The 134,719-nt window shown below is 44.7% G+C and overlaps 2 protein-coding genes across 5 annotated transcripts in view; both read left to right on the forward strand.

Annotated features, from left to right (window-relative positions):
• Positions 1-2,338: 2,338 nt before the first annotated feature.
• EPRS1 (glutamyl-prolyl-tRNA synthetase 1) lies at positions 2,339-81,443 on the forward strand. Of its 4 annotated transcripts, XM_073671916.1 has the most exons (35): positions 2,339-2,565; positions 12,538-12,622; positions 13,615-13,714; positions 15,022-15,178; positions 17,134-17,249; positions 17,990-18,084; positions 18,583-18,709; positions 18,842-19,034; positions 20,072-20,243; positions 20,506-20,739; positions 22,045-22,129; positions 22,217-22,276; positions 22,540-22,560; positions 26,016-26,126; positions 26,659-26,795; positions 30,457-30,664; positions 31,583-31,695; positions 31,868-31,985; positions 41,024-41,365; positions 42,639-42,863; positions 43,988-44,215; positions 44,955-45,185; positions 45,975-46,234; positions 46,748-46,799; positions 47,166-47,375; positions 52,458-52,530; positions 54,530-54,609; positions 54,700-54,801; positions 56,063-56,218; positions 58,600-58,797; positions 59,050-59,223; positions 62,780-62,940; positions 63,032-63,110; positions 80,370-80,434; positions 81,123-81,443. In XM_073671916.1, exons 1-35 carry the CDS (start codon positions 2,340-2,342, stop codon positions 81,271-81,273), a joined length of 5,145 nt encoding a protein of 1,714 aa, XP_073528017.1. In that variant the 5' UTR covers position 2,339; the 3' UTR covers positions 81,274-81,443. The 4 variants fall into 4 exon arrangements, with proteins under 4 accessions (XP_073528017.1, XP_073528020.1, XP_073528019.1 ...); XM_073671919.1 differs by lacking the exon at positions 42,639-42,863; XM_073671918.1 differs by lacking the exon at positions 22,540-22,560.
• A 28,804-nt stretch (positions 81,444-110,247) lies between these two features.
• Positions 110,248-134,719, forward strand: part of SLC30A10 (solute carrier family 30 member 10) — a 96,436-nt gene continuing 71,964 nt past the window's right edge. Inside the window, exon 1 of the mRNA XM_073671922.1 lies at positions 110,248-110,766. Within this exon, the coding sequence (XP_073528023.1) occupies positions 110,316-110,766 (451 nt within the window). The 5' untranslated portion in view covers positions 110,248-110,315. The remainder of the gene's footprint in view (positions 110,767-134,719) is intronic.

Below are 134,719 nucleotides of genomic sequence, written 5' to 3' on the forward strand. Positions count from 1 at the left end.
GGAGGTTTATATCTACAGCTAGTCATTTTTATGGACTCACCAAGCAGAAAAGATATGCTCAATTGCATGGTAGACATGAAGAATGACAAGGAGAATAGACCTGGGTGAGGTGGTACCTGAGGGTTTCTAAAAAGTTCATTTTTTTTTTCTCATTAAAGTACACTCTGCACCCCATCTTGACTGAAAAAAAAAAACAGAAATGTAGAAATTTTTGCAAATGTATTAAAGAAAAACAGAAATATCACATGGTCATAAGTATTCAGACCCTTTGCTCAGACACTCATATTTAGGTCACATCCTGTCCATTTCCTTGTGATCCTCCTTGAGATGGTTCTACTCCTTCATTGGAGTCCAGCTGTGTTTAATTAAACTGATAGGACTTGATTTGGAAAGGCACACACCTGTCTATATAAGACCTCATAGCTCACAGTGCATGTCAGACCAAATGAGTATCATGAGCTCAAAGGAACTGCCCAAGGAGCTCAGAGACAGAATTGTGGCAAGGCACAAATCTGGCCAAGGTTACAAAGGAATTTCTGCATTACTCAAGGTTCCTAAGAGCACAGTGGCCTCCATAATCCTTAAATCGAAGTTTGGGACCATCAGAAGTCTTCCTAGACCTAGCCGTCCAGCCAAACTGAGCAATCGTGGGAGAAGAGCCTTGGTGAGAGAGGTAAAGAAGAACCCCAAGATCACTGTGGCTGAGCTCCAGAGATGCAGTAGGGAGATGGGAGAAAGTTCCACAAAGTCGACTATCACTGCAGCCCTCCACCAGTCGGGCCTTTATGGCAGAGTGGCCCGACGGAAGCCTCTCCTCAGTGCAAGACATATGAAAGCCTGCATAGATTTTGCTCAAAAACACATGAAGGACTCCTAGACTATGAGAAATGAGATTCTCTGGTCTGATGAGTCGAGATACAGCTTAGAATTATCACCAAAAAGTTCTATGTGTGGAGAAAACCAGGCACTGCTCATCACCTGCCCAATACAATCCCAACAGTGAAACATGGTGGAGGCAGCATCATGCTATGGGGGTGTTTTTCAGCTGCAGGGACAGGACAACTGGTTGCAATTGATGGAATCATGAATGCGGCCAAGTACAAAGATATCCTGGATGAAAACCCATTCCAGAATGCTCTGGACCTCAGACTTGGCCGAAGGTTCACCTTCCAACAAGACAATGACCCTAAGCACACAGCTAAAATAACAAAAAAGTGGCTTCAGAACAACACTGTGACCATTCTTGACTGGCCCAGCCAGAGCCCTGACCTAAGCCCAATTGAGCATCTCTGGAGAGACCTGAAAATGGCTGTCCACCAACGTTCCCCATCCAACCTGACTGAACTTTAGAGGATCTGCAAGGAAGAATGGCAGAGGATCCCCAAATCCAGGTGTGAAAAACTTGTTGCATCATTCCCAAGAAGATTCATGGCTGTACTAGCTCAAAAGGTGCTTCTACTCAATACTGAGCAAAGGGTCTGAATACTTATGACCATGTGATATTTCAGTTTTTCTATTTTAATAAATTTGCAAAAATTTCTACATTTCTGTTTTTTTTCAGTCAAGATAGGGTGCAGAGTGTACTTTAATAAGAGAAAAAAAATTTACTTTTTAGAATTTACCAAATGGCTGCAATGAAACAAAGAGTGAAAAATTTAAAGGGATCTGAATACTTTCCGTACCCACTGTATCATTAGGGAAATAAGACTTCTATAAAAAAATATTTATATATTGAGATGATCTCTCAAAGGTCTTTTATGGGGGACACAATGTGTAAAATGTAAAACATATCAAAATAAAAAAATAAAAATACTGCTGCCGTCAATCCAAATCACTCTCACGAGCCCCATCCCAGAAACAAACCATTCAACCCCCCCCACCAAAAAAAAAAAAAAAAAATGTAGATATATAAATGTTTTTGCTTCAGAATGGGGAATGACTTTTTAAATGTATCTTAATTGTCATTAAAAAAATTCCTTTATTTTTCCATCAATATTGCCCAATATGACAATAAAAAATGTCAAGGACATAAATATGAAACCCCACATATCATTTTTAACCCATAAGATAAATGCTGCAAAGAAAAATGCCAAAAAACAATATGGTCTGAGCACATTTTTTTTTTTTTTTTTTAACAAAGTTGTGCCTGTGGTCACATGAAAGGTAGTGTGAAATATTAGGCAAGAAAAAAACAAAGAGGACTAGGACCTTAGCAACCAATGAAATTGCAGCTTTCATTTTCTAAAGGGAGTCTGAAAAACATAAGCTGGAATCTGATTGGTTGCGCAGAGCTTCCAGGCCGCGTATCATCCATCTATGTGCGTAATCCCGAGTCAAAGATGGCGGCTGTTACATTATTGCCCACAGGAAAAATGGCGGCGCCGGAAGTGTGGCGCTGCTGTGGGCCGGCTGAGGGCTGCGCTGAGCATGTGAGCGGCGGAAGCGCCTTCTCTCTTTCTCATTCAGGCGGCGGCTTCGTGGCAGCTCCTGGGCTCAAGATCAGGAGTGGGAAAGAAAGCATGGCGCTCAGCCTGACCGTGTGCAGCGGCCCGAGTCCTCCGCTGGGTGAGGACAGCAGTCACTTCCCGGTTTTGTATCACCATTATTCTTCTCAATGTCGTATGGAACTATAAGTCCCAGCGTGCGCTGTCATTATCTCTTTGACGCTGACATTATCTTTTTGACGTGACATGCTGGGACTTGTAGTTCGGCGGCAGTGGGCGGGGCGTATGATGGCGGCCAGTCTCCACAGCTGTCACCTGTCATAGTATGGAGTGCTGGGACTTGTTCTGCTCCGGGTAGCCGCGGTCACCTCGCTTCCTGAGATTGATGGGACTTGTAGTTCCTCTAGTAGGAGAAGATGCATGGCTGCTGGGGAACTACAAGTCCCATCATAGAGAAGTATCCTGACACTGTCGCCTCTACATCTATAATAATATTTTTTTCTTTTTATAGCGCCAACATATTCCGCAGCACTTTACAAATTTTAGGGGGGACTTATACAGACAATACAGAATAAGCATATTTCATATCGAAAGGAGTTCTACATCTGCTGTAGAACCACAAGACCCAGCATGTGGCGCCTAGATAGGATTTCTGCTTTACTGTAAGATGGCGCCAGCGTGAGGAGCGGTGCGGACCATGTGGTGCAGTCTGTGCTCGTCCGGGGGCTGGTTCCCTCCGTACAGATCTATATGGTGGTTTGTTACCCTCCAAAATCATACTGCTTATGTGCTATAACGTTACATGGCGGGATAGTATGATATGGCGGTGTATCGGACGTTGCAGTGTTATATGGCGGCGTAATGTGCGATGTAGCGTGGTGCAGCGGTATAGTATTATATTGCTGTACCATGTGGTATTATATCGCGGTGCGATGTAGTGGTATGATATGGCGGTGCAATGTGGTGGTATATGGCGGTGTGACGTAGTGGTATATGGCGGTGTGATGTGGGATATGGCGGTATGGTATGATATATGGCGGTGCGATGTGGTGGGATATGGCGGTATGGTATGATATATGGCGGTGGGATGTGGCGGTATGGTATGATATATGGCGGTGCGATGTGGTGGGATATGGTGGTATGGTATGATATATGGCGGTGCGATAAGGTGGGATATGGCGGTATGGTATGATATATGGCGATGCGATGTGGCGGTATTGTATGATATATGGCTGTGCGATGTGGTGGGATATGGCGGTATGGTATGCTATATGGCGGTGCGATGTGGTGGGATATGGCGGTATGATATGATATATGGCGGTGCGATGTGGTGGGATATGGTGGTATGGTATGATATATGGCGGTGCGATGTGGTGGGATATGGCGGTATGGTATGATATATGGCGGTGCGATGTGGTGGCATATGGCGGTATGGTATGATATATGGCGGTGCGATGTGGTGGGATATGGCGGTATGGTATGATATATGGCGGTGCGATGTGGTGGCATATGGCGGTATGGTATGATATATGGCGGTACGATGTGGTGGCATATGGCGGTATGGTATGATATATGGCGGTGCGATGTGGTGGCATATGGCGGTATGGTATGATATATGGCGGTGCGATGTGGTGGGATATGGCGGTATGGTATGATATATGGCGGTGCGATGTGGTGGCATATGGCGGTATGGTATGATATATGGCGGTACGATGTGGTGGCATATGGCGGTATGGTATGATATATGGTGGTGCGATGTGGTGGCATATGGCGGTATGGTATGATATGGCGGTGTGATGTGCGGTGTATTGTCTGGTTGCACAGAGGCGGTCTCTCCTGGCCCTTCCTTGCAGGGCCCCTGCGATGAGCACAGAGGGTTGCAATGAGCCGGTTGCCCTGGTTCCCTCCTTACATGCGGTTGCCTCATGCTGTGTCCTCTCTGCTCCTGACTCTCCTCCTCCTCCACACATTTCATTATCCATTTTGTGTATGTAGTTTGTGTTCTTCAGGGTCCAGTGCAGCCTCCTCTAGGGTCCGTCATGGGGTCAGCGCCGGACATTCACACTATAGGGGTACGTCAGCAATATCACAGTCCTGCACAACCTCTGTAACCCTCCCGCTAGGCTAGCGGCATTTAAGTTGCACGGTTCACGTCTTATAAGGGACTAAAGAAAAAGTAAGAAAAATAGTTTATAAAAATAGTAAATAAAAACCCATAAAAATTCGAATCAACCTTTTTTTTTCCCCAATAAAGATAATTAAATAAAATAATAAACATAATTTGGTTTCCCTTTTTTTCTTTTTGCAATCATACCGACCTGGAAAATCAGGACGAAAGCAGGACATTTTTAATCAGATGATGAACTCAAAGAATAATGGCGGAATTGCAATTTTTTATTTTTTTATTTTTTTTGCCATTTCACTTTATTGGGAATTTCCCGCATTTTCAGTAAATTACATGGTAAAATCAATGGTGTCATTTAAAACTGCGTCTCATCCCGCAGAATACAAGCCCTCCTACAGCTATGAAATAAAAAAAAAAAAGTGATGACTCTTAGAAAAAGGGGCAAAAGTAGAAACTAATGTGAAAATATTAAAATTGACCGCGCTGGAAGAGGTGAAATGATTACAAGTATTTAGTGGAAAATCCCATAGCAGAGTTGTTAGCGGCCGATTGTCTTGTCCTTCCCGCACCCGGTACTTTGTGCAGATCTCATAGTGTACGATATTGTCTCTTCTGCTTGCACAGGTGCGGTGACCGGCAGAGGTTCTTGCTGTGTGAGGTCTTCATCCTAGTATATTGTTGGTCTTTGTGTTTTTATGTTTATCAGCAGTGACTCTCCCGTCGTGGGGATCTGCGTCCCGAGCGTTTGTTGGCAGTGACTCTCCCGTCGTGGGGATCTGCGTCCCGAGCGTCTGTCGGCACTGACTCTCCCGTCGTGGGGATCTGCGTCCCGAGCGTCTGTCGGCACTGACTCCCCCGTCGTATTCCCATAACATGTCCTAGTCCTTTACCCTAAGCCTTATCTTATGTAGGAAAACCACCAGAGTAAGTTTAGTTTTAGAGGATATTTTCTTTTGACCCTCCCCAGCCCCTCAATTTTCCATACCACGGATCTACCCCTTTAAATCTTGACCCCGTCTTTGACCCTTGTGCCCAGCAATGTAATATTACATGGAGTCATCTTGACTTTTTCTGCTACAAACATTGATCGGAGATGATTAATGGCCGGGGATAATACATAATGGATTTCTGCTCGCACTCTTACCATACAGCCAGACTGCAGTTTGGGAGGACACTAAATGGATTCCGGTAAATGACTCGGCTTTATCTTACGATGGGGATTCATTTGCCTGTATCAGTCCTACTAGGAGGGTCTGCAGCCGAATAAAGAAGTGGTTAATTATTGCAGAGCTTTAAAATTACAAAACAAACCCACTTTACAAATAATTTTAGCTAAAAGTCATCCAGTAATGTATCTTTGTATAGGGTCCTTAACGCAGGGGTGGGGAACCTTTTTTTCCTGCCAAGGGCTATTCTCTTGGGTGAGGCTGTGATGTTAGGTGGCATGGATGATGTTGCATTCACAACTGTTTCGGGTTTGGATCAGTCTGGGGCGCAGGCAACTTTTTTCGATGATGTTTTGTAAAGAACTGACTGCAGTAAGCCGTATTTTTCGGACTATAAGATGCGCCGGACTATAAGACGCACCTAGGTTTTAGAGGGGGAAAATAGAAAAAAAAATGTAAGCAAAAAATGTGGTCATGATACACTGTTAAGGGGGAGGGGGTCTGCTGCTGACATTGTTATAGGGGTAATGTCCCCCATCCTGGTATATATTCCCCCCCCTTCCTATTATGCATGGCACCCCTCATCCCCAATCCTGGTATGCATGGCACCCCTCATCCTCATCATACTGCACATAAAAAAATAAACACGTCTACTCACCTTTCTTCCCTGTGCTCCAACGCTGCGTCCTGCTCTGCTGCCAGCACTGATCTCACCATGTGAGCTGCGTATGATGTCACTGCCATGCGCCCTCACATGGTGAGATGAGCTGCTGGAATAGTCACTGCTCCCCACGCCGGCACACAGTGTATCCGCAGCGCAGCTCCTTCTGCTGCTGGCCGTTCGCATGTGCCTGCTATTAAAGAGCATGAATATTCACCCCTCTCCACTCCCATGGGCGTGGGGAGGGGGTGAATATTCTTGTCCTTTAATAGCGGGTACACACAATTGCCCGGCGGTAGCAGGAGCCGTGCTGCGGCTACACTGTGTGCTGGCTGTTAAGGAGAATGAATATTAAGTGCTTCCCACGCCCATGGGCTTCGAGAGCAGTGAATATTCATTTTCTTTAGCAGCGGGCACAGCTAGGCTGCAGCAGGCGGCTCCTGCCTACTGTGCCCTGCTCCGCCGCCGCTACCGCTCCCCCCACAGTGTAATTATATAGTGACACTGCTCACATAGCATTTATACAACTCAAGCAGTGAGAGTTCTGCAGTATATTTGTCACATAGGAGACGCTGAGACTGCAGTATGTTTGTCACATAGGAGACACTGAGACTGCAGTATGTTTGTCACATAGGAGACACTGAGACTGCAGTATGTTTGTCACATAGGAGACACTGAGACTGAATCATAGAATGGTAGAGTTGTAGGGGACCTTCTGGGTCATCTGGACCAACCTCCTGCTCAAAGCAGGATTCACTAAATCATCTCAGACAGATGTCTGTCCAGCCTCTGTTTGAAGACGTCCATTGAAGGGGAACTCACCACCTCTCTTTGCCGCCTGTTCCACTCATAGATCACCCTAACTGTCAACATTTTTTTCTAATATCTAATGTGTCTCCTCCCATTCAGTTTCATCCCATTGCTTCTAGTCTTTCCTTGTGCAAATGAGAATAAAGATGATCCTTCTACAGTGTGACAGCCCTTGAGATATTTGTAGACAGTTATTAAGACTCCTCTTCTTTTTTGCAAGCTAAACCTTCCCAGATCCTCTAACCGTTCCTCATAGGACATGGTTTGCTGACCGCTCACCATTCTGGTCGCTCTTCTCTGAACTTGCTCCAGTTTGTCGATGTCTTTTTTAAAATGTGGTGCCCAAAACTGGACGCAGTATTCCAGATGAGGTCTGACCAAAGAGGAGTAAAGTGCGATAATGACTTCACGTGATCTAGACTGTATGCTTCTGTTAATACATCCCAGAATTGTATTTGCCTTTTTTGCTGCTGCATCACACTGTTGACTCATGTTCAGTCTATGATCTATTAGTATACCTAAGTCTTTTTCACATGTACTCTTGCTTATCTCTATTCCTCCCATTTTGTATATGCTTTTTTCATTTTTATTGCTCAGATGTAGTACTTTGCTTTTTTCCCTGTTAAAAACCATTCTGTTAGTTGCTGCCCATTGCTCCAGTTTATTTAGGTCTGTTTGAATCCTCTCTCTCTTCTCTAGTATTAGCTATCCCTCCTAGCTTTGTGTCATCAGCAAATTTAATCATTTAATCAGTTTACCCTCAATTCCTTCATCTAAATCATTGATAAAGATGTTGAACAATACAGGTCCCAGGACCGAGCCCTGAGGTCCCCAACTTGAGACATTCATCCAACTGGATGTAAAGCCATTTACGACCACTCTTTGAGTCCAATCACTAAGCCAGTTATGAATCCACCTAACAGTTGCCTTGTCCTTTCCATACTTGGTAATTTTTTCAATAAGGATGGTGTGAGATATTTTGTCAAATGCTTTGCTGAAGTCAAGATATACTATATCTACAGCATTTCCCTGATCCACCCAGTCAGTGATTCTGTCATAGAAGGAAATTAAGTTAGTTTGACATGACTTGTTAGTTACCAACCCATGCTGACTCTGGTTAATCACTTCATTCTTATCCAGGTACTTACATACATGTTGTTTAATAATTTGTTCAAAGATCTTTCCTGGTATAGAAGTCAGACTCACCGGCCTATAGTTCCCTGGGTCCACCTTCTTCCCCTTTTTGAAGATAGGAACAACATTTGCTCTTCTCCAGTCTTCTGGGACTTCTCCTGTTCTCCAAGAATTTTCAAAGATTATGGAGAGTGGTTCTAAAATTTCTTCTACGATCTCCTTCAGTACTCTGGGGTGTAATTCATCTGGACCTGGAGACTTGAACTCATTTATGTTAGCTAAATATTCTCTCACAATCTCTCTGTTTCCAGATAACTTGGATTCTTCTATTCCTTTAATAGGACAGTGAAGATCAGTTGATGTTACATTTTCTTTCTGAGAGAAAACAGATGCAAAATAGGAATTAAAAAGTTCGGCCTTCTCAACATCCTTTCTTACCATTTCACCATTTTCATCCTGTAAAAATCCTATAGCATCTTTGACTTTTCTTTTACTTTTGACATACCCCCAAAATCCTTTTTTATTGCTTTTGACATCTCTTGCAAGCCTTAATTCATTGTCAGCTTTATCTAACCTGATACGTGCCCTGCAGGTTCTGCAGACTGCATTATAATCTTCTTTAGATATGCCTCCCTCTTTCCATTTAATAAACATTTCTTTCTTTCTTTTTAGCATGTGTTTAAGTTCTGTGTTCATCCATCCTGGTTTCCTTAAATGCTTCCCATTCTTCCTACTTTTCGGGATTGTTAACGATTGTGCTTTGAGAATCTCATTTTTAAAAATTTCCCATCCTTCCTGGACATTTTTGTCTTTAAGGACATCCAGCCATTGGATCCCTCCTATTCTCTTTCTGAGTCGCGTAAAATCTGCCTTTCTGAAATCTAACCTTGAAGTTTGAGTCTTCACATGTCTTCCTCCTCTAGTTATCCAAAATTCTATAATAGCATGATCGCTGCCTCCTAGGGTCCCAGCCACCTTTACCTCCTCAACCATTTCCTCCCTGTTTATAAGGATTAGATCCAAAGTAGCAGATCCCCTTGTTTTCTCCCCTACCTTTTGGAAGATAAAGTTGTCAGTAAGAGAGGATAAGAATTTGCTTGACCTGTTAGCTTTACTTGAGAGAGATTCCCAACAAATGTCTGGATAGTTGAAATCTCCCATGACCACTACGTCATATTTTTTGGAGAACTTGGTCATTTGATACATAAAGAGTTCATCCATATCTTCAGCTTGCCCAGGTGGCCTGTAGTAAATGCCTACAATGGTGTCCTTTCCGTTGTTCTCTCCTTGTATTCTTACCCCAACAGTTTCCACAGAACTCCCAGTCTCTGAAGCTTCAATCTCTGTGCAGATATACGCTTTTCTAACATACAATTCAACACCTCCTCCTCGTTTATCAAGTCTGTTTCTTGCAAATAAGTTGTAGCCTTTTATTCCAATCATGTGTATCGTCCCACCAAGTTTCAGTGATTCCAATGACATCATATTCCTTTTCCTGCATTAGTAGTTCCAATTCTCCTTGTTTGTTGCCCATGCTTTGTGCATTTGTATAAAAACATTTTAGTTTGTGATTGGTTTCTCTTCCTCCCATATTTTTATTATTTAAATTGTTTTGTCTTTGTTCTTCCTTTCCACTTCCAGTAGCAGAGATCTCAATAGTATTTGTCAGCTGTATGGCTTTTTCTGGCCTTTTGCTTCCCTTCCCACATTGTTCTAGTTTAAAGCTCTTCTGATGAGTGTAGCAAGGCGACTTCCAAATACATGTTTTCCAGTCTTCGTAAGGTGCACCCCATCTCTAGCAAGTAGTCCATCGTATAGGTAATTCATTCCGTGATCCAGAAATCCAAATCCTTGTTGACCGCACCATCGACGTAGCCAGTTGTTCACCTGTAGAATCTTATTCCACCTCATTGTTCCATGGCCATCCACTGGGAGGATGGATGAGAAGACCACCTGCGCTCCCAATTCTTTCACTTTCTTGCCTAAGTCTTCAAAGTCACTGCAGATGGTTTCCAGGTCCTTTCTTGCGGTGTCATTTGTCCCCACATGTATTAGCAGGAATGGGTAGTGATCTGTAGGTCTGAAGAGTCTTGATATCCTGTCAGACACATCTTTAATTTTTGCTATGTTTGTCACATAGGAGACACTGAGACTGCAGTATGTTTGTCACATAGGAGACACTGAGACTGCAGAATGTTTGTCACATAGGAGACGCTGAGACTGCAGTATGTTTGTCACATAGGAGACAACCAAGGGTCGGAGGAGATGACTTTGCTGGCTGAAAACGGCCCATTTGTCCGTATTGAGGTGGCAGTCCTATAAATCATTGTTGGACCTTTTTTTTTTTTTGTATAGAGAATGTTTATGGACAGGTTTTCATTCTCCACAATAGCACTACAAGAAGCATGAACTTGTCCAAAAAGTCCTTTCTTTATCACTCTCCTTGTTTTCACACAAGACTTTGTAAAGCCTGGGTGTGTGTGTGAGTGTGTGAGTGTGTGTGTGTGTGTGTGTGTGTGTGTGTGTGTGTGTGTGTGGTTGAGGGATTTGTCGTCTCTTCATTAAGCTGGACCAAGCCCCGGAGTAAGGAGCTCGGCAATAACTTTTTTTTTTTTTAAGTTATGAGCTGACTTTTTTGTTTGTTTCTTTTGTGAGATTATGGCAGTTCTTATAGTCGGGGATATAAATAAAACAACGAAAAAACCCATCAGTGTTGCTTAGTAAGTAGGAGGCTGCAGGGTTTGCCCTGGAAAAACCTGTTCTCCATGTAAATGACTGCAATGCTCCTGATGTAATATTTCTGATCACTCAGCTCATTGACATCAAAGGGAATGTGTCATCAGAAAATGAAATATTGTTCATTTTTTTTTTTACATTGTTTTATATTAATGTTTAAAAAACATAAAATCTTGCAATTTTCACACAGGACTGACTGCCATATGGTATCTGCGTAACGTCAAATAACATGTATAACAGACTTATCAGTGATAATTTGACAGTATGGACCATCCCTTTTAGTAGGATAATCTGATTACAGGTTGTTCTTGCTGGCAGCAACTTTTCATTTTCCCTGCAGCGCCATCACAGGAGAAATGAAGTATTACACAGGACCCATTGCAGTTGTAATTCAGATCATCAGTGAAGGAATCGGCAATGTGATCTCATGACACCAACGTACCATTCTTTATTTCCCCTGAAGGGGCTGTTCTCCATATATTGTTTTTTTGCAGACTAAATGGGGAGCGATCCACACTCCTTGGTAGCACAATCCGTCCTCCTTGGTTGAGGTGCTTTCTTCTCTGTCCAAGGCACATTTTTGCCATCGGCTGTTTTGCGGCTCTTTTCCGGTTTGCTTTCCATGACCTAATTTAATTTATAGTTATCTCTGAGCTAGTGGGCAGAGACCAGCTGCTATGATGTCTCCCATAACCCAGCACACACAGACATGAGCTGTCCTGTCTCTATGTAGCACATGTTGAGAAGCCGCAGCAGCATGGGGGACATAATACAGCAGTACTGAGCAGTGTAGCTGGGAATCCTGCTCCGTGGTGAGATAAACGCTTACTAGAAAGCAGCAGCATGATCTGTCTGTGTCTCTATAGGCCGGTTATTTCATTGTGCTCTTCCCATCTCCATATATTTCTATAGGCGGCTGTAATCTTGACAGCTTACTGATGTATCGATCTGTCTTGCATTGTCCTCTATAAACTTTAGCTATTAGTTTAGGTGGCAGAGAAGAGGCTCTTAAATGGAGAAAGCAGATTTCTCTGATAAGATTTATTGCAAAGTTTTTTTTTTTTTTAGTCACTTGGACTATTTGTTTATGAACAGTTTGTTGAAACGCCTGTTGTGCGCAGAGCGATGCAATGGAAAGTTTTGCAAGACTACTTTGGTGTTTGCAGCCTGTAACCATGGAGACTCACAGGTCTGCATGCAGGCTGTATACGCAAAAGGTTAGGATATTGTTAACGAGCGCATTTCGAAATCCAATATGCCTGATCCCTCTTACCTTTGGTATCTGTGATTGGGTTGGAGTTTGGGAGCTGGAGGCCGCCATACACGTAAGATCATCAAACAATACCTTCTTATTCCAGAGTTCTGCTGACTTTGCTTCTTACATTGCTCACATGAGTGATGGCAGGAATTCTCCTACTTTGTTCTTGTTAATTAATTTTTATCTATTTTATTTAATTCCAGCCGTATTGTGGACTGTGGAACATCTAAAAGGCAAAGTGGAGATCAATGTGGAGGACGGAAAAGAAACTGCCCTGCGAGTATCAAAGTGAGCAAACTATTTCTTCCTGTAGTTCATTTTTTTATTTGTTCTATGGTTTTAATCCAAATTTTCCTTGAAAAAAGCAGCTTACTGCTGACAGGACACAGCGAAACCTGAGAGTCCTGCTCCTCCCCGCCCCCACTCATAGAGAGCCTGCAAGTCCTGCTTTCCCCGCCCCCACTCGTAGAGAGAGCCTGCGAGTCCTGCTTTCCCCGCCCCCACTCGTAGAGAGAGCCTGCGAGTCCTGCTTTCCCCGCCCCCACTCGTAGAGAGAGCCTGCGAGTCCTGCTTTCCCCGCCCCCACTCGTAGAGAGAGCCTGCGAGTCCTGCTTTCCCCGCCCCCACTCGTAGAGAGAGCCTGCGAGTCCTGCTTTCCCCGCCCCCACTCGTAGAGAGAGCCTGCGAGTCCTCCTTTCCCCGCCCCCACTCGTAGAGAGCCTTCGAGTCCTGCTTTCCCCGCCCCCACTCGTAGAGAGAGCCTGCGAGTCCTGCTTTCCCCGCCCCCACTCGTAGAGAGAGCCTGCGAGTCCTGCTTTCCCCGCCCCCACTCGTAGAGAGAGCCTGCGAGTCCTGCTTTCCCCGCCCCCACTCGTAGAGAGAGCCTGCGAGTCCTGCTTTCCCCGCCCCCACTCGTAGAGAGAGCGCCTGGGGGGGGGGCCTGCTTTCCCCACCCCAACCCGTAGAGAGAGCCAGCATTTTTTTCTGTGTACAAGCAGCTTTTTAACAGATATTTACATTGAAATACTAAATTAGATCAGATTATAAGTGAGTAAAAGTAAATAAATAATACATTTTCTGCCTTGCTGATTGTCTCCCCATATAGTGGTGGCTGCCAGCGGACCTGACGCTGCCCGTGTATGTCACCATGTCATTAATGATATCGATGATCCCTTCACTATTTGTGCAGGAACCTTTCCTTCCCACTAATGTCTGTTCTGCTGGCGGTAACTTTCCCGCCGCCGTCTGATGACAATGTCTTGTATTTCCTTCTCTCACAGAGACGTCTGTTTTAATGACGTAAACTCCATTATCCGATACTTGGCCAGGCTCGCCCCAAGCGCTGGACTGCTGGGATCCAATCTACTGGAACAGACGGAGGTGGGTATGGAGGTCTAGTGGAGGGGTTTGCAAAAAAAAACTGATTAAAAAGTAAAATATTACCGTTATTAAAAGGGGTTGTCTGCTAAAAACAAATCCTCACCTATTCACGTGTCAGGTGATCTCTTGTTGATCAGCGGGGGGTCCGATCATTGGGATCTGCACCGATCAGCAGAATGGGATTTTTTTTTTTTTCCCTTTTATTCCCATTATGTTGAAATTTATTGGTGCTGTTGTTTTCAATGAGGTTTTTATTGATAAATACATAAGTGTAAATAATTCTCTATAAAGTAATAATCACATACTCGTCAGGGAGAATAATGGGAATAGTCAGGATCTTGTGTGGAGCCATAGACTTCCATTGGCGAATTTGGACCCTAATTTCAACTTTTTTCTGCAGACCACATAGGCGATTTTTGAACAAAAAATTCTCAATTTTTTTCCTTTTTTTTTTTTTGCATGCAGCATATAATACACCGCCGTATAAAAAGCACCACTGACAATAATGGGTCTGGTTTTTTGTCCATACAAGAAAATCAGACCTATAAAAGGGGCCGCAGCATTACTATTACTACACTATTACCAATACTTTTCATGATGAAATATCTTGTAATTTTTTTTGCATTTTTTTTTTTTTTTGCATTTTTTTTTTTTTTTTTTGCCAGATTACTATAATGAATCATTTCAGCGGAGGTTCGGCCTTCACGTTGATTAATTCCACATGTTCCTCTGGTTTAGGCAGTACAGATTTTCGGATGCTTTCAATTATCTATTGGAGGAAAAGCCGCGCACTTAATTATACGACATCATTTAATGCTTAAAAAATAAGCAGAAATATGTATTGTTAGATGCTTGATGCCTCTGTATCCGCAGTGCTGTGTCCGGATATTCCTGGCTATGCGGAGGATATTTTTACTCCAGCAGCTGTTTCTGCCACGTCTTCTCAGCCCTCCACATATCCCCCTGCAATCTGCCTGTGTGCACAGCGTCCGCTGCTACCTTATATATAGTATATAGGAAAACAATACGGCCCGCCCCTGGCTGCAGTCGAACCTTCAGCTGTTCTCCTGAGCTGACCCCGATCTATCACATTACACATTAGTATGTCTGATAATAAAGCCAATCTGCTGCAGTGTAAAGCATGGGGGACACAGGAGGGGAATTTTTAGATCACTCCACCAGTATTGACGCAAATGAGGAAAAACGCTCGGCGTCCCCATCCCATGACATTAGTACTTGGAATTAGCTTTTTGCTGACTTTTAACCCATTGTGCTCGGTAATGACCAGATTTATTGTCCTCCTGTAGATCAGCCATTGGGTGGAGTTCAGTCAGACCCGGTTGCAGGATAAGTCCACGTTCTCCGCCGCCCTCCAGGAGCTGAACCTTTCCCTGTCTCTGCGGACGTATTTGGTGGGCGATGCTTTGACCCTCGCAGACATCAGCATCTTCTCTGCTTTGGCAGGTACTTTATGGCCATCCTACTGGTGGGAAACAATCCCTCTCCCCCTGCTGCTTTCCATTTTTAAGCCAGTGCCACTTTTGCCATTAAAGGGATTTTCATTGAAGGGACCCCCACCCCGGCGCTGAAAAGTGACAGTACATCTACCATGTACAGTTATCCTACCTGGTGACCGCTGTTTACCTCCCGCTAATTCCTCTGCTGGCCTCAAATATACCTTGAGTATATAATGGGTGAAGGTCCAATTTCTAGGACCCGCACCGCCTCCCAGAGTGAAGCATTACTTCAGCACTGTGGCCCATTCACGGCCTTTCCTTGCACACTGTGCAAGGGGAGGAGCTGTGGCGCTCTGCAGGGGGAGGAGCTGTGGTGCTCTGCGGGGGGAGGAGCTGTGGGGCACTGTGCGGGGGGTGGAGCTGTGGGGCACTGTGCAGGGGGTGGAGCTGTGGGGCACTGTGCAGGGGGTGGAGCTGTGGGGCACTGTGCAGGGGGTGGAGCTGTGGGGCACTGTGCAGGGGGTGGAGCTGTGGGGCTCTGTGCAAGGAGGGGAGCTGTGGGGCTCTGTGCAAGGGGGGGTAGCTGTGGTGCTCTGTGCAAGGGGGGGGTAGCTGTGGTGCTCTGTGCAGGGGGGTAGCTGTGGCACTCTGTGCAGGGGGGGTAGCTGTGGCGCTCTGTGCAGGGGGGGTAGCTGTGGCGCTCTGTACAGGGAGGGTAGCTGTGGCTCTCTGTGCAGGGGGGGTAGCTGTGCAGGGGGGGTAGCTGTGGCGCTCTGTGCAGGGGGGGGTAGCTGTGCAGGGGGGGTAGCTGTGGCGCTCTGTGCAGGGGGGGGTAGCTGTGGCGCTCTGTGCAGGGGGAGGAGCTGTGGCGCTCTGTGCAGGGGGGGTAGCTGTGGCGCTCTGTGCAGGGGGGGTAGCTGTGGCGCTTTGTGCAGGGGGAGGAGCTGTGGCGCTTTGTGCAGGGGGAGGAGCTGTGGCGCTTTGTGCAGGGGGGAGCTGTGGCGCTTTGTGCAGGGGGGAGCTGTGGCGCTCTGTGCGGGGGGGAGCTGTGGCGCTCTGTGCGGGGAGGAGCTGTGGCGCTCTGTGTGGGGGGGGAGCTGTGGCGCTCTGCGGGGGGGGAGCTGTGGCGCTCTGTGCAGGGGGGGAGCTGTGGCGCACTGTGCAGGGGGTGGAGCTGTGGGGCACTGTGCAGGGGGTGGAGCTGTGGGGCACTGTGCAGGGGGTGGAGCTGTGGGGCTCTGTGCAAGGGGGTACCTCTGGGGCTCTGTGCAAGGGGGGTAGCTGTGGCGCTCTGTGCAGGGGGGGTAGCTGTGGCGCTCTGTGCAAGGGGGGGTAGCTGTGGCGCTCTGTGCAGGGGGGGTAGCTGTGGCGCTCTGTGCAGGGGGGGTAGCTGTGGCGCTCTGTGCAGGGGGGGTAGCTGTGGCGCTCTGTGCAGGGGGGGTAGCTGTGGCGCTCTGTGCAGGGGGGGTAGCTGTGGCGCTCTGTGCAGGGGGGGTAGCTGTGGCGCTCTGTGCAGGGGGGGTAGCTGTGGCGCTCTGTGCAGGGGGGGTAGCTGTGGCGCTCTGTGCAGGGGGGCTAGCTGTGGCGCTCTGTGCAGGGGGGCTAGCTGTGGCGCTCTGTGCAGGGGGGGTAGCTGTGCAGGGGGGGGTAGCTGTGGCGCTCTGTACAGGGGGGGTAGCTGTGGCGCTCTGTGCAGGGGGGGTAGCTGTGCAGGGGGGGTAGCTGTGGCGCTCTGTGCAGGGGGGGTAGCTGTGGCGCTCTGTGCGGGGGGGGGGAAAGCTGTGGCGCTCTGTGCGGGGGGGGGGGAGCTGCGGCCCGCTGTGCAGGGGGTGTGGGTAAGCTGGGAGATGACCAGCATGACCGCAAATACAAAGTTGTATTTTTTTCCCCCCACTTATACTTCTGTTTTCTGATTGGAGTGCCAGGCTTGGACGTGACCAGATGTTTTCTTTCCTCCTGCAGTCAGCGCTCCGTGGCAGGAACAGATCAGAAAGAATAAAGCTGCGGTCAATGTCAGTCGCTGGTACGCCTTCCTGGAGCCCACCGTCCCGTTCCAGGGAAAGCTAAGTGTAGCAGCGGTGAGTATGTGACGAATTCACTGCTTAGCTGCTGCATTATCTCCTTGTTATCACTCCATAATAGGACAATTAAAGGGGTTGTCCAGTGAAAAGAGGTTTGGACAGGTGACAAGTTATTGATCTGTGACGATCTGACCGCTGGGATCCGCACCGATCGGCAGTCCCATGGCACAGCGCTCCGGCATGTTCACCGCTGCTCCATTCCAACAGGAATAAAAGTTTCCCATTCCGCCCATTGGTGCGAGTCCCAACACAGACGTATCTATAAGTGATCACCTGTACAGTGGATGGGCCACAACTTATTTTCACCAAACATCCACTAAAAATGCAAAGAGTTCATTTTCCCTCTTTTATCACAGATAATTTCTGGTTAATGAGGCCGACTGACGTGGTGTTCATTGGGAGAATCGAAAGATAATTCAGAACAGTCCCCGACATCTTCTGCGATCATTATCTCTACTACCTCCATTTACATGCGCATTGTCTCATGGCTCTGCTGTAATGTCCAATTATATGCCATGGACATTTATCTATAGGATCAATGGTAAATGTCGGATTGCTGGTGGCCCCCACGGATCACTAGCATAGTGACAGACTAGTACTCGTAGAGCGGCAGGGCACCTTATCGACGGACCAAGGGCTCTGGACCCCCATTCCATTGATCAGTGAGGGTCCCGGCGGTCAAACATTTATCAATTTTTATTATTTGATTGTAATTTTTATTTATATCTTTATTAAAGCCTGCAGAGAAGAAACAAGATGTTGGAAAGTTTGTTGAGCTTCCTGGGGCCGAGATGGGAAAAGTGATTGTAAGGTTCCCTCCAGAGGCCAGCGGGTAAGTTCTTCTCATTAGTAGGATGGGGGTTCACTTATTATCAGCCACATATTTGCATCGGAGGGGTGAAGCTTGTTTATGTCTATTAAAGGGGTTCTCCAGGACTTACATATTCATGAATTATTGGGCTGTGTGCTCTTGCTTGGGCGGCTTTCTTTGCAGTATACGGAGAGCGCAGGGGTATGGAGTCTGGCTGGTACAGTGATCTGTCCAGCTTTAGTGCAGCGCATACAAGTTGTATTTCAAAGAGCTTGTAAGTGCTGCACTACTTGTCTATAAAATCGGCAGAGGCGGCCGGTAACCTAGCAAACAGCTATAAACTATATAGTATTAAGAAATCCCCCAGTTTAGTGAGAATGAAGAAACCTTTGAATAAGAACAAAATTGCAAAGTTCGTGTTTTTACAAGCAGTTTGCAATTGATACATTATGGATGATAAAAACCCTTTTAGTAATATGTCGTCCGGTGTGTGATGATAATGTAGAATTCTGTCCTCAGGTACCTGCATATTGGACATGCGAAGGCTGCACTTCTCAATCAGCACTACCAGGTGAACTTCAAAGGAAAGCTCATCATGAGGTTCGACGACACCAACCCGGAGAAAGAGAAGGAAGATTTTGAAAAGGTAATTGCAGAATCCAGTATTACCCGACGTGTGCACGGCTGTGTGCGGCTGTGCGGGCTTATTAACAATCAGATCAATCATCGTAGATCTGATTATATAGACGCGTGACGTCACCGATTCTCTGATTCTCAGGTTATCCTGGAAGACGTCTCCATGCTTCAGATCAAGCCCAATCAGTTCACATACACATCCGATCACTTCGAGAGGATTACCGAATACGCGGAGAAACTCATTAGAGAGGGAAAGGCTTATGTGGACGACACCCCCGCAGAGCAGATGAAGGCGGAACGTGAACAGAGGATCGAGTCCAAACACCGGAGCAACAGTAAGGAAGAAAAGAGTGAAATAAAGAATAAGCACCCAATACTCCAACCTGTCAAAATCTAAATGTGCAATATTTGGTAAAGTGAATGGTGTAATTTGAAACGGCAAAAAACAGTACAGCTGGCTGTCACGCAAGGTGTGGGAAAGACTTAGTGCAACACAAAGGGAAGAGAGAAAGGGAGCCCAGACTCTAGGGAAAGGGGGGGAGTGGAGACCTCCTGGCTGATAGAATATCACCCGGTCTCCCCTAACGTTCCTGTATTGGCTCTTCACCAATCGCCACACGCGTTCCTCGCCCTGTCTTTCCCTGGCGTTTGGCTAAGGCTAGGGAAGGGAGGAGATGAGCACTAGTTGATCCCCACTGACACAAAAGACAACAAGGGGGGACAAACAAAGGGGAATTGCTTAGCTTTAGACGACTCCAGACAACTGTGCACACTTCCTCAACACTAGAGAGGAAGAAGTACTGCTCTTGCTCAAGCATTCACAAGAAATAATGAATATCGCCGGCACCTCACTCTGGAACACAGCAGGTATTTATACACCCAGGCCAGAGTGTTAATTAGCCAAAGGAAGGTAGCCGCTGGGTCCTAGAGACAGTCTCTAAGAAGGTGTCTGCAATGCCAAATGTAGAGATCTCCTGCAACCAACTGCAGGGCGACTGCCGCCTCTGACACACTCGTGACACTGGCATCATGTCAACAGCACTGCTGCCAATGACAGAGCTCAGCAGCTCTGCTTATGTAGACTGTACAAGCTGCTGAAATCACTGTTCGGCTGCAGTGCTGATGTCAGTGCTGCAGACAACAGACACTGGGAGCAACAGTGGAGAATCAGCAATGGACCCAGGGAGGGGGAATACAGTCCTGCTTTTTTTTCTTGTTACAACAAATGGCACCTGGGGATACAACTTTTCTGAAATCGAAAAACCTTCTTAAATGAATTTGGAGACATTTTTATGTTGTGTTTTTTTTTTATAAATGTATTTGAGGTTTCATTACAAATTCTGTACGACACTTTTTTCTTTTTCTAATGCAGATGTGGAAAAGAACCAGCAAATGTGGGAGGAGATGAAGAAGGGCTCAGCGTTCGGCCAGACCTGCTGCCTCCGAGCCAAGATCGATATGAACTCCAACAACGGATGCATGCGGGACCCCACCTTATTCCGATGCAAGACCCAGCCTCATCCCCGGACAGGAAGCAAGTACAAGTAGGTTCTGACCCCATAGACGGCGGCTGCAATACTTCAACACTCGCCAGTCATTTTTTACTAAAATGAAGAATGTGTTGCTGTATCTCAAAGGGATCATCTAGTGACCGGCGTTTCCATGTCGGAAGTTAGCGATTCCGATGACGTTACAGCGTCACACACCTGCTGTGCACGATCCACGCCGTGTCCTGTTTGGGTGGGGTGGTGCCGGATGACTTCTTAATAGCTCATTATTTGCATGTCTACCCTGTGTTTTCTGCAGCATCTACCCCACGTATGATTTCGCCTGCCCAATAGTGGACAGTGTAGAAGGAGTCACCCACGCCCTAAGAACGACAGAATATCACGACCGCGACGAGCAGTTCTACTGGATCATCGACGCCTTGGGAATCAGGAAACCTTATATTTGGGAGTACAGCCGCCTGAACCTCAACAACACCGTGCTGTCCAAGAGAAAGCTCACCTGGTTTGTGAACGAGGGCCTCGTGGATGGTTGGTAAGTGTCATACTGCCTATAGATATATTATGTGGCCGCAAGCAAACATAGTTGGGCGGCCGTGCGCCACGCCGGCCAGTTGGGCGGCCGTGCGCCACGCCGGCCAGTTGGGCGGCCGTGCGCCACGCCGGCCAGTTGGGCGGCCGTGCGCCACGCCGGCCAGTTGGGCGGCCGTGCGCCACGCCGGCCAGTTGGGCGGCCGTGCGCCACGCCGGCCAGTTGGGCGGCCGTGCGCCACGCCGGCCAGTTGGGCGGCCGTGCGCCACGCCGGCCAGTTGGGCGGCCGTGCGCCACGCCGGCCAGTTGGGCGGCCGTGCGCCACGCCGGCCAGTTGGGCGGCCGTGCGCCACGCCGGCCAGTTGGGCGGCCGTGCGCCACGCCGGCCAGTTGGGCGGCCGTGCGCCACGCCGGCCAGTTGGGCGGCCGTGCGCCACGCCGGCCAGTTGGGCGGCCGTGCGCCACGCCGGCCAGTTGGGCGGCCGTGCGCCACGCCGGCCAGTTGGGCGGCCGTGCGCCACGCCGGCCAGTTGGTCATCACGCCTAAGATGACCTATAATCTCGGTTCTCTCTCCAAACCCACGTGTGTTAATAAGAAGTTGTGCTTTACTTTCATTTTGGAGGAGAAGGTCTGACTCTGGTTTCCAGTTCATCCCAGAGGTGTTTGGATGGCGTTGAGGTCCATTACTACAAAATTGACAATTGTGCAACATGTCTTTGTATTCTGCAGTATTAATCCTTTCCCTCTGTGACCAATTTTCTTTTTTTGCACTTTCATTTTTTCTCTTTTGGTTCCATAAACCATAATTGTTTGTTGTTTTTCAATTGATACAGCCATACAAGGGCTTTTTTTTGGGGGAGCCTGAGTTATAGTTTTGAATGACACCATATCGTACTGTAAGAAAAAAAATTAAAACTTTACTCCATGTACTGACACCTCCTCCATGACTGATATGAGTCATGGGAGGTTACAGGGTTAAAATAATTTCGCTCTTCAGTACATCTTTTACTTTCCATAACGATTGCAACAAGATCAGATCGGTGGAAGCGACACCCAGCGCCGACAACGATCAGTTGTTTTCAGGCTTCCATGGCGGCCAGAATTAAACAGTGTGTGGAGATTGTGGTTGAATGTGATCTGAGCTGCAATACCCAGGGACGGCCACTAGACAGTGTCCGGAGCTGTGCCATACAACTGCAAAAAGTTGATCGGCAGCGGCGCGAGGTGTCGACAGTCTCCCATCTGATAATAATCACCCGTAGTAATGTGCTGGATAACCCCTTTAAATAATGGTGTCTCTATCATAGGGATGACCCCAGGTTCCCGACTGTTCGGGGCGTTCTTAGAAGAGGAATGACTGTGGAGGGGCTGAAGCAATTCATAGCCGCGCAGGTCTGTACGGAAGACTTCAGAACACAACTTTTGAGTTTTGCCAAACGTTTCTTTTAACTCCCGCTTCTAATTTTTTTTATCTTGCAGGGCTCTTCCCGATCCGTTGTGAACATGGAATGGGACAAAATCTGGGCGTTTAACAAGAAGGTAAACGGGAGTGGCTCCTTGCACTGTAGCCTGAACGATCAGAGCGCCCCCTACTGACCTCTTGACTACTGTCCCGGTAGTCTGCAGTACATCCTAACAACATGTCCTGCAGGCTCGTTAGCCCTAATCATTAATATTAGTACATACCCCTATTAATGTCTCCATCGATTCCATTGACTTGCCCCAACCAAACGTTGACTTGTGGGAACGGATCTTGGCGTGAATTTTATCAGTAAACTGCATTTCATTTTTCTGCTTTCAAGCTGCGAGCTATCTGTAAGAAGGTATTACTGAACGCTTATGTTTTTTTTTCTCGTTTTTTTATCTTTAATTTTATTTGGCCTTTGGCATACTGCTTACAGTCGTGTAAGCGTACATTGCTTACTCCATCTTTTTTGCAAAAAAAAAAACACAATCACATCACTGTCGTGCTGAAGCGTCTCGCAGCTCTAGCTTAAAGTAAGTGTGGTCTACACGAGGTGCATTCACTGCCGTAGAGGCAGAATTGCTGGAAGTACACGTTATGTGACTGTTCACATCACCCTGTTGGTCATCATCGAATAGTACTTTTAAAAACAAGCACTTTTGCAATTTACTGCCTGTTAAAATTTTATGCCATTCTCGAGATATTAGTATTTTTCTTTTTGTTTACATCTCGTTGCCTTGGAGACCGACTGCCGCAGCTAGACAGTAGAACACGCTCAGTGCTTTCAAGCTCTTTTCCTTTTGAGCTTGTAAGCACTGTTTGGAAGCTGGCCAGGATCACTGAAGAAGCACGGTTACCTCCCAATCCCGGCTAGAGCTTGTAAGCACTGTTTGGAAGCTGACCAGGATCGCTGAAGAAGCACAGTTACCTTCAAATCCTGGCTTAGACAGCAGCGGTGGTCGTTTTCCTAGGCAACAAGAAAACAATAGAAAAATGTTAACTCAAAAATGGCTGAAAATTTTAATAAGCAGTAAATTGTAAAAGTGCCTGTTTTTACAAGCTCTATCCAACTATCCGTATACAAATATGGGAATGACTCCTTTAAAATCTATATGGACATAGCTGAGTACCAGTTTCACAATATTTGGAGCACATTTGCACAAAAATGGGGTGACTTTTTATTTTTTTTTTTAAAGAGCCGCAATAGATAAATCGCCCGAAAATATCTGGAAACACCCAAACCTAGCCCATATTATTGAACGTGAAAAAATATATATATAAAATAGACTTGATCAATGGCGAAAATCGAAAAACATATGAAAAAACGCTAACAACTAGATTAAAGGAAGGCACCAATGCTGTAATAAATTGGTCCCTTAAAAGGGTTGTCCAGGTTAGTTACGAAAGTCTGCAGTCAATCGGATTCCCGGTGCCAGCATCGGGAGTGTGTGGTCATGTGACTGCAAGTTTACTACATGCATGCTCCTGGTCACATTCCGACTAGACGTGCGCAGCCGGTCATTATTGGATCCATCAACAGCAGCTCATAGACTGCAGAAAGGCAAAACATACCTTGGCTATAAAACCAATGCTGGTGGTTGACGATTTGCTGAGAGCTGCCCTGAATGTGGCTCTGGGCGTCCCCCCACATACCTCCCCAATTATCTCCCCAAACACCTACCCGAATCTTAAGAGCGTCCATGAGACCGGCAGCCGTCCATGCAGTGAATGCACCTCGTCTACAGCGAATTTGCAGTGGTTTCTACGCCTCTCCCACAATATTAAAGCTACGAGAATTTGGTTGGTCCGGTGCAGAGCCCATTATCCCTAATATTGTAGCACATTTTCCAATGACCTCCGATTATTGTGAGCGTTGCTTAGTCCAGGGGTTTGTGATTGTGTTCTGCTCAGGGGCTGGCTGGATCACTGTCGATCGTGCTTCGATAACTCTCCAACAGCTCAGCCATCTTTACAGATTTCCGGTCCAGCCAGGCCCTGCACCACCTCCTCCTCGGTCTTGCAATCTTATTTTTTTTTTTTTTCTGCTTGACACTATACTGAAATGATCTCAACTTAGTTTTTGCCTGTTCAGCATGTGCCCTAATTCTTGTGGTCATTTTTAGTATTAATTTCTATGTATGCCATTAACTGGTCTTGAGTCTAGGCAGGAGGGTTAGCAGCGATCAAGAAAAAAAAAGAATTAAAAAAAAAATTGTTTTTTTTTTAAATGGCTATATATGTTTTTTTTGGTTAGAGTGCTTCAAATTCCCTACAAAACCATTGATTTAAATGATAAAATTCCAGCAGCCACCACTAGGGGGAACTGAAGGCATATTGGGCTGATTGTACTCAGTGTGCTCCTGAGCTCCCTCTAGTGGTGGCTGCAGACAGAATATTATCATTTATATATATATGGCTTTAAAAGGGATTTGGTGCTCTACCTGATATCCCAAATTCACTGCCAGTCCTGCCGCACTTAAGGATCAATTTGATACAGCAATGGAGCCCCCCACACTGGGTCGGAACATGACTAGTGATTTGTATGGAGGGGGCCGGCTTTCAGGCTCAGTGCAATACATAGGCCAACCTTCTTGGAGAAGGGCGCTGACTTAGCTAGTGCACAGAGCCAAGTGGTAAAGTACTACAATGGGGGGACCCCAGCCCACCATCACAAGTACACTCCTACTGTGCTGTTTCACTATCTCCTATTGAGTTGTATGGAGTGCAGTGCACATAGTCGTGCGCTGCTGCAAACTAACTCCTCACAGCCTTCGTGATTGGAGGTCGAGGGGTTTAAAGTGGACCTGTCATCAAACTTAACAATGCAAACTTATTAGGTAACTCTCTTAGACCTGATGAGACTGGTGTACTTAAAATGAAAGTCCATGTCTCACAATGTCTGTGTAATCCTGATATTAAAATAAGCATTTTATGAGTCCAGATAGGTGAGCGAGAACTCATGAGTCTAACTGCTGCAGATTGATCTGAACAGTGTGAGATCTCAGCAACAGCAGTGAGGAGGGACACTGAAGAGCTGTCAGTCAGACTAGATGGACGTAGATTCAGCAGCAACAGGGAGGAGGGACATTGAGGAGCTGTCAATCTAAGTAGGTGAGATTCAGCATAAGCAGTGAGGAGAGGCACCGAGGAGCTGTAAGACTACATGGATGTAGATTCAGCAGCTGTAAATCAGGTTAGATGGGTTTAGATTCAGCAGCTTGTAGGAGGGACACTGAGGAGCTGTCAAGCTTAGTGACTAAAGATTCACCAGCAGCAGGGAGGAGAGACACTGAGGTGGTGTAAATGAGGCTAGATGGGTTTCGATTCAGCAGCAGGGAGGAGGGACACTGAGGAGCTGTCAGAAAACATTGACCTAGATTCAGCAGCAGCGGGGAGGAGGGACACTGAAAAGCTGTCAGTCTAGGTTTGGGGTGACTTAGTTTAAGCTTTTGGTATTGATTATCCAGCCATTTTGTCATGGATTTTCACAGTAGGAGCTAGTAGATCTGTATAATGTATGCCGTTTGTACTGGTATACTGGTGACAGATCTGCTTTAAGTTCCCTTAGTTTAGTGAACGGTTGGAATAATTCCTTTTACGGATAAGTAAACTGCAGAAATCATGAAGATCTAGTGCAGGGAGATCTCTTTAGAGGTTGGAGATTTCTCCTTTTCTGGAGACCCCGTTGAGCGTCCGCAATCCTCCACCGACACTTCTGTTCTGAGCACTCAAGACCAGTAAATGTCCCGCCTTATACATGGTAAGAAAAGTACATGCCCGCATCTCACCGCCTCGTGTGTTTGCCTCCGCCAGGTGATTGACCCTATCGCCCCGCGGTACAACGCTTTGCTGAAGAGCCAAGTCGTTCCTGTCAACATCCCAGGAGCTCAGGAAGGAGTCACCGAAGTGGCCAAGCACCCAAAGGTTTACATGTGCTATCATTCTTTTTAAAGCTTTAGAAAATCCCTATTTGTTAGGTAGGGTACCCAAATTCCCATTGATCAAACAGTGTCCCCCTTCAGATTCCTCCTGAGATCATCTGTAATCTGTAGAGACACCTGGCAGTGTTTAATTTCTCTGCAGCTCCCCCGCAGGGATAACTAGGTATTACACAGTGCTCATTCACACTAGTGAGTTGGACTGGACAGATCTTGCATTTCACGGACTGAGCAATATAAATCCGTCCATTAGATTCCTCATTAATATTAATTTGCAGTTGGAGTTTGGAGGATGAAAGTTTAATCCTCTTTTGCAGAAAATTTCAGCAATTTTCTCATATTCTTTTTCCCAACATTTATCAATGTATTTGCTCCTTTTTGGGCGCGTTTTACTCCAAAGCAACATCTGATTTGCTGTGGGGTTTGTCACAGTTGTGCCTTGGCAATGATGCTTTGCTGCAGTGTATCAGCGCAGGTAAAATTGTAAAATGCTTTTTTTCTTTTCCCCACTTCTCCAGAATGCGGAGGTCGGTGTGAAATCTGTATGGTACGGCCCCCGAGTCCTTATAGAAGGGGCCGATGCTGAGACTTTGTCTGAGGGAGAGATGGTCACCTTTATCAACTGGGGGAATCTCATCATCACCAAAATCCACCGGTAAGACACCTTTAAAAAGAATTTAAAGGGCCGCTGCTTATTTCCACAATGGCAGTTGAGCCGCACAGGTGACATTGTGTTGTGCGTACCTCTATGATGGGAAAGTATCATGCGACAGCTCTATACTGAATAGGTACCTGCCGATTGTGCTGATGTGACCTCATTTCCCAATGCAAAAGTGAGCGGCATCAGACAACCCCTCTTAAAAGGATTCGGTTGCTCACCATTAAAGGGATATTCCCATCTCCTATTTCAATATGTTGTAGGTGTAATTATAATAAGATTAGCAAATACCGTATTTTTCGGACCATAAGACGCACTTTTTTCCTCCAAAATTTTGGAGGAAAATGGGGGGTGCGTCTTATAGTCCGAATGTTGGGGGGGGGGTGTATATTTATTTATGTGGGGTGTGGGAGAGCGGTATCGGTGGAGGAGCAGGGCACAGGAGACAGCAGCCGCCCGCTGCAGCCTACACTGTCCCCGCTGCTAAAGAAAATGAATATTCACTGCTCCCAACGCCCATGAGGCGTGGGGAGCACTGAATATTCATGCTCCTTAATAGCGGTATACAGTGTAGCCGCGCTGCGGCGGCTGCTGCTGCCGGCTATCTCCTGTGCCCGCTCTTAAAGGGCATGAATATTCAACCTCTCTCCACGCCCATGGGTGTGGGGAGGGGTGAATATTCATGCCCTTTAATGAGCGGGCACAGGAGATAGCCGGCAGCAGCCGCATCGCGGCTCCGCTGTGTGCCGGCTATGAAGGACAGTGAAGTCACTGCTCCCCTCGCACACAGTCCCGCCGTGGGGAGCAGTGACTTCCGGCAGCTGATCTCTCCATGTGAGCCGCACATGGCAGTGACATCATGCGTAACTCGCATGGAGAGATCAGTGCAAGCAGACCGGACGCAGCGCTGGAGGAGAGAGAAGAGAGGTGAGTATGAGTGTTTATTTTTTTTAATGTGCAGCCTGATGGGGATTAGGGGGACCATGCATACCAGGACAGGGATGAGGGGTGCCTGCATACCAGGACAGGTATTAGGGGTGCCATGCATACCAGGATAGGGATTAGGGGTGCCATGCATACCAGGATAGGGATTAGGGGTGCCATGCATACCAGGATAGGGATTAGGGGTGCCATGCATACCAGGACAGGGATGAGGGGTGCCAAGCATACCAGGACTGGAATGAGGGGTGCCATGCATACCAGGACAGGGATTAGGGGTGCCTGCAAACCAGGACAGGGATTAGGGGTGCCTGCAAACCAGGACAGGGGTTAGGGGTGCCTGCAAACCAGGACAGGGGTTAGGGGTGCCTGCAAACCAGGACAGGGGTTAGGGGTGCCTGCAAACCAGGACAGGGGTTAGGGGTGCCTGCAAACCAGGACAGGGGTTAGGGGTGCCTGCAAACCAGGACAGGGGTTAGGGGTGCCTGCAAACCAGGACAGGGGTTAGGGGTGCCTGCAAACCAGGACAGGGGTTAGGGGTGCCTGCAAACCAGGACAGGGGTTAGGGGTGCCTGCAAACCAGGACAGGGGTTAGGGGTGCCTGCAAACCAGGACAGGGGTTAGGGGTGCCTGCAAACCAGGACAGGGGTTAGGGGTGCCTGCAAACCAGGACAGGGGTTAGGGGTGCCTGCAAACCAGGACAGGGGTTAGGGGTGCCTGCAAACCAGGACAGGGGTTAGGGGTGCCTGCAAACCAGGACAGGGGTTAGGGGTGCCTGCAAACCAGGACAGGGATTAGGGGTGCCTGCAAATCAGGACAGGGATTAGGGGTGCCTGCAAATCAGGACAGGGATTAGGGGTGCCTGCAAACCAGGACAGGGACTAGGGGTGCCTGCAAACCAGGACAGGGACTAGGGGTGCCTGCAAACCAGGACAGGGACGAGGGGTGCCATGCATACCAGGACAGGGACGAGGGGCGCCATGCATACCAGGACAGGGACGAGGGGCGCCATGCATACCAGGACAGGGACGAGGGGCGCCATGCATACCAGGACAGGGACGAGGGGCGCCATGCATACCAGGACAGGGACGAGGGGCGCCATGCATACCAGGACAGGGACGAGGGGCGCCATGCATACCAGGATAGGGACGAGGGGCGCCATGCATACCAGGATAGGGACGAGGGGCGCCATGCATACCAGGATAGGGATGAGGGGCGCCATGCATACCAGGATAGGGATGAGGGGCGCCATGCATACCAGGATAGGGATGAGGGGCGCCATGCATACCAGGATAGGGATGAGGGGCGCCATGCATACCAGGATAGGGATGAGGGGCGCCATGCATACCAGGATAGGGATGAGGGGCGCCATGCATACCAGGATAGGGATGAGGGGCGCCATGCATACCAGGATAGGGATGAGGGGCGCCATGCATACCAGGATAGGGATGAGGGGCGCCATGCATACCAGGACAGGGATGAGGGGTGCCATGCATACCAGGATGGGGATGGGGACCACATATAAAAGGAAGGGGGGCGATATATATATCTGGATGGGGGATATTGTTAGAATTGGAGGACATTACCCCTATACCAGTGTCAGCAGAAGACCCCCTCCCCCTTAAAAGTGCATAATGACCTTGACATTTTTGCTTAAATTTTAATTTTTTTATTTTCCTCCTCTAAAACCTAGGTGCGTCTTATAGTCCGAAAAATACGGTGCCACCAATTAAAAAATTTGTATAGTTCTTCTGATTCGCTAAGTCGCTAACCCCATGTGCAGGGCCTTACAGTAGCCAAGTTATCCATGGTTACAACCACTCATATAGTGACAGTTAGTTGCTAATGGTTGTAACCATGGATATGTAATCTACTACAATGCCCTTCACATGGGATAAGTGACATAGAAATGTAGTATAGTTCTCCTGATAATTGATGTCAGTTATCCCCATGTGAAGGGCATTGCTGTAGCTTAGATAGTTGCTAGTGGTTGTAACCATCTAAGTCACTGCAATGCCCTTCACATTGGGTTCACAAAGCCTTTCTACATTTCTATGTCACTTACCCCATGTGCAGGCATTGCAGTAGCTCAGATATCCATGGTTACGACCACTAGCAACTAACTGTCACTATGTCAGTGGTTGTAACCATGGATACCTTAGCTACTGTAATGCCCTGCACATAGGGTAAGCGACTTAGTGAATCAGAAAAACCATACTACATTTCTAATTGGAAGCATTTGCTAATGTTGTTATTATTACACCAACTACATATTGGGATAGGATCTTGAAGATGGCACCTGTGGTTAGCCAGACTTGGGAAATCTAGCGTTATATGGCGGCCATTCAGATGGATACCTGTCCCTGTTAAAGTTATAGGTACACAGTACTTGTATGGCGTAAATTTTCTGTACTCCCTTTTTTTTTTCCTTAAGGAGGATAGTACTAACATTGTAGATGAGATTTTACAAAATTGCATCCACTCGTGTAAATTTTGCTTCACAAAGGGTGAAATCTACTGCAAGTCCGCTGCGTATCTGCAACGAAATCTGCTCCGTTTTGTGCTGATTTTTGCCGTCGCGCAAAGGTCAAAGCCATGTGCAGATGTACCCTAACACAAACCCGCCAGAGAGCCGCACGTTCATACGTCGGAGGCCTCATTTAATTCTGCTTTGGGTACTGTTAATTTAGACCTTGACCGTCCAGTTTCTCCTCTGTAGAGACTCCAGTGGGAAGATAACGTCTCTCGATGCCCAACTCAGCTTGGAAAACAAAGACTACAAGAAAACCACCAAGATAACGTGGCTGGCCGACACGCCTAAAGCGCCAATAATCCCAACAATTTGCGTCAACTACGACCATCTGATCACAAAACCCGTCCTGGGGAAAGAAGAAGACTTCAAACAGTACATTAACAGGAGCAGCAAGGTGACCTCGACCGTCCTGGCCACAAAACACTTATTACTGAGCGTTAAAAAAAAAATAGTTTTTATGTACATTTTAATGGCGGGTCTCAATATGGGAGAATAAAGGGGTATCCCCAGAATCTAAAGTTCTGTCGTATCCATAGGATAGAGAATAACTTACTGATTGATAGCGAACCGACTCGCCACTTAGTGTAGGATAGGCGCACATGCCCGACCTCTGCTCCATCCATCATCTGTGGGACTGCAGGGTACGGCACTCGTCTACTTTCGACTGCCCTCGTCTCCAGTATTTGGCCACGTCGACATCACTGCAGCCAATCTCTGAGCACCGCATCTTTGCCGTGTAGACGGTGTGAACCTCTGCGCTCACCGATTGGCTGCAGCGATGTCGACGTGATGTAATTGCTGCAGCCAAATAATGGAGTAATGGAGATGGGGTGGAGGGGCGGCAGAGACTTTGCACTGGACCCGGGGTGGATGATTAGGGTTCAGTTTGTATTTTTTGTTGTTTTTTTTTGTTTTACAATGAACTTTACAAAAGTTTTCAGAAAAGGGGACAGCTCCTTTTAATCAGTTGATTGTTGGAAGAACCCCGAGACATATGTCCATGGTATGTTTTCGTAAGGAAAAGCCCACCCGTATATATCTGTGAAATGACTTTCACAATGCTAACTGTCTCCCGACATTGGACTATGGCGGAGATGTCAATCACGTCGATGTTCTACCCCTCCCATTCGCTGAGATGCCCAGTATTGTAAATATTGGGTTGCAATTAATACCTATTAAAACTGTGAACACTGGGAACCGTCCCCCCAACAAAGGCTCCAAGAAAGAGATTTTACAGCGAGTACCCAAAATCCTCTTTTTTTTGGTAAAGGTCCACTTGTGTTCTCACTGATTACATTGTGTTCCTTTTCAGCAAGAAGAAGTGATGCTCGGAGACCCCTGTCTGAAGACCCTGAACAAAGGAGACATCATCCAGCTGCAGCGGAGGGGCTTTTATATTTGTGATGAGACGTATGAGCCCATCAGGTGAGAAATAATCCATTGATTGGAACCAGACATGTTTGGTTTTTTAATGACCCCCCTAATCTTGGATGTGCAGAAATTGGTAGTCGTCATATATGATTTAATTTAATTTTCCACTTTTCTGTTAACAATTCCCAGACCTTTCTCTTATTGACTCGTCTTTTACGTCTCTCAGCCCCAACAGCTGCAAGGAGGCTCCGTGTGTCCTGATCTACATCCCAGACGGGCACACCAAGGAGATGCCAACGTCTGGCTCCAAGGAGAAAACGAAATCCGCCGGTGTCAAGAAAGAAGTAAGTGGAAGACTAGGTGATGAAATGCTCCATTTAGGAAACCCATTTTTAATGTCTTGGAGAAGCCCCCTTTTTTTTTTTGCGCTTCTGTTTTTTTCCTCCTTCTTCTTCCAAGAACCATAACTTTTTAACTCTTTATTTTTCTGTCTGCATACTCATGATGACTTTTTTTTTTTTTTTTTTTTAGCAGGACCTATTGCAGTTTTGAATAACACAATTCACTTTACAATATAATGCACTGAGAAATAGGAAAAAAATTCCAAGTGCGGCAGAATAAACAACGAAGGAAAAAAAATACAAAACCCAAAAAACATTTCTGCCATTGTTTGCTTTTTTTTTTTAGATTTATTTTTACAATGTTCACTTTTTGGTGAAAATAACCCGATAACTTTAAAAATTTCAAGTTTATATAGTTTTTTTATTTAAAGAAATGAAAATATTTTTCATATTCTATAAATTTGGACAGTTACGCACTTGATAATACCAAATGTTATTTTTTTATTTTAGATTTCTGTATTTGTATTATGAGAAATTTGGGGTGCTCTAAATATATAATATATATATATATATATATTTAAAATATTACTTTTTTTTTTTTTTTTTTTTTTTTTTTTTTACCATTTTTAATTAGACCCCTTAGTGGACTTGACCCTACAATCAAACTTATGGTGTAATGTCTTCTACAGGATATATATATATATATATATATATATATATATATATATATATATATATATATATATATATATATATATATATATATATATATATATTTTGTGGGGGTCGTGATGACATTCCACTCGTCCTCCAGTCACTCCAAATTCAAACTATGAGCATGGGTCAACCATTCAAAGAATGAGTCAGACAACAAGCTGGTTCAAGCTCAGAGCATGCTCAGAAGACTACTACAGTCAACGTCCTCAGCAATGTTCTGCCTTTATTTTTACATACACAAATCTAAATACACTACATAATGGGAGGGAAAAGGGGTTGTCCGGGGCGGGGTAAACCATGAAAGTCCAGTGTCTGGCCACTCCTGATTGGTCCACATCTCCTTATCTCAGTCTCTGGGCAGATATTGCAGCCGTCAGCTTATAATCTTGTTTCGTTTCTCTGAAATAAGTCCTGGCAACACTGGAAATGTCTTAGTTTAAGTTTCGATTTGAGTATTACGTAGCAAGGAAAGCTTATTGTTATATGACACAAAATGGTGGTTAGTACATTAGCAAAAAAGCGTATAAAAGTTACAAGAATATAAAAGTTACAAATATATATATTCTCTTTTTCCCCGACATTCCCCCCTAAACACTAAGCTTTCCTTTGCTTCGGGGCCTTTGAGACTGTCCATGTGTGGGGAGAGGGGAGGTGGATTTCTTCACCCAATCATCTTAGAAGCTGCCCCCTTATGGGACGCCCCCAGACAATCGAGCCCTATCCTGGATGACACATGGAGTTCTCCCAACTGATCCTAAACTGAATCTTTCAATTGGACTTTGTTATGGGGGGGTCTGGTCAGACTTGTTCAAAGGAGTGTATTTCTCTATATAAGGGGACTATGCAGCACAGGACCACCAGGCCCAATACTAGTAGACCTCCCATTACTAGACAAACTTGTTGGAAAAATCCCTTGAGCCCTCCCAACCAACTTGAGAAGAAGGAGATATCTACCCCTGTGTGGTAGCTGTCCACCCTGGGACAGACAGTAAACATATGGAAAGGATATAGAAGAAGGTAGTCATCTTTTATAGACTCGTTCTGTCTCTCTTGCAGTGGGAGGTGTGAATCCAGGTGCTCCTGCCCTCAAGCTTCAGAGCCGTCAGGGTGGTGAGAAGCACAGTGTACGGTCCCTCGAACCGCGGCTGGAGGCAGTCTTTCCAGACAAACTTCTTCACATACACTAGATCGCCTGGGGTGAAATCATGTACTGCATCACCTGTAGATTCTGGGAGAGAAGCAGATACTGGAGAGCGGGTGTTAGTCAATTCTCTAGACAAAACAATCACAAATTTTACCACTCTATCATGTGTTTCAGACAACTCTTGGGGCCTAATCTCTCCTATCTTGGGTGGGGTCCTAAACAAAATTTTATAGGGAGTCAGCCCATGTTTGGCCTGAGGAGTGTGTGTGATATGATACAATACTATGGGGAGTAGGTCGGGCCAGGGGAGGGGATGATCTTAGGTCATTTTCAAGAGCTGGGTCTTGAGTGTGGAATTCATTCTTTCCACTTTGCCTGAACTGGCAGGATTGTATGGAGTGTGGAGGCCCAAATCTGTTCCCAACATGTTCCAGAGTTCTTCGTAGATATTTGCTGTGAAAGCTGGTCCTTGGTCCGATTCTATGACTTGGGGAACTCCAAATCTGCAGGCAATTTCGGTGATCAGTTTCTTGGCTGTGACTTTAGCAGTCATGTTGACAACCGGGTAGGCCTCGGGCCAGGCTGAGAACATATCCACGGCTACCAAAACGTACTCCTATTTTCTTGCTTTAGACATTTGGATATGGTCGACTTGTATTCTCTGCCAAGGGTAGTCTGGTTTAGCCAGGTGTTGGAGAGGGACCCGTGCCGTACACGTTGGGTTGCAGGTAGCGCAGACAGAGCAGGATTTTGAGTACGCAGTCACAGTGGAAGAGATTCCGGGTGCAAAGTACAGTTTCTTGATACATGCCAAGGCTTGATTCTTTCCTCTGTGTGTAGGCCCGTGAGCCCATGCTGCCGCAGCTGAGTACATGCGTCTAGGCAAGCAAGGCTTCCCATCCACTTGGTAAAGAGTCGAGTTGACCTTTGAATCTTTGCGACCTGCCAGCACGGCTCCTGCCGCTTTCCATTGCTTGACTTCTTCAGTGGGGGTCTCCCTTTGTTCCTCACACAATTTTTCTTCAGGCATCCTGACCCCCCTGGATTCCATTCGTGTCTCCGCTGGACTTGTATGGTCTTCCGCCGGCTGTTCCTTGGCTCTTGCTCTAGTGAGCGCCACAGCTACGGTTTGCAGAGTCTCTCCCATCTCTTCTTCCTTTTCCTGCCACTTTGATGACACATTCTCCACTGCTGCAGTCTTGGCTGCTTGGTCAGCTAGGTGATTGCCCCTGGCTTCTCTGGATTCTAGTCTTCCATGAGCCTTGACCTTCATAACAGCAACCTAAATGGGTAGTTCCAGGGCCTTCATTAGGGCCTTAATCCATGAGACATGTTTCACTGGTGTACCTGCAGCTGTGATGAATCCTCTAGACTTCCACAAGAGTCCAGAATCATTGCAAATTCCATGTCCATACCTGGAATCGGTATATACATATTCGCCTTTGTTCCTGCTGCCAGGTGGCAGGCCTCTGTGAGAGCCACAAGTTCAGCTTCTTGTGCAGACATGTATGGTGGTAGAGCTTCAGCCTCGAGGACTGTTAGGTCTGTTGTGACAGCATATCCCGTGTGGAACCTCCCTTGAGGGTCTGCGAAACGGGATCCATCAGTCCATAGGTGCAAGGCAGGGTCTGCGAGCGGATGTGCCACCATATTCTCTGGAGCAGAAGTCTCTTCCTGCAAAATTTTTATACAATCATGAGGTTCCACCAATGGATCTTCACCCTCTTCACCTTCCCCCCTAGAAGGTGGAAGCAAAGTGGCAGGATTGATAGTCAGACATCTGGTAAATGTTATATTGGAGGGCAACAATAGGGAACACTGCAGCCGCAGGTGTCTTTGGTTGGTTAGATGTTTCGGAGATGTTTGTTGCAGAACAGCTGAGAGATCATGGCCGGCCTGTATAACTAGATCATGTCCAAGGACGATATCAGCTGACTTGTCAAAAAGGATGTGAGCAGCGTGGACCGCCTTAAGGCACGTGGGGGCAGTTCGGGCGACAGGGTCCAGGCGGGCTGAGTAGTAGCCCAAAGGCCAATACTTATGATAATAGCGTTGTGCTAGAATTCCAGAGGCATGACCTTCCGATTCCGAGACAAAAAGGTGAAATGGCTGAGTATAGTCCGGTAAGCCCAAGGCCGGGGCAGAGACAACAGCCTGTTTAAGGCGGTCAAAACATAGTCTGTGTTGATGAGAAACACGTGGATCTTCAGCATGAAACCAAACTGAGCCTTCATTCTTGAGACAGTCGTACAGAGGTTGCATGAGCTTTGAGGCATCAGGGATCCATTGCCTGCAGTAAGTGATGAGGCCAAGGAAAGTCTGCATAGCGGAGTAGGTGGTTGGGAAGGTGATATCCATGATGGCTTGTTTTCTTTCTTCAGTCAGATGTCTAGCACCTTGTGATATACAATGTCCGAGGAAAATGACCTTGGGCAGACACCATTGGACTTCGCCTTTCGAGACTTTACAGTTAGCTGAGTGAAGAAACCAGAGAAGGGATACTGACATCTCTGGCAAATTTTCTTCAGTGCCACAGAGTAAAAGATCATCCACATACTGTAGAAGGGTGACCTGAGGGTTCTCTTGAACCCATGGCTCCAGAATAGACTTTATAGAATGAGTGAATTGGTTAGGAGAGTTCTGGGCTCTTTGAAAGGTGAAAACAAAAAGAAACCACGAATCTTCATGTAAGGGTATACTGAAGAAGGCGTTGGCCAGATCTAACACCGTAAACAAAGTGGCCGTTGGAGGCAGCTGAGACAAGAGGGTGTTTGGGTTGGGTACCACTGGAGTTTCTAAAATGGTAGCTGCATTGACGGCTCTGAGATCCTGAACCAACCGGTATTTTGGAGGCTCTCCTGGAGCGGTTTTCCTTTTTACAGGAAAGAGGGGTGTATTGCATGGAGATACACATCTGACAAGGACTCCTGATTCCAGGAGGGAAACGATTTGGGTACCCAAGTGTTGTTCTTGTGCAGCCTTGAGGGGGTATTGTGGCAACCGTGGATACCTGTGTCCAGGCTTGAGGTGTACTCGGACCGGGGGAACCTGCAGGAGGCCGACGTCCTCTGGCCCACTGGACCACAGAGAGTTAGGTTGTATGGTCATCATCATGAGAGGGAAGGCTTTAAGAACACAGCGGTCTTCAGTCCCTTGTTCGGAATGAGGGTCCCGCAAAAGAAGCTCCATACCATGGTTTCCGAAGGTAATTATTGCCTTCATCCGCTCTAAGAGATTGGTTCCCAACAGATTGACAGGACAAGTTTCAGAGACCAAGAATCTTGTGAGTACTCCGGTGAACGGTCCTGCAGACACAGGGACTGTGAGTGGAGAGGAAATATGTTGGCCTTCCACCCCAACACAGGTGAGGGTATCCGGTGATAGGGATACAGAAGGAGGGAGCTGTGCAGAGGAAATGACAGATGTGGCCGCCCCAGTGTCCACCAGGAACTCCAGTGGTTGATGGTTCACCTGTAAAGTGACAGTCTCTGAGGATGTGGTCAAGGCTACCACACTCCCAACATAACATTCATCCTTCAGAATCACGAGGTTGTCTTCTGTTTCTAGATGATCCCTTGTCATCTCTTCTGTCTTGTCTTCTATATGTGGGAGGAGTATCATCACCTGTGCCTTTAACCATTACCCACTTGATTCTATGTTGGTTGCCAGGGAGGGGGTGGGTAGCTTTCTTGAGCTTGATATACCATGGCAGGAGCGGTTTTCTTCTTTGGCTTAGTATCCTTTTCCATTTTTAGCATTGATTTTTGGAAAGCTTTAACGATATCCACCGCGTCGTTGAAAGAAGAAGAACGAATCTCGGGCCGTACTCTCAGGACTTCATCTCTGAGAGCGTCTTGTAGGCCATCTATTAGGGCCTGAACCAACAGGGCGGCCTGCGTCTTGACGTGAGGACTGTATCCAAGATCCTCAAAATGCATGCTGAGTCTTGCAGCATATCTTTCCACAGATTCATCAGGGTCTTTTTGAACATCTTGTACAGACCCAGCTTGATCTGACAAGCGATCCTGAGCCCAGACTTTTAACTGTTTCATGTATTCTAGGCCGGATTCATACGTACTAAGGGGTCCTGCTTTTGTGGAATCCATAGCCTTTTGAAAGCTCTCCGTTTTCGGCTAAGTGAGCCTGGCATTCTGCAGCCAGAGTAGAACCAGCAGCAAGGGCAATTTTACGAACCAATCCTCCAGCATGGCTCATACAGGTGTTTGCAGGGTTGACTATGGCCCCCACCCGATGTGTAAGGATGTCACCATAGCCTATTGACAGAGTGACAGGGCGTCCTGATGGGTCTACTAGGTTCCGGGAGCGGCAGGGGTCCCAGACTTCTGAGGGGCTGGGGGGGTGGTGCTCTTTCAGCAGTTGCTTGGAGCAAGGGCCGGAGTATGGGCAATGAATGTGGGGCGGAGGATGCCATAGGAAACGTATGGGGTAAAGGGGGGGGGGGCTGGAGTATCTTGAGCCCATCCCTCATCTGGCTCCGTATCGTCTTGAGTAACAGTATGTTGGCGGAGGGAGAGCAGTCTGGCCTGAAATTCTGGGGGGGGTTGAGGAGGATATCCCCAGGGTTGTGGGTGACTCCCATAGGAAACAGGGGAAGCGTCTCAGCATCGTGGACTGGAGCAGAGGGTATCACATTAGTTTCAGATGGGTACTCTGGGACTACGGGCTTTTCCACCTGTGCTGGTGGCTGGTAATATGCACCGGACGGATCTAGTAGTGGATATAGGCTGGATTGGGGCTTTCCGGGCCTCCCACAACAAGTAAGAGGTGTAGCAAGATGGCCGTGGGAGGGAGGAGTTAAAATGGAAGTGGGATTATTCTTGGAGGCAGGAAAAGGTGTAGTAAGATGGCCGTTGGAGGGAGGAGGTGGGAGTGGGGGTGGGATTGTTCTTGGGGGCAGGGAAAGGTGTAGTAACAGGCATCAACGGGGTTACGGCCAATTTGAGGGCACATAACAAATCACAATCTGCAGCTTTCATGTATCCGAACAAAGGCTCGGCATTCTCTGTTCCCCCCTGCACCATCTACTCTAAGATGTGCCTGAGCCTGATGCAAAAGTCGTCACCCAACTTTCCCAACTTCTGTGTAACACATTCTTTCCAAACTGAAGACTAAAGCCTGCCTGTACTGGATAAGCTTATCATGTTATACAAATTCCTAACATTCTTCTTGCCTTCCCGTAACTCCACTAATTGGCTTAACTCCTACAGCAGCATTCCGCAACTTACGAGATCTTTCAAATTTGAATATACACAACATTTTCTTATAGAATGCAATGATCTGTCGCGACTCAGATCACTGGTGCAGCCGACAGGTCGCCACTCGTCAGTGTAGAGTACACCTCTCAATACACTGATAAGACAGAGAGTAACCTCTCAATCTGTCCCTTCCCTAACCTTGAATGGCGACTTTACAGTACGACTCACCACGGCACCCTGACAGCAGAACCCCTCCTTATGAGGTTTCTCTGTATAAGACGAAGAGCACCTCTCAATTCGTCTTCTTTCCTACTACGGCACCACCCGTCAGTGTAGAGTACACCTCTCAATACACTGTTTCCTAACCTTGACTTTACAGCAGTCTCTGTATTAGACGAAGAATACTCCTCAATTCGTCACAGATTCTGACAGCACAACACCTTACACTACAATTCAGGAATGCTTTGAAACTTCGACTATCAGTTACGGGAGGCAGCTATCTAAGAAAAGTACAGTGACCGGGGGAGGAGGAGGTGGTGTGCACACGAGCACGCGCAGGCATGCGACGTCACTCGGTTTAACACTTGCTGGTTCAGGACGTGGTGCGGGACGCCCAAGGTCTCACCACTCGACCGGTCACCCACCCAGATCCAACCTGACAATCCCACAGAAACCGCTGCGGCTGACACACAGGCAAGTGAGACATATAAAATACATCTCAACTTACCGTGTTCGATGGAGGTTGATCAGGCCTCAAATTCAGCCACCGCGGTCACCACCAGGGAAGTCAGCAATATGGGTCCGGGAGGGCGGCGTACCGCTAGCCACGCCCCACGTTGGGCGCCATTTGTGGGGGTCGTGATGACATTCCACTCGTCCTCCAGTCACTCCAAATTCAAACTATGAGCATGGGTCAACCATTCAAAGAATGAGTCAGACAACAAGCTGGTTCAAGCTCAGAGCATGCTCAGAAGACTACTACAGTCAACGTCCTCAGCAATGTTCTGCCTTTATTTTTACATACACAAATCTAAATACACTACATAATGGGAGGGAAAAGGGGTTGTCCGGGGCGGGGTAAACCATGAAAGTCCAGTGTCTGGCCACTCCTGATTGGTCCACATCTCCTTATCTCAGTCTCTGGGCAGATATTGCAGCCGTCAGCTTATAATCTTGTTTCGTTTCTCTGAAATAAGTCCTGGCAACACTGGAAATGTCTTAGTTTAAGTTTCGATTTGAGTATTACGTAGCAAGGAAAGCTTATTGTTATATGACACAAAATGGTGGTTAGTACATTAGCAAAAAAGCGTATAAAAGTTACAAGAATATAAAAGTTACAAATATATATATTCTCTTTTTCCCCGACAATATATATATATATATATATATATCTGAGAAGAACATAAAATACTTTTTAGATCTCCCCTTAAAAAGGAGTTTGGAACATGTGGTTATTTTAAAAGGATAGTCCAATTAAGCAAAATGATGCTAATGTGCTTTAATATAGTAAGTTATACAACTTTATAATTTGCTTCTGGTTGCCCAGGTGACCTGAACATCAGATATGTCCTCTGGTTGTGGGTTCGGCGGATCCACTTGAGGTTGATAGCTGAAAATCGGGGGTCCTGTGATAATAGAAGTACAATAATAAGTTGTATAATATTTTTTTTTATTAGGGACACATCTAAACACTTATTTTTAACATGTTAAACCATAGAGAAATGACTACAGGCCAAATGCCATACCCAGGGCATTTTGCAATCATGAGCCCTAAGATAAATTTTAAAGGGGGTTGTCCAGGACATATACAGACATGACCTAATGGGTCATCAATGTCAGATTGATAGGGGGTACTACAGCTGTACCCCCCGATCAATCCTGTTCTATGGATACAATCAGTGTCTCAGTTTCTGGACCCCCTATAAGTACAACGTCTCTTAATTTGTCACTTATTTCCTTCACAGACAAAGGCAAAACCCACCGAAGCCGCGGTGAATGATGCCCCCGTGTCAGCAGCAGCAGCAGCAGACCCCTCTGTTCTCTACAACAAGGTTACAGCTCAGGGAGACCTCGTCCGGGATCTCAAAACCAAGAAAGCCGAAAAAGCTGAAATCGACGCGGCCGTTAAAGCTCTCCTGTCACTTAAAGCTGAATATAAGCAGGCGACTGGTCAGGACTATAAACCTGGAAACGTGCCTCCATCACAGAGCATCCCCGCTTGTGGTGGTGACGCCAAAGCCACTTATGACCGGGTGTCCGAACAAGGGGAGACGGTGCGTCGGCTAAAGGCTGAGAAGGCGCCAAAGGTAAGGCGAAAAGGAGCCGTTCACGCCAGGCACCCAGCTCGCCGAGAGTTGTTCTCAATCTTTCCTCAAGTCCTGAGAGGCCAATCTTGCTTTGCTGCTTTTTGGCCTTTTTTCCCCCACTCTTTTAAAGGGATCGTCCACGACTTTAAAACACATTCAAAATGGGTGAAGGGTGGTGGGAAAAAAATTATTGATGCCTCCCAGACTGACGTCGCTTCTCCGCACTGTATCCCCTTTCCAATCTCCTGGCTTTTTTTTTTTCTCTGATGGACAGCATCATATGTCCACTGCAGCCAATCAGTGTCCGCCGTCTGAGCTACAAGGCACAATCTCTCTTCTTGCTTAGGCAGAATGTGAAAGCTGTACCCAGTCATTGACCGAAAAAATCCAACATGCCCAACCTGTGTTTTGGACATTGGTTGACACTCACAATCAATTGTTTCGCCGACTATTGTTTATTCTGTATAAATTTGTAAAGTGCTGCGGAATATGTTGACGCTATAAAAATAAAAATTATTATTATACTGGTCGACATCGACCATTTCATGGGAGTTTTATCCCAAGTTGAAAAAAGATCCTTTTAGAAAGTGTTTTAATATAGTGGACGAACCCCTCTATGGCTTTACACAAGGATGTTATCGGGATCCTTTTAAGGGTCTCCAAAAATAAGGGATTTTATAAAATTGGGCCAAGAGCAAAGAATGGTAGAAAATGCAGAAATGACCTTTACTTACTCTTAACTTAATATTAACCCCAAAAAAAAAGGGGGAGGGAAAAAAAAAAGAATTCCAAAGAGTCCAGTGCAGGACAACCCTTCTAATACCGAAGGTAATGACAGGCTACCCATCACTCACGTGACCACTGCAGCCAGTCAGTGGCCTTGTCGATCACATGCAGTGGTCATGTGAAGGATGGTCGAGACACTATAAGGGGTCAGTAATGCTTGTTTCCTTGTTTTAGAACCTTCTCTATCCTGTGACTACTTTTGAAAAGTCCCCAGAAGACCCCCTTCTACTCCTCTTTATGTAAATTACTTGGTGTCTTAAAGGGGATCCTCCAGCGCCCCTCTCTGTAGCATCATTGGTGATGGTGAGGTCAGATACGTTCACGAAATCTGCCAGTCTACTGATGTGGAAGGCAGCGGTGGCACCGAGGAGCCCTTTTATCTTTGCCAATTGCAGGGATTTCTCCAGCTTCTTTCACAACTTTCCTAAACTTTTTTTTTCCCTTCTGTTTGGTGTCTGCACTGCTCCTTCTCTTCTTCGCTCTAAAGCATCAGGTAGAAGCGGCCGTGAAAGGTTTATTAGAGCTGAAAACACAATATAAGCAAATAACTGGGCAAGAGTACAAGGCAGGCGTCCCTCCCGCAGCCCCGGCCAGCGGCCCCCCACCTCCTGCTCCCTCCAGTCCTCCAAGCTCCAACATCATCCTATTATACAGCAGGGTCTCTGAGCAAGGAGAGGTGGTCCGACAGCTAAAAAGCAAGAAGGCTTCCAAGGTAGGAGCTGCGGCTGCTCTTCTGTTCTACGTGTAGATGCTTTGCCTCTGTGTCCTGGCTCTATACATAACTGCAGACATGACCAATAAGCTTTACATATCTGAGGCCGGCTGGGAACCTTTAGATCAGTCTCTTACAGGACGGACATTTCACTTGCTGACGGTTGTGTGGGTGAAGCAGCCATACTTAGGCCAACATTAGTAGGGTGCTAATAAATATCTGACCACTGGATCACTTCCACTAAACTCCCCCAACCATGTATTTATGTTCGGATGCCGTAAACCCCGGGGGGGAAGGTGATGGGAGCCGGATTTCGTAACCCCCGGGGGGAAGGCGATGGATGCCGTAACCCCCGGGAGGGGGGGGGTAATTGGTCCCGGATGCCGTGACCCCCGGGGGGAAGGCGACGGGTGCCGGATGCCGTAACCCCCGGGGGGAAGGCGACGGGTGCCGGATGCCGTAACCCCCGGGGGGAAGGCGACGGGTGCCGGATGCCGTAACCCCCGGGGGGAAAGCGACGGGTGCCGGATGCCGTAACCCCCAGGGGGAAGGTGACTGGTGCCGGATGCCGTAACCCTCGGGAAGCGTGACTGGTGCTGGATGGCGTAACCCCCCGGGGGGAAGGCAACGGAGGCCGTAACCCCCGGAAAGCGCGACGGGTGACGGATGGCGTAACCCCCAGGGGGAAGGCGACGGGTGCCGGATACCTTAACCCCCAGGGGGAAGCGTGATGGGTGCCGGATGCCGTAACCCCCCGGGAGGAAGGCAACGGATGCCGTAACCCCCCGGGAGGAAGGCAACGGAGGCCGTAACCCCCGGAAAGCGCGACGGGTGCCGGATGGCGTAACACTTCCCGGGGGGAAGGCGCCGGGCGCCGGATGGCGTAACCCCCCGGGGGGAAGGAAGGCGCCGGGCGGCGTAACCCATGAAGTCGTGTGCTCCGATCCCTTTCTCCATATCGTGTCTTGTTGGGATGTAACTCTTTGTATATTACCGCAGGCCCCGGCGTTGGGATCTTCCGCCACTATAGAACACATTGGAGATTTCTGTGCAATGTCTCTTCTGTCATCAGATGATCTTGCTTTGTTCTTTGCTTCTTCCATCGTTCTCTCTTTTGCATTTAGGAGGAGATTGACGCCGCAGTGAAAAGCCTCCTGAACCTTAAAGCTGATTACAAGCAGCAGAGCGGTCAGGAATACAAGCCTGGGGGTCCTCCTCAGCCTTCTTCTAGCACATCCACTCCCCCAACAATCTTCAATCACACAGCCCCCCGTGACGGCATCGCCCTATACAACGAGGTTTCGCAGCAGGGGGAGCTCGTCCGCAAGCTTAAATCCGAAAAGGCTCCAAAGGTAAAATAGTTTGTGGTCGTTTGCCGTAAGATCCTGCATGTTTTGTGTGCAGTGTTCCCGTATCATTTTGCTGAGGAGAAGATGCCACTAGCTCTGCCAGCTGATGTAATGTTACATGTCATACTGGCTATTAAAGGGGTTATTAACACTTTCATAGATGGCCATTATCGGATAGTGCTTGTTAAAACAAACACTTTTGCAATTTATTCCTTGTTAAAATTTGCAGCCATTCTTGAGATACAGGCACTTTTTCTTTTGTTTACAGCTGGTTCTATCAGCGGTGGTCGGTCTCCAAGGCAACGAGCTGTAAACAAAATAAGTGTTAATATCTCACAAATGGCTGAAATTTTTAAATAGGAGTAAAATGCAAATGTGCTCGTATTTACGAGAGCTAGCTGATGATACCCATTTAGGAAGATGGGAATAACCCTTTAAAGTAAGATATTGACTGTATGAGGCTGCCACGTAGAGGTCTGCTGCTTGTTAGCAGCTCTCTGACGTCCTGACGACTCCTCATGATATATGGATGCCGGTTGTCTCTGAGAGCCCATTTAAGATGATTGGGTTGAAATAATCGCAGATATGATGTCTTCCAACCGGCCTTGTTGCCTACAACAGCCAATCACGATACAGCTTTAATTTTTAAAAACACATTAATGAAATTAAAGCTGTTCTGTGATTGGCTGTTATGAGTAACAAGGCTGATAAATGTGTGTCATCTCCTTTTCCATTTTTTAAGGACAAGGTGGACGAGGCGGTTAAAGCCCTGCTGTCTCTCAAGGCCGAATATAAAGAAAAGACCGGGCAGGAGTACAAGCCGGGACAACTTCCTGCAAGCTGCGCAGCGGCAGAGCAACCTGTGAAAACTCAAGAAAATAATCCGCCAACTTGTTCATCTGAGGAGCTGCTTAACACGCTCACCAGGCAAGGGGACCAGGTCCGAAAACTGACGAGCGAGAGCGCTTCCAAGGTAAGAAGACTAATGTGTCGTAGCCATCAATGAATTTATCGCACGGTGTGCACTACCTTTCTTCAGAATTGACTAATATGGGTGGTATGGGTATGTAATAGAATTTAAAGGGATTATTCCCATCTTCACAGATGACTATTGTTGGATAGTGGTGGTAAAAACTAGCAATTTTGCAATTTGCTTCTTTTTAAAATTTGTATCCGTTCCTGAGATATTAACATTTACACTTTTGCTTATAGCTCGTTGCTTAGGAAACCGACCACCACTCCAGTCTAGCTTGTAAGCAGTGCGCTCAAGCTGGCCAGGATTAGGAGCTAACGGTACACTAAAGTGATCCGGTGACATCTTTTAAACAATGCTTACAAGGTCAATATAAAGAGCTTGTCAGCACTGCACATGCTCTACTGTCTCACAGTAGTGGTCGGTCTCCAAGGCAACGAGCTGTAAACAAAAGTGTAAATATCTCAAGAACGGTTGAAAATTCTAGCGAGCAGTAAATTGCAAATTTATATGTTTTTACAAGCTCTATCCGGCAATACCGAATTATGAACATGAGAATAACCTCCTTTAAGTGATACAAATTCTGGCCTCCACTAGGGGGAGCTTTCTGTATATATTTATACATTGAACTAAGCGGTAAGCTCCCACTAGTGGCCTCCAGAATATATCGTGGCATTCGCTAGACATGCTGGGAATGTAAAGGCCTTTCTCTAGGGAAAATAAAATGGAATTTCTTTTTCTTTTTTACAATCCATTTTCTGGCGATCTGACATGACTGATTATCTTTAGGATGTGGTTGATGCTGCAGTGAAGCAACTTCTTGACTCGGTACTGGCGCTGGCTCAGTATAAGGCTCAGACTGGAGCAGAGCAGACATCGGCGGCAACAACTGCACCGGAGGATAAGAAGCATAAAGAAGACAAGAAGCAGAAGGAGAAAGAAAATAAGTCCGAAAAGCAGAACAAGCAGCCCAAACAGGGAGACGGCCAGAAAAAGAAGGACGCGGGCAAGGAGGCCGCTGAGGGGCAGGGCCCCAAGAAACAGACGAGGTAAGGCCTGACTTCTCTATATATATTCCTGCCTTATATCTTAGTTCAAGTTTACTTTAGTGGGGTCTCCACCCAGGTGGGGAAGCTTCTGGCTCCTTGTTTCCCTGCACATTCCACTTTGATGTGGTCTGTGGTCATCAATCAGCCTAGAGGAGCTCCAAAAAAGACAGACAAGAGTTAGAAAGTTGGACCTTTAAAATGAGCTCACTGACAGATCCTCAGTTAACTCATTCTGCAACCAGCGATACAGAGGTTATAGAAAGCAAATGGTGTAAAATTTTTAATTGCATTTTTTTAGGGGGTGCTAAAAATACGTGTATTTAAGTAAGAAGAACAATTGTCATCCCTTGTAAGGAGCAGTATTCCTGATGCCCGCAGCCTAAAATAATGTAATCCAGTTCAGCTATTTAGATATTCTAGTGTTCCCCACCTCATTGGTGTCATAAAGGCTTGTTCCTCAAATGTTATTTTTTTTCTTTTTTTTTCATTAATTTTTGCTCTTTATTATTTTAGGCTGGGACTGGAAACCAAGAAGGAGGAAAACCTTGCAGACTGGTACTCCCAGGTACGTTACCGGACGGCAGCGTAGATGCGTGTAAGCCTCTGTGCACATTGGGTTTAGTCTGAATGTATCTGCCATTGCATGTGTCTGGGGGTCTTATGTGATATGTCGCGGCAGTGCAGGGGACGCCAGGCTACATCACTGCTGCCCCCCTTCTTCTCCGATGTTCTGGTTATATTATATTCTAGTGATAGCCATCATTTTTTAAGGTGGGAATACCTTTTTAAATTACTTTTGAAAGGCGTATACTCTGTTCACATACAGATTTTCAGGTAGAGTCAGTGCTTACATACGGCAGGCGCACATCAGGGACGTGCACGTACCCATCTCAGTAAGAGTCACATACTATATATCTTCTGTGTCTTCCAGGTGATCACAAAGTCAGAGATGATTGAGTATTACGACGTCAGCGGGTGCTACGTGCTGCGCCCATGGGCCTTTGCCATCTGGGAATCCATTAAAGATTTTTTCGATGGCGAGATAAGAAAGTTAGGCGTGGAGAACTGCTACTTCCCCATGTTCGTGTCTCAGGCGGCACTTGAGAAAGAAAAGACCCACATTGCCGACTTTGCTCCAGAGGTGAGTTATAGAAAAGTGTCAGCCGAAAGTTAATGTTCGCTGTCTGGTCTTATGAAGATGTCGAAATGAAAGGGGGTCCATATTATTATTATTATCATTATTAATATATACTGTATTTTTCGGACCATAAGACTATGAAAATTGTACATTCACACTGAACGCATCAAAGCTATGAATTAACACATGTGGAATTATATACTTAACAAAAAAGTGTGAAACAACTGAAAATATGTCTTATATTCTAGGTTCTTCAAAGTAGCCACCTTTTGCTTTGATGACTGCTTTGCACACTCTTGGCATTCTCTTGATGAGCTTCAAGAGGTAGTCACTGGAAATGGTCTTCCAACAATCTTGAAGGAGTTCCCAGAGATGCTTAGCACTTGTTGGTCCTTTTGCCTTCACTCTGCGGTCCAGCTCACCCCAAACCATCTCGATTGGGTTCAGGTCTGGTGACTGTGGAGGCCAGGTCATCTGGCGTAGCACCCCATCACTTCCCTTCTTGGTCAAATAGCCCTTACACAGCCTGGAGGTGTGTTTGGGGTCATTGTCCTGTTGAAAAATAAATGATGGTCCAACTAAACTCAAACCAGATGGAATAGCATGCCGCTGCAAGATGTTGTGGTAGCCATGCTGGTTCAGTATGCCTTCAATTTTGAATAAATCCCCAACAGTGTAACCAGCAAAGCACCCCCACACCATCACACCTCCTCCTCCATGCTTCACGGTGGGAACCAGGCATGTAGAGTCCATCCGTTCATTTTTTCTGCGTCGCACAAAGACACAGTGGTTGGAACCAAAGATCTCAAATTTGGACTCATCAGACCAAAGCACAGATTTCCACTGGTCTAAAGTCCATTCCTTGTGTTCTTTAGCCCAAACAAGTCTCTTCTGCTTGTTGCCTGTCCTTAGCAGTGGTTTCCTAGCAGCTATTTTACCATGAAGGCCTGCTGCACAAAGTCTCCTCTTAACAGTTGTTGTAGAGATGTGTCTGCTGCTAGAACTGTGTGTGGCATTGACCTGGTCTCTAATCGGAGCTGCTGTTAACCTGCGATTTCTGAGGCTGGTGACTCGGATAAACTTATCCTCAGAAGCAGAGGTGACTCTTGGTCTTCCTTTCCTGGGGCGGTCCTCATGTGAGCCAGTTTCTTTGTAGCGCTTGATGGTTTTTGCAACTGCACTTGGGGACACTTTCAAAGTTTGCCCAATTTTTCGGACTGACTGCCTTCATATCTTAAAGTAATGATGGCCACTCGTTTTTCTTTACTTAGCTGCTTTTTTCTTGCCATAATACAAATTCTAACAGTCTATTCAGTAGGACTATCAGCTGTGTATCCACCAGACTTCTGCACAACACAACTGATGGTCCCAACCCCATTTATAAGGCAAGAAATCCCACTTATTAAACCTGACAGGGCACACCTGTGAAGTGAAAAACATTTCCGGTAACTACTTCTTGAAGCGCATCAAGAGAATGCCAAGAGTGTGCAAAGCAGTCATCAAAGCAAAAGGTGGCTACTTTGAAGAACCTAGAATATAAGACATATTTTCAGTTGTTTCACACTTTTTTGTTAAGTATATAACTCCACATGTGTTAATTCATAGTTTTGATGCCTTCAGTGTGAATGTATAATTTTCAAGGTCATGAAAATACAGAAAAATCTTTAAATGAGAAGGTGTGTCCAAACTTTTGGTCTGTACTATATATATATAGTCTCCCCCCTTCCCCTCCCACCCTTCCTTTTCCACATCCCATATATAGGGGTAATGTCCCCCAATTCTGTACTAATGTCCCCATCCTAGTATATATGACCACTCCATCTTGATAGATTTATTAATAAAAAATATATATATAATTTTTTTTTTTTTTTTTGGTTGTTGTTGGGTGGCAAGAAGAGGGTAGCAGCCGGATGCTGCAGCTAACACTGTGTCCGCTGTTAAAGAGAATGAATATTCAGTGCTCCCCACGCCCATAGTCCTGCCCGCTTCTATGCACTGAAGATGGTGCCTAGAGGTGGGAGGGACTATGGGTGTGTGGAGCAGTGAATATTCATTGTCTTTGATCGCCGAGCAGCTGCTGCAGGGAGCAGTGAATATTCCGGCAGCTGACCTCAGCGTGTGAGGGCGCATGGCAGTGACGTCATGCGCTACTTACATGTTGAAATCAGCTGCTGACATCAGAACCAGTTTTTACAAATATTCCCCTGATAGCCCATTTCTATTTTAAGGTTGCCCAATTAATTGAAAAAATAATCTAAGTTAGAATCGCTTTCTATTTCCTGTTAAAAAATAGTAAAAAATAAATAAATAATGAACTAAAGTCAAATGTATGAAAAATATAAAATTAATTAACATGTAAGTGGCACTAAAAATGAACAAAAAAATATATTACAGGCCTCAGAAATTAATAGCAAACCAAACTTTCTCATTTATTTATTTATTTTTTTTGTACTGTCTCCTTGACATTTTTGCTGCTCAATGAACACCATAAAAACACCCCCTCCCCCCCCCAAAAAAATAATGGGTTAATTGCAATTTCTCTATCGCTTCATTAGGGGGGACATAGGGAATTATGGTGTATGCTGCTGTTGCTTGGAGGCTGACACTAGGCTAGAAAACAAGTTATCTCCTCCTCAGCAGTGTACACCCACCGACTGGCACAAAGCCAATAAGTTTTAGCTTAGTGTCACTAGAAGACAGACATGAGTCTGCGCTCAGAAGCAAGAAACCTAAGGTTGAAATGGGTTTGTTTTATTAATCATTTCCATTCCATTTGGCACAGCAGATCATTTCCTTCCTCTGCACTGGCAGATTGTCATGACAGACGCCAGCCTCCTCGGATGAGGGGGCAGTATTCCACCGACGCACAGTTCCAGGACGCTGGAAATCCCGGGAGGCCTCTCTCCCCATCACCATCCTGGAACTCAGACCTACCTCACTCTCCTTCACTGGCAGGACCTGCTAGCGGGTCGCTCGATACGAATCCAGTCCGACAATGTTATGACATGCATCAACCATCAGGGCGGAACACTGAGCCGGTCAGTCATGTCAGAGGTCTCTCGGATTCTGTCGTGGGCCGAACAGTGTGTTCTGCCAATCCCAGCGGTGCTCATCCCTGGCATGAACAACTGGACCGCCGACTTCCTAAGTTGTGAAGGCCTCTCCTCCAGTGAGTGATCTACCAACACAACAGTGTTCAAGCAAATCTGTCGAAGGTGTGCCCCACATCAACCTCATGGTGTCCCTGTCGAACCACAAGTTCCTCGTCTTGTGTCCAGGTCCTGCGACCCCCCCCCCCCCCATTCCCTGGCGATCAGATCCAACGCCTTGGTTCTTCCCTGGTTCCATTTCCACCTTCCGTATCTGGTTCCACTGCTCCCTCTGATTCCCAGACTCATCAAGAAAATCAAAGCGGAAGGATTATCAGTCATCCTCGTGCCTCCTGACTGGCCCAGAAGAGCCTGGTACCGTAGAGTTAGTTAACCTTCTCACAGATGTCCCCTGGAAACTCCTCCCGGATCGCCCAAAGCTCGTGGTTTGCTCTTCTACCAGAATTCTTGGTTTCTCAATTTAATGGCGTGGCTGTTGAAGCCACAGTTTTGGGAGAGGCAGGTTTCTCTTCTCAGGTCTTCCGGAAGAGAAAGGCCTCTTCATATCGCATTTTTAATGGCACGTGGAAAGCCTTTTTTTTTTCCGTGGTGCGAGGTCAATCAATCAGCCCGCATGTCCTTTTTTCTTCCTTCACTCCTGGCCTTCTTACATTCGGGCCAAGAGTCCGGATTATCTCTCAGTTCCCTCAAGGGTCAGGTCTCCGCGCTCTCTATTCTTTTCCAATGGAATCTGGCTTTCCGCTCCCAGGTCAAGATGTTCCTGCAGGGAGCCGCACAATCAGTTCCTCCATATCGTCTTTCTGTGGGACCTTAACCTAGTTTTGAGCGTGCTCCAGGGACCTCCCTTTGAACCCATTCGAGACATTGCCCTCTCTTACCTTTCCAGGAAAGTTTCATTCCTTATTGAGATCACATCTATCAGGCATGCCTCGGAACTAGCCTCTCTCTAGTGCCGTTCCCCCTTTCTCATCCTTCGCCAGGGCAAGGTGGTCCTACAACCAGTCCCTTCCTTCTCAAGGTGGTTTCTCCGTTCCACCTCAAAGAGGGCATCGTCCTTTCATCCTTCTGCCCGTCCCCATCTCATCCTCTGGAACAGTCCCTCCACAGTTTGGATCTAGTCAGGGCCCTACGCTTCCTTCAGACTCCAACTCCTTGTTCGTGATGCCTGATGGTCATCGCAGGGGACTTGTGTCTTCAGGGCTACTATCACTCGCTAGATCCGCTCTGCCATACTGGAGGCATACAGAGTCAAGGATAGACCACGCCTGCCGGCATTGAAGGCTCACTCCACCCACGCGGTGGGGACTTCCTGGGCCGTTCTTCACCAGGCTTCTTTGACCCAGCTCTGCAAGACTGCTACCTAGTCTTCTCTTCTTACATTTTCCTAATTCCACAGGATGCATGCCAGCGCCTCGGCTGATGCCAGCCTACTCAAGAAGGTTCTGCAGGCGGCGGGTTGTCTATCACCCAACCTGATGTGGGCATGTTTTCTTCTGATCCCTCCCTTGGGTCTGCTTTTGGACCCCCAATGAAGCGATAGAGAACAGAGAATTTTGGGTACTCACTGTAAAATGAAGGCTTTGATGAAGAGAATTTACGCTGAGTACGCAAAATTCCCTTTTTTTTTTTTAAATTCATTTTTATTTATTTTTATTATTCTTGGTTTTTCAGTACATTTTAATGGTAAAATGAATTTTATCATCTTGTCAAACAAACGTCTATGGTTGTGAAAATGCAAAAAAAAAAAAAAAAAAAAATGATGGCACTTGGAAGATAGAGTAAATGTAAAATTGACGGCACCATTAAGGAGTTAATGCAGAGAGGACAGCACCATTAAAGAGTTAATGCAGAGAGGCCGTGCGGTGCAGGAAACTATTCTACATGCGGTACATTAGACCTTTTAGCTTTCTGTTCAATCTGACCCAGGTTTATTAATACCTGTATTAAATATGTTTGTGATTTTTTATTTATTTAGGTGGCCTGGGTGACCCGATCAGGGAAGACCGAACTGGCCGAGCCGATCGCTGTGCGGCCGACGAGCGAAACGGGTAAAGAACCATAGGGTTAAATCTCCCGCTGTCAGTAAGGACCAGCAGCGCCAGAACCTGCACATTCATAGAGGGGACACACAGGGGTCACATATTTTAGAGCCAAGCATAGGATTGCTTTCTGTCTCTTTAGATCAGGAACAACTTTCTTGCCTGATCTCATGGGATCGGTCTCTGTCCTTAGCATTAAGATCATGTTTCCTGTATAACGAAGCCAAAAATAAATATGAAAAAATATACAGTACAGACCAAAAGTTTGGACACACCTTCTCATTTAAAGATTTTTCTGTATTTTCATGACTTTGAAAATTGTACATTCACACTGAAGGCATCAAAACTATGAATTAACACATGTGGAATTATATACTTAACAAAAAAGTGTGAAACAACTGAAAATATGTCTTATATTCTAGGTTCTTCAAAGTAGCCACCTTTTGCTTTGATGACTGCTTTGCGCACTCTTGGCATTCTCTTGATGAGCTTCAAGAGGTAGTCACCGGAAATGGTTTTCACTTCACAGGTGTGCCCAGTCTGGTTTAATAAGTGGGATTTCTTGCCTTATAAATGGGGTTGGGACCATCAGTTGTGTTGTGCAGAAGTCTGGTGGATGCACAGCTGATAGTCCTACTGAATAGACTGTTAGCTGCTTTTTTCTTGCCATAATACAAATTCTAAGTAAAGAAAAACGAGTGGCCATCATTACTTTAAGAAATGAAGGTCAGTCAGTGCGAAAAATTGGGCAAACTTTGAAAGTGTCCCCAAGTGCAGTTGCAAAAACCATCAAGCGCTATAAAGAAACTGGTTCACATGAGGACCGTCCCAGGAAAGGAAGACCAAGAGTCACCTCTGCTTCTGAGGATAAGTTTATCCGAGTCACCAGCCTCAGAAATCGCAGGTTAACAGCAGCTCAGATTAGAGACCAGGTCAATGCCACACAGAGTTCTAGCAGCAGACACATCTCTACAACAACTGTTAAGAGGAGACTTTGTGCAGCAGGCCTTCATGGTCAAATAGCTGCTAGGAAACCACTGCTAAGGACAGGCAACAAGCAGAAGAGACTTGTTTGGGCTAAAGAACACAAGGAATGGACATTAGACCAGTGGAAATCTGTGCTTTTGTCTGATGAGTCCAAATTTGAGATCTTTGGTTGCAACCACCGTGTCTTTGTGCGATGCAGAAAAGGTGAACGGATGGACTCTACATGCCTGGTTCCCACCGTGAAGCATGGAGGAGGAGGTGTGATGGTGTGGGGGTGCTTTGCTGGTGACACTGTTGGGGATTTTTTCAAAATTGAAGGCATACTGAACCAGCATGGCTACCACAGCATCTTGCAGCGGCATGCTATTCCATCCGGTTTGCGTTTAGTTGGACCATCATTTACTTTTCAACAGGACAATGACCCCAAACACACCTCCAGGCTGTGTAAGGGCTATTTGACCAAGAAGGAGAGTGATCGGGTACTACACCAGATGACCTGGCCTCCACAGTCACCAGACCTGAACCCAATCGAGATGGTTTGGGGTGAGCTGGGCCGCAGAGTGAAGGCAAAAGGGCCAACAAGTGCTAAGCATCTCTGGGAACTCCTTCAAGATAGTTGGAAGACCATTTCCGGTGACTACCACTTGAAGCTCATCAAGAGAATGCCAAGAGTGTGCAAAGCAGTCATCAAAGCAAAAGGTGGCTACTTTGAAGAACCTAGAATATAAGACATATTTTCAGTTGTTTCACACTTTTTTGTTAAGTATATAATTCCACATGTGTTAATTCATAGTTTTGATGCCTTCAGTGTGAATGTACCATTTTCAAAGTCATGAAAATACGGAAAAATCTTTAAATGAGAAGGTGTGTCCAAACTTTTGGTCTGTACTGTATATATATATATATATATATATATATATATATATATATATATATATATATATATATATATAAATATAAATTTTTTTTTATTTTTTTTTTTTTAGATTTTCTAATTTATTCAATATTTTTTATTTTTCAGTTATGTATCCTGCGTACGCGAAATGGGTGCAGTCACATCGTGACCTCCCCATAAAGCTCAACCAGTGGTGCAACGTGGTGGTATGTACTATCATCTGCGGCATGGTAGCCCATTATTGGCCTCTTTAACCACCACAATTAACTTTTTTTTTCCTACACCCCCCCCCCAAGAGATGGGAGTTCAAGCATCCTCAGCCGTTCCTCCGCACCCGCGAGTTCCTGTGGCAGGAGGGACACACTGCTTTTGCTACACAAGAGGAGGCTGCAGAGGAGGTTAGTCGGTTCTGTGAATGTATTCGGAGTTTTTTTTTTTTTCTTTTTATGGACTTTACTCCATACTTCCTGCTGACTATAGTTTTGGTATGCCCTGGCAACTGTCTATGTATCACTAGTACATAAGCTAATGCACTGGAATAGAGATATATGGATTATAGTGAGAGAGAACAAAACAAATAAGCAAAAAAATAAAAAATCCTTTTTTTTTTTTTTCGGGCGTATTTTACAACCAGTAAACTTTATTACCTATAAGTCCCGATACATGAAATATTTTTTGATGAGAAAAATGTCATAAAACTTCTAAAAACTTTGCATTTTTGCAAATCATTTTATTTATTTTTTTCTGTACGGTTATTAATTCTAATTTAAACAAGACACCTATATAATGTGCAACTGGTACAGCAATAAACCAGCATAAATTTGTCTAAAAAAAAAAAAAAAAAAGTTATAACCTTCCATAATGGAAAAAAAAAAAAATTCTAATTAGTCCTCAAAATTAAATACTTTAGCAAATGGCCAGAAAATGGTCCTACGGGATTGAGTCTGCTCCTGAATAACCACGAGTAGGATTTCCTGTCCGTTTGGCACAGGTGGATGTCATGTTTTCAGCTGACCACCAGATGGCAGAATTGCCTCGTCTCGCTGCCGCTTACCTGTCGTCTTGATCCCGACTCCGTTTGCCAAGTGTCCTTACTTCACCCGTCTCTGCTTATTCCTATAGGGTCATATAAATGGAGTTTTGCCCAAGTTCTCAAATACAAGGGGCCTCGTTATTATTTGCTTCAGACGTCACATTGCATCATTTTTTTTCTCTCTTTTTTTGGTTACATCACTTTAAGTCGGGTTGTAAATAAATACAGATTCTTCTTTGTGGGAAGGTAAAAAAATATTTTTTTTTTGCCTAAAGTCACTTTGTGAAATGAATTACGTTAATTTAATAAAATGTTGGCCAGGTTCCTTAGATTAGAAGTGGCTGATGCTCTTTGCGTGCACAGCAAGCAACTTTTTTTTAAAGGGACTGTGTCACTTTTTGATACTGGGACCTCACAAATTCTCAATGGTCAGGTCTGTAGTTGGCGTTTCTTATATGTAAAGGAGATGACGTTTAGCCACAGGCGGTTTCATCTTCGAATAATTTGATGTAAAGACTGGTTATTTTGTGGTGTACTTGTCGACCAGCTTGTTGACTGTTTCCAGTAACAACCAACAGTTGACAATATAGCTTTGAAATGTTAACTGTATCCGATGACACTTGCAGGTCCTGCAGATCCTGGATTTCTATGCCCGGGTCTATGAGGAGCTCTTGGCAATTCCTGTAGTAAAAGGAAGGAAGACGGAGAAAGAAAAGTTTGCCGGAGGCGATTACACCACCACTGTAGAGGCGTTCATTTCTGCCAGCGGCCGAGCTATACAGGTTTGTAGTAGGAGGCGAGAGTTTTTATGGTACTAACTATTGTAGGGATCCTCGCTCTCAGGAAGGCATTAGGTAGCGTTCACATAGGCAATGCGGTTTGTTCCAAACAGGTGCAGTTTTTAAAACTCCAAGGGATTCAAAACCAAAAACAGCCTCTTCTGGGCACAAAGGTATCACAGCAAATAAACAGTTAATTTAGCGGGCTCATCCGAGCTGATTAGTCCTTTCTCTCGAGGAAAATTCCTACACAGAAGAGGCACGATCCCACCAGTGTCTGTATCCCCTTCAGCCTGAGCTTCCAGCGCCAAACAGAAGTGTTCAAATCCGGGCACAGTTCACACTGAACAGGCTGCTGCTTCCACACACAGACTGCTGAGCTTTCCTAGCTGACCCATGTAGTCTCCATTCAGAGAAAAACTCTCTCCTAGCTATAGCTACACATTTTGGCTGGTCACTCGCCAGCAGCACACTCGACACTGCTCCATCCAGCAGACTGACACCCTGGTTCTAGTAAAAAAAAAAAAAAGCTAGTCAAGTGAATCTAATCAAATCCTGCAGAGCTAAAATTTAACCCCAGTCTACTTGGCTTTGCTTCACTGTTGATAATGCAAAATAAAAATACTACCAGGGTCTCTTTATAATTCTGTAATGTTGTCTTGTCCCATCGTCACAGGATGCTGGACCAAGCTGTAGGCAAATTCAACTTGCATTATAGTCTGTAGTAAGTGAGACCCTTGCAACTTGTGATTTGGAAACAAACATGGATTTCCTCAACATGGAGAGGGGAGAAAGTATCTTGGGGAGGTCACATAAAACAGTAAAAAATAAAGTGGAAAGCACATGAAGAGGAAATAAGTGCAAGATAGAAACTGTGCTGATACATGAGCTAATGAAGATGGCAGCACCGTGGATACACACAGACCTCACATCCAGCCTATATTAGTTTGAGAAATACACAAACCTTAAATCCAGCCTATACTACTGGAAGATGCGTACAGAGCTCATTTGAAACCTATTATACTGGTAGAGACACACAGGCTTCACATCTAGGCTATATCACTATGAGAGAGACTCAGAGCTCGCATACAACCTATATTACTGGGAGACAGACACAACTCTGGGACATGGACACTGAACTCACACGCAGCCTATATTAATGGTAGAAAAACAAAGGTCACATCCAGCCTATATTACTGGGAAACACACACACAAAGCTCACATCCATGCTATATTCTTGATTGACAGACGCAGAACTTGCAATACTGGGAGAGAGACACAGATCTCACATTGAGCCTATATTATTGAGAGATGTACACAGACCTCACATCCAGCCTGTATTACTTGGAGGGGGACACAGACCTCACATCTAGCCTATATTACTGGGAGGGATACACGGACCTTATATCCAGCCTGTATTTCTGGGAGAGACACAGACATTACATCCAGCTTGTATTACTGGAAGAATCTTTCAGAGTTTATATTAACCCTGTGTTACTGGAAGAGTAATATACTGTATGTTTATATTACTGGGATAGACACACAGACCTCACATCCAGCCTATATTACTGAGAGACCAATACACCTAACATCAGGCCTGTATTACTGGGAAGGACACACAGACCTCCCATCCAGCCTGTATTACTTGGAGGGGACACACAGACCTCACATCCAGCCTGTATTACTGGGAGGGATACACTGACATTACATCTAGCCTGTATTTCTGGGAGAAACACACAGACATTACATCTAGCCTGTATTACTGGAAGAAACTTTCAGAGTTCATATTAACCCTATGTTACTGGAACAGTAGTATAGGTTTATATTACTAGGATAGACACACAGACATCATATCCAATCTATATTACTAGGAAAGTAACACAAACCGCATATCCAGCTTATACTACTTGGAGAGACTCACAAACCTGGCACATAGATTTTTACTGGGAGAAACATTCAGAGCTCCAACCTATTTTACTAGAAGAGAGACACAAACCTCACACCCAGCCTGTATTACTGAGACACAGGACTCTCATCCAGCCTATATTACTGAGAAAAACGCTCCCACAGTAGCAAAATTTGGATAAGTCTGCAAACTGCTGATCAAAGGATCTGCAAATGATTGAAGGAATGAAGATTTCAGACAATTTTGTTAACTACATGTTACCACGAAGATGTTAAAATAATTTTTATTTGTCAGATGTCCATAAACTTTAAGGGTATACAAACTTCCGAATGGCTCCCTGATTATTGGATGCTGTATAAAAGGGGTTCATATTCTTTTTCCCTTATGATTTGTGATCTTCACCAGGCATAGTAGTTTTGATGCTTTTAGCAAGTTGTCCAGCAGAGAAACGACTCCTCACTTCTTTTCTTGCTTACAGGGTGCCACATCACATCACCTCGGCCAAAACTTCTCAAAAATGTTTGAGATCATTTTTGAAGATCCTAAAAAACCAGGTGAAAAGCAGTACGCCTTCCAGAACTCGTGGGGTCTCACCACCAGGACAATCGGCGTAATGACCATGGTGCATGGAGACAACATGGGGCTGGTGCTGCCTCCGCGAGTCGCCTGTGTCCAGGTGAGTCCTGGATCTTTGCCAGATGATACTATGATGGAGTTATGCACAGGTTGGTGTGTCCGCACTGTGCCTGCTGTCTTATACCGCTGACACCCTACTTTGGTTCTTGAAATGATTGCTGTTTAACCGCTTAAGCTGCCACAGTCAATGCGGACTGCAGCATCTAAGGGGTTTTACAGATGAAGAAGGCTTCTTCTGTCACCAAAAAAAAATAAAAGCTGAATACTATTGCTGTTTTTTTTTTATTTGCAGATTATTGTGATCCCGTGTGGCATCACAAATTCGTTATCCGAAGAAGACAAGGAAGCTCTCCTCCAGAAATGCAGTCAGTATTTCAAGCGCCTTCTCAACGTGAACGTCCGGGCACGAACCGACATACGTGACAACTACTCCCCTGGGTGGAAATTCAACCACTGGGAGCTGAAGGTTAGTTACCTGACATTAACCCTCTTGCTTGCGTGCCAAGTTCACCCATCGCCTGGTGCAAAAGCAAAATTTTGAGCGTGTGAGAGGGAGTCATTAGACAGGAGGTTTATTATTATTGGCCTTTATTGCTGTTTCCTCATCCGGTTGTAATCAGCTGTAAAAATGGTCAATTATAAAACATCGAAAATATCCTCTGCTTGCACTTTGTGTGACTGATTACATGGTGAACACTCACTGGTTAGACATTGAGCTTAGGTTTTATGAACCTTCCCGTCTGAACTGAAAAATATCACTCTGCCTCTCACTCACCGCTTATACTGATTTGATTGATTTTTAACCAGTTAATACAAAATGTCCCACATGCAAAGTGTATGTTACAGCTGATACTCTGCTGCGACGACTGGGATCTGCGAGAAATGCAATCCTGGATGTCTAACCCCTTTAGATGCTGTGGTCAATATTGACTGCAGCATCTGAAGGTGTTAGACAAAGAGGAGGAGGCTCAGTCTTTTATCCTATTTTATATTATATAATTTTTCAACAAATATACACATAATTACAAAAAAAAAATACTCCCGACATTGTAAAAAAAATTTTTTAAAAAGCCAACATACAGTACAGACCAAAAGTTTGGACACACCTTATCATTAAAAGATTTTTCTGTATTTTCATGACTTTGAAAATTGTACATTCACACTGAAGGCATCAAAACTATGAATTAACACATGTGGAATTATATACTTAACAAAAAAGTGTGAAACAACTGAAAATATGTCTTATATTCTAGGTTCTTCAAAGTAGCCACCTTTTGCTTTGATGACTGCTTTGCACAATCTTGGCATTCTCTTGATGAGCTTCAAGTGGTAGTCACCGGAAATGGTCTTCCAACAATCTTGAAGGAGTTCCCAGAGATGCTTAGCACTTGTTGGCCCTTTTGCCTTCACTCTGCGGTCCAGCTCACCCCAAACCATCTCGATTGGGTTCAGGTCTGGTGACTGTGGAGGCCAGCTCATCTGGCGTAGCACCCCATCACTCTCCTTCTTGGTCAAATAGCCCTTACACAGCCTGGAGGTGTGTTTGGGGTCATTGTCCTGTTGAAAAATAAATGATGGTCCAACTAAACGCAAACCGGATGGAATAGCATGCCGCTGTAAGATGTTGTGGTAGCCATGCTGGTTCAGTATGCCTTCAATTTTGAATAAATCCCCAACAGTGTCACCAGCAAAGCACCCCCACACCATCACACCTCCTCCTCCATGCTTCACGGTGGGAACCAGGCATGTAGAGTCCATCCGTTCACCTTTTCTGCGTCGCACAAAGACACGGTGGTTGGAACCAAAGATCTCAAATTTGGACTCATCAGACCAAAGCACAGATTTCCACTGGTCTAATGTCCATTCCTTGTGTTCTTTAGCCCAAGTCTCTTCTGCTTGTTGCCTGTCCTTAGCAGTGGTTTCCTAGCAGCTATTTTACCATGAAGGCCTGCTGCACAAAGTCTCCTCTTAACAGTTGTTGTAGAGATGTGTCTGCTGCTTGAACTCTGTGTGGCATTGACCTGGTCTCTAATCTGAGCTGCTGTTAACCTGTGATTTCTGAGGCTGGTGACTCGGATAAATTTATCCTCAGAAGCAGAGGTGACTCTTGGTCTTCCTTTCCTGGGACGGTCCTCATGTGAGCCAGTTTCTTTGTAGCGCTTGATGGTTCTTGCAACTGCACTTGGGGACACTTTCAAAGTTTGCCCAGTTTTTCAGACTGACTGACCTTCATTTCTTAAAGTAATGATGGCCACTCGTTTTTCTTTACTTAGCTGCTTTTTTCTTGCCATAATACAAATTCTAACAGTCTATTCAGTAGGACTATCAGCTGTGTATCCACCAGACTTCTGCACAACACAACTGATGGTCCCAACACCATTTATAAGGCAAGAAATCCCACTTATTAAACCTGACAGGGCACACCTGTGAAGTGAAAACCATTTCCGGTAACTACCTCTTGAAGCTCATCAAGAGAATGCCAAGAGTGTGCAAAGCAGTCATCAAAGCAAAAGATGACAACTTTGAAGAACCTAGAATATAAGACATATTTTCAGTTGTTTCACACTTTTTTGTTAAGTATATAATTCCACATGTGTTAATTCATAGTTTTGATGCCTTCAATGTGAATGTACAATTTTCAAAGTCATGAAAATACAGAAAAATCTTTAAATGAGAAGGTGTGTCCAAACTTTTGGTCTGTACTGTATGTCATAGAGAAAAATTAAAATTCATTAACATATCTCCAGAGAGGGGGACATATCACCATCACAATGAACATAGGGGATTAGTGTGGCTGGGGAAGAGAGAAATTAATTAAAACAGGGGAGGTAAGTTGGAGAGCGTCATCACTCCTATCTCTATTGAAGTAGGGGCCCCCTGCAGTGACCAGGTAATCACAGCAGGGTGATTTGCTGGCAAGAAGACTCCAAGGCTGAGATTCGTTTACGCAGAAGCGGGGAAGTACTCTTCTAAACCAAAGAGCTTCCTCTGACCAAAGAATCTTTCCGAGACGGGTCGGAACCAGTAATGAATATTGGGGTTCTCATTGATCCAATATTTATGGGAGATAGATTTTCGGAGTCATAGTGAAGGGATGAACATAACGCATTCATTCACATCACCGTAAGGCTGGCAGATTCCCTACAAGTCAATAACGGTCTGATGGATGATGCTATCCAAGCAAAGAAAAATGGAACAGTTTAGGATTATTGGAACTCAATGATGGGGAGAAAAACCCAATAAAAACAGCCATGATGTCAAGGCTCAAAATATCTGCGATCCTACGTGTAATAATACAACAAGCATCCTATTTTTAACCCATTCCAGACATCTGCTGTATATGTACGGCAGATTTCGGGTCCCTGCTCCATACATGGCTGGTGCCTGCTGTGTTTTTTTTTTTTACAGGCAGCACCTTCTGCTGCTGCTGGTTTTAACCATTTAAATGCCACTATCATTCTCAAACTATGGAATTAAAGCATTGAGATCCTGAGTTGGAGTTCATTTCAGTGTCCATATGAACCTCCCCTTCCCCCACAAGGGTTTGCTATGGCAGCCAGGCCCGTTTTTTACACCATCTTAATACTGCTTTGAAGCCCAAAAGGGTTTAATAGGAGATTGTCAATATCACTACTTAATGCAATACATCAGTATTGCTGCATACAGTACAAGTGATTGCGACTACTGAAAAAGTGAGAAAGTGTTAATAAAGGTTTAAATCCCTTTCTCCACTTTGAGCAAAAATAAAGAAAATTAAAAATTTCTTCGCACTTGGAATTTTCTCTCTCTCATTTCTCAGCACATTATATGGTAAAATAAATTATATCATTCAAAACACAAGCCATCGTACGGCCATGTAGTCGGAAACATGAAAAAAAAAAAGTTATGGCTGGCGGAAGAAAACTTCATCAGTATTTGACATGAGCTGCAATGCCAGACACAACCTGATCACTGATGTGGCACTTTTTTATTTAATGTGGGACAATTCTTTAATTTTTTTTTTATTGTCTTGTTCTGCACAGGGGGTCCCCATCAGACTTGAAGTGGGGCCCCGAGACATGAAGAGCAAGCAGTTTGTAGCCGTCAGACGGGACACCGGAGAGAAAATGACCATTCCTGAGGATCAGGCCGAAACAAAACTACAGGATCTTCTAGAGGAAATTCACAAGAATCTCTACAACAGGTAACGCATCTACATTTTATAAGCCATAATAACTGAATTTTGGAGATTTTAGATGAACTATGGGGTCACTCATTACCTTTCCCTTCCTCAGGGCTCTCAGCGATCTGACAAGTCACATGGTTGTCGCCAACACAATGGAAGAGTTTCAGAAGCAGCTCGATACAGGGAAAGTAAGTCGATTTTCCAATTTACAGATTAGCCCCTGAACGACCAGGCCTGAAAGAATAAGCACCCCCCATTTTTTTGTCTGTTTCTCCTCACAAGAGATGAAATAACGATCAGCATAACATAGAATACAGAAATCTCAACTTGAGTTTCACCATGTCTGCTTCTTCTGGTCTTCTTTCACCATGTCTGCTACTTCAACGCCCCAGAAGAAACCAACATGGTGAAACTCGAGTTGAAACTTTTCATGTTATATGTTATGTGCTGATGGCTGTTTCATCTCTTGTAACTAAAATTTAGTCCAATGGCTTGCCTGGCAATACCTGACCTGCTGGTATTTACTATCCCATTTTCTGGTGACTTATCTACTATCAATGTCATCGAGTCCTTCAAGATGTGTGACTGCCAGGCTTCTGTTATCAGCCATCCCCATCTTTGGCACTTGGAGGTTGCATGATTTGAACCTTTTTTTTTTTTTTTTTGGGGATATTCTGCATCCATGCAGGTTTTATTGGAACTCGTGCATTTCAAAGTTCACCTCTCGCCCATGTAAAAGCACCGTACTACATTTACCCCTTTCTGGCCCAGGGTGTACTAATACGTATCTGTGCCCTGGGCCTTATGGGCCAGATAGGTATTGGTACGCTTTGGCGATTTCGCCCGCACACAAGCGGTGCGGGGCGATCGCCGCCGGGTGACAGCACCAGGTGTCAGCTGTGACAATCAGCTATGTGCAGGAAGCTGCCCCGCACCTGCTTCCTGCACATTAACTCCCAAAATGCTGTGATCGAAATCGATCGTGCCATTCTGGTGGCAAGAGGAGGTAAGCGCGATACTTACCTTCTCTGCCGGCGTCCTGCGGCATCTGAGTCCTGTCCCGGATGTTGTCATGATGACCCGATGTCATCAGGACAACATCCGGGTCACCAGGTGGCAGGAAGTTACTTTGGTCATGCACAGTGTGCGACCAAAGTAGCTTCTCCGTATGCAGCGCTGACAGGCTGCATTGCACAGGGATGGTGCTGCATTCCTGTGCTATACAGTTGATCAGGCTGCAAAAAGTGAAAGTCCCATAGTGGGACAATGTGTAAAAGTAATAAAAATGTCAGAAAATGAAAAAAAAAAAAAAAAAAAAAAAAAAAATGTAAAAATATAAAAATAATAATAATAAAAAAAATAATATATATTGTATCTATAAATAAATCTTATCAAAAAAATAAATAAGCCAATAAAAGTACACATATTTGGTATTGCCGCGTTCGGAACAACCTGACCTATAAAACTGTCCCACCATTTAACCCCTTTAGTGAACACGGTAAAAAAAAAAAAAACATAAAACAATGCTTTATCATCATACCACCAAACAAAAAATGGAATAAAACGCGATCAAAAAGACGAATGTAAATAAAAATGGTATCGCTGAAAACGTAATCTTGCCATACAGCTCCAACGGCCGAAAAATAAAAGTTATAGCTCTCAGAATAAAGCGATGCAAAAATAATAATTTTTTCTATAAAATAGTCTTTATTGTGTAAAAGTGGCAAAACATAAAAAGAAATAAATGTGGTACCGCTGTAAATGTACTGACCCGAAGAATAAAGCTGCCTGATCAATTTTACCACATGCAGAACGGCATAAAAAAAAAGCAATTCCTGAATTGTTGGTTTTTGTTTATTCTGCCTCCCAAAAATCGGAACAGATAGCGATCAAAAAATGTCACGTTTCCGAAAATGGTAGCAATAAAAACGCCAACTTGTCCTGCAAAAAAAGAAGCCATCACATGACTGTTGGCCGAAATATGGAAAAATTATAGCTCTCAAATATGGCGATGCAAAAACTAGTCTTTGCAAAAAAAAAAAAAGGGTTTTTAGTGTGTGACAGCCGTCAATCATAAAAACCCGATATGAATCTAGTATCGCTGTAATTGCACCTACCCGAAGAATAAAGTCATCTAAGCACGTGAAACGGCATAAAAAATAAATGCTACGGTTAGGGTTGGGCTAGGGTTAGGGTTAGGGTTGGGCTAGGGTTAGGGTTGGGCTAGGGTTAGGGTTGGGCTAGGGTTAGGGTTGGCCTAGGGTTAGGGTTGGGCTAGGGTTAGGGTTGGGCTAGGGTTAGGGTTGGGCTAGGCATAGGGTTGGGCTAGGCATAGGGTTGGGCTAGGGTTAGGGTTGGGCTAGGGTAGGGATAGCGTTGGGCTAGGGCTAGGGTTGGGCTAGGGTTAGGGTTGGGCTAGGGTTAGGGTTGGGCTAAGGTTAGGGTTGGGTTAGGACTAGGGCTAGGGTTGGGCTAGGGCTAGGGTTGGGCTAGGGTTAGGGTTGGGCTAGGGTTAGGGTTGGGCTAGGGTTAGGGTTGGGTTAGGGCTAGGGTTGGGCTAGGGATAGGGTTGGGCTAGGGATAGGGTTGGGCTAGGGTTAGGGTTGGGCTAGGGTTAGGGTTGGGCTAGGGTTAGGGTTGGGCTTGGGTTAGGGTAGGGTTAGGGTTGGGCTAGGGTAGGGTTAGGGTTCGGTTAGGTTAGAGTTAGGGTAGGGTTAGGGTTCGGTTAGGTTAGAGTTAGGGTAGGGTTAGGGTTGGGCTAGGCATAGGGTTGGGCTAGGCATAGGGTTGGGCTAGGCATAGGGTTGGGCTAGGCATAGGGTTGGGCTAGGCATAGGGTTGGGCTAGGGTTAGGGTTGGGCTAGGGTAGGGATAGCGTTGGGCTAGGGCTAGGGTTGGGCTAGGGCTAGGGTTGGGCTAGGGTTAGGGTTGGGCTAGGGTTAGGGTTGGGCTAGGGTTAGGGTTGGGCTAGGGTTAGGGTTGGGCTAGGGTTAGGGTTAGGGTTGGGTTAGGGCTAGGGTTAGGGTTGGGTTAGGACTAGGGCTAGGGTTGGGCTAGGGTTAGGGTTGGGCTAGGGTTAGGGTTGGGCTAGGGTTAGGGTTGGGTTAGGGTTAGGGCTAGAGTTGGGCTAGGGATAGGGTTGGGCTAGGGATAGGGTTGGGCTAGGGATAGGGTTGGGCTAGGGATAGGGTTGGGCTAGGGTTAGGGTTGGGCTAGGGTTAGGGTTGGGTTAGGGTTGGGCTAGGGTTGGGCTAGGGTTAGGGTTGGGCTAGGGTTAGGGTTGGGCTAGGGTTAGGGTTGGGCTAGGGTTAGGGTTGGGCTAGGGTTAGGGTTGGGCTAGGGTTAGGGTTGGGCTAGGGTTAGGGTTGGGCTAGGGTTAGGGTTGGGCTAGGGTTAGGGTTGGGCTAGGGTTAGGGTTGGGCTAGGGTTAGGTTAGAGTTAGGGTAGGGTTAGGTTAGAGTTAGGGTAGGGTTAGGGTTGGGCTAGGGTTAGGTTAGAGTTAGGGTAGGGTTAGGGTTGGGCTAGGCATAGGGTTGGGCTAGGCATAGGGTTGGGCTAGGCATAGGGTTGGGCTAGGCATAGGGTTGGGCTAGGCATAGGGTTGGGCTAGGCATAGGGTTGGGCTAGGCATAGGGTTGGGCTAGGCATAGGGTTGGGCTAGGGTTAGGGTTGGGCTAGGGTTAGGGTTGGGCTAGGGTTAGGGTTGGGCTAGGGCTAGGGTTGGGCTAGGGTTAGGGTTGGGCTAGGGTTAGGGTTGGGCTAGGGTTAGGGTTGGGCTATCGATAGGGTTAGGGTTGGGCTATCGATAGGGTTAGGGTTGGGCTATCGATAGGGTTAGGGTTGGGCTATCGATAGGGTTAGGGTTGGGCTATCGATAGGGTTAGGGTTGGGCTATCGATAGGGTTAGGGTTGGGCTATCGATAGGGTTAGGGTTGGGCTATCGATAGGGTTAGGGTTGGGCTATCGATAGGGTTAGGGTTGGGCTATCGATAGGGTTAGGGTTGGGCTATCGATAGGGTTAGGGTTGGGCTATCGATAGGGTTAGGGTTGGGCTATCGATAGGGTTAGGGTTGGGCTATCGATAGGGTTAGGGTTGGGCTATCGATAGGGTTAGGGTTGGGCTATCGATAGGGTTAGGGTTGGGCTATCGATAGGGTTAGGGTTGGGCTATCGATAGGGTTAGGGTTGGGCTATCGATAGGGTTAGGGTTGGGCTATCGATAGGGTTAGGGTTGGGCTATCGATAGGGTTAGGGTTGGGCTATCGATAGGGTTAGGGTTGGGCTATCGATAGGGTTAGGGTTGGGCTATCGATAGGGTTAGGGTTGGGCTATCGATAGGGTTAGGGTTGGGCTATCGATAGGGTTAGGGTTGGGCTATCGATAGGGTTAGGGTTGGGCTATCGATAGGGTTAGGGTTGGGCTATCGATAGGGTTAGGGTTGGGCTATCGATAGGGTTAGGGTTGGGCTATCGATAGGGTTAGGGTTGGGCTATCGATAGGGTTAGGGTTGGGCTATCGATAGGGTTAGGGTTGGGCTATCGATAGGGTTAGGGTTGGGCTATCGATAGGGTTAGGGTTGGGCTATCGATAGGGTTAGGGTTGGGCTATCGATAGGGTTAGGGTTGGGCTATCGATAGGGTTAGGGTTGGGCTATCGATAGGGTTAGGGTTGGGCTATCGATAGGGTTAGGGTTGGGCTATCGATAGGGTTAGGGTTGGGCTATCGATAGGGTTAGGGTTGGGCTATCGATAGGGTTAGGGTTGGGCTATCGATAGGGTTAGGGTTGGGCTATCGATAGGGTTAGGGTTGGGCTATCGATAGGGTTAGGGTTGGGCTATCGATAGGGTTAGGGTTGGGCTATCGATAGGGTTAGGGTTGGGCTATCGATAGGGTTAGGGTTGGGCTATCGATAGGGTTAGGGTTGGGCTATCGATAGGGTTAGGGTTGGGCTATCGATAGGGTTAGGGTTGGGCTATCGATAGGGTTAGGGTTGGGCTATCGATAGGGTTAGGGTTGGGCTATCGATAGGGTTAGGGTTGGGCTATCGATAGGGTTAGGGTTGGGCTATCGATAGGGTTAGGGTTGGGCTATCGATAGGGTTAGGGTTGGGCTATCGATAGGGTTAGGGTTGGGCTATCGATAGGGTTAGGGTTGGGCTATCGATAGGGTTAGGGTTGGGCTATCGATAGGGTTAGGGTTGGGCTATCGATAGGGTTAGGGTTGGGCTATCGATAGGGTTAGGGTTGGGCTATCGATAGGGTTAGGGTTGGGCTATCGATAGGGTTAGGGTTGGGCTATCGATAGGGTTAGGGTTGGGCTATCGATAGGGTTAGGGTTGGGCTATCGATAGGGTTAGGGTTGGGCTATCGATAGGGTTAGGGTTGGGCTATCGATAGGGTTAGGGTTGGGCTATCGATAGGGTTAGGGTTGGGCTATCGATAGGGTTAGGGTTGGGCTATCGATAGGGTTAGGGTTGGGCTATCGATAGGGTTAGGGTTGGGCTATCGATAGGGTTAGGGTTGGGCTATCGATAGGGTTAGGGTTGGGCTATCGATAGGGTTAGGGTTGGGCTATCGATAGGGTTAGGGTTGGGCTATCGATAGGGTTAGGGTTGGGCTATCGATAGGGTTAGGGTTGGGCTATCGATAGGGTTAGGGTTGGGCTATCGATAGGGTTAGGGTTGGGCTATCGATAGGGTTAGGGTTGGGCTATCGATAGGGTTAGGGTTGGGCTATCGATAGGGTTAGGGTTGGGCTATCGATAGGGTTAGGGCAAGGGTTAGGGTTAGGGCTAGGCATAGGGTTGGGCTAGGCATAGGGTTGGGCTAGGCATAGGGTTGGGCTAGGCATAGGGTTGGGCTAGGCATAGGGTTGGGCTAGGCATAGGGTTGGGCTAGGGTTAGGGTTGGGCTAGGGTTAGGGTTGGGCTAGGGTTAGGGTTGGGCTAGGGTTAGGGTTGGGCTAGGGTTAGGGTTGGGCTAGGGATAGGGTTGGGCTAGGGATAGGGTTGGCCTAGGGTTAGGGTTGGGCTAGGGTTAGGGTTGGGCTAGGGTTAGGGTTGGGCTAGGGTTAGGGTTGGGCTAGGGTTAGGGTTGGGCTAGGGTTAGGGTTGGCCTAGGGTTAGGGTTGGCCTAGGGTTAGGGTTGGCCTAGGGTTAGGGTTGGCCTAGGGTTAGGGTTGGGTTAGGGCTAGTGATAGGGTTGGGCTAGAGTTGGGTTAGGATAGGGCTAGGGTTGGGCTAGAGTTAGGGCTAGGGTTAGGGTTGGGCTAGGGTTAGGGTTGGGCTAGGGATATGGTTGGGCTATCGATAGGGTTAGGGTTGGGTTAGGGTTGGGATAGGGTTGGGCTAGGGATAGGGTTGGGCTAGGGATAGGGTTGGGCTAGGGATAGGGTTGGCCTAGGGTTAGGGTTGGGTTAGGGCTAGTGATAGGGTTGGGGTAGAGTTGGGCTAGGGTTGGGGTGGAAGCTCATCAAGAAAATACCAACAGTGTGCAAAGCAGTCATCAAAGCAAAAGGTGGCTACTTTGAAGAACCTAGAATATAAGACATATTTTCAGTTGTTTCACACTTTTTTAAGTATATAATTCCACATGTGTTAATTCATAGTTTTGATGCCTTCAGTGTGAATGTACAATTTTCAAAGTCATGAAAATAAAGAAACCTCTTTAAATGAGAAGGTGTGTCCAAACTTTTGGTCTGTACTGTATGTTGGCTTTCTAAAAAATTTTTTTACAATGTTGGGTGTATTTTTTTTTTGTAATTATGTGTGTATTTGTTGAAAAATTATATAATATAAAATAGGATAAAATACTGAGCCTCCTCCTCTTTGTCTAACACCTTCAGATGCTGCAGTCAATATTGACCACAGCATCTAAAGGGGTTAGACATCCAGGATTGCATTTCTCGCAGATCCAAGTCGTCGCAGCAGAGTATCAGCTGTAACATACACTTTGCATGTGGGACATTTTGTATTAACTGGTTAAAAATCAATCAAATCAGTATAAGCGGTGAGTGAGAGGCAGAGTAATATTTTTCAGTTCAGACGGGAAGGTTCATAAAACCTAAGCTCAATGTCTAACCAGTGAGTGTTCACCGTGTAATCAGTCACACAAAGTGCAAGCAGAGGATATTTTCAATGTTTTATACTTGACCATTTTTACAGCTGATTACAACCGGATGAGGAAACAGCAATAAAGGCCAATAATAATAAACCTCCTGTCTAATGACTCCCTCTCACACGCTCAAAATTTTGCTTTTGCACCAGGCGATGGGTGAAATTGGCGCGCAAGCAAGAGGGTTAATGTCAGGTAACTAACCTTCAGCTCCCAGTGGTTGAATTTCCACCCAGGGGAGTAGTTGTCACGTATGTCGGTTCGTGCTTGGACGTTCACGTTGAGAAGGGGCTTGAAATACTGACTGCATTTCTGGAGGAGAGCTTCCTTGTCTTCTTCGGATAACGAATTTGTGATGCCACACGGGATCACAATAATCTGCAAATAAAAAAAACAGTAATAGTATTCAGCTTTTATTTTTTTTTTTGGTGACAGAAGAAGCCTTCTTCATCTGTAAAACCCATTAGATGCTGCAGTCCGCATTGACTGTGGCAGCTTAAGCGGTTAAACAGCAATCATTTCATGAACCAAAGTAGGGTGTCAGCGGTATAAGACAGCAGGCACAGTGCGGACACACCAACCTGTGCATAACTCCATCATAGTATCATCAGGCAAAGATCCAGGACTCACCTGGACACAGGCGACTCGCGGAGGCAGCACCAGCCCCATGTTGTCTCCATGCACCATGGTCATTACGCCAATTGTCCTGGTAGTGAGACCCCACGAGTTCTGGAACGCGTACTGCTTTTCACCTGGTTTTTTAGGATCTTCAAAAATGATCTCAATCTTCAAAACTGCTATGCCTGGTGAAGATCACAAATCATGAGGGAAAAAGAATATGAACCCCTTTTATACAGCATCCAATAATCAGGGAGCCATTCGTAAGTTTGTATACCCTTAAAGTTTATGGACATCTGACAAATAAAAATTATTTTAACATCTTCGTGGTAACATGTAGTTAATATAATTGTCTGAAATCTTCATTCCTTCAATCATTTGCAGATCCTTTGATAAGCAGTTTGCAGACTTATCCAAATTTTGCTACTGTGGGAGTGTTTTTCTCAGTAATATAGGCTGGATGAGAGTCCTGTGTCTCAGTAATATAGGCTGGGTGTGAGATTTGTGTACATTAACCCTTTCTGGCCCAGGGTGTACTAATACGTATCTGTGCCCTGGGCCTTATGGGCCAGATACATATTAGTACGCCTTGGCGATTTCGCCCGCACACAAGTGGTGCGGGGCGATCGCCACCAGGTGTCAGCTGTGACAATCAGCTATGTGCAGGAAGCTGCCCCGCACCTACTTCCTGCACATTAACTCCCAAAATGCTGTGATCGAAATCAATCGCTGCATTCCGGTGGCAAGAGGAGGTAAGCGCGATACTTACCTTCTCTGCCGGCGTCCTGCGGCATCTGAGTCCTATCCCGGATGTTGTCATGATGACCCGATGTCATCAGGACAACATCTGGGTCAGCAGGTGGCAGGAAGTTACTTTGGTCATGCACAGTGTGCGACCAAAGTAGCTTCTCCCTATGCAGCGCTGAAAGGCTGCATTGCACAGGGATGGTGCTGCATTCCTGTGCTATACAGTTGATCAGGCTGCAAAAAGTGAAAGTCCCATAGTGGGACAATGTGTAAAAGTAATAAAAATGTCAGAAAATGAAAAAAAAAATATGTAAAAATATAAAAATAATAATTTATATTGTACCCATAAATAAATCTTATCAAAAAAATAAATAAACCAATAAAAGTACACCTATTTGGTATTGCCGCGTCCGGAACAACCTGACCTACAAAACTGTCCCACCATTTAACCTCTTTAGTGAACACGGTAAAAAAAAAAAAAAGAAAAAAAAACCGAAACATAAAACAATGCTTTATCATCATACCACCAAACAAAAAATGGAATAAAACGCGATCAAAAAGACGAATGTAAATAAAAATGGTACCGCTGAAAACGTAATCTTGCCATACAGCTCCAACGGCCGAAAAATAAGTTATAGCTCTCAGAATAAAGCGATGCAAAAATAATTATTTTTTCTATAAAATAGTTTTTATTGTGTAAAAGTGGCAAAACATAAAAAAAATAAATGTGGTACCGCTGTAAACATACTGACCCGAAGAATAAAGCTGCCTGATCAATTTTACCACACGTGGAACAGCATAAAAAAAAAAAAAAAAACAGAAAAACAATTCCTGAATTGTTGGTTTTTGTTTATTCTGCCTCCCAAAAATCTGAATAGATCTCGATCAATAAATGTCACGTGCCCGAAAATGGTAGCAATAAAAACGCCAACTTGTCCTGCAATAAACAAGCCATCACATGACTGTCGGCCGAAATATGGAAAAATTATAGCTCTCAAAATATGGCGATGCAAAAACAGGTCTTTGCAAAAAAAAAAAGGGTTTTTAGTGTGTGACAGCCGTCAATCATAAAAACCCGATATGATTCTAGTATTGCTGTAATTGCACCGACCCGAAGAATAAAGTCATCTAATCACTTATACCGCATGTGGAACGGCATAAAAAATAAATGCTAGGGTTGGGGTAGAGTTGGGGTAGGGATTTTTTCAGAAGTAAAGAAAAAAAAAATGACGACGATATGGCGACTAATGTTGAGCGTAAGTTCTCGCTACTTCAGCTTGCATCGGGTGCTCGGGTATGCACCGAGTATTGCGGGTGCTCGAGTCTCCGCCCCAATTGTTTTGCAGCTGTTATGTAGCCAAAAAAACTCTCAGGGATTGCCTGCCATGCACGAGCGATCCCCGCATGTTTTTTCTTGGGTGTCTAATAACCGTGAAACATGCGAGCGGGGACTTGAGCATGTCACTCGAGCACCCGTGATACATAGTGCATACCCGAGTACCCGATGGAAACTCAAGTAGTGAGCACTTGCGCTCAAGACTAACGACAACTTATTCAATATGATGACCTAATGTTTTCAAATTCTGTGTCATACCTCTGGGTTCAAAATGTTTACTATACCCCTTGATAAAGTCCTTGAGGGGTCTAGTTTCCAAAATGGAGTCACTTATGGGGGGTTTCCACTGTTTAAGCGCATCAGGGGCTCCCCAAACGCAACATGGCATCCACTAATTATTCAAGCAAATTTTACATTCAAAAAGTCAAATGGCGCTCCTTCCCTTCCGTACCCTGCCTTGCGCCCAAACAGTGGTTTTCCCCCACATTTGGGATATCGGCGTGCTCAGGAGAAATTTTACAACAAATTGCATGGTGCAATTTCTCCTGTTACCCTTATGAAAATGCAAAATTGGGGGCTGAAAAACATTTTTGTTGGAAAAATGTGAAAATTTTATTTTTATGGCTCAATGTTATAAACTTCTCTGAAGCACCTGGGGGTTCAAGGTGCTCACAACACATCTAGATAAATTCCCTGGGGGGTGTAGTTTCTAAAATCGGGTCACTTGTGGGGGTTTCCTCTGTTTAGGCACATCATGGGCTCCCCAAACGCAACATGGCGTCCGCTAATTATTCAAGCAAATTTTACATTCAAAGAGTCAAATGGCGCTCCTTCCCTTCCGAGCCCTGACGTGCGTCCAAACAGTGGTTTTCCCCCACATATGGGGTATCTGCGTGTTCAGGAGGAATTGCACAAAAATTTGGGGGTTTATTTTTTAATGATACCCTTGCGAAAATAAAAAAATTGGGGTCTAAAGTAACATTTTTGTGAAAAAAAATAAATGTTCATTTTTTTTCTTCCACATTCCAAAAATTCCTGTGAATAAACTTCTTGAATGTGTTTTTGAGCACCTTGAGGGGTGCAGTTTTTAGAATTGTGTCACTTTTGGGTATTTTCTGTCATAAAGACCCCTAAAAGTCATTTGAAATGTAATGTGGTCCCTAAAAAAATAATTTTTGAAATTTTGTTGTAAAAATGAAAAATCGCTGGTCAATTTTTAACCCTTATAGCTCCCTAACAAAAAAATTAAAATAAAAAATTTGGTTCCAAAATTGTGCTGATGTAAAGTAGACATGTAGGAAATGTTATTTATTAACTATTTTGTGTAACATATCTCTCTGATTTAAGGGCATGGAAATTCAAAGTTTGAAAATTACGAAATTTTCAAAATTTTTGGCCAAATTTCCATTTACTCTGTCGCCTCATTGGGGGACGCAGGACCTTGGGTGTTATGCTGCTGTCCACTAGGAGGCGATACTATGCATAATCTGAAAAAGATTAACTGTGGCTCCTCCCCTGCAGTATACACCCCTAGACGGCGTCAGCCATCTTCAGTTTTTGCTTAGTGTCGCATGGAGGCACACCTCAGACCTTCACTCGTCCCTCGCTTCAGCACGGGATTACAGATGAAAAAAAGACGGTCTCTTAAGAGACTCCTGGCATGGCTCCTTCCTCTGCCCCCTACTATGGGGTGCACAGTTGAAGTTGAGATGGCGTAACCACCATGCTGCTCCTTCTTCGGCCCCTCGGGTCAGGCTCGAAGTTGAGAACCCCCCTCCTTCCCCAATTCCCTCGGTCTTGGTCCGAAGTTGAGGCGAGGACAAAGCCCCCTGACGGTGACAGCGGCACCCTCCCTAATCCCCCCTGGGAGTGTTAGGTTGAGACACCATCAGGTAGGGCCTGGACGGCAGCATCTGCAGCTCTCACCAGCCAGCACACTGCAGCCGAGGACCAGCAGCAATACAGGAGCCCCCGTCTGTCTGTGGGATCCTTTCAGAGCCGGGGTGAGTGCAGGCAGCCATGGCACACACAGGCACAGGCCTTCACAGGCTCTGTACGTGCGGCAGCTTTCTCCCTAAAAGCGCCTAAGGGGGACTCTCTTCAGAGCCCCCCTTCCATTTATGCCCCCACCGCCATTCTGCCTTTCAATTCCGGGGGGGTTCCCCCCACCGCCATTCTGCCTTTCAATTCCGGGGGGGTTCCGGTTCTGATCTGCCCCCCCCCCCCCCCCCCCCCCGGACTACCGCGCCAGCCTGGAGCCCTTTTGGGCATAGAAAATAAATTTAGACCGCGGCTTCGGCCGCCCATTCTCCGCCCCCCGGATGACGATTTTGACACTCTGCGGTGTCACACAGCGGGCGGATCTAGGCTGCAGGGCGCGCATCCCCATAGAAACTGCCGCCCTTGCTGCGCTACGTCCCCCTTCTCCTTCACCTCAGGATACAGGAGAAGAGTTACGGCGGCCATTACTGCTGCAGGACATTCACAGGCCAGCCAGGTCTCCGGGGAGGCACAGGACCAGGCTTTTTCAGTCCTGCTCACAGGGACACATTGGTGGGGTAAGTTCTCAGCTTGAGTTACCCTTCAGCTGTGAATTTTTTAATACTCTGTATCCTCCTCTGCACAGTTAGCCCCCCTGCTTAGCCTCTCCAGGAGCACTATGCCGGGCTCAAAGTCTAAGAAAACCAGGCAGGACTGCTTTTCCAGAGTGGTGAGAAGCCTGCAGTAATGCTCTTCCCAGCGGCATATCCGCATTGCAAGGATTGTACGCAGACTACTGTGCCAGAGTCCCAAGCAGCCCCTACTACCCTTCAGTGGAATGGGCCTCTCAAATGTCACAATCTATGACACAGTTCATAGATAACATGACCAACAATTGATTCAGGCTCTGCAAAGTCATACCTGTAGGTATGTAGGTAAGTACATGGATAAGAATGAAGTGATTAACCAGAGTCAGCATGGGTTTGTAACTAACAAGTCATGTCAGACTAACTTAATTTCCTTCTATGACAGAATCACTGACTGGGTGGATCAGGGAAATGCTGTAGATATAGTATATCTTGACTTCAGCAAAGCATTTGACAAAGTATCTCACACCATCCTTATTGAAAAAATGACCAAGTATGCAATGGACCAGGCAACTGTTAGGTGGATTCATAACTGGCTTAGTGATCGGATTCAAAGGGTGGTTGTAAATGGCTTCACATCCAGCTGGATGAATGTCTCAAGTGGGGTACCAAAAAAGAAGACTACACCGCAGAGCACAGGGCAAGTGGTTCCCAGCGGAAGCAACCTTGCCCATCAACATTCTGGAAATTCGTGCCATCCTCCTGGCATTGAGAGCCTTCCATCATTTACTCGCAGCCTCTCACATCAGAGTACAATCGGAGAATGCCACAGCCGTGGCATATGTCAATCACCAAGGGGGGACCCGCAGTGTCCGGGCGATGCGAGAAGTGACACGCATTCTTCACTGGTCGGAAAAAAAACGGACTCCATTATGTCTGCGGTCCCCATTCCGGGTGTAGACAACTGGGAAGCAGACTTCCTCAGCCGGCAAGGAATAGACTTGGGAGAGTGGGCTCTCCATCCTGAAATCTTTCAACAGATCTGACATCGTTGGGGTACTCCGGACGTGGACCTAATGGCGTCTCACCTCAATGCCAAAGTCTCCAACTTCATGGCCAGATCACGCGACCCGCGAGCGCTAGCGGAGGACGCCCTGGTTCAGGACTGGACCCAGTTCCAGCTCCTGTACATTTTTCCACCTCTCCCGCTGATTTCCAGAGTGGTGAGAAAAGATCAAACAGGAGGGAGTGCCAACCATCCTAATTGCACCGGACTGGTCCAGGCGTACATGGTACGCCTACATCGTATGACTCACAGCAGACGTTCCCTGGCATTTTCCCGACCGCCCGGATCTTCTATCACAAGGCCCGTTCTACCATCAGAACTTAGAGGCCCTCAATTTGACGGCGTGGCCATTGAGACCTGGATTCTAACCCAGGCAGGTTTTTCGCTAGATGTCATTGGAACCATGATCCGAGCACAAAAACCAACCTCGGCCAAGATTTACTACCGTACCTGGAAAGCCTTCTTTACCTGGTCCGAATCTCGTAACCAAACCCCACTACCCTATTCCCTACCCAGGGTACTCGGTTTTCTCCAATCGGGCCTGGAAGCCAGACTATCCCTGGCCTCCCTTAAGAGCCAGTTGTCGGCTCTCTCAGTGCTTTTTCAAAAGTGCATTGCTCACAAACCGCAAGTAAGAACATTCTTCAGGGGGTTTCCCGATTGGTTCCCCCCTACAGACGACCACTAGAAACGTGAGACCTCAACCTGGTGCTGACTGCATCGCAGGAATCACCCTTTGAACCCCTTAGGGAAGTCCCACTCCGTCTTCTATCACAGCTCATCTGATTGCGGAATTGGAATTGCTATCCACCCGCGGCTGTTAACATGTTAAATGCTACTGTCAATCTCGGACTGTGGCATTTAACATGCCGTGGCGGAAGGACGTCACTAGTCCCGCCCACTGGCACCCATGTCACATGACCGCGGGTCGCCGATGGGTTGGCATGACAACCCGGGGTCTGCAGGAGACCTCTGTAGTTGTCATTGCTGGGATGCTGTGAGCGCCGCCCAGTGGTCCCTCTTAGCAAGTGAGCATTTCTGCTGCACAAAGGCCATCAGATGATGGAGACTATTGAAGCAAGTGAAAAGTAAAAAAAAGTTTTTAAAAATATACCACCTATGGTGGTTAACATAAATGCCGCTATTGATTTCTGACAGCGGCATTTAATGTGATCGCGCTGGAAACGCTCCTCCCATCGGCGCACCTGTCACATGATCGTGGGGCGCCGATGGGTTGGCATGACAACCCGAGGTCTGTCCCCTGTAGTTGTCATTGCCGATCTGCTATGAGCGCCACCCCATGGCCTGCACTCATAGCAGATGATAAATTCTGCTGAAGCCCTGCTATGTGTAGCACAAGTAATCAAATGATTGCAGCTTCAAGTCTCCTAAGGAGAATATTGAAGCAAGTTAAAAGTAGAAAAAAAAAAGTTTTTAAAAAAATATCAAAGTATAAATCACCCCGCTTTTGCTTCATTCAAACCAAAACAATAAAAAAAAAAGATCAAATATACACACATTTGCTATCGCCGCTTTCAGAATCGCCCGATCTATCAATATATAAAAAGTATTAATCCGACAAAAAAAAAAATCAAAACGCCAGAATTACATTTTTTTGGGTCGCTGCAATATTGCAATAACAGGCAATCAAAAGATCGTATCTACCCCAAAATGGTATCAAAATGTCAGCTCGGCAAACATAAAATAAGCCTTCGCCCGGCCCCAGATCCCGAAAAATGGAGACCCTATGGGTCTCTGAAAATGGCGACCTTTTTTCTCTATCGTTTCATTGGGGGACACAGGAAACCATGGGTGTATGCTGCTGCCACTAGGAGGCTGACCTTCTCCTACTGCTTTCACACTAACTGATCGGTTTGGCTCTGGTCGGTGGGGTGTACACTACTGAGGAGGAGCTAACTTTTTTTGTGCATAGTGTCAGCCTCCTAGTGGCAGCAGCATACACCCATGGTTTCCTGTGCCCCCCAATGAAGGCTCCAAGAGAGAGATTTTATGGTAAGTACCCACAATCATCTTTTCTTTTTAAAATAAACTTTGGCTTTTCTTTTCACCACTTAAATAAAAAATAACCTATACATGTTTGGTATGGTATCTACAAACTCGTAATGACCTGAACAAACATAATGGCAGGTCAGTTTTACCATATAGTGAAAGTGGTAAAAAAAAAAAAAAAAAATTGTGAAATTGCACTTTTTTTTTTTGCAATTTCACTGCACTTGGATTTTTTTTCCCTCATTTTCCAGTTTACGATATGGTTAAAACCAATGGTTTCGTTCAAAAGTAAAACTCGTCCCGCAATAAACAAGCCCTTACGCGGCCATATTGATTGAAAAATAAAAAAGTTATGACTCTGGGAAGAAGAGGAGTAAAAAACAAAAGCGCAAAAGCTGAAAAGGGCCAAATATTAAAGCCATATTTTCCCGTTGTTTTTGTGGGTTTCCTCTGGGTACTCCTCCTAATAAATAGATAAATATACTACGTCTAGAGGAGTTGTCCAGTATTATGCAAGTAAAGTGTAAATTTTCATTATATACCCTTGTGCCAACTTTAATTTCATGGCATAGGATATGTAAAGCATCTGGCATGTGCATGGCCACTTTGTATGTGTTTTGGCTTTTTATGACTTGGTCTTCTGGGGGTTTGTCCTGCTCTGGTACATCTTTATTTAATAGTGTTGTACCCCCATATTATACTATACAGCGCTGTGGGCTCAGTCTCCTGCAGCATCGCTGCTTCCTTATTATGGCAGCCAAGTGGCACCAGGTTGTTTACTGCTCCTCTCTCCTCCACATACCGTACGCCCTTCCTAAAATGGCAGAATTTTTGAGATTTGCACAGAGATAAGCCTATAATAAAATGTCCCTGCGAGATCACTGACTGATAATATAAAAAAGACCAAATGATGTCAAGGTTGATCGGAGATGAGATAAAATTGGCACAGGAACATCAACAGGAAGCCATCGTGATTACTGTGGTATGTGACAGCGCCTAATCTTTATGGTATATAATTGCTAGGATAACTTTGCTGTGTCCCTAGACTGTACTGTGCTCTATAGCAACATATACATCTCACGAGATGGATCTTGCTTATATGGACAAGATTAGTTATTCCCAAGTGTCAGAATCTTCAGTTAAAAACCATGTAGTAATTCAAAAATATAATATTCCCATTACCAAATAAAAATGTAAGAAAATCATGCAAACGAGTTTCAGACAACCATCTCGTATCAAATGACTAAAGACTGTTGTCTGAAAAGCGTTTACTAGGTTTGCTTACATTTTTCTACGGGAATTGGTATGGAGACTTTTTTTTATATTTCAAAATAAATACCTGAAGATTCTGAAGCTATATTTTTTCCTCCGTCAATACTGTAAAAAATGTAAGAAAATCTAGCAAACGTGTTTCAGACAACAGTCTTTAGTAAGTTGGGAAAATAACTATAAAGATGGTTGTCTGAAACTCATTTGCATGATTTTCTTAATTTTTTTTACGGGAATTGGTAGTGAGACTTTGTTTCTGAATACATACATGGTTTTTAATTGAAGATTCTGAAGGAGGATTTTTTTTTTTCAGTCTCCTTTACTTCCTTTTGGCACTACGAGTTTCTGTGCCTCGAATTTTCTCATGCGTGAGCTGATTTATGTAGGTTTTTTTTCTGGTTGAGTGCCATTGTACTTACCGAGATATCCTTTTTACGAAGGCCATACAGAAATAGATGTACTATTTTAGCAGGACTATGTAACGTGTATGGTAGTCCCCAACATCTGCTGTCAAGTTGGTGGAAGGAGGATTGAGCATGTTGAATTTCAACATGTCCAATCCTTTTGTTTACAAGGGAGACAAGCCGCCGTCACCACTCCCCTGTGACCATCCAGAATACTTGTATGTTTGGTTGATAAGAGAGAGAGCTTTTTTGCCTTTTATGTTGGATATTTTTTGCTATGTGAATGTGCCGTTTTCATGAATATTCTTTTGATCTCCAGATTGTACAGATCCCGTTCTGTGGTGAAATTGACTGTGAAGACTGGATTAAGAAGACAACATCCAAGTAAGTGCATGTTATTTACCTACAGCCTTTATATTGGGCCACTCCTCTGATTTTAGGTGGACAGGCAAAAAAAAAAAATATTGACCAGGAAAGAAAAAAAATCTGATCTGGGGGAGAAATTTAATTAATAAATGTAGGAAAGACCTCACTATTAGGCTATTATATCTCTAATAGATCGCTAAAACTTTATTAATACATAGTTGGTGAAAACGTAAGAATTAAAAATGTGGTAGTTTTCCCCATTATTAAGGTACAATATAGCATATTCAGTGCTTGAATTGATACAGGTTTACTGTCCTATTATTATTAACCGTCTAACCAACAGCATTAGAGTAAAACTAACTATAGAAGCATCTCCATCTGTGTTTCGCCACACTCTCCGCTTCATCAGAGGATGGTACAAACGTTGACTGTGATATTGAGCCCCGTCACAACTCCTATAAATAAATTATTGGGCATCTTCAAGTTGCGACTCCTGATAATATTAATTGACCTGTCACATAGGAAGACGTTAACAAGTGTCTGTGACCTATCAAGTGGTGCTGACGCTTACTAATGTGTCACAGCTACCATGGCTAAATCTACGACACAGCATAGGCCATCAGTATAATGGCACTTTCAGTAGTAGATGAGTATACTGTGTATAAGGAAGGTGTTGTCATTCATATGTCCTTTTCTATGTGTATAGGGACCAGGACTTGGAGCCTGGAGCACCATCAATGGGAGCCAAGAGTCTCTGTATCCCCTTCAAGCCACTTAAGGAGCTGAAGTCTGGAGCCAAGTGCATTTGTGACAAGGCCTCCGCCAAGTACTACACCCTGTTCGGACGCAGCTACTAGACAGTGACTGACTCCTGGACCCCTTTATTAAGCTCTTTATTTTTATTACCTAATGTAAACCTCAGAACAGATTTTAGGACCCATCCTGTGTGGGAGGAGGGGGCAGCGCTCTCCAGCTCTACACCTGTATTTTCTGAATACATCCCCTAATAATAAAAGCTCTCAACAAACTAGTGTGTCATACTTGTCATCATTCCTCAACCAAAAATGTATCCACAACCCCCGATACCTATGATATACTGCTGTGAACAAAGACCCCCGCATTGGCTGCTACTGCCAAATTGAGTCACTATGCCAAAAATCTTACTCCTTCCTGCAAACACTAAGGCAATCAATTACAGTTTACTGTGCGTAGGATGCACACTTTTGCCTATGTTCAGACACAGCATTTGTATGTGGGGGATAATCATCCGGGGGCAGAAATAGCTGATGGGGGGAGGGTGGGTAATTAAATTTTTTGGTCACTATATTGGGGGACACAGGAGACCATGAGTGTACGCTGCTGTAGAGATGAGCATAAAGTTTCACTCTACCCCTTTCCAACCCGATGCGCCGTTGCAGCTGTCCCCCTTTCCTGACCAGGCACATTTTTGGGTTTAATCGTACATGCGCTTTCAACAGTTCTGAAATTTCTGCTCGTTCGAATACCTAAATCATTTTTGGCTCTTTTTTTCGTGATACATAAGGCTTAAAAAGAATATAAAAATTAAATAAAAATTATCTGGGTAAAATGTAAAGATAAATAGGAAATAGGTGTGTATTTTTAACATTTTAATTCCCCCCTTTAACTGGGGCTGGTATATTCGCCTCAGTTACGGGGCAAATTCAGCCGCTTGGCGGCATGGCAGGGCTTAAATGTGTCTCCTAGGACCGAGTAGCTCCTGTTCCCTCCCTACAGCCAGTGATCACATTACCACTGGGTCCTGAGGAGGAGGCACTATCAGTGCTTTCTAATCTGTATACACTAGTAGTGGTTCAGCTTGAGTATAAAGTGATGGAGAGGGTAAAAATCTTAAAACCATGTTCGTATTCCCTGGGATACATCCCCCACCCTCCAACACAGCTGCACGATCTTGTGTAAGCTGCTTACTCTGCATTGACATTTTAAAAATGTCACTTCAGAGTGAAGTGTGGACCTCCTGAACATTTAAAGTCTTCGCGCAGTCCAGCAGTAGTTAATGTGATATGAACAGACAAGTATAAAGTGTGTTATTTAGGATGTCTAATTCTGGTGAATGTGGGGTTGTTGAAGTGAGCAGTAAAATCCGCTGAAGATAACCACCATGCTGGTTCACAGAGCAGGACTGTTGAGAAGCTGAAGTTCGTAGTGTGTAAGAAATCCCCTGCGCTTCAACCTTGAGTTCTAAAATTTAGCACTCTTTACAATCATTTGGGATATAGCATCAAATTTCCCACTGTCATCATGCATTGAGGAGTAGTAGGGTCTCCTGACCCCTGTTCTAATGATCATGGTGGTTCTCACAAATCAGACATCTCCTATCATGTGGATGAGGTTCTGTCCTTCGTTAGGCAACCACTATAAATCCTAGTTGCGTGCTGCACACTGATCTCTACTCTATAATTACCGAAGGGTAATATTCATCTATTTACCCATAAATATATATAGCTATAATTGTGTTATTACACTGCAGCGGTATCGCAAGATCATTTAACAGGGCAATCTGATCTTTATCACATCCCAGAGATTTCTAGTGATAAAGCTGCTCGAAAGTCAGAGAAAATCAGATAACTTGTAGATAGGAGGAAGTATTTTAATCTTCTATATACAGGGCAGTATTATAGGGCAGTATTATAGCAGTTATATTCTTGTACAAAGGAGCAGTATTATAGTAGTTAGATTCTTGTACATAGCAGCAGTATTATAGTAGTTATATTCTTGTACATGGGGGCAGTATTATAGTAGTTAGATTCTTGTATATAGGGGCAGTATTATAGTAGTTATATTCTTGTACATAGGGGCAGTATTATAGTAGTTATATTCTTGTACATAGCAGCAGTATTATAGTAGTTATATTCTTGTACATGGGGGCAGTATTATAGTAGTTATATTCTTGTACATAGGGACAGTATTATAGTAGTTATATTCTTGTACATAGGAGCAGTATTAAAGTAGTTATATTCTTATACAAAGGAGCAGTATTATAGTAGTTATATTCTTGTACATAGGAGCAGTATTGTAGTAGTTATATTCTTGTACATAGGGACAGTATTAAAGTAGTTATATTCTTGTACATAGGAGCAGTATTATAGTAGTTATATTCTTGTACATAGGGGCAGTATTAGAGTAGTTATATTCTTGTACATAGGGGGCAGTATTATAGTAGTTATATTCTTGCACATAGGGGCAGTATTATAGTAGTCATATTCTTGTACATAAGGGGCAGTATTATAGTAGTTATATTCTTGTACATAGGGGCAGTATTATAGTAGTTATATTCTTGTACATAGGAGCAGTATTATAGTAGTTATATTCTTGTACATAGTGGCAGTATTATAGTAGTTATATTCTTGTACATAGGGGGCAGTATTATAGTAGTTATATTCTTGTACATAGGGGCAGTATTATAGTAGTTATATTCTTGTACATAGGGGGCAGTATTATAGTAGTTATATCCTTGTACATAGAAGCAGTATTATAGTAGTTATATTCTTGTACATAGGGGGCAGTATTATAGTAGTTATATTCTTGTACATAGGGGCAGTATTATAGTAGCTATATTCTTGTACATAGGGGGCAGTATTATAGCAGTTATATCCTTGTGCATAGAAGCAGTATTATAGTAGTTATATTCTTGTACATAGGGGGCAGTATTATAGTAGTTATATCCTTGTGCATAGAAGCAGTATTATAGTCAGGGCCGGCTCCAGGTTTTTCTGGGCCCCGGGCGAAAGAGTCTCAGTGGGCCCCTTTAACACACACCACGATTCATGATGCAGAGATTCGGCGGAGAAATATATATATATATATATATATATATATATATATATATATATATATATATATATATATATATATATATATATATATATATATATATATATATATATATATAGTACAATGCAAAGATTTCACTTCTTACATTACATGAGTGATATCTATTGTAAATTCCACAATAGCTCAGAAACCGGTGAATCGCTCCACACAGAATAGTGGCCCCCATATAAGGCTCCATACGGAATACTGGCCCCCATATAAGGCTCCATACGGAATACTGGCCCCCATATAACGCTTCATACGGAATACTGGCCCCCATATAAGGCCCCATAAGGAATACTGGCCCCCATATAAGGCCCCATAAGGAATACTGGCCCCCATATAAGGCCCCATAAGGAATACTGGCCCCCATATAAGGCTCCATGCGGAATACTGGCCCCCATATAAGGCTCCATGCGGAATACTGGCCCCCATATAAGGCTCCATGCGGAATACTGGCCCCCATATAAGGCTCCATGCGGAATACTGGCCCCCATATAAGGCTCCATGCGGAATACTGGCCCCCATATAAGGCTCCATGCGGAATACTGGCCCCCATATAAGGCTCCATGCGGAATACTGGCCCCCATATAAGGCTCCATGCGGAATACTGGCCCCCATATAACGCTCCATACAGGATACTGGTCCCCTTATAAAGCTCCATACAGGATACTGGCCCCCATATAAACCTCCATACAGGATACTGGTCCCCTTATAAAACTCCATACAGGATACTGGCCCCCATATAACGCTCCATACAGGATACCGGTCCCCTTATAATGCTCCATACAGGATACTGGCCCCCATATAATGCTGCATGCAGGCTGTTACCCCCCACATAATGCCCCATACAGGCTGTCCCCCCGTTATAATGCTCCATGCAGGCTGTTACCCACCACATAATGCCCCATACAGGCCCCCCCCCCTTTTAATGCTCCATGCAGGCTGTTACCCCCCCACATAATGCCCCATACAGGCTGCCCCCCCTTTATAATGCCCCATGCAGGCTGTTCCCCACCTTATAATGCCCCATGCAGGCTGTTCCCCACCTTATAATGCCCCATGCAGGCTGTCACCCCTCCTCTTTATAATGCCCCATGCAGGATGCCCCCCCTTCTCTTTATACTGCCCCATGCCTCCATACATTAAAAAAAAAAATCAAATACTCACCTCCCTTCTCCTCACCTGCTACCTGCTGCCCGCTGCTCGGGTCCGAACTCCAGCGTTGTCGGCGTCTTCCCGCTCAGCGCTCCCTGTGACGGCTCAGGGGAGGGCGCGGTGTAAAGGCGTCACCGCGCCCTCTGACCTGAGACGTCACAGGGAGCGCAGAGCAGGAAGACAGCTGATCTGCGGAGGCACGGGGAGAGGTAAGTATCGGGCTGCCGGGGCCCTGAGCAAGCGGCGGAGAAGGGCGGGCGCTGACACCGCTCTCCTCCGCCCATAGCCCAGCGGGGTGCGCGACCGCCAGTGGGCCCCTCTGCCTGCTCAGGGCCCCGGCATTTGCCCGGGTGCGCCGGGTGCTGACGCCGGCCCTGATTATAGTAGTTATATTCTTGTACATAGGGAGCAGTGTTATAGTAGTTATATTCTTGTACATAGGGGGCAGTATTATAGTAGTTATATTCTTGTACATAGGGACAGTATTATAGTAGTTATATTCTTGTACATAGGGGGCAGTATTATAGTAGTTATATTCTTGTACATAGGGGCAGTATTATAGTAGTTATATTCTTGTACATAGGAGCAGTATTATAGTAGTTATATTCTTGTACATAGGGGGCAGTATTATAGTAGTTATATTCTTGTACATAGGGGGCAGTATTATAGTAATATTCTTGTACATAGGGGGCAGTATTATAGTAGTTATATTCTTTTACATAGGGGGCAGTATTATAGTAGTTATATTCTTGTACATAGGGGCAGTATTATAGTAGTTATATTCTTGTACATAGGGAGCAGTATTATAGTAGTTATATTCTTGTACATAGGGGGCAGTATTATAGTAGTTATATTCTTGTATATAGGAGCAGTATTATAGTAGTTATATTCTTGTACATAGGGAGCAGTATTATAGTAGTTATATTCTTGTACATAGGGGGCAGTATTATAGTAGTTATATTCTTGTATATAGGGGGCAGTATTATAGTAGTTATATTCTTGTACATAGGAGCAGTATTATAGTAGTTATATTCTTGTACATATGAGCAGTATTATAGTAGTTATATTCTTGTACATAGGAACAGCATTATAGTAGTTATATTCTTGTACATAGGGGCAGTATTATAGTAGTTATATTCTTGTATATAGGAGTAGCATTATAGTAGTTATATTCTTGTACATAGGAGCAGTATTATAGTAGTAATCTTGTATATAGGAGCAGTATTATAGTAGTTATATTCTTGTACATAGGGGCAGTATTATAGTAGTTATATTCTTGTACATAGGAGCAGTATTATAGTAGTTATATTCTTGTACATAGGGGGCAGTATTATAGTAGTTATATTCTTGTACATATGGGGCAGTATTATAGTAGTTATATTCTTGTACATAGGGGGCAGTATTATAGTAGTTATATTCTTGTACATAGGGGGCAGTATTATAGTAGTTATATTCTTGTACATAGGGGCAGTATTATAGTAGTTATATTCTTGTACATAGGGAGCAGTATTATAGTAGTTATATTCTTGTACATAGGGGGCAGTATTATAGTAGTTATATTCTTGTACATAGGGGGCAGTATTATAGTAGTTATATTCTTGTACATAGGGGGCAGTATTATAGTAGTTATATTCTTGTACATAGGGGCAGTATTATAGTAGTTATATTCTTGTACATAGGGGGCAGTATTATAGTAGTTATATTCTTGTACATAGGGGGCAGTATTATAGTAGTTATATTCTTGTACATAGGGGCAGTATTATAGTAGTTATATTCTTGTACATGGGGGCAGTATTATAGTAGTTATATTCTTGTATATAGGAGCAGTATTATAGTAGTTATATTCTTGTACATAGGAACAGCATTATAGTAGTTATATTCTTGTACTTAGGGGCAGTATTATAGTAGTTATATTCTTGTACATAGGAGCAGTATTATAGTAGTTATATTCTTGTACATAGGGGCAGTATTATAGTAGTTATATTCTTGTATATAGGAGTAGCATTATAGTAGTTATATTCTTGTACATAGGGAGCAATATTACAATAGTTATAGCATATTCATATTTTCTGGATACATTGCCAAAAAAAAGCAACACTTAAATACAACTATAATAGACCTTTACAGTTACTTTCTCCTATAATAAAGTTCACTAAAAGTGGTAATTTAATTTGTCTTGTTTTACTATTTGCAATGAAATGAGAACCTCACCCACAATAGAAAATTTGCTGCAGTAAGGAAAAACTAATGCATAAAATTGCATCCTACTAAAATTATATAACCCTTCAGGTCCTTTATCACCTAACTTCCAACCTTGAATTTTTTTTTATACACTTCAGTGTATCAACATACACATGCTATCACAACCTTGGGGGCACTTAGAAATGTTTTTGCAGTTAGGATGTTTGGCTTAAAGAGTAACAGTCTTATTAATTGTTGCTTCATAGCTCAATAGTACAAGTGAAAATAAGCAACTTTGTCCTATATCATATCAGAGAAATCAGCTTCTTTCTCTTCCTGGACTGATTATTAGTTTTCAAAATTCATAATTCTGGAGTAAAATCTGTACAGACTTTTCCAAAACTGAAATGGCAGATGACAGTTCCTACTAATTAGACTCTTATGTACAGGGAAGGTGAGTGATAGGGAGCTAGAGACAGAGCTCTTTCACCCTCTCCCCCCTACATAGCATCTCATCAGTAGCAGCTGCCGTCTCCTATCTCAGTAATGTAACAATCACTGAATACAGATTTTATCTGCAAATTAAGAATTTTGAAAATGATCGATCAGTCCAGGAGGAGAAAGAAGCAGATATTCCTGATAAGATATATTGCAAAGTTGCTTACATTCATGTGTATTATTGATTTATGAAATAAAAAGTACACCTAACTAATCCCTTCCCGACAGGAGCCGTATATGTACGGTGCTGCAAGAGCTGCGTTCCCGCAAACCGCCATACATATACTTCTTCCCGATCGCGCTGGCTCATGCTGAGCGTTGCAGCGATCGAGTGTGGGTGTCAGCTCTATATGAGAGCTAGCACTGATGGCGGGCGTTTAACCCCTCTGATGCCGCTGTCAATAGTGACAGTGACATCAATGGGCATCGCGCAGGGAGGGAGCTCCCACTCTGCTCCCATCGGCACAACACTATTGCGATCACGTTGTGCCGATGGTCACAACGGTGACCCCAGGCCGAAAGCTGACGTGCCTCCTCCCTGCCTGCGATGCACTGATCTAATGCCCTGCAATGGAAAAGCATTGTAGAGAATTACATCAGCGATCAGTCAGTGGAAAGTTGATGTCCCATCTTGGTACAAGTTAAAAGAAAAAAAAAAGTTATTAAAAATTGTAAAAATATTTAAAAAAATCACAAAACAAAGAACAAAAAAAAAATTAATGAATTCAATAAATACGTTTGTGTAAAAAAAAAAAAAAAAAGACACGCTTGGTGTCCGGAACGACTCGACCTATAAAACTGTCCCACTAGTTAACCCCTTGAGTGAACACCGTAAAAATAAATAAAACAAAGAAAAAAAAACTATGCTTCATGCTCATACTACCAAACACAAAGTGGAATAAAATACGATCAAAAAGATGAATGGAAATAAAAATGGTATAGCTGAAAACCTCATCTTGTCCCGCAAAAAAGAACCCGCCATACAACTCAGTCAGCGGAAAAATTAAACTTGTAGGTCCCAGAATAAAGCAAAAATAATTCTTGTTTTCTATAAAAGTTTGTGTAAAAGCGCCAAAATATAAAAAAAACTATATAAATGTGGTATAGCCTGTAATCATACTGACCCGAAGAATAAAGCTGCCTTATCAGTTTTACCACACGCTGAACAGCATTAAAAAAATATATATATATATTCCTGAATTTTTGGTCTTTATTCATTCTGCCACCCAATAATCGGAATAGAAAGTGAGAGAGCAGGATTTATTTAAATATCTTGAGGCTTAGTGCCCACGATGCAGATTTGAAGCAGAAATTTCCTGAGCGTTTCTGCATCTCCCTGGCAGAAAAAACGCATGCGGATTTTACATGCGTTTTTCAAGCGTTTGTAAATGTGTTTTCGCATGCGGTTTTTTTTTTTAAGCATTTTTCCAAGCGATTTTGAGCATCACTTGGAAAAGTGCTTGACAAGTTGGTCACACAATATAAATCCATGCAATTGGAATTGATTTATATTGTGTGACCAGCTTATGAGGAGATTTCTGCTTCAAATCGTGCATAAAAAGAATTAAAATGTTAAAAGAAAAAAAATAACCTTATATTCAACTCTCTGGCGGCCCCCGGTCTCCTCCCGGCAGCGTCCTCTCTCCTCGGCATCCCGCGATATACTGGCAGGACCTGCGGTGACTTCATTTAGTCAGCTGATGGTCACGCGACCATCACTTGACCGCTGACTTTGGCGGTTGCGTGACCATCAGCTGACTAAATGACGTCACCGCAGGTCCTGCCAGTACACCGCGGTACACCAAGGACAGAGGATCGCCGCCGGGAGGAGACCGGGGGCTGCCGGAGAGGTGAGTATGAATATTTTTTACTTTATAATTCTTTTTTAACTTGCAGGTACCATGGTACCTGGGTCGGATGAGAGTCTCCTCTTCTCCCAACCCGGGTACCATCTGTGCATTGAACTGCATAATAGCCACATAATATCCACATGTATACATGCGGATGTTATGCGGTTCAATGCAAGTCAATGGCGGCGATTTCGCCACAAAATCACGCCCAAATTGGTTGTGCTGCGGATTTTTCCGCAATGATAATACGCAGCGAAAATGTCTGCAGCATGTGTACAACACATGCGGATTATCATTGGGATACATCCCAGACCTCTTAACAAGCGATTTTAATGCGTTTCCACAGCGGAAATGCATTAATTCTGCATCGTGGGCACACAACCTAACTCAATTTTGGATATTCTGCGTGCATCTCCTCTTCTGTGAAATGGAGTCTGAGCCCAGTATGTGTGTGAGATAAGGGAGTCTAAGGAAGAGATAGAGACGCACCTAAACTCTTCAGCTGGGTATAAAGTGTTAACTTTAGCCAATCAGATGTATGTATGCTAATGCCAGCACATATTTAGAGATAAGCTGTCCCAAAAATATTGCTAAAATGTATGTCCAAGAAATGTCTATATATTTATATGCGTGACCGATGATGTAATAAAGAGAGATCTGCCTTGATGCTCAATGTACCAGTGTGGCTTTTCCGTGCACGTATTTGGATTTTACAATTTAATTTGGAAAAGGCACAATGCTTCAGAACGTCCCACAGTACATGGCGGCGACAAAAGTGATCAAAAAATGTAATTTGCCCTAAAATGGTAACAATAAAAACATCAGCTCTTCCCGCAAAAAACAAGCCCTCACATGGCTGTCAGATGAAATATGGAAAAAATTATAGCTATCTAAATATGGGGATGCGCAACAAAAAGCATCTTTTAGTGTGTGGCAACAGCCAAACATAAAAAAAACAATATAAATCAAGTATTGCTGTAATTGCATTGGCCAGAAGAATAAAGTCGTCTAATCACTTATACGGCATGAGGAATGGCGTAAAAAATAAATAAAACCAATTCTTCCCCTGCTGTTGATTTGTTCATTCTGCCTCCCAAATATCGCAGTAAGGCTCTGCCTATCCTGCCTCTGCGCTGAGCACTTACACCGGGGTTTCCGTGTAAATCTCTGAAATACGTGATTCAGACAGAACCCCCGGGGGAAGATTCCCTGTAATGAGGCAGATGGAGGCACTGTGGACGCCGTCTGGCCTATGATCCAGCGATGTCCATCTTTTTAGGTGTGCATAAAGCATCCGCCACAGTTTTGTGCACTTCTGAAAAGAATAACTAAGCTGAACATAGGCCAGACGTAGTCCAGAGTAACCCTGCTGCCTCATTAAAGTGTATCATCCCTCAGGAGTTTCATCTGAATCACGTTACTCGGAGATTTAGATGGAAATCCCGATGTAAGTGCTTCACGTAGAACGCCGGAAAAATGTGATCCAAAATGTTCCCAATAAAAGCTTCAACTAAATCCACAAAAAATCAAGACCCTAATCCTATCCATCATCTGGTAAGGGAAATATAGGGGGCTTCCACATTCCTGGTAGTACAAAGGCTCTGGAAAAACACTATGGCTCCTTGCGCCCCAAAAGAAATTCAGCAAACTCTGTGCTCCCAAATTCTAATGCCCCCTCCCTTCTGAGCCCAACAGTGTGCCTAAACCACATTTAGTTATAGAAAACCTCTGCACACCAAAGGTTGAATTTAGTGGTTTATTATAGCAGTCCACAGCAAAACGTTTCGGTCTATAAGACCTTCATCAGTGTACTGCAAGTGAGATAAACATGAACAAACATACATCAGCTTTGTTGAACAAAAAGGAACATATACAAAAATTATAGCATAATCGGTCATGGTGTCTAAAAACAGACCATCATATAATGCTGAAGGAAAATTTAAATAACCTACCCACTTGCTGGGAATAGGGCAATAGAGCAAGGAGTAGGGGGCGCAGTGACACCTGCAGTACACTGATGAAAGTCTTATAGACCGAAACGTTTTGCTGTGGACTGCTATAATATGCCACTAAATTCAACCTTTGGTGTGCCGAGGTTTTCTATAATTTTGCATGGTTTTGGACCCTACTCGTGCACCCTGGTCCAGTTGTGCTGCGGTTTTTACTAATAAACCACATTTAGTGTCCACATGTTTATAATTTTTGTAGTGGTGAGAGCCCGTCTAATTTACATGTGCTTGTCTCCAGCAGCATGAGCTTGACACTACAACGTACTGGTCACTACAACGGTTGTTTGAAATTTTCACTCCGCAAAAACCACTACTGCTTGTTTCTGGAAAACACCCATGGAGTCAAAATCGTCACTACACCTATATGGTCATTTGCGGAGGGATTCAGCTCTTCTAGCACTTAGGGGCTCTGTATATGGGGTCCTCATACTATTCTAGAAAAATCTGCGCTCCAGGAGACTAATAGCTCTCCGTTCCTCGTCTCACCGTATGGCTAAGCAGTACTGTACATTCAGCAGGAATTGTGGGACAAATTCTGGTGCCATTTTTACCCATTTCACAGTTTGAAGATGTAAAATCTGGGGCTCAAACAAAATTTTGGTGGTAAAATGTAATTATTTTGTCTTCACTGCCCAATGGTATAAAATACTGTGACACACCTGTGGTGTCAAGATGATCACTGCACCCCTAGATGAATTCATTGATAGGTGTAGTTTGTAAAATGGGGTCACTTATATGCGGGTTCTGCTGTTCTGGCACCTCAGGGGCTCTAACAATGTGACATGGCACCCTCAAACCAGTCCAGCAAAATTTGAACTCCAATATGGTGCTTCTTTCCTTCTGAGCTTTGCACTGTGCCTCAAAAGCAGTTTTCGACCACATATGGGGTATCTGTGTACTCAGAAATTGCACAACATATTTTGGGGTCCATTTTCTCATGGTATCCTTGTGAAAATGAAAAAAGTTGGGGCTAAAAACATTTTTGTGGGAATTTTTATTTTTCATTTTCACTGATCAACTTTGTAAAATTCTGTGAAGCATCTGTGGGTTCAAGGTGCTCACCAAACATCTAAAATTCATTGAGGGGTCTAGTTTCCAAAATGGGGTCACTTGTGGAGTTTTTCCACTGCTTAGGCACATCAGGGTCTCTCCAAATGCGACATGACACCCGCAGAATGTCATTCCTTCCTTTCTGAGTACTGCCATGCACCCAAACAGTAGTTTTCCTCGACATATGGGGTATCTTCGTACTCAGGAGAAATTGCACAACAAGTTTTGTGGTCCATTTTACCCTGTTACCCTTGTGAAAATAAAAAAAATTGGGGCTAAAAGAATGTTTTTTTTGTGGGAAAAAATAGATTTTACATTTTAATCCCTTAAAAGCCCAAGGTGTACTAATACATACTTGCGCCCTGGGCTTTAAGAGCCAGGTACGTATTACTACGCCCTGTTGATTTCGCCCGCACACAGGCTGTGCGGGAGCGATCGCTGCCCGGTGTCAGCTATGTGCTGGGAGCGGTCCCGACACATTAACCCCCGCAATGCTGCGATCGAAGTCGATCGCAGCATTGTGGGGGCAAGGGCAGGTGATGGCGATACTCGCCTCTCCTGCTGGCGTCCAACGCTGTCTGCCGCGGCTTCCTGGATGTTGCCATGACGACCCAATGTCGTCATGACAACATCTAGGTCAACAGACAGCAGGAAAATACATTGGTCATACGCAGTGCATGACCAAAGTATCTTTTGCATCTGCAGCGCTGACAGCCTGTATAGCACAGGTGATGCTGCTCCATCCCTATGCTACACAGGCTCAGAGTAAAAAAGTGAAAGTCCCATAGTGAGAAAAAAAGTGTTAAAAATGAAAAAAAAAAGTAAATTTTTTTTTGTAAAAATAAAAAAAAATAATCCACCAAAAATAAAAATATAATGTACCCATCAATAAATATTATTATGAAAAAAACAAAACCATAAAAGTACACATTTTGTATCGCCACATCCGGAACGACCTGACCTATAAAAGTGTTAACCCCTTTAGTGAACACTGTAAAAAAAAATAATTAAGAAGCGAAGCAAAAAACAATGCTTTATCATCATAGATCACGATCAAAACGAATATAAATAAAAATGGTACCGCTGAAAAACGTCATCTTGTCCCGCAAAAAACAAGCCGCCATACAGCTCCATCAGCCGAAAAATAAAAAAGCTATAGCTCTCAGAATAAAGCGATGCAAAAAAATACTTTTTTCTATAAAATAGCTTTTATTGTGTAAAAGCGCCAAAACATAGAAAAATTATATAAATGTGGTACCGCTGTAAATGTACTGACCCGAAGAATAAAGCTACTTTATCAATTTTACCACACGCGGAGCAGAATAAAAAAAAAACAAACAAAAAAAACAGTTCCTGAATTGTTGTTTTTTGTTTATTCTGCCTCCCAAAAATCGGAATAGAAAGCGATCAAAAAAATGTCGCGTGCCTGAAAATGGCACCAATAAAAACGTCAACTCATCCCGCAAAAAACGAGCCGTCACATGACTGTCTGCCAAAATATGGAAAAATTATAGCTCTCAAAATATGGCGATGCTAAAACTAGATTTTACAAAAAAATGCGGCTTTTACTGTGTGACAGCTGTCAATCATAACAACCCGTTATGATTCTGGTATTGCTGTAATCGCGAAGAATAAAGTTGTCTAATCACTTATACCGCACGAGGAACGGGGTAAAAAATAAACTCTAGGGTTAGGGTTGGGGTTAAGATTGGGCTAGGATTAGGGTTAGGGTTAGAAATTGCACAAAAGTTTTTGGGGTCCATTTTCTCCTCTTACCCTTGTGAAAATAAAAAAATTGGGGCTAAAGCATCATTTTTGTGGAAAAAGTTAGATTTTTTTTATTTTCACGGCTCTGTGTTATAAACTTCTGTAAAGCACCTGGGGGTTCAGGGTGCTCACCACACATCTAGATAAGTTCCCTGAGGGGTCTAGTTTCCAAAATGGTGTCACTTGTAGGGGGTTTCCACTGTTTAGGCACATCAGGGGCACATCTGCTAATTATTCAAGCAAATTTTACATTCAAAAAGTCAAATGGCGCTCCTTCCCTTCCGAACCCTGCCATATGCCCAAGCAGTGGTTTTCCCCCAAATATGGGGTATCTGCTTACTCAGGAGAGATTGCACAACAAGTTGCATGGTGCAATTTCTCCTGTTACCCTTATGAAAATGCAAAATTGAGGGCTGAAAAACATTTTTGTTGCGAAAATGTGAAAATTTTATTTTTACGGCTCAATGTTATAAACTTCTGTGAAGCACCTGGGGGTTCAAGGTGCTCACCACACATCTAGATATGTTCCCTGAGGGGTCTAGTTTCTAAAATAGTGTCACTTGTGGGGGTTTCCACTGTTTAGGCACATCAGGGGCTCTCCAAACGCAACATGGCCTCCGCTATTTATTCAAGCTAATTTTACAATCAAAAAGACAAATGGCGCTCCTTCCCTTCCGAACTGTCCGTGCGCCCAAACAGTGGTTTTCCCCCACATATGGGGTATTTGCTTACTCAGGAGAAATTGCAAAACAAACTGCATGGCGCAATTTCTCCTGTTACCCTTATGAAAATGCAAAATTGAGGGCTGAAAAACATTTTTGTGGGAAAAATGTGAAAATTTTATTTTTACGGCTCCTTCCCTTATGAACCTGGCCGTGCACCCAAACAGTGGTTTTCCTCCACATATTGGGTATCTGTGTACTCAGGAGAAATTGCACAAATTGCATAACATGGGAGGCATCGGGACTGCTGTATATGCAGCACATGGGAGACACCGGGACTGCTGTATATGCAGCACATGGGAGACACCGGGACTGCTGTATATGCAGCACATGGGAGACACCGGGACTGCTATATATATATAGAGCATATGGGAGACAACGGGACTGCTATATATATAGAGCACATGGGAGACACCGGGACTGCTGTGTATTCAGCATATGGGAGACACTGGGACTGCTGTATATGCAGCACATGAGAGACACCCGGAAATTCGTGCTTGAAGTCTAAGAAGGTATTAAAGGGCCAAAGGCCTTGTTTTGTACTGCGGTTCCCCACCCCTACTTTATATACTATACCAAACAAAAGATCTGACATCCTCTATATACTTCACCACACAGAACAGCTCCTCTATATACTATACTGCATGGGACACATCCTCTATATACTACACCACACACTACACATCCTCTATATACTACACCACACAGGACACATCCTCTATATACTACACCACACGAGACTACACCACATGGGACACATCCTCTATATACTACACCACACGGGGGCACATCCTCTATATACAGTTTACATACCCAGGCAGAATTTTTCCTTTCCTATTGCCCCCTCTAACATCAATGACAGCTTGAAGTCTTTTGTGGTAGTTGTGGATGAGGTTCTTCATTTTCTCAGATGATAAAGCTGCCCAGTCTTCTTGGCAAAAAGCTTCCAGTTCCTGTAAATTCCTGGGCTGTCTAGCATGAACTGCGCCCTTGAGATCTCCCCAGAGTGGTTCAATGATATTGAAGTCAGGATACTGAGATGGCCACTCCAGAACCTTCACTTTGTTCTGCTGTAGCCAATGACAGGTCGACTAGTTTCGGATCGTTGTCATGTTGGAATGTCCAAGTAACGTCCCATGCGCAGCTCACGGCCTGATGAGTGCAAATTTGCCTCCAGTATTTGCTGATGACGTGCTGCATTCATCTTTCCTTCAACTTTTACCAAGTTTCCTGTGCCTTTGTAGCTCACACATCCCCAAAACATCAGCAATCCACCTCCGGGCTTTACTGTAGGAATGGTGTTCCTTTCATCATAGGAATTGTTGACCTCTCTCCAAATGTCACGTTTATGGTTGTGGCCAAAAAGTTCAATTTTGGTCTCATCACTCCAAATTACCTTGTTTCAGAAGTTTTGGCACTTGTCTCTGTGCTGTTTGGCGTATTGTAGGCGAGATACTTTGTGGCATTTGCGCAGTAATGACTTTCTTCTGGCGACTCGACCATGCAGCCCATTTTTCTTCAAGTGCCTCCTTATTGTGCATCTTGAAACAGCCACATCGCTAGTTTTCAGAGAGTCCTGAATTTCAGCTGATGTTATTTGTGGGTTTTTCTTTGCATCCCAAACAATTTTCCTGGCAGTTGTGGCCGAAATGTTTGTTGGCCTACCTGACCGTGGTTTGGTTTTTACAGAGCCCCTGATTCTCCATTTGTTAATCACTGTTTGAACGCTGCTGACTGGCATTATCAATTCCATGCATATTTTTTTGTATCCCTTTCCTGTGTTATACAGTTCAACTAACTTTTCCTGTAGATCCGTTGACAATTCTTTTGCTTTCCCCATGACTCACAATCCAGAAACGTCAGTGGCTGGATGAAAGATGCAAGAGTCTGTCTGGATCCCAGAAACTCACTCAGCTTTTATGCACACACACTGATTATAAGCAAACAGGACACAGGTAAGGATGTTAAATTTAGTAGCCATTCAAACCCATTTTTGTCAAATTCTGTGAATGTTATCAGGCCAAAATCACCAGTGTATGTGAACTTTTGATCAGGGTCATTTGGATGTTTTTGGTTGTCATTAAGATTTAAAAAGAGAAAACACAGTAGTTTGACAATAAATGGCTTCACCCAACCAATGACCATGAGTGCAGAAAAACCACATGGGACACATCCTCTATATACTACACCACACGGGACACATCCTCTATATACTGCACAGCATGGGACACGTCTTCTATATACTACATCACACGGGAAATATCCTCTATATACTACACCGCATGAGGCACATCCTCTATATTCTACACCACACGGGACACATCCTCTATATACTACACCACACGGGACACATCCTCTATATACTACACCACACGGGACACATCCTCTATATACTAAACTGCACGGGACACATCCTCTATATACTACACCACACGGGACACATCCTCTATATACTACACCACAGGGGTCACATCCTCTATATACTACACCACACAGGAAACATCCTCTATATACTACACCACACGGGACACATCATCTATATACTGCACCACATGGGACACATCCTCAATATACTGCACCACACAGGACACATCCTCTATATGCTACACCACACGGGACACATCCTCTATATGCTACACCACACGGGACACATCCACTATACACTACACCACACGGGACACATCCTCTATATGCTAGACCACACGGGACACATCCTCTATATGCTAGACCACACGGGACACATCCTCTATATACTACACCACACGGGACACATCCTCTATATACTACACCGCACGGGACACATCCTCTTTATAATACACCACAAGGGACACATCCTCTATATGCTACACCACACGGGACACATCCTCTATATGCTACACCACACGGGACACATCCTCTATATGCTACACCACACGGGACACATCCTCTATATGCTACACCACACGGGACACATCCTCTATATACTACACCACACGTGACACATCCTCTATATACTGCACCACACGGGACACATCCTCTATATACTACACCGCACAGGACGCATCCTCTATATACTACACCACACGGGACACATCCTCTATATACTACACCACACAGGACACATCCTCTATATGCTACACCACACGGGACACATCCTCTATATACTACACCACACGGGATACATCCTCTATATACTGCACCACACGGGACACATCCTCTATATACTACACCACACAGGACGCATCCTCTATATACTACACCACACGGGACACATCCTCTATATACTACACCACACGGGACACATCCTCTATATACTACACCACACGGGACGCATCCTCTATATACTACACCACACGGGACACATCCTCTATATACTACACCACACAGGACGCATCCTCTATATACTACACCACACGGGATACATCCTCTATATACTACACCACACAGGACGCATCCTCTATATACTACACCACACGGGACACATCCTCTATATACTACACCACACGGGACACATCCTCTATATACTACACCACACGGGACACATCCTCTATATACTACACCACACGGGACACATCCTCTATATACTACACCACACGGGACACATCCTCTATATACTACACCACACAGGACGCATCCTCTATATACTACACCGCACGGGACACATCCTCTTTATAATACACCACAAGGGACACATCCTCTATATGCTACACCACACGGGACACATCCTCTATATACTGCACCACACGGGACACATCCTCTATATACTACACCGCACGGGACACATCCTCTATATACTACACCGCACGGGACACATCCTCTATATACTACACCACACGGGACACATCCTCTATATACTACACCACACGGGATACATCCTCTATATACTACACCGCACGGGACACATCCTCTATATATACTACACCGCACGGGACACATCCTCTATATGCTACACCACACAGGACACATCCTCTTTATAATACACCACACGGGACACATCCTCTATATGCTACACCACACGTGACACATCCTCTATATGCTACACCACACAGGACACATCCTCTTTATAATACACCACACGGGACACATCCTCTATATGCTACACCACACGTGACACATCCTCTATATGCTACACCACACAGGACACATCCTCTATATACTACACCACACGGGACACATCATCTATATACTACAGCACACAGGACACATCCTCTTTATACTACACCACAAGGGACACATCCTCTATATGCTGCACCACACGGGACACATCCTTTATATGCTGCACCACACGGGACACATCCTTTATATGCTACAACACACGGGACACATCCTCTATATGCTACACCACACGGCACACATCCTCTATATACTACAGGACACATCCTCTATATGCTACACCACACGGGACACATCCTCTATAAACTACACCACACGGGACACATCCTCTATATACAACACCACACGGGACACATCCTCTATATACTACACCACACGGGACACATCCTCTATATACTACACCACACGGGACACATCCTCTATATACTACACCACACGGGACACATCCTCTATATACTACACCACACGGGATACATCCTCTATATACTACACCACACGGGACACATCCTTTATATGCTGCACCACACGGGACACATCCTTTATATGCTGCACCACACGGGACACATCCTTTATATGCTGCACCACACGGGACACATCCTTTATATGCTGCACCACACGGGACACATCCTCTATATGCTACACCACACGGCACACATCCTCTATATACTACAGGACACATCCTCTATATGCTACACCACACGGGACACATCCTCTATAAGCTACACCACACGGGACACATCCTCTATATACAACACCACACGGGACACATCCTCTATATACTACACCACACGGGACACATCCTCTATATACTACACCACACGGGACACATCCTCTATATACTACACCACACGGGACACATCCTCTATATGCTACACCACACGGGACACATCCACTATACACTACACCACACGGGACACATCCTCTATATGCTAGACCACACGGGACACATCCTCTATATGCTAGACCACACGGGACACATCCTCTATATGCTACACCACACGGGACACATCCTCTATATACTACACCACACGGGACACATCATCTATATACTACAGCACACAGGACACATCCTCTTTATAATACACCACAAGGGACACATCCTCTATATGCTACACCACACGGGACACATCCTCTATATACTACACCACACGGGACACATCTGTAGCACCCTGAGGATTCGGCTGCTACAGGGGTATTGCACCTCAACCCAGAGGTGTGATATTCCACTCCCGGGTAAGGATGGAGAGTGGAACTGAGCTCGGTAGGCTGCATGCACTACACACATCCCATTTCCGAGGAACAGGCCGACGGTACTCCCACTTAGAAATGTGCAGGTACGACCGAGTCTGTTCCTGGCTGGAGTGGGAGGGGGGTGGAACATCCCATGTAGTGTAGGGGCAGATAGGGGGAGCAGCCTGGGTAAAGTTAGGAGCTCATTGGGTGCTGGTCACCTGAGCTCACACATAGAGGGATATATAAGGTGGGCACCAACTAGAATCAGGGTCAGACGCAGAGAGTCAGATGCAGAGAGGATCAGCTGCAGAAAACAAGTTAGGAGAGGAGAGAAGAAAGACCAAGACCCAGAGTGAGAGAGGAGAAAAGAGAAAGACCCAGAGCACAGAAGAGAAGGGACCCAAGAACCCAAATCAGAGCACCGGGTGAGGAGTCAGCATCAGGGTACCGGAACCCAAGCTGGTGGGGGTAAAAACAATCCCCAGCCAGAGACCGGAGACCGTGGGCAGTGTCTGTCACGGTCACCCACCACATTCACCCCGAAGGCACACCACATGAAGGGTCAGGGAACCCAGGGCCAAGGGTGTCCCAACAGAAGGCCCGAGGGAGCTGGACCTAGGTGGATCACTGGTGGGGACGGCTGAAGAAAGGACAGAGGGAGAGCTCAGGGCCACGCTCCGGACTTGTTTGGGGGTTGGCTGGATCCAGGACCTGGTGGACGCAGCACGGCTCGGGTGGTCACTAGCAGCTGGAGTGACCAGTACAACATCTGCAGTAAGTAAACACCCTTAACTGCACAACCCGACTCTGTCTTCACTGCCGTCTGCACTACACCACCACAACCCCCATCCTCTGCGCCTGTCCCCTCTGAGGCTATACCCCTCCCGTTGGGGGTTATCTCACCAAGCTGCGCACCCACCATCAGCCTCAGCGGACCCTGCTGCAGCGGCGGCCACAGTGACCGCATCACAACGGGTGGCGTAGTCGACACAAAAGAACTTTAGTAACATCTGTAGAACTGCCACATCACACTGAGCTTGACGCCCTGGGCACGGGACCGGGTCACAGCCGCTCGGAGACTACAACCCCCCCATCTGATCCGGTGCCGGGTATTCCCCTCAAAAAGGAATATGTCACAGGGGGCGCGTCAACTTTGGCGTAGTCGGCAGGATTACGTGCCCGCAACACCCGGGTACTGCGTGCCTGAAGAAAAGTGCAAGTTTACCTCAGAAAGAAGTCTCCCGCCGGTTCCGGAGGGTCCACGCCATCGGACCCCATCACAGGTCGTTTCCCGCCGATTGTCCGCCATTTCCAGCTTGTTCCCGCCATCTGCAGAGTTTCCCGCCACTGGGCGACGCTTCCCGCCAAAACCGCAGATTTCCCGCCTTGGAAGAGCAGCGGACGCCATTATGGGCGTGCCAAAGGAGGGCAAGAGGCCACCTCCCATCGTGGGCCAGGACAGAAAATGGCGCCAAAAGTGGAAACCGCCCCCACCAACAGGGACTGTGATGCTGGAGGTGTCTGTCAGCGTGAAAGAACTCCCCCTGGAGCTGACAGTCACCGAGTTGCCCCGGGACCGCCCTCGAAGTGGGAGGAGACGAAAGAGAAGAGAAAAGATGGGTGTCGCTTGGAGCAGTCTGGAGCGAGCGCACCCGGAGACAAGAGGTCTAACGAGGAGTAGCGGAGGAGCTTACCCGGATATGGAGAGAAAGCAGAACAGCACCGGCCCGCTGGCCAGGAGTCTGCTAGAGACCGAGGAAGGAGGGCAGAGCAGCACCGGCCCGCTGGCCAGGAGCCTGCCGGAAGCAGAGCAGAGCAGCACCGACCCGATGGTCAGGAGCCTGCTAGAGTCCACAACCCCGCTAGGTCTAGCGGAGATCTTAGCGCAGCTCCCCCGAGACCGGGAGTGTGCACAAACTGCCCTGGAGGGCCTCGCACGGAGGATGGCCCGGGTACAGCGTGAGATACTGGCGGAGTGGAGCCGGGAGATGGCCCAGCAAGCAGAGACCAGTCAACGGAGCACGCTACCCTGGAAGAGGAAGCAGACCGCCTCTGAGGATGGCGCGGGAGGACCCAAGGCCGGAGACGGCGCCGAGGAGGGAGCCGAACGCATGGAGGCAGGTAAAGGGGACGCCTATACCCCAGGCCGTGACACCGCTCACCTGCCCCAGCTCCCCGTCGCAGAGCCCGAAAGTCCCCCTGCTGTGCCCGTAGCCGCCACGTCACCGCTATGGACTAGGCCCCGACCGGAAGCCGCCGCAGCGACCCCTGTGACGTCACGCGCCTCGATCCGGAGCGTGACAAAGCAGGAATTACCACCAGCCTGGTCGCAAGGCCTAGTACCCCCGGGCGCCGCAATACCAACAGCGCCCCCTACCTCCGCGGAGCCCCCGGCCTGGTCGCAGGGCCAAGTAGCCCAGGGTGCCGCCGTCCTAACGGTGCCCTTCACCTTCCAGGTGCCCCAGGCCTGGCCGCAAGGCCTGGGCAACCCGGGCGCCACCACCACCGCGCCCGCGCCCGCAATACCAAGGGTGCCACACCTGGGGGAGGACCTCTTCAGCCAGCTCACATGGCGGGACGGGCGGCCCTTCATCTGGCCCGAAGGATACCATGAGCTGGAACGGCAGCAGAGACTAAGACCCCTGGATGAACCCCTGATTCCGGCTCCGAAGCCCGTGGCACGGATCTCGCCCCCGCTAGCGGAAGCACAGTTTGAGTGGGACCCCACCGGAGAAGATTTAATGGGGTTCACTCAGGAAACTCGGGCAGTCGCCGCTGAGCGTACTGAGTGTTGTCGTCAGCAGCTAGCAGAGTTTACGAGAGAACGGGAGGAGAGGCGGGTCAGAGAACAACAGGCCCAAATCCGGAGTGCGGAGCAGAAGAGCCGGACTAGGAGGAACCCCCGTGCAGCGCACTGTCCCCGCACCATCGGGACGGTGATAAAGTTCAACCCGCAGCATGGGTGGGGCTTTATTCGGGACCGTAACAACCGCGGTGACGTTTTTGTGACCCGCAGAGACGTCGAGTCCCACCTGCCGGAAGGTCACAAAGGCCGTGACCTCTACGTCGGAGACGAGGTCACTTTCACCCGGCACAAGTGTGCCAAAGGACCTTACGCCCTCCACGTACACCGCTTGACGGAGGAGGAGTTGCGGTACGGGGAGGAGGAGCCAGAGGACCCGGACGGGTCTGAAGCAACGCCGTATCACTAAGAAAAAGCAGGAGGGAGCCGTCGTTGAGGACGGGAGTAGAGACTGTATATAGTTGCCCGTCGGGGCACAGTGAACCGTTGCTGCTAAAATAGTCCCCGTTGGGACCAGTGAACTGTTTACCCGTTAACCCCTTCATCCTACAGGCTGAGGACTGTGAGCAGCCATTCCCTTCCCTCTACCTGGCCGAGGACTGAGAGCGGCCAACTTCCCCTGTAAATAGTTGCGCGTCCTAAAGCGCCCCCTACCGGTTTTATAGAAAACCAGTTTTCCAAAGAGACTGTCGCACTTCTCCCGGACACACGTTGCACAGTGTCCGGAGGAGGAACCTGAAACAAGAGACGACGAGAATGTTTATATGAAAAGTTTTATATATATAATGTTTTATATGTTTTATTATGTTTATGTGAAAAATTTTGTATGTTTTGGTGTTTTTGTCTTTACAGCCCGAGGACGTGCTGTGATTTACCAGGGGGGAATGTAGCACCCTGAGGATTCGGCTGCTACAGGGGTATTGCACCTCAACCCAGAGGTGTGATATTCCACTCCCGGGTAAGGATGGAGAGTGGAACTGAGCTCGGTAGGCTGCATGCACTACACACATCCCATTTCCGAGGAACAGGCCGACGGTACTCCCACTTAGAAATGTGCAGGTACGACCGAGTCTGTTCCTGGCTGGAGTGGGAGGGGGGTGGAACATCCCATGTAGTGTAGGGGCAGATAGGGGGAGCAGCCTGGGTAAAGTTAGGAGCTCATTGGGTGCTGGTCACCTGAGCTCACACATAGAGGGATATATAAGGTGGGCACCAACTAGAATCAGGGTCAGACGCAGAGAGTCAGATGCAGAGAGGATCAGCTGCAGAAAACAAGTTAGGAGAGGAGAGAAGAAAGACCAAGACCCAGAGTGAGAGAGGAGAAAAGAGAAAGACCCAGAGCACAGAAGAGAAGGGACCCAAGAACCCAAATCAGAGCACCGGGTGAGGAGTCAGCATCAGGGTACCGGAACCCAAGCTGGTGGGGGTAAAAACAATCCCCAGCCAGAGACCGGAGACCGTGGGCAGTGTCTGTCACGGTCACCCACCACATTCACCCCGAAGGCACACCACATGAAGGGTCAGGGAACCCAGGGCCAAGGGTGTCCCAACAGAAGGCCCGAGGGAGCTGGACCTAGGTGGATCACTGGTGGGGACGGCTGAAGAAAGGACAGAGGGAGAGCTCAGGGCCACGCTCCGGACTTGTTTGGGGGTTGGCTGGATCCAGGACCTGGTGGACGCAGCACGGCTCGGGTGGTCACTAGCAGCTGGAGTGACCAGTACAACATCTGCAGTAAGTAAACACCCTTAACTGCACAACCCGACTCTGTCTTCACTGCCGTCTGCACTACACCACCACAACCCCCATCTTCTGCGCCTGTCCCCTCTGAGGCTATACCCCTCCCGTTGGGGGTTATCTCACCAAGCTGCGCACCCACCATCAGCCTCAGCGGACCCTGCTGCAGCGGCGGCCACAGTGACCGCATCACAACGGGTGGCGTAGTCGACACAAAAGAACTTTAGTAACATCTGTAGAACTGCCACATCACACTGAGCTTGACGCCCTGGGCACGGGACCGGGTCACAGCCGCTCGGAGACTACAACCCCCCCATCTGATCCGGTGCCGGGTATTCCCCTCAAAAAGGAATATGTCCCAGGGGGCGCGTCACATCCTCTATATACTACACCACACAGGACACATCCTCTTTATAATACACCACAAGGGACACATCCTCTATATGCTACACCACACGGGACACATCCTTTATATGCTACACCACACGGGACACATCCTCTATATGCTACACCACACGGGACACATCCTCTACATGCTACACCACACGTGACACATTCTCTATATGCTACACCACATGGGTCACATCCTCTATATACTACACCACACGGGACACATCATCTATATACTACAGCACACAGGACACATCCTCTTTATACTACACCACAAGGGACACATCCTCTATTTGCTGCACCACACGGGACACATCCTTTATATGCTGCACCACACGGGACACATCCTTTATATGCTGCACCACACGGGACACATCCTTTATATGCTGCACCACACGGGACACATCCTCTATATGCTACAACACACGGGACACATCCTCTATATGCTACACCACACGGCACACATCCTCTATATACTACAGGACACATCCTCTATATGCTACACCACACGGGACACATCCTCTATAAGCTACACCACACGGGACACATCCTCTATATACAACACCACACGGGACACATCCTCTATATACTACACCACACGGGACACATCCTCTATATACTACACCACACGGGACACATCCTCTATATACTACACCACACGGGATACATCCTCTATATACTACACCACACGGGACACATCCTTTATATGCTGCACCACACGGGACACATCCTTTATATGCTGCACCACACGGGACACATCCTTTATATGCTGCACCACACGGGACACATCCTTTATATGCTACAACACACGGGACACATCCTCTATATGCTACACCACACGGCACACATCCTCTATATACTACAGGACACATCCTCTATATGCTACACCACACGGGACACATCCTCTATAAGCTACACCACACGGGACACATCCTCTATATACAACACCACACGGGACACATCCTCTATATACTACACCACACGGGACACATCCTCTATATACTACACCACACGGGACACATCCTCTATATACTACACCACACGGGACACATCCTCTATATACTACACCACACGGGACACATCCTCTATATACTACACCACACGGGACACATCCTCTATATACTACACCACACGGGACACATCCTTTATATGCTACAACACACGGGACACATCCTCTATATGCTACACCACACGGGACACATCCTCTATAAGCTACACCACACGGGACACATCCTCTATATACAACACCACACGGGACACATCCTCTATATACTACACCACACGGGACACATCCTCTATATACTACACCACACGGGACACATCCTCTATATACTACACCACACGGGACACATCCTCTATATACTACACCACACGGGACACATCCTTTAAATACTACACCACACGGGACACATCCTCTATATGCTACACCACACAGGACACATCCTCTATAAGCTACACCACACGGGACACATCCTCGATATACAACACCACACGGGACACATCCTTTAAATACTAAACCACACGGGACACATCCTCTATATACTAAACCACACGGGACACATCCTCTATATACTACACCACACGGGACACATCCTTTAAATACTACACCACACGGGACACATCCTCTATATACTACACCAAACAGGACACATCCTCTATATGCTACACCACACGGGACACATCCTCTATATACTACACCACACGGGACACATCCTCGATATACAACACCACACGGGACACATCCTCGATATACAACACCACACGGGACACATCCTTTAAATACTACACCACACGGGACACATCCTCTATATACTACACCACACGGGACACATCCTCTATATACTACACCACACGGGACACATCCTCTATATACTACACCACACGGGACACATCCTCTATATACTACACCACACGGGACACATCCTCGATATACAACACCACACGGGACACATCCTCTATATACTACACCACACGGGACACATCCTTTAAATACTACACCACATGGGACACATCCTCGATATACAACACCACACGGGACACATCCTCGATATACAACACCACACGGGACACATCCTCTATATACTACACCACACGGGACACATCCTTTAAATACTACACCACACGGGACACATCCTCGATATACAACACCACACGGGACACATCCTCGATATACAACACCACACGGGACACATCCTCGATATACAACACCACACGGGACACATCCTCGATATACAACACCACACGGGACACATCCTCGATATACAACACCACACGGGACACATCCTCGATATACTACACCACACGGGACACATCCTCGATATACTACACCACACGGGACACATCCTCTATATACTACACCACACATCCTCTATATACTACACCACACAGGACACATCATCTATATTCTACACCGCACGGGACACATCCTCTACAGTGGGTATGGAAAGTATTCAGACCCCTTTAAATTTTTCACTCTCTGTTTCATTGCAGCCATTTGGTAAATTCTAAAAAGTTCATTTTTTTCTCGTTAAAGTACACTCTGCACCCCATCACCAAAAAAAAAACAGAAATGTAGAAATTTTTGCAAATTTATTAAAAAAGAAAAACTGAAATATCAAATAGTCATAAGTATTCAGACCCTTTGCTCAGTATTGAGTAGAAGCACCCTTTTTGAGCTAGTACAGCCATGAGTCTTCTTGGGGATCATGCAACAAGTTTTTCACACCTGGATTTGGGGACCCTCTGCCATTCTTCCTTGCAGATCCTCTCCAGTTCCGTCAGGTTGGATGGTGAACGTTGGTGGAAAGCCATTTTCAGGTTTCTTCAGAGATGCTCAATTGGGTTTAGGTCAGGGCTCTGGCTGGGCCAGTCAAGAATGGTCACAGAGTTGTTCTGAAGCCACTCCTTTGTTATTTTAGCTGTGTGCTTAGGGTCATTGTCTTGTTGGAAGGTGAACCTTCGGCCAAGTCTGAGGTCCAGAGCACTCTGGAAGACGTTTTCATCCAGGATATCTCTGTGCTTGCCAGCATTCATGTTTCCTTCAGTTGCAACCAGTCGTCCTGTCCCTGCAGCAGAAAAACACCCCCATAGCATGATTCTGCCTTCACCATGTTTCACTGTTGGGATTGTATTGGGCAGGTGATGAGCAGTGCCTGGTTTTCTCCACATATACAGCTCAGAATTATCACCAAAAAGTTATATCTTCGTCTCATCAGACCAGAGAATCTTATTTCTCATAGTCTAGGAGTCCTTCATGTGTTTTTGAGCAAACTCTATGTGGGCTTTCATATGTCTTGCACTGAGGAGAGGCTTCCGTCGGGCCACTCTGCCATAAAGGCCCGACTTGTGGAGGGCTGCAGTGATAGTTGACTTTGTGGCACTTTCTCCCATCTCCCTACTGCATCTCTGGAGCTCAGCCACAGTGATCTTGGGGTTCTTCTTTACCTCTCTCACCAAGGCTCTTCTCCCACAATTGCTCAGTTTGGCTGGATGGCCAGGTCTAGGAAGACTTCTGGTGGTCCCAAACTTCTTCCATTTAAGGATTATGAAGGCCACTTTGCTCTTAGGAGCATTGAGTAATGCAGAAATTCTTTTGTAACCTTGGCTAGATCTGTGCCTTGCCACAATCCTGTCTCTGAGCTCCTTGGGCAGTTCCTTTGAGCTCATGATTCTCATTTGGTCTGACAGAACCATCTCAAGAAGGATCACAAGGAAATGGACAGCATGTGACTTAAATATGAGTGTCTGAGCAAAGATTCTGAATACTTATGACCATGTGATATTTAAGTTTTTCTTTTTTAATAAATTTGCAAAAATTTCTACATTTCTGTTTTTTTTTTCAGTCAAGATGGGGTGCAGAGTGTACTTTAATTAGAAAAAAATGAACTTTTTAGAATTTACCAAATGGCTGCAATGAAATAGAGTGAAAAATTTAAAGGGGTCTGAATACTTTCTGTACCCACTGTATACACTACACCGCACGGTACACATCCTCTATATACTGCAGCACACGGGACACATCCTCTATATACTACACCACACGGGACACATCCTCTATATACAGTACTACACCTCACAGAAGAACGGGAAATAAGAAGTTAAAGGGATTGTACAAAGTGTATAGGTTATTCCATATTAATAGGATATTTAGTGATCGCTGAGGGTCCTACCACTGAAACGCTCTGTGAGTCTCTTAGATGCGGTTCTGTAGAGCTGCATGTCAATGAAACGGAGATGAGACCTCCGGAGAAAGACAATCACTTTATTCTGGCAATTATATTGCTACCATTTTATCGGTTTATATAACTGTGACATCAATGGATTTGTTGCAGGGTTATACCATAGACCCGGTTCCTGAGTCTAGTAGCCCTCACATCTCCTGTTTCCTCAGGTAATAATACACCTTCGCTTTAATGGCCTGTTAAAAAACAAAGTTATTATTTTACAGTGTCATAAAACCAGATTGTAAACTGTGATTGGTATAAGATATAAGGTAGCTGTGAGCCATACAGAGAGCTGCTCAGTCCCAGCTCAGTCAGCGCTCCAGTGAGAGTCCAGCTATGGGTCGTTACACGGGCAAATCTGCGCGCCTGGTCTTCATGTGCGTGGTCCATTTCTTCTTGTTCATAGCAGAGTTGGCGATAGGATACATAGGGAACTCCCTCTCCCTCTCCTCCGATGGCTTTGCCGTCCTTTCCCACCTCATTTCTATGATAATTGGTCTATTGGGCGTCCGGTTTAGTCGAGTCCAATGGCACAAGAGAAACACCTACGGCTTCCTAAGAGCGGATGCCGTTGGCGCTTTTGGTAACGGAGTCTTTGCCTGCGCTCTTATGTTCAGCATCCTTGTGGAAGCCATCAAGAGGTTTATCGAGCCGGAGAAGACAGAAAACGCTCTGCTGGTGCTAATCGCCGGGGTAGTCGGCCTGGCCATTAATGTGTTAAACTACGTCATCTTTATGGACTGCTGCTTTCCCAAAAAGTCGGGAGATAATCGCGACCACGAGAAAGGTAAATGAACAATTGTTTTAATGAATGAATAATGGTATGTCACCAACTTTCATGGACTCCTGAACAGCAGATCTTCTATCGATCACTTCTATTGATCATATATGATGATCCATTGATGGCACGCCTAAAGTTATGATCATGCGTCCCAAAATCTCCATATTTGGTTTATCTTTGCTGCAGGAAAGCGTTTTTTGATCCCTATTTTTGTTGCAGGTGGCTGCCTGTCTCACTCATTTCAGTAGCTAAGCCAGCCCCCTTCACTTTCCCTATATCAGCCATGACAGGCGCTTCATTGGTGGACTTTTTTTTATATATATTATAAATTGATATAATATTAATAATAATAAAAAAAGAAGCTGTACAACCTATGTGGATGCAAAACTTATCCAAGGGTACCGAATGAGCATCTCCCAGACAAAAATCCAAAACATGAGGCAGCACATCCAACATGATGAAGGAAAAAAAAGAGTGTAAGATGCCTTTATTTAACCGCACTTGGGTTGAGAAAAGGCTCCATAGAAAGCTGAAATGTAGCTGGTGTGGGTGAATAGAGGATCCTTACATTGGTTTTCACCCTATTAGATATGAGTAGATAGATAGATAGACACGAGAAGTAGATAGATAGATATTAGAAATAGAAGGATAGATACATAGATATACTGTAGATAGAAAGATTGTAGATAGATAGATAATAGATAGATATGAGAAATAGATAGATACTGTAGATAGATAATAGATAGATGATAGATAGATGAAGATAAATTATAGATAGATAGAAATGAGAGATAGAAAGACGTGAAATAGAATGATAGATAGATAGACATGAGATATAGATAAATTATACATAGATAGCTAGGAGATAGATAGATAATAGATAGATAGGAAATAGATAGATAGATAATGATAGATAGATAATAGATAGATAGATAATGATTGATAGATAATAGATAGATAGATAGATAGATAGACAGATAATAGATAGATAGGAGATGGATAGATAGATAGATAGATAGATAGATAGATAGATAGATAGATAGATAATAGATAGATAGATAATAGATGATAGATAGATAGATAGATAGCTGATAGATTAGATTATAGATAGATAACGTTGTTGGAGTATGTATTAATCATTCTATGTAAGAGGTGAATGTCTGACAATCCACAGCCACAACAGCGGAGGATCAGGATAACCTGGCACATAACTTTAAGAATATATAAAGGGGGCGAGCAAACTGTTACATTTTGTGGAGGCCACAGGGGTTAATATCCATTTTACACACTTGGTTATAAGAACAATCACCACCTTTCAAATTATTCCTGGAAAAAAATGTTCTAAATATTAAAAATGGACTGGGTAGAATGAAGCCTTCTTACATAAGGAGCAGAAAGTCAGAGAACTGTTTTTTGAAACCTGGGAATCTTCTGTCACCATATTACCAAACAATCTGCAAACTGATATTAATTGTTTCAGCTCATCCGTGTGGTGTCAAGAAAGAATTGTTGCATTGAGGGGATGTCCCCTTATGATAAGGATCTCGTGGCGGGGGGATCCGCATGGTCTGTGTACATTTTACCTAATATTGTTTGATAGAAGAAAAATGTTCTACCTCCAATATGGTCTGAAAATGCAGGTCATTATTTGAGTAGATGAAAAACCTTAATACAACTCCATTAGACTAATTGGAGGAATCACCTATTTATGTAACTACATTTCTGGACGAATATATTTTTTTATAACAGTCCAAACGATGGCCGGCACTCACATTTTCAGAAAAGAATTGCTTTATTGATCCAGTGGTATAAAAGGCACAAAAAATGGTTGAACGCAACAGCACAACAATTAAAAAAGCAGAAAAGAAATATCCGCTGCGCTCCCAGGCAACATGTTTCAGACCAGCATGGTCCTTTATCAAGCCTGACCAGGTAGATGTAGATCTGAAACATGTTGCCTGGGAGCGCAGCGGATATTTCTTTTCTGCTTTTTTAATTGTTGTGCTGTTGCGTTCAACCATTTTTTTATGCTACTTATACTGCTAGTTCAATAAAGCAATTCTTTTAACCCCTTCACGCCGCAGCCAATTTTCATTTCCATTTTTTCCTCCCCTTCTTCCCAGAGCCATAACTCTTTCATATTTCCATCCATATGAAGGCTTGTTTTTTTTGCCGGACGAGTTTTGAATGTCACCATTCCTTTTCCCATATAGTGTACTGGAAAATGGGAAAAAAAATTCCAAGTGCGGTGAAATTGTGAACCCCCCCCCCCCCCACACACAATTCTGACATTGTTTTTTGGGAAATGTTTTTACGGTGTACATTTTTGCATTTTGTGGTAAAAACAACCATGCAATATGATTCTCCTCATCAATACGATTACAGCGATACCAAACATGTCCAGTTTTTTTTTTATTATTTTAGTGGTGAAAAAAAATCAGAAATTTTAAAAAACAAATATGGGGGATTTTTGTCGCCATTTTTTTAGAGTCCCGTAACATTTTCATTTTTCGTCCAATGGAGCTGTGTGATAGCTTATTTTTTTGCGGGGCGAGATGAAGTTTTTTATTAGTACTATTTTGGGATAGGTGTGACTTTTTGATTGCCTGTTACAGCATTTATTGAGACACTACGGCGACCAAAAAACGTAATTTTGGCGTTCTTGTATTTTTACAGTGTTTACTGATCGAGTTAATTTTTTTATATTTTGATGCATCTAACTTTTGTGAATGCGGTGATTCCACATATGTGTATTTTTTAAATATCTTTATTTTCAATGGGGGGAAAGATGGGTGATTTGAACTTTTATTTATTTATTTTTTTTTATTCATATTTTTAAAAAAAACTTTTTTTTTTATTTATTTTTTTACTTTTTCCTGATCTTCTTAGCCCCCTTATAAGGGAACTTAAAGATGCTATCGTCCGATCGCTTGTCCTATATGCAGCGATGAGAAAGTTCCACATTTGGAACGAAACGTCGCCATTATGACTTTGCGTCAATAAATCACATAATATTTTTTGTCTTCAGAGTGCTGCCTTCACCCTCTTTGAATATAGATAATTAGATAGATAGAAAAAAAAAAGTTAAAGTGGTCAGCAGCACGCCACAGCAAATTCCATGCAAAAATATATTGGCCAATGTGAACAGGTGACAACAGCCTTAGGCTTTATTCACACGTTGCGTTTTTGCAGAGTTTTTTTGCTGCATTTTTTTTCATGCAAATTTTTACCTGCGTTTTACAATACCAGCAAAGTCTGAGATTTCAGAAATCTCATGCACACGTCTTGTTTTTTTTTTCCTGACCATTTTATCAGAGCGCTGCGTTTTTGCAAAAAGCAGCATGCCATTTCTTTCAGCGTTTTTTCAGCGTTTTTCACCCATAGAAAGCAATGAGTAAGTGCAAAAACACAGGTATCAGGTTTTGCTGCGTTTTTTGGTGTCAAAACCTGAGGAAGTTGAATCATGTTTTATTTTTTATGCACTAAACTTTATTAGCATTCACAAGAGACAAATGTTCCCTGACAAAAACGCAGTTAAAAAAATGCAGCAATAACTCAGCAAAACCTGCTTTTTTTAAGCAGCTTCTTTACTGCCAAGAGAGCAGGTTTTGCCTGGAGAAAAAAAAAACATAGCAAAAAACGCAACATGTGAACATAGTCTAATAGGGGAAAAAAACTGCTGCACTGAAACCATGGAATATAATACAATGTGATTAATGATGCCAGTTCTGCAGGGATCACAATTGGTGACACAGCAAGTATCGCATAAAAATGGACATCACCCTCGGTCAAACATCTAAACAGACGTATCGACTATAAGGGCTCTTTCACAGGTCCTGATATTTCCGGTACTGGAAAAAACAGTACAGGAGATATCCGTGTGTCCATGTGCCGCCTGTGTGCCCCATGAGGAGCACACGTACCGGCGCCTGGGAAACAGTGATAAGTTAGCACTGTTACCAAGCACCGGCTGCTGAATGCTGCCCTCATCATTGACTCCTGCAGTGAGCGGCCCCGGAGCTGCGCTCAGCGAGCGGTGTCCTGTCACTCACTGAGCTCAGCACAGCTCCGGGGCCGGTCACTGCAGGAGTCATGCTCCCCGGCTCCTCTGCGTGGGCGGTCGCATGGATTACAGCGGGGGACACTTAGGACTGGTGAGTATAAGGATTTTTTTATTTTATTCTTGTTTTTACAGTTGGGGACAGTGGGAGCAGAATACTACTCTCATCATTATCCCCATCTGGTGCTGAACGCAGCGCAAGCAGGGGACAATGATGAGGGCAGCGTTCAGCACCCGGTGCTTGGGAGCAGCGCTAACTGTACACTGATTCCCAAGCGCCGGTACGTGTCACACTGATTGCATGTGTGCGGGACGTTTTGCAGCCCATGCTGTGGGTAAAAAACGGACACACCAATGTGCTTTACCCACAGACAATTGGTCAGTGTTAACACACGTACATGTGCGCAGAATTCATTTGAATGGGTCTACGTGTGTCAGTGTCTCAAGTATGTGTGGAAACTGTCACCACAAATACCGGACACACTGACGTGGAAAGAGGCCTAAAGCAGTTCACACACAGAGCAGTATATTCAGTAGAAATTAAAAAAAACATCACGTCCACTTTAAGTATAAAAGGTTGCGTTCTCACGATGAGTTTTTGATGAGTTTTAGGAGCTCTGTATTTTCGTTGTGCAAAAACCGCAGCACCTTACAAATTCGGCAAAGTGGATGGGATTTCTAAAAATGTCGTGCCTGTTGTGCTTTTTTTTTTTGACGCTGTGTAAATTGACCTGCGGGGCGTTTTTTGAAATCTGCAACAAGTCAGTTTTTCTTGCGGAGACGCTGAGTTTTATGTGCGGATTTTCCCCATAGAATTGAATTAGATGTGAAAAATCCGCAAGTCAAAAACGGCCTATGAGTTTTAAGTGCGTTTCCGCTATGGAAATACTCTAAAAACGCATGTGTGACTATACTGATAAAGTTTTGACAAAGCCAAATAACAGGAAATATTTAAAACTCGACATATCAGAGAGAGACAAAAAACCGTAGCGTTTTTTGATAAAAATGCATGTAAGCAAAAAAAAATGCAAGTGACCTCAATTACCTAATGCTGCGCTTCCGCGATGAGCTTTTGGTGATTTTTTGATGCTGCAGATTTTTTGTACCATTTCTGCACCTATTTTTGATGCTTTTTTTACATGCATTTTTATCGGGTTTTTGATGCCGCTTTATTGGTGCAGTCATGTACGTATTACATACTTTTTAGACGTGTTTCCGTAGTGGAAACACACTATGCGTTTTTTTATCTGTGCATTTTCCACATCTAATGCAAGTATATAGGGAAAATCCGCACATTAAAATCAGCATACCCGCAATAGAAATTGACATGTTGCAGATTTGAAACCCGCACCGCAGGTCAGTTTACGTGGAGCAAAAAATCCCATCCACTTTGCTGGAACTTTAAGACGCTGCGTTTTTAATGCAGCGAAATACACAGCATCAAAAAACTCACCAAAAAGTCAATGTGGGCACAAAGCTAATAGTAAAAATACTGCAAAGAAAACAAATTATTTGCAAACTATAGATCATTTTTTTTTCAAGAAAGACATATAGACAGCTTAAAGGGATTGTCCTTTAACACGACATCTCTGAGGATGACTGTTCAAACTTCAAGTCGCTTTAGCTCTGATATTACCTGATGTGGACGTTTTTTATGATGTTTACAGGAATCCCTATTAGTTATGCAATGACCGTGTAGATTGTACGCTATCACGGGTAGGACATTCCCTTCTAATCTACACACGCTTCAAGTTCAGAAAACGCCATTGAAAAGGAGAGTTGAGGAGTTTTCTGCTTTAAAAACAGGACATTTTTTTTACCACTGGAAACAGACACAGTGTGAACATGCCCTTAATATCTACTGCAGTCTATGCAAATAAGGAAGCAGAGAGCACTTTCTATAAGAGAGTCTTTCTATAAATGAGGTAGGAGACCAGTGGTGTAACCGTAGGGGTGCCTAAAGGGGGACCCAAAAGCCCCTGTGCCCTGTAAGTAGACACTAACATTAAAAAATAACATATTGTAGGTGTAGGGGGCTATTATATGATTTTCAGGGAGCAAGAACTTTAAAGGGGCTGTTTGGGCTAATATTCATGGGAAATAGATAGACTCCAATACCCGGCACGCTCATTGGTCAGATGTACAGGTGCTTCTCACAAAATTAGAATATCATCAAAAAGTTAATTTATTTCAGTTCTTCGATACAAAAAGTGAAACTCCTATATTATATAGAGTCATTACACACAGAGTGATCTATTTCAAGTGTTTATTTCTGTTAATGCTGATGATTATGGCTTATAGCCAATGAAAACACAAAAGTCATTATCTCAGTAAACTAGAATAATTAACAAAAACACCTGCAAAGGCTTCCTAAGCGTTTAAAAAGGTCCCTTAGTCTGTTTCAGTAGGCTCCACAATCATGGGGAAGACTGCTGACTTGACAGATGTCCAGAAGGCAGTCATTGACACACTCCACAAGGAGGGTAAGCCATAAAAGGTCATTGCTAAAGAAGCTGGCTGTTCACAGAGTCCTGTATCCAAGCATATTAATGGAAAGTTGAGTGGAAGGAAAAAGTGTGGCAGAAAAAGGTGCACAAGCAACCGGGATAACCGCAGCCTTGAAAGGATTGTTAAGAAAAGGCCATTCAAAAATTTGGGGGAGATTCACAAGGAGTGGACTGCTGCTGGAGTCATTGCTTCAAGAGCCTCCACACACAGACTTATCCAGGACATGGGCTACAAGTGTCACATTTCTTGTGTCAAGCCACTCATGACCAATAGACAACGCCAGAAGTGTCTTACCTGGGCCAAGGAGAAGAAGACCTGGACTGTTCTCAGTGGCCCAAGGTGTTGTTTTCTGATGAAAGTAAATTTTGCATTTCATTTGGAAATCAAGGTCCCAGAGTCTGGAGGAAGAGTGGAGAGGCCACAATCCAAGCTGCTTGAGGTGTAGTGTGAAGCTTCCACAATCAGTGATGGTTTGGGAAGCCATGTCATCTGCTGGTGTAGGTCCACTGTGTTTTATCAAGACCAAAGTCAGCGCAGCCGTCTACCAGGCCATTTTAGAGCTCTTCATGCTTCTGTGGCGCCCCTGAGGGTTCAGTTGCCACAGAGGTATTGCATCTCACCCAGAGGTGTGGTATCTCACTCTCAGGTAAGGAAGGAGTACAGCCCGGGACCCTAACACCTGCATCCAACACTACACTACTCCAGACCAGCTGGAAGGGCAAGATGCTTCGCTTTCCTGCTGAGCCCTGTCCCTGGCTGGAGTGGGGGGAAACAAAGTAGGGGGAGCCATGTAGTGGGTGTGGATGGAGGAAGTAAATCAGGGGAGCATTGAAAGAAGTGATATAAAAGAGAGAGTGGAACAATCTAGAAGGAGCAGTCAGAGGAGGACAGTGAGAGGAGCAGGAGCTCTGTAGGAGCTCTGCTCAGGAGGAGGGCCTACCAGAGAGGCCCAGACTGAAAGAGAGAGAGAGAGAAAGAGAGAGGAGCTGGAGAAAGGCCCCAGGAACTTGGAAGGGACCCAAGGGGTCCGGAAGTGCTGGAGGCCACCCGTACAACTGAATCTACCAGGAGGTGGAGGGGTCAGGTCGCACAGAGGGGACCAGTCCCTAAACTAGCAGAGTTCTTTTAGCCTCAACTAGGAAACCGGAGGCTGCAGTATTACAGGTACTGCAGCCACAAGCCACATCTAATCACCAGAAAGGTGGCAATAGAGGACCCAGGGGACAGAGAAGACTTCGCCCGGCAAGGTCCGCGGCCACTGGCCTGAGACACTGGGTGTGAGGTGCAGGGAGACGGCCAGAAGGAACACACAGAAGGGGGTCCCATTACATACTCCGGAGAGACCTGGGAGTTTGTTGAACTCCACCATGAGTAATCACAGGACGCCGTGGGAAGTTACTCTAGTACTGGTAACTGGAAGTCTAAGAAACCGTGAGTAAACCTTGAGGACTGCACCTTACTGTCTCTGTGATCATTATCTGCGCCATCCTCTGCACTACACCATAACAGCAACATCTACACTGCCCTGGAGCTAAGCTCTACCTGTGGAGAGCTAAACCAACTCTGCTGCATTCACACCAGCTCCAGAGGACCTGCTCCGCAGCGGCGGCTCCATATAGCCGCATACCACAGGTGGCGTCACAAACTGTATATAAAAACTATAAATCCCCTGTAAATAATATTTCCCTTTTGATTGACCGCCCTGGGTCATGGACCGGGTCACCGCCACTGTGACATCTCCCCTAGTAATGACCGGCCAGGCACCGAGTACCCCACGGCCCAGGGGGCACGTCACTTCCCTCTGCCAACAAGCTTTTTGGAGATGGAAATGTCATTCTCCAGCAGGACTTGGCCCCTGTCTACACTGCCAAAAGTACCAATACCTGGTTTACAAACAACAGTATCGCTGTGCTTGATTGGCAGCAAACTCGCCTGACCTTAACCCCATAGAGTATCTATTATAGAGAATATATGGGGTATTGTCAAGAGGAAGATGAGAGACACCAGACCCAACAATGCAGACGAGCTGAAGGCTGCTATCAAAGCAACCTGGGCTTCCATAACACCTCAGCAGTGCCACAGGCTGATCGCCTCCATGCCACATTGCCGCATTGATGCAGTAATTGATGCAAAAGGAGCCCCGACCAAGTACTGAGGGCATTTACTGACCAGACATTTCAGTAGGATAACATTTCAGATTTTAAAAACATTTTTCAAGCTGGTGTTATAAAGTATTCTAATTTACTGAGATAATGACTTTTGTGTCTTCATTGGCTGTAAACCATAATCATCAACATTAACAGAAATAAACACTTGAAATAGATCACTCTGTGTGTAATGACTCTATATAATATAGGAGTTTCACTTTTTGTATTGAAGAACTGAAATAAATTAACTTTTTGATGATATTCTAATTTTGTGAGAAGCTCCTGTATACAGCAAACTCAGCCGGACCATCACAGCTCCGTTCACTTTGTGGTGGCTGCTTCTCTTGAACTTGATTGATGGGGGTACTCAATGTTGTTCCCCCACCGATGGGGATAGTTCAACAATATCAACCATCAAGGGCTTAGACAACCCCTTTACGTGTAGGTGGGATACACTGAGTGGATATGCAGCATATTTTGCATTTTTTTTTTCTAAGTAAAAAAAAAAAAATGCTGCTTATTACAGATACAAAATTTTAGAGGAGATTTTCCAAAAATTCGTAGTGGAAATGGACTGATTCTGCGCATGTGATATCATCAGGATTTCCATAAAGAAATCTGCAATAAAATACGAACCATTTGTCTATGATGTCACTAGCCCCACCTGGTGGTCACAATTGGTGCTACATATTTTTTTCTACTAGTTTGGCACCTGCAAAATTCTGAAAGCATAAAGTTACTAAGAGGTACTTTTTTTTTTCGTTCTCTTTTTAGTCCCTATGGATATTTACTGCAGGAAACCGATGTGCTGTTATTAAGTACATATAAACATTGTAATTAAGTTGTGAACAGAAGTAGCTTGAAAAGTTTCTTTAAAAATTAAAAGTTGCAGAAAAAAACACCTACTAAAAAAACCCCACTGCAAATATTTAATGCATGTATTTTCTGATATTATCGCATATTCACATATTCCACTGCTGCGATCCCCCCATTATCACAAGAACAGGGGTTGATACTACCGTATGAGATAGCGAAGGACTGTATCTTCCATTAGTCCCATACACAATGATTGCAGGAGTATTTTGCAGGTGTGATCACTAATGCATTCAGTTGGAGGACCCCTTTAAAGGCTATATCCACCTTTGCAATTAATCTCCTTATGCATCTACTGTAAAAAGAAAAAAAAATGAATATGATTAAATGTTTCCTACTGTTTTGTGTATACAGTGGTAGCCAAAAGTATTGGCACCCCTGCAATTCTGTCAGATAATACTCAGTTTCTTCCTGAAAATGATTGCAATCACAAATTCTTTGGTATTATTATCTTCATTTAATTTGTCTTCAAATGAAAAAACACAAAAAAGAATGAAGCAAAAATCATCATTTCACACAAAACTCCAAAAATGGGCCAGACAAAAGTATTGGCACCCTCAGCCTAATACTTGGTTGCACAACCTTTAGCCAAAATAACTGCGAACAACCACTTCCGGTTGGAGTTTGGACACACCTTCTCATTTAAAGATTTTTCTGTATTTTCATGACTATGAAAATTGTACATTCACACTGAAGGCATCAAAACTATGAATTAACACATGTGGAATTATATACTTAATAAAAAAGTGTGAAACAACTGAAAATATGTCTTATATTCTAGGCTCTTCAAAGTAGCCACCTTTTGCTTTGATGACTGCTTTGCACACTCTTGACATTCTCTTGATGAGCTTCAAGAGGTAGTCACCAGAAATGGTCTTCCAACAATCTTGAAGGAGCTCCCAGAGATGCTTAGCACTTGTTGGCCCTTTTGCCTTCACTCTGCGGTCCAGCTCACCCCAAACCATCTCGATTGGGTTCAGGTCTGGTGACTGTGGAGGCCAGCTCATCTGGCGTAGCACCCCATCACTCTCTTTCTTGGTCAAATAGCCCTTACACAGCCTGGAGGTGTGTTTGGGGTCATTGTCCTGTTGAAAAATAAATGATGGTCCAACTAAACGCAAACCGGATGGAATAGCATGCCGCTGCAAGATGCTGTGGTAGCCATGCTGGTTCAGTATGCCTTCAATTTTGAATAAATCCCCAACAGTGTCACCAGCAAAGCACCCCCACAACATCACACCTCCTCCTCCATGCTTCACGGTGGGAACCAGGCATGTAGAGTCCATCCGTTCACCTTTTCTGCGTCGCACAAAGACACGGTGGTTGGAACCAAAGATCTCAAATTTGGACTCATCAGACCAAAGCACAGATTTCCACTGGTCTAATGTCCATTCCTTGTGTTCTTTAGCCCAAACAAGTCTCTTCTGCTTGTTGCCTGTCCTTAGCAGTGGTTTCCTAGCAGCTATTTTATCATGAAGGCCTGCTGCACAAAGTCTCCTCTTAACAGTTGTTGAAGAGATGTGTCTGCTGCTAGAACTCTGTGTGGCATTGACCTGGTCTCTGATCTGAGCTGCTGTTAACCTGCGATTTCTGAGGCTGGTGACTCGGATAAACTTATCCTCAGAAGCAGAGGTGACTCTTGGTCTTCCTTTCCTGGGGCGGTCCTCATGTGAGCCAGTTTCTTTGTAGCGCTTGATGGTTTTTGCAACTGCACTTGGGAACACTTTCAAAGTTTGCCCAATTTTTCAGACTGACTGACCTTCATTTCTTAAAGTAATGATGACCACTCGTTTTTCTTTACTTAGATGCTTTTTTCTTGCCATAATACAAATTCTAACAGTCTATTCAGTAGGACTATCAGCTGTGTATCCACCTGACTTCTGCACAACACAACTGATGGTCCCAACCCCATTTATAAGGCAAGAAATCCCACTTATTAAACCAGACAGGGCACACCTGTGAAGTGAAAACCATTTCCGGTGACTACCTCTTGAGCTCTTCAAGAGAATGCCAAGAGTGTGCAAAACAGTCATCAAAGCAAAAGATGACTACTTTGAAGAACCTAGAATATAAGACATATTTTCAGTTGTTTCACACTTTTTTGTTAAGTATATAATTCCACATGTGTTAATTCATAGTTTTGATGCCTTCAGTGTGAATGTACAATTTTCATAGTCATGAAAATACAGAAAAATCTTTAAATGAGAAGGTGTGTCCAAACTTTTGGTCTGTACTGTAGATACAGACTGCATAGATATAGATTACATAAAAACAGACGTGTGTAGTCTGGTCCTGCAGTCATGTGCTACTCCTCTATACCCTAATTCTTGCTAACACTTACCATATGTATATCAGTAAGACGTGGGGGACACATGAGGGCAATATGACTGCAGGATCAGGCTACACAGATACCGACTACACAGATAGAAACTACACAGATAGAGACTACACAGATAGAGACTACACAGATAGAGACTACACAGATAGAGACTACACAGATAGAGACTACACAGATAGAGACTACACAGATAGAGACTACACAGATAGAAACTACACAGATAGAAACTACACAGATAGAGACTACACAGATAGAAACTACACAGATAGAAACTACACAGACACAGACTACACAGATAGAGACTACACAGATAGAGACTACACAGATAGAGACTACACAGATAGAGACTACACAGATAGAAACTACACAGATAGAGACTACACAGATAGAGACTACACAGAGAGAGACTACACAGATAGAGACTACACAGATAGAGACTACACAGATAGAAACTACACAGATAGAAACTACACAGATAGAGACTACACAGATAGAGACTACACAGAGAGAGACTACACAGATAGAGACTACACAGATAGAAACTACACAGATAGAGACTACACAGATAGAAACTACACAGATAGAGACTACACAGATAGAGACTACACAGATAGAAACTACACAGATAGAAACTACACAGAGAGAGACTACACAGAGAGAGACTACACAGAGAGAGACTACACAGAGAGAGACTACACAGACAGAGACTACACAGACAGAGACTACACAGACAGAGACTACACAGATAGAGACTACACAGATAGAAACTACACAGATAGAAACTACACAGATAGAAACTACACAGAGAGAGACTACACAGAGAGAGACTACACAGATAGAGACTACACAGATAGAGACTACACAGATAGAGACTACACAGATAGAAACTACACAGATAGAGACTACACAGATAGAAACTACACAGATAGAGACTACACAGATAGAGACTACACAGATAGAGACTACACAGATAGAGACTACACAGATAGAGACTACACAGATAGAAACTACACAGATAGAAACTACACAGAGAGAGACTACACAGAGAGAGACTACACAGAGAGAGACTACACAGATAGAGACTACACAGACAGAGACTACACAGATAGAGACTACACAGATAGAGACTACACAGATAGAGACTACACAGATAGAGACTACACAGACACAGACTACACAGACACAGACTACACAGATAGAGACTACACAGATAGAAACTACACAGATAGAGACTACACAGATAGAGACTACACAGATAGAGACTACACAGATAGAAACTACACAGATAGAGACTACACAGATAGAAACTACACAGACAGAGACTACACAGACAGAGACTACACAGACAGAGACTACACAGACAGAGATTACACAGACACAGACTACACAGAGAGAGACTACACAGATAGAGACTACACAGATAGAAACTACACAGATAGAAACTACACAGATAGAGACTACACAGATAGAGACTACACAGATAGAAACTACACAGATAGAGACTACACAGATATAGACTACACAGATATAGACTACACAGATAGAGACTACACAGATAGAGACTGCATAGATAGAGACTACACAGATAGAGACTACACAGATAGAAACTACACAGACACAGACTACACAGACAGAGACTACACAGACAGAGATTACACAGACACAGACTACACAGAGAGAGACTACACAGATAGAGACTACACAGATAGAAACTACACAGATAGAAACTACACAGATAGAGACTACACAGATAGAGACTACACAGATAGAAACTACACAGATAGAGACTACACAGATATAGACTACACAGATATAGACTACACAGATAGAGACTACACAGATAGAGACTGCATAGATAGAGACTACACAGATAGAGACTACACAGATAGAAACTACACAGACACAGACTACACAGACAGAGACTACACAGATAGAGACTACACAGATAGAGACTGCATAGATAGAGACTACACAGATAGAGACTACACAGATAGAGACTACACAGATAGAGACTACACAGATAGAAACTACACAGATAGAGACTACACAGATAGAGACTACACAGATAGAGACTACACAGATAGAGACTACACAGATAGAGACTACACAGAGAGAGACTACACAGACACAGACTACACAGATAGAGACTACACAGATAGAGACTACACAGATAGAAACTACACAGACAGAGACTACACAGATAGAAACTACACAGACAGAAACTACACAGACAGAGACTACACAGACAGAGACTACACAGACAGAGACTACACAGACAGAAACTACACAGACAGAGACTACACAGACAGAGACTACACAGAGAGAGACTACACAGATAGAAACTACACAGATAGAGACTACGCAGATAGAGACTACGCAGATAGAGACTACGCAGATAGAGACTACGCAGATAGAAACTACGCAGATAGAGACTACGCAGATAGAGACTACACAGATAGAGACTACACAGATAGAGACTACACAGATAGAAACTACACAGATAGAGACTACACAGATAGAGACTACACAGATAGAGACTACACAGATAGAGACTACACAGATAGAAACTACACAGATAGAAACTACACAGATAGAAACTACACAGATAGAAACTACACAGATAGAAACTACACAGATAGAAACTACACAGATAGAAACTACACAGATAGAAACTACACAGATAGAAACTACACAGATAGAGACTACACAGATAGAAACTACACAGAAACTACACAGATAGAAACTACACAGATAGAGACTACACAGATAGAGACTACACAGATAGAGACTACACAGATAGAAACTACACAGATAGAGACTACACAGATAGAGACTACACAGATAGAGACTACACAGATAGAAACTACACAGATAGAGACTACACAGATAGAGACTACACAGATAGAGACTACACAGATAGAGACTACACAGATAGAGACTACACAGATAGAGACTACACAGATAGAGACTACACAGATAGAGACTACACAGATAGAAACTACACAGATAGAAACTACACAGATAGAGACTACACAGATAGAGACTACACAGATAGAGACTACACAGACACAGACTACACAGATAGAGACTACACAGATAGAGACTACACAGATAGAGACTACACAGATAGAGACTACACAGACACAGACTACACAGATAGAAACTACACAGACACAGACTACACAGATAGAAACTACACAGATAGAGACTACACAGATAGAGACTACACAGATAGAGACTACACAGACAGAGACTACACAGAGAGAGACTACACAGAGAGAGACTACACAGATAGAGACTACACAGATAGAGACTACACAGATAGAGACTACACAGATAGAGACTACACAGATAGAAACTACACAGAAACTACACAGATAGAGACTACACAGATAGAGACTACACAGACACAGACTACACAGACAGAGACTACACAGACAGAGACTACACAGACAGAGACTACACAGATAGAGACTACACAGATAGAGACTACACAGATAGAGACTACACAGATAGAGACTGCATAGATAGAGACTACACAGATAGAGACTGCATAGATAGAGACTGCATAGATAGAGACTACACAGACAGAGACTACACAGACAGAGACTACACAGACACAGACTACACAGACACAGACTACACAGACACAGACTACACAGATAGAGACTACACAGACAGAGACTACACAGATAGAGACTACACAGATAGAGACTACACAGATAGAGACTACACAGATAGAAACTACACAGATAGAGACTACACAGACAGAGACTACACAGACAGAGACTACACAGACAGAGACTACACAGATAGAGACTACACAGATAGAGACTGCATAGATAGAGACTACACAGATAGAGACTACACAGATAGAGACTACACAGATAGAGACTACACAGATAGAGACTACACAGATAGAGACTACACAGACACAGACTACACAGACAGAGACTACACAGATATAGACTACACAGATATAGACTACACAGATAGAGACTACACAGATAGAGACTACACAGATAGAGACTGCACAGATAGAGACTACACAGATAGAGACTACACAGATAGAGACTACACAGATAGAGACTACACAGATAGAGACTGCATAGATAGAGACTACACAGATAGAGACTACACAGATAGAGACTACACAGATAGAAACTACACAGACACAGACTACACAGACAGAGACTACACAGATAGAGACTACACAGATAGAGACTGCATAGATAGAGACTACACAGATAGAGACTACACAGATAGAGACTACACAGATAGAGACTACACAGATAGAAACTACACAGATAGAGACTACACAGATAGAAACTACACAGAGAGAGACTACACAGATAGAGACTACACAGATAGAGACTACACAGATAGAGACTACACAGAGAGAGACTACACAGATAGAGACTACACAGATAGAGACTACACAGATAGAGACTACACAGAGAGAGACTACACAGAGAGAGACTACACAGAGAGAGACTACACAGAGAGAAACTACACAGAGAGAAACTACACAGATAGAGACTACACAGAGAGAGACTACACAGATAGAAACTACACAGATAGAGACTACACAGATAGAGACTACACAGTTAGAGACTACACAGATAGAGACTACACAGATAGAAACTACACAGATAGAGACTACACAGAAACTACACAGATAGAGACTACACAGATAGAAACTACACAGATAGAGACTACACAGATAGAGACTACACAGATAGAGACTACACAGATAGAAACTACACAGATAGAGACTACACAGACAGAGACTACACAGACAGAGACTACACAGACAGAGACTACACAGACAGAGACTACACAGACACAGACTACACAGAGAGAGACTACACAGATAGAAACTACACAGATAGAAACTACACAGATAGAAACTACACAGATAGAAACTACACAGATAGAGACTACACAGATAGAGACTACACAGATAGAGACTACACAGATAGAAACTACACAGATAGAGACTACACAGATAGAGACTACACAGATAGAAACTACACAGATAGAGACTACACAGATAGAAACTACACAGATAGAGACTACACAGATAGAGACTACACAGATAGAGACTACACAGATAGAGACTACACAGATAGAAACTACACAGATAGAGACTACACAGATAGAGACTACACAGATAGAGACTACACAGATAGAGACTACACAGATAGAAACTACACAGATAGAAACTACACAGATAGAGACTACACAGATAGAGACTACACAGATAGAGACTACACAGACAGAGACTACACAGAGAGAGACTACACAGAGAGAGACTACACAGAGAGAGACTACACAGATAGAAACTACACAGATAGAGACTACACAGATAGAGACTACACAGAGAGAGACTACACAGAGAGAGACTACACAGAGAGAGACTACACAGAGAGAGACTACACAGAGAGAGACTACACAGAGAGAGACTACACAGATAGAGACTACACAGATAGAGACTACACAGATAGAGACTACACAGATAGAAACTACACAGATAGAGACTACACAGATAGAAACTACACAGATAGAAACTACACAGATAGAAACTACACAGATAGAGACTACACAGATAGAGACTACACAGAGAGAGACTACACAGAGAGAGACTACACAGAGAGAAACTACACAGAGAGAAACTACACAGATAGAGACTACACAGATAGAGACTACACAGATAGAAACTACACAGATAGAAACTACACAGACACAGACTACACAGACAGAGACTACACAGATAGAGACTACACAGATAGAGACTACACAGATAGAGACTACACAGATAGAGACTACACAGACACAGACTACACAGATAGAGACTACACAGATAGAGACTACACAGATAGAAACTACACAGAGAGAAACTACACAGATAGAGACTACACAGATAGAAACTACACAGATAGAGACTACACAGATAGAGACTACACAGATAGAGACTACACAGATAGAGACTACACAGATAGAAACTACACAGATAGAAACTACACAGATAGAGACTACACAGATAGAGACTACACAGAGAGAGACTACACAGAGAGAGACTACACAGATAGAGACTACACAGAGAGAGACTACACAGAGAGAGACTACACAGAGAGAGACTACACAGAGAGAGACTACACAGATAGAAACTACACAGATAGAGACTACACAGATAGAGACTGCATAGATAGAGACTACACAGATAGAGACTACACAGATAGAGACTACACAGATAGAGACTACACAGATAGAAACTACACAGATAGAGACTACACAGATAGAGACTACACAGACACAGACTACACAGACACAGACTACACAGACAGAGACTACACAGACAGAGACTACACAGACAGAGACTACACAGATAGAGACTACACAGATAGAGACTACACAGATAGAGACTACACAGATAGAGACTACACAGATAGAGACTACACAGATAGAGACTACACAGATAGAGACTACACAGATAGAAACTACACAGATAGAGACTACACAGATAGAGACTACACAGATAGAGACTACACAGATAGAATCTACACAGATAGAGACTACACAGATAGAAACTACACAGATAGAAACTACACAGATAGAAACTACACAGATAGAGACTACACAGATAGAGACTACACAGATAGAGACTACACAGATAGAGACTACACAGATAGAGACTACACAGATAGAAACTACACAGACAGAGACTACACAGAGAGAGACTACACAGAGAGAGACTACACAGATAGAGACTACACAGATAGAGACTACACAGATAGAGACTACACAGATAGAAACTACACAGATAGAGACTACACAGATAGAGACTACACAGATAGAGACTACACAGATAGAGACTACACAGATAGAGACTACACAGACAGAGACTACACAGACAGAGACTACACAGACAGAGACTACACAGACAGAGACTACACAGACAGAGACTACACAGATAGAGACTACACAGATAGAGACTACACAGATAGAGACTGCATAGATAGAGACTACACAGATAGAGACTGCATAGATAGAGACTGCATAGATAGAGACTACACAGATAGAGACTACACAGATAGAGACTACACAGACACAGACTACACAGACTACACAGATAGAGACTACACAGATAGAGACTACACAGATAGAGACTACACAGATAGAGACTACACAGATAGAAACTACACAGATAGAGACTACACAGACAGAGACTACACAGACAGAGACTACACAGATAGAGACTACACAGATAGAGACTGCATAGATAGAGACTACACAGATAGAGACTACACAGATAGAGACTACACAGACACAGACTACACAGACAGAGACTACACAGATATAGACTACACAGAAAGAGACTACACAGATAGAGACTACACAGATAGAGACTGCATAGTTAGAGACTACACAGATAGAGACTACACAGATAGAGACTACACAGACAGAAACTACACAGACTACACAGACAGAGACTACACAGATAGAGACTACACAGATAGAGACTGCATAGATAGAGACTGCATAGATAGAGACTACACAGATAGAGACTACACAGATAGAGACTACACAGATAGAGACTACACAGATAGAGACTACACAGATAGAGACTACACAGAGAGAGACTACACAGAGAGAGACTACACAGAGAGAAACTACACAGATAGAGACTACACAGATAGAAACTACACAGAGAGAGACTACACAGATAGAAACTACACAGATAGAGACTACACAGATAGAGACTACACAGATAGAAACTACACAGATAGAGACTACACAGAAACTACACAGATAGAGACTACACAGATAGAAACTACACAGATAGAGACTACACAGACAGAGACTACACAGAGAGAGACTACACAGAGAGAGACTACACAGATAGAGACTACACAGATAGAGACTACACAGATAGAGACTACACAGACAGAGACTACACAGAGAGAGACTACACAGAGAGAGACTACACAGAGAGAGACTACACAGAGAGAGACTACACAGATAGAGACTACACAGACAGAGACTACACAGATAGAGACTACACAGACAGAGACTACACAGACAGAGACTACACAGACAGAGACTACACAGACAGAGACTACACAGACAGAGACTACACAGACAGAGACTACACAGATAGAAACTACACAGATAGAGACTACACAGATAGAGACTACACAGAGAGAGACTACACAGAGAGAGACTACACAGATAGAGACTACACAGATAGAGACTACACAGATAGAAACTACACAGAGAGAGACTACACAGATAGAGACTACACAGATAGAGACTACACAGATAGACACTACACAGATAGAGACTACACAGATAGAGACTACACAGATAGAGACTACACAGAGAGAGACTACACAGATAGAGACTACACAGATAGAGACTACACAGATAGAGACTACACAGACAGAGACTACACAGACAGAGACTACACAGATAGAGACTACACAGATAGAGACTACACAGATAGAGACTACACAGACAGAGACTACACAGACAGAAACTACACAGATAGAGACTACACAGATAGAGACTACACAGATAGAAACTACACAGATAGAAACTACACAGATAGAAACTACACAGAGAGAGACTACACAGAGAGAGACTACACAGATAGAGACTACACAGATAGAAACTACACAGATAGAAACTACACAGATAGAGACTACACAGATAGAGACTACACAGATAGAGACTACACAGATAGAAACTACACAGATAGAGACTACACAGATAGAGACTACACAGATAGAAACTACACAGAAACTACACAGATAGAGACTACACAGACACAGACTACACAGATAGAGACTACACAGATAGAAACTACACAGATAGAGACTACACAGACAGAGACTACACAGATAGAAACTACACAGATAGAGACTACACAGATAGAGACTACACAGATAGAAACTACACAGATAGAGACTACACAGATAGAGACTACACAGATAGAAACTACACAGATAGAGACTACACAGATAGAAACTACACAGATAGAAACTACACAGACACAGACTACACAGATAGAGACTACACAGATAGAGACTACACAGATAGAGACTACATAGATAGAGACTACACAGATAGAAACTACACAGATAGAAACTACACAGACTACACAGATAGAGACTACACAGATAGAGACTACACAGACACAGACTACACAGATAGAGACTACACAGATAGAAACTACACAGATAGAGACTACACAGATAGAAACTACACAGATAGAAACTACACAGACACAGACTACACAGATAGAGACTACACAGATAGAGACTACACAGATAGAGACTACACAGATAGAGACTGCATAGATAGAGACTACACAGATAGAGACTGCATAGATAGAGACTACACAGATAGAGACTACACAGATAGAGGCTGCATAGATAGAGACTACACAGATAGAGACTACACAGATAGAGACTACACAGATAGAAACTACACAGACACAGACTACACAGACACAGACTACACAGATAGAAACTACACAGATAGAGGACTACACAGACAGAGACTACACAGATAGAGACTACACAGACACAGACTACACAGATAGAAACTACACAGATAGAGACTACACAGACAGAGACTACACAGATAGAGACTACACAGATAGAGACTACACAGACAGAGACTACACAGATAGAAACTACACAGATAGAGACTACACAGATAGAGACTACACAGATAGAAACTACACAGATAGAGACTACACAGATAGAGACTACACAGATAGAAACTACACAGATAGAAACTACACAGACACAGACTACACAGACACAGACTACACAGATAGAGACTACACAGATAGAAACTACACAGATAGAGACTACACAGACAGAGACTACACAGACAGAGACTACACAGATAGAAACTACACAGATAGAGACTACACAGATAGAGACTACACAGATAGAAACTACACAGATAGAGACTACACAGATAGAGACTACACAGATAGAAACTACACAGATAGAAACTACACAGACACAGACTACACAGATAGAGACTACACAGATAGAGACTACACAGATAGAGACTACACAGATAGAGACTACACAGATAGAGACTACACAGATAGAGACTACACAGATAGAAACTACACAGATAGAAACTACACAGACACAGACTACACAGATAGAGACTACACAGACACAGACTACACAGATAGAGACTACACAGATAGAGACTACACAGATAGAGACTACACAGATAGAGAACTACACAGATAGAAACTACACAGACAGAGACTACACAGATAGAGACTACACAGATAGAGACTACACAGATAGAGACTACACAGATAGAGACTACACAGATAGAGACTACACAGACAGAGACTGCATAGATAGAGACTACACAGATAGAGACTGCATAGATAGAGACAATACACAGATAGAGACTACACAGATAGAGACTACACAGATAGAGACTACACAGATAGAGACTACACAGACACAGACTACACAGATAGAGACTACACAGATGGCACAGACTACACAGATAGAGACTACACAGATAGAAACTACACAGATAGAGACTACACAGATAGAGACTACACAGATAGAGACTACACAGACAGAGACTACACAGACAGAGACTACACAGACAGAGACTACACAGACAGAGACTACACAGATAGAGACTACACAGATAGAGACTACACAGATAGAAACTACACAGATAGAGACTACACAGATAGAACTACACAGATAGAGACTACACAGATAGAGACTACACAGATAGAGACTACACAGATAGAGACTACACAGATAGAAACTACACAGATAGAGACTACACAGATAGAGACTACACAGATAGAGACTACACAGATAGAGACTACACAGATAGAAACTACACAGATAGAAACTACACAGATAGAAGACTACACAGATAGAAACTACACAGATAGAGACTACACAGATAGAGACTACACAGATAGAACTACACAGATAGAGACTACACAGATAGAGACTACACAGATAGATAGAGACTACACAGATAGAAACTACACAGATAGAGACTACACAGATAGAAACTACACAGATAGAGACTACACAGATAGAGACTACACAGATAGAGACTACACAGATAGAGACTACACAGATAGAGACTACACAGATAGAGACTACACAGATAGAGACTACACAGATAGAGACTACACAGATAGAAACTACACAGATAGAGACTACACAGATAGAGACTACACAGATAGAGACTACACAGATAGAGACTACACAGATAGAGACTACACAGATAGAGACTACACAGACAGAAGACTACACAGATAGAGACTACACAGATAGAGACTACACAGATAGAGACTACACAGATAGAGACTACACAGATAGAAACTACACAGACAGAGACTACACAGAGAGAGACTACACAGATAGAGACTACACAGATAGAGACTACACAGATAGAGACTACACAGATAGAGACTACACAGATAGAAACTACACAGATAGAGACTACACAGATAGAAACTACACAGATAGAGACTACACAGAGAGAGACTACACAGACAGAGACTACACAGACAGAGACTACACAGAGAGAGACTACACAGATAGAGACTACACAGACAGAGACTACACAGACAGAGACTACACAGACAGAGACTACACAGACAGAGTCTACACAGACAGAGAACTACACAGACAGAGACTACACAGAGAGAAACTACACAGAGAGAAACTACACAGAGAGAGACTACACAGATAGAGACTACACAGAGAGAGACTACACAGAGGAGAGACTACACAGAGAGAGACTTACACAGATAGAGACTACACAGATAGAAACTACACAGATAGAAACTACACAGAGAGAAACTACACAGAGAGAGACTACACAGAGAGAGACTACACAGAGAGAGACTACACAGAGAGAGACTACACAGATAGAAACTACACAGATAGAGACTTACACAGATATAGAGACTACATAGATAGAAAACTACAGAGAGAGAGACTACAC

The sequence above is a fragment of the Phyllobates terribilis genome, unplaced genomic scaffold (genome assembly GCF_046119375.1).
Source record: "Phyllobates terribilis strain yellow unplaced genomic scaffold, ASM4611937v1 Scaffold_3__8_contigs__length_932513732, whole genome shotgun sequence".
Classification (NCBI taxonomy): Eukaryota; Metazoa; Chordata; class Amphibia; order Anura; family Dendrobatidae; genus Phyllobates; species Phyllobates terribilis.

What these genes read in the sequence shown, in the direction of transcription:
- EPRS1 (XM_073671916.1), top strand. Translation starts at nt 2,340, where the DNA reads ATGGCGGCTGTTACATTATTGCCCACAGGAAAAATGGCGGCGCCGGAA. An exon ending in CGGCCCGAGTCCTCCGCTGG is followed by an intron (nt 2,566 to 12,537) that starts GTGAGGACAGCA and finishes ATTTAATTCCAG; the next exon opens with CCGTATTGTGGACTGTGGAA. An exon ending in CGGACAGGAAGCAAGTACAA is followed by an intron (nt 20,244 to 20,505) that starts GTAGGTTCTGAC and finishes TGTTTTCTGCAG; the next exon opens with CATCTACCCCACGTATGATT.